General features: G+C 42.4%; 1 long non-coding RNA gene across 1 annotated transcript; it reads right to left on the reverse strand.

The window, feature by feature from the left end:
* Positions 1–4,706: 4,706 nt before the first annotated feature.
* Positions 4,707–63,259, reverse strand: LOC139068914 (uncharacterized). Its single transcript, XR_011520164.1, has 3 exons — positions 62,926–63,259; positions 6,100–6,176; positions 4,707–5,882 (listed from the first exon to the last, which is right to left on the reverse strand). It is a non-coding gene; the product is annotated as an uncharacterized lncRNA (long non-coding RNA).
* Positions 63,260–144,179: the final 80,920 nt, after the last annotated feature.

A 144,179-nucleotide genomic window follows, 5' to 3' on the forward strand; every position in this document is an offset into this window, starting at 1 on the left:
GTATTACTGAAAGGGCGTCTTTTCCGGTTGGGTAAATCCCAACTCAGAGCTGCTGGCCAAGAAGTGATGATTTGTGTTTCTCTGGGATTTAAAACTCAAGGTAATGTGTCTGATTTACGTCCATTTTATTGATGGAGACAATTGATTTAGTCCAATTAAACGTGTCATCTTAGGATAAAATGAGAGAAAAAACATTAAAGAGAAAAATTCATTAAAATTAGATTTGAACTTCATCCAGCAGCTCTTCCAGCTTTCTGTCAACAGTTTGGTTTCAACATCAAAATATAAAGTGAGAAAAATCAGGTCTATAAAATAAAATTTTCCCAGTATGGACGGACGTGATGCATCTGTTTTGGCCAAGTGCTTCTTTTTATGACCAAATCTGTTTTTGTAACAACCCATGAAACGTTTTCTTTCTACCAGTTCTTAATAAATGACGTAAACCAGTTTCTCTCTGGGATCCAACTGTTGTTGTAAGATATTGATGAGGAAGTTTGCACTTTATTCGCCACATGTGACCAAGTGAAAGGAAATCCAAAATACTAATTCTGTGTCATTCCCAATGAAAATACGCATTTTTTCTCACAATTTAGTCTCATCTAACTATCAGCGCTCACCGACAGTGAGATGTTCACTAAATTGACTTTTTAAAGGTGCCAATATTTACAGAAGATGGGAAATTTAATTAGCTTGTTTATTTGTTTGCTATTCCCTAAATTCTGACAAAGTAAACATGGCACATTGTACTCTGAAACATGCAAATCAAACAGAAATAGTGTGGCATAGTGTTTGGTAGTTGTACGCTGAATGATAAGAGACAAATAATGTAGAAAACAAAACTGCTAGAGTTTCCTTGTAAACACAAAGGTCACAGGAAGTGGGACTTTACAAGACCGGACATGATTTACACGATTTAGATATCATTAACGATTTTTACTCAATCCCAATTTAGGTTGGATGCCATTTCAGCCACTTCCTTTTCAGCGGCCAAAACTTCCAAGATTTAAACAAAAAAATTATTTTCAGTCCCATATTTCTACTAAAAGTACAAAGTCATCAGCACATAGATATTTGAATCTTCTTCCACCTGATGTGTCTCATTGCTGTACGACTGATGGTTTGTATGTGATGTTTGGCTGATGTTACCAGGCTGTGGTTTCTGCTCAAGATGGCGCCAGTGTTGCCGGCTTGCCGTCTGTCAGCTCCTCTACTTTTTGTATTTTTATTGGTTTTAGCCTGTGTGTTACAACCCGCTCACCCGAGATTGGTGTATGATCGTCATACGCTATTTAAAATAGGGTTTTCGGTTGGATTTTTACCGTCTGAAGCTGTTGAGCACCAGAATACTTCCTCTGCCCTCTACCTGGATGGCCTTTCGGCATGCTGGGAAACACCGTTATTGGGAAGCAGCTGCATTGGCACCCTTAAATTTCTTCTGAAATGATTCTCAGTCTTGGTTTCAAACTGCTAATATCCATCAGAAGCTCCAAATACCTCCAATAAGCTTCTTATAAGACTTCAAACGTCAGCTTTAGTCGCTCTTACAGTTTCCACCACTCGAACATGTACTTTCCTCTCCTCTACCCTGTGTAATTTTCCTGAATAACCACCAAATGGAACAAAAGTTAAATTTACACCACAGTGAGCAGTATGTCATGTGAATGAAAGAGCTCTGCTGATGATCCTGTGGCTTGGATTTCACCTAACGCCGCATGACGACTACCTGTGTGCATTAGAAACAACACACAAAGCTTAATATGTTAAAGCCTCAGTGGACTGCCGGATCCAGGAATTATTCCACAAGAGCATCGCTGGCAAGGCCGCTCATCTCAGAGCCGTGCAGTTTTAATGTTTACCCAAATTCCCCACAGATCGGGAATACTATATATCAGTGAGAAGTCATGTTTTTCAAATACATGACCAAATGTGTTTGGATTGGCGGTCAACAGCTACTTCAGATTTAACTCGGACTACAAGGGCTGATAGGTGGTGCAAAATAATATTTTCTGTGTGTCAAACATCTCCTGGTAAAGGAGTGTATCCGATGAGTGTTTACGTAAGGCTGGCTTTGTGTCAAGGAGAAGGAATTATGAAGGTCTGGGACACAGATCAGTCACTGGGATCCATGTGAAGTTATGGAGCCACTGGACAGAGATCAGATTTGAGTCCTTCCTTTTAGCAGGTAGTCCCATGGAGAGTTATTACCAGAGAGGATGCTGCCAAACATGTAAACAGACGTGGAATTGAAGAAAGTACCCACCAGGCTGCACCCAAGAGTGACTGATTACTGGTGAAGTTTCCTCAGGAGATGTTAAGGGGACTTCTTCTCTGTAGGAGTAAAAAATAAAGAAGTCTCAACACTACGATATGTTGGGAAAATGACTCATACCGACATCAGTGGATTACAGGATGGAAGAAGATTCAATCAAGAGACTCAATAGAAATGCCAAACGGATAATCTTTTAAGAGTCCAACAGACTTTTATGTCCAACTTAAACCGTCACAAGTAAAACAGATGAATATAGAGTCCTGGTTGTCAGCTGGATAAAAGTGGAACGATGCTTCCAGAACGAGGAAGGATGGATCTGATGCTGCTGAGCTTTAAGGTAAAGCTCTAGATCTACTGGCCCGTCCACAGTGGTCGGGAGATCTGGATCATAAACCAAGACAACAAGATCCAGGATCCACAAAGCTAAAAAGATCTTCTGAACCTTCTACTGTAGAACAGAATGACTACTCCTCCTGCTCATTGACAGAAGTCATCTGAGGTGATTCAGGTATCTTGACTATATCAGTTCCTAGCCGCCATCATTCCAAGGGTCACCCAATCATGGGAGGAGACCTCGGAGAACACCAGGAAATCGCTAGCCTGGCAAGCCCTCCTATATACAGTCAGTGATGGGAATGGTGCCGTTTAAAATAACTGTGTTACTAAAAAAATAGTTTTTTTCAGTAACGAGTAATTTAAATAATTACCATCTTATTTCAACATAACGCCGTTTCCATCACTGATAAGAAAATGTGTGCGTTACTAATTCAGCAGTGCTGTGTGTTGAAGCCATCATCAGCTGATTGGTAGCTAAAGAGGTGAATGTTTTCATCCAAGCGCATCACGTGATGACTAGTCTACAGCCGCAGACCCGCAGATTCGCTGCTGCAGGCGTGACCTATGGTCACGAGCTTTGAGAAGTGACAGAAAGAACGAGATTGCGGGTACAAGCGGCCAAAATTAGGTTTCTCCGCAGGTTGGCTGGGCTCTCCCTTAGAGATATGTTGAGAAGCTCGGTCATTTGGGAGGGGCTTGGAGTAGACCCGCCGCTCCTCCACATTGAGAGGAGCCAGTTGAGATGGCTCGGGCATCTGGTAAGGATGCCTCCTGGACTATGGCGCGGTATGGGGGCCAAAATTAAGACTACTGCCCAGCAGCAGGAGGCTATATAAATTCTGAAGCAAACTACCGACCTGATTAATGATAAGCTGGCGCCGGTAACTGAGAGGCTGGCGCTGCTTACTGAGAAATAGCACCTTTACCGGCGTCACTACTAGATACGCTAGGGACTAGCAGCCCTCAGCTGGTCATTGACTGGTTCAAACACTCCCTCTGCTGTCTATTAGCATGAACAGTCTAGCATTAGCCTGGATGGGCTGGTGTTAGCATTGTAGAGGCTAGCCATTAGCGTGCCTAGGCTGGCCACTAGCTGACTAGTGACTCTCTGAGACATGCTAATGGCTAGCCTCTCCGATCCTAACCCTTACCCTATGTAAGCAGCGCCAGCCTCTCAGTTACCGGCGCCAGCTTATCATTAATCAGGTCGGTAGTTTGCTTCAGAATATATAGCCTCCTGCTGCTGGGCAGTAGTCTTAATTTTGGCCCCCATACCGCGCCATACCTGGACGCCTCCTTCTGCCTGGCGCCCCTAAGCGTTGCATAAACTCTATACCCCCTTTTTGCGCCACTGGTCGCAGTAACATCCCATCCACCTAACCGATAGCGAGCTGGGCTTGGCAAGACACAAGACTGTTTGGCCCTGCTGAGGCTCCAATAGCGTGTGGCTAGACCAACGTGCAAAACAAAATCATTTAGCTTCAGTTACGGTCTGTCTAGATGTGTAGGCTGGGAACCCGCTGCACTTTGAACGCTCTGGGATCTTTAGGAGGATCTGGATGAATGATTTCTTGGTTTTCTCTCTTGGATATCCGTGACCTGACTGGTTTAGTGGAAAATTTGATGGAAGGATTTGATAAAATGAAGAGATGAGACAAACTTTAATTTTTCTAACTTTTATATTAAAAATTCTTATCTTATTTTGGTGCAAGCTATAGATTTGTTGCATGTTCTCTTGAGCACATATATTAAAATAATTTATTATGCAATAAATCAAGTGATCTAAATGTAAAGTTTTATTATGAACATTTGATGCAGTTTTAATGAACATTTTGAATATGGATTTGTGCTTTAAATGACATTTCTTTCTGCTTATTGAGATATTTTGTGATTAAAATATTGAAACATTTTTAAAAAATGTAGTTTTCAAAACAGTTTCTTTTTTCCATTTTTAAATAATTTAGTTTTGATTTATATTTTTACACATTTATTTATTTTAATTCATTGTTGAACAATTTTTAGACACAAAAATATATTAGACTTTATTATAATCAAAAATATGTTTTAAAAACATTAAGATTTCTTAGTTTTTTCTTGGCAGTTGAAAAAGAATATTTTTTTTCCATATTTTCATTTCAGTTTTGTGTTTTACTCACTTGGATTTTTGATCATCTGTCTTCAAAAGTGTTATTTGTTTGATTTATTTGTGTTTTCTGTAACGTTTTAACATTTGCTGATGTATTTTATTCAAATAGTTTAGTTTTCTAAATGTCACACCTCCCTCATTTTTATTTATTTATCCAAATAATTGTATTATAACGTATAATGAACCATCAAACCTTAAATATTTACGGTTATGGTTTGGGTTACTTTGACTCCAAAGATTAAATCTTAATGAAAATCTCATCTTTGCTGCTAAATGAAGAGAAACAGGCATTTTCTTTTGTAGTGTGATATGAATATGATTTATGACATTTGACTAAATCTAGGGGTGCGACTTTGATGAAGTGTAGGACATCTTGGACTTCAACCCTTAGAGAAAACGCCGCCGTGGTTCCTGCATCACCTCGTTTATTTCCTGACCCCAACGCCTGACGGTACGCTTCGCCCATGTTGTGCATCTTTGCCTTATTTTCTCCCGTAATTCAAACTGAAATACTTCCAGCCATTTGACACAATTAGGCGCTCTCTTCCCACCGCATCGCATCCTGCTGGATGGCCCTCATTATCACGAGCCCTCGCCTTTTAGATAACTTATAATGAGGCCGAAAATGTTTCACATTTTGCTTTTTCTCCTACACCGTCGCTTCAAAGAGACCTACTTCAACCTAATTAGGAGTTTCAACGGCTCCAGTCAAATGCTTTCCTTGTTTCTTACGGGGTTAACAGCGGTGCATGTAGATTTCCTCCAGACAGGGTCTAAAGCCATTACGGCGAATCTGTGACAGATATCGCTGATGTCCGAGTCCTACGGTAATGGTGTTCGGTGTGGAGTTACCGCGCTGATCGTGAGGATGTTGTTACTCAGATAATGTGAGGCTTTTTGCTTTTTGTTCCCCAGATCAACTTACATTTACATCTACGGATCTGGGACGCTAAAGGACGATTACAAGATGAAAACCTGTTCTCCTTCTCTCTGCTGTTGGACGAGCAGCTGAAGGGCCCACCAGGGATCAGAGATCCTCAGCGAGTGCATTTAATAGTCTTCCCATTCATCCCGAGCACCTGGTCTGAGATTCTGGACGGGAATAAACTTCCTCTCCGAGTCTCTTGAATCCTGAGCAGAAAATGGGAAGCAGGTGGTTGCTGTTACTTTTCCAGACATCTGTGGACTTAGTTCACCGTTCCTGCTTCTTCACGGGACAGTTGTAATGGGAATTGCTTTTAATAAAGGTAAAGTGTGTTGATTTAAGATTATAGGAGTCTAACTAAACACCAACCTCTATATGACTGAATTTATTTCAAAGAAAAATTCCCTTTATGACAATTCGTACAAGAAGACGGTGATCTGGTAGAAGACAGCAGAAATAAACATCAACTTCTTCTGGCCTTGGCCATCCTTGGCTGCCTCCTGGAAAACACAAACATGGAGCTAAGACAGGTGCTGTGAGGTTAGGGGCAGACGGCTAATGAAGCTAACGGAGGTTTACAGGTGCTTTTAGCCAGACAACTGCAGTTAAGTGACTCTTTTGCCTTCTGTAACACTTTAAACATGAGAGCAAGGCTGAGGCTTTCCTTGGACCAAGCCACTAGCGCAGATGGCTCATCAAATGGACACACCCTTACTTATTCATCATTTCAAGCTTTAATTTAATCTAAACGGATGAGTTACAAAAAAACATAAAATGTATGTAATGTTTTTGAACCAGGTCAAAAGTGAAAAGCCCTTTTTACAGCACACAATGCTGGCTAATCAGCGTGGTATTACCACAACGGTGTGTCTTATAAACGTGTCTGCCGGTGTCGGTACAGGATCTGCTCGGGTGCAAGATCGGCTCGGGGTCCTTTGACTGCCGATAACATCAAAGTAGTTGACTGGCTGAACATGAACCTTACGGAAGTTACTTAATCACGTTACGTTGGTCCAGGCAAATTTTTCTGTTGGAAAGATGGACAACTTTTACAAAGAAATCCATCATTACCTCTTTGAAAATACACTTTTAGCATAGAGCTGCATGTATATTAGGGCTGAACGATTAATTTCATGTGCAGTTAAATTGCGATGTGACAAAAGGGGATTTTCTAATCGCAAAGGCTGCAATTTGGCACCGAGTGGTTAGCACAATGCTAATATACATGGAAAAACCCATAGGAATGCTAATGCTAATATCAACGATTACATTATTACAAATTATGAATTAGAAACGTGCCAAATGATTACATTTGGAGTCTAACAGAAAGTAAAACTACCATCAATCAAATAAGTACAGACAGGTATTTTAGTAAAGCCAGAAAACTTTTAACTCCGGAGTTTTGGCTAGCAGCTATGAGCGTAACTGAACTACGCATGGACAAGACGTCAAAAACTCTAAACACAAAGTACTTCAATAAACGGGACACACTTCTTTCCTGCAAATACAATTTCACAGGTGTTGCTAATACCTATGATCCTTCAAGGGATGTGCTCAAAGAGGAGATCAACATTATGAATACAATATAGTGTTTTATTTTACAAATACCATTATAAACACAAACTTATGTCGTAAGAAACATTATTTTAATAACGAAACTGCTAAATTCTTTCCAACAGTATAGATGTGTAGTGTATTTTGTCCGAGTGGGTTTGCCGTACTTTGACGTCATCTGCAGTCGAAGGACCCCGAGCCGATCTTGTACCAAAGAAGAAACTATGACCTTTTTAATTGTTTTAGAAAATTCCTAATCTGAGATTCTAACAGAAATCTAGAAGGAACTGCAGCGACCAGTTTGACTCAGTTTTTGTACCAAATGGAGGCAACAGCAATTTGTGTCCATTTGAGACACGTTCTTTGCATTAAATAGCAAGTTTAACATCACATTTACTAATTTGATGCAGATAACTTGCAGGAAAAACAACACAAATGATCTTAAACTGCACCATGAGTAAAAGAAAGTCACCTACAAACACACACTGTGAGCCTTTTCGAATCAGCCGGCTGTCCACTCAGATAATCACAGCGGTGAACTCGACCCCACCGACCTATCTCGACCCTCAGCAGTTCAGCTTTCCACTTGAGTAAGTTGTAGGTGTGTTTACTGGGCGCCAGCTTGTTGCTGTTCAGAAAATGAGCGCTGAACCCTGGAGCTCACCTGACTGCAGCACGCTGGACCGCAGCCAGCACCAGTGTGTCTCTTGAGAGTGTGTGTGTGTGTGCTTCCTTTCCCATAATCTTGTTCGAGCCACAGAGGCTATAAAGCTGTCAGTGAACATGCACGACACGTCACCTTTGCCGGGGTTTCTCACACATGCCTGCAGAACTGCTGCATTATCACTCAGAATGAGCCACTGTTACACACTCAGAGAGGTATGCACATGAGAAAACGCACCATTTGCTCTGCAAACCCATACATGTGCAGCGTTTTAGCCTCTGCAGTCACCAGTAATATGTTAAACCAGGAGCCTGTGACAGGTTAAGAGTCCTTCGGTGTATTAAGAATCACAAGTGTTTACACACTGCAGCTATTGGATGTTATGTCACAGAGTAAACTCCCAGACAGATGAATCAATGATGAACCTGCTCTTTTTCTTCCTGCAAATAAAACCTTCTGCCGCTGAATCGACTCTTTTTCTCCCCCATCGTTCGACTGATGGGTTCATCTTTTAATACCATTCATAAAAAACGTCAGCGTCTCTCTACTGTAAAATACAGCTAAATAAAAGCAGGAACAAGTTCAGGGTTCAAGTGTTCAGTGTGTGGGGGGTCAGCCAGCTCCTGGTCTGACAGGGGGATTATGGGAAACAGATGACTTATGCTTCTAATTTGCAGCCTTAAATTGCAAACAGAGTTTCAGAAGTCCAGGAGCTATAAATGCAGGGAGAAAGGTGTGTGTGTGTGTGTGTGTGTGTGTGTGTGTGTGTGTGTGTGTGTGTGAACACATTTGTTTCATGTTGTGTTTTCATGCAGAGTGATGAAAGCAGGAGACAAATAGAAATGATCTAAATGTCATCAAAAGAGAAAACAGTCGAAGGTCAACGGTTTCATTAATCTGTTAATAATGAATGGATATCAGCTGTTCAGCCACGTTTTAATTCTGGGTTTAAATAAAAACAAAGTGATGTCAATAAAAAAGATAAACAACCAGATTCCAGCAAGGTACACTATTAAAGATCATGAATGCATGGCTAACTCACTTGTAGAAGGTTTACTTGGGAATTAGCTTGCGTGAAAGAAAAAAAAGTCTAAATAAAGTTTCATTTAAAGAGTAAGTCACCCCCAAATCAACTTTTTTTTGCTGATAAACTATATAAATGTGTGTCTAATTGTGGTCAATAATTTGGTACTTCAGTGCATTTTAGTTAAAATTTAAATATTCTGCCTAAAACTGTCAGTGTTGCACCGTCGTCGGGTAAAAACTCTGCAATGCATTGGAATTTAAATCTGCCACCGCTGTTGGCTAAGAGGTATGCTATGATGTAAACTGGTACATTATGATGTCACAATGCCGTTGTGAGCCTGTGTGTGTGTGTGTGTATTTGTTAGCGGCTCCGCCCTCACTGTCTGCTAGGCAACAGCATTTGTTGCATTTTTCAAACAGGAAGTGAGAGTTGATTAAGAATCTGGTAGGGGTGACTTGCTCTTTAAAGTGACTTTTATAATTCACACCTGAATGCATGACATCAAAACAGTTCCCAAGTGCACCCGGACAGCAAAGATCCACGTCATCACTCTAATGTGTAAGTTAGCACACATTAAAGTCACACTGTGCAACTTTTTCATATTTTTAAATCCTTTTTGTGAGCCGCTATGTGCTAAAATGATCCTCTACAGGGTTAATGACAAGTCATTCAGACCCCACCACCCTCTGTGGCCAGAATTTCGCAATTGCAACTTCAGAGTGCTGGTCCCTGTTGGGAGCTGACACGCTACTGCTGCAGTCTCTTTTCAGCACGTTTCCTGCATGTTGTACATCATGAGCACAATAAATTGTTTAATTTTGTGATGAATCACTCCTGTAGACACTAATGAAGGCTGTGGAGACATGTCAGCTGTTCGCCAGAACTTACATTTACATTTTTACGTGCTGTGGGGCCATCTTTTGGGAATATTTCAACCTGTTATACATCAATCCAACCCTTACATTCTAAATTTTAATAATCTATATGTAAAATGTTCATAGCCACTACAAATTTTACTAAAAAAATGCAATTATCCATACAGAAATCAAAAATTGTTTCTTTTGTTTTTACACGTATTTTTCATTTTACAGAAATGCCACACCTTTATCCCTCAAAATTGTTAATGAAGGAGGGAATGGGCTGAAAATGACATGAGATTTAGCCTTAATGGGGAAACATAACTCTCTACCGTAGTCCAAAAATGTGTCTCCCAAAAATTGCAAATCAATTTGCAACTTCATGAACAAGACCAACGCATTTCTCACAGAAGGCCAGGACCATGAAGTTCCTATTGTCTGCTCAGTTAGGAGGGGATGGAGAGATTTGCATGTGAAATAGCATGCATTAATGTTCCTGCAGCTTTGAATGCATCGCCAGGTGGGTTTTACTACATAGGTTCTACACAGATATGTCTGTTAAATAAAAATAATTTATTTCTTTAAAAAAATGTGCAGATATTTGTGTTAGAACATGTAAGGTGTAAGTGTAAATTTATCTGAGATTCTGTGTGAAATGTGTGATCAACTGTCATAAAATCCCACTGTAACAACGATCTGGCAGAGGAACACATTTCCTGTGAAGGTAAACAGCTGAGCCAGCAGCTCTAATCCAGCACCTGTTGGCGATTAACCTCTTCGGCTAAGGTAGGAGGAGAATCGCACGGATTTCTGTGGTGAGCAGGAATGCAGCGCTGGGACACCGGAGACACAGTCCAGATTCCTGACCAATGAGAGGAAATGCCCAAGTGACAGCTGAGGTTTCACCTGGCACCTGTCGAACGAGAGCGGCTGTTTGACTTTATCAGTGTGAGTTAGTTTGTTCACGGACAACATGTCGGTCTAAACTCTCAGTCAAAAAGGACATGGTTTTGAAAGAAGCCATTTTTGTTATACAGGAAACAGGAAGTCTCAGGTTCCAGAAGCAACAATACAACTTTAAACTGAATCCCCAGTTTGTCTCACTCCAATTTGTACCTTCATGCATGAGACCAAAATATCTCATATCCACCACAACCACTCAGGAGGGAGCGAGGGATTTAAATATTAATTAGTTTGTAATAATAGAGAACTGCACTGCAATATATATATATATATATATATATATATATATATATATATATATATATATATATATATATATATATATATATATGATTTCTATGAAAGTAAAAAAAATCACTTTTTTAAAAATTCTTATCTTATTTTTAATTCTACAATGAAAATAAATTATTTAAAAAATCTCATTGCCTAAATAAGGTAAACATTTGTAAATATTATCTAAATTTTCTTGTTCTGAGTAAAAAATCTGTTTGGTATTTAAAAGTTGCTTGGCTAAAAATGCTTAAATTAGCCTAAAATTGGATTATTTAGCTCTTTTAAGATTTCTAGACAAGCAAACTTTGTATGCCCCATTGGTAGATTTGTTTTACTCCAGTTATGACCATTTGGTTCAGATTTAAGAATATTTACCTTATTTTAAGCAATGCTATTTTTCTAGAGAATCATTTATTTTATTTTTAGACTGAAGATAAGATAAAAAAGTCTAAAATTAGGCTTTTTACTTTCTTAGAGATCTGTTTTATAGGGTTTGGACTTTGGTGTTAAGAAGGTTTAACAGAAAAACAAATATGCATAAAGTCAAAGTTTGCAGCCTCAGGTTTTATGATACACAAATTACAGAGGTCTGAAGAGTAATCAGATGAACAGTTAATCAGAAGGTCCCTCTTTGGTATGAAAATTAACATAATCCCAAATAATCCTGAAGAAAGCTTCAAGGTGCCAAAAATGTCCAAAAGCACTAGAAACCTCTTCTAATGTAGATCTATGGGATTGAGCCATCGTCCGAACAGATGTTGCTCAGGATCTGCAGCAATTAGGTGTGAGTTCATCTGCAGCAAATACAGGTGCTGGCCAGTAAATTAGAATATCATCAAAAGGTTGAAAATATTTCAGTAATTCCATTCAAAACGTGAAACTTGTACATTATATTCATGCAATGCACACAGACCAATGTATTTCCGATGTTTATTACGTTTAAATTTGATATTTATAGGTGACAACCAATGAAAACATCAAATCTGGTATCTCAGAAAATTAGAATATTCTAAAGGCCAATGAAAAAATGTTTGTTTCTCTAATGTTGGCCAACTGAAAAGAATGAACATGAAAAGAATGTGCATGTATAGCACTCAATACTTAGTCGGGGCTCCTTTTGCCTCAATAACTGCAGTAATGCGGCGTGGCATGGACTCGATCAGTCTGTGGCACTGCTCAGGTGTTATGAGAGCCCAGGTTGCTCTGATAGTCGTCTTCAGCTCCTCTGCATTGTTGGGTCTAGCGTATTGCATCCTCCGCTTCACAATACCCCATAGATTTTCTATGGGGTTAAGGTCAGGCGAGTTTGCTGGCCAATCAAGGACAGGGATACCATGGTCCTTGAACCAGGTGCTGGTGGTATTGGCACTGTGTGCAGGTGCCAAGTCCTGTTGAAAGGTGAAGTCTGCATCCCCATAAAGTTGGTCAGCAGCAGGAAGCATGAAGTGCTCTAAAACTTCCTGGTAGACGGCTGCATTGACCCTGGACCTCAGGAAACAGAGTGGGCCAACACCGGCAGATGACATGGCACCCCACACCATCACTGACGGTGGAAACTTTACACTGGACCTCATGCAACGTGGATTCTGTGCTTCTCCGCTCTTCCTCCAGACTCTGGGTCCTTGATTTCCAAAGGAAATGCAGAACTTGCTTTCATCAGAAAACATAACTTTGGACCACTCAGCATCAGTCCAGTCCTTTTTGTCCTTGGCCCAGGCGAGACGCTTCTTGCACTGTTTCTTGTTCAAGAGTGGCTTGACACACGGAATGCGACACCTGAATCCCATGTCTTTCATGAGTCTCCTCGTGGTGGTTCTTGAAGCGCTGACTCCAGCTGCAGTCCACTCTTTGTGGATCTCCCCCACATTTTTGAATGGGTTTGTCGTCACAATTCTCTGCAGGGTGCGGTTATCCCTAGAGCTTGTACACTTTTTTCTACCACATTTTATCCATCCCTTCGCCTGTCTGTTAATGTGCTTGGACACAGAGCTCTGCGAACAGCCAGCTTCTTTAGCAATCACCTTTTGTGTCTTGCCCTCCTTGTGCAAGGTGTCAATGATTGTCTTTTGGACAGCTGTTAAGTCAGAAGTCTTCCCCATGATTGTGGTGCCTTCAAAACAAGACTGAGGGACCTTTTAAAGGCCTTTGCAGGTGTTTTGATTACATCAGCTGATTAGAGTGGCAGCAGGTGTCTTCTATATTCAGCCTTTTCAGAATATTCTAATTTTTTGAGATACCAAATTTGGAGTTTTCATTAGTTGTCACTTATGAATATCAAATTTAAATGTAATGAACATTGGAAATACATTGGTCTGTGTGCATTGCATGAATATAATGTACAAGTTTCACGTTTTGAATGGAATTACTGAAATATTTTCAACCTTTTGATGATATTCTAATTTACTGGCCAGCACCTGTAGAGGATTTAAAGGATGGCCTGTGTCAAGAAGGGCAGCAAAGACGCCAGGCTTCTGTAGGAAATCCATCAGGAACACACAGATTTTCTGCTGAAGGTCCAGGAATTCGACTGTAGAAAAGCAAGTTTTGCTGACGTTTGGAGCATCTGAAAAAATAATAATTCTCACACCGCTAACTCACAGTTTAGCCTCAGAACAGACATGAATAAATAATGGTACCTAAACATCCTCCCAGAGGAACTCCTCCAACCATCCAACGGCAGGTTTGGTGATGGTGTTCTCTGTCATCACCAAACACCGGACCAAAAGGATAAAGTCAGAACGAATTGGCTTAATGTACAAATTATCAATAAGTTTGGTCTACAGCTTTCTACACAATTATTCCATTGAGCACCTTTTTACCAGTTCTAAAGTAGAAAGGGGAAAACACATTCTGACAAACTCTTAAGTATTAGCTCCATCAGTCAGGATGTCGTTCAGGAGATGATTAACAGTCTGTTTGGGTGAACTGCAAAGGTCTAGAAGAAGAATCAACACTTTTTGCCTCTTTGCATAAACTTCCTATAATTCATTTATTTCATTTATTTATTTATAAAGATTCTTCCATGACCTTATCAGCAAACCAAGGTGCTGGACACAACCACAAAACATATGATGATTAAAAGAAAGATAAAACGATAAAACAACCATCGTAAGTAAAAGTTTTATAGGTGAGGTTTACTCACTTATTCAATGCATTTGCAGTATTCTCTAGTGTAAATCAATGCCTTATGAGTCATAAAAAATAAATAAATAAAAACAAAAAGCCATGATGCTCCTGTTCTGAGATGCAGAAGTTTGCTGGTGCAGAGGTGAACTGAAAACAGCAGGATTACTCATTATTATTGATGGTATGTTTTGTTTATGTTTATTTAAAGTGACCCACAATTGTTAACCTATAGGGCATGTTGTGATCTGTGGCAGAAACTGGAATACCCGGAGGAAACCAACTCATACATGGGGAGAACATGCAACTCCATGCAAGAAGGCCGCAGTCGGATTTTGAACCCGCAACCTTCTTGCTGCAAGGCAACAGTGCTAACGTCTGCACCAACACACAACTATGCACTCTCCTCGCTTCTGATTGGCTAACAGAATGCATCGTTGCAAATTCGCTATCACCACGACCCTCTCTGCTCTTTCTCCTCGCTGCAAAAAAAAAGCCATCTTGTGGGCGGGCTTGAGCCAAGGTGGGCGAGGCCAGCAATGCAAATTCACAGTGTGACATAGATATGTGAAGATTTTAAAATCCTAGAGTTTCACCATACATTTTCTATCAGAAGCTACTGCAGGTGAAGGGTGTAGGAGACTGTTTTCATGCTCAACCTGAATGAAAAACTCAGAGTTATCAATTATAATCAGAAATAATCATCAAAAAATGTTTTTTTTCAGTCAACCAAACCTTTAAAATATGTTAAATGTTTGTAATTTCACAGAATTTGACAACAGAAATCAGTTGTGTCCCTCTCTAAACTGTTGCCCAGTTTTGTGTGGTGCTTTAAAAGCCTGAGTTCTTTGAGAACCAAAACCTAGTTTGTTAGAAACAAAACATACAAGCAAGTGATGGGAAACAACATGAGGAATTCTGAATGGAAGGAAACAGAAACGGCTCTGTGACCAGCTTTTATTTACAACCCACGGTTGCCTTGTAGCTGGGCGATGAGAAACTATACTCAAATCAAAATTTCCACTCCGGTTTGGACCAAAGAAAACAAACTATAGGTGTGATTGAAGCTTAACTTAAGATAAGACCAAAAACTGCAAGGGAATAATCAACGTTTGCCACGGGCCATTTCCTTAATTGTGTTACTGTTGTGTTGCTGGTGTTGGACCCGGCTGCAAACATGGGAAAATTCTTTAGTCTGGAAATAAAAGCCAGCTTAAAACTAAAGAGTACGTTCAGTCATAAACAGAGAAAAAAAACACAGACACGTGCACACACAGCACCTAATACAGGGGAGAAAATGTCATTTCCCAGAGTGAAACAGTTGATAAAACCACTGCTAGTGGAGCTCTCTTTAGTGTTGACAGAGATTCCTAGAAAAACATCCAAACGCTGTGAAAAGCTCCTTTCCCATGGCAAACACAGTATATCATAGCAGGGAACAACAAAAAAAAAAAAGCCATTAATGTCTGAGTAAATAAAGACCACATCAAAGTTTTTCTGTCTTATTTATGCTGAGCTTCTCACAGAAAACACAGGCGGCATATTTCACGCAGCCCCATGCAATATAAAGCAGAACAAAGGTCAACGTCATCCGTCTTTGCAACGCAACGCATTACGGTGAGAGATCTTTTCATTCCAACGTGGATGTATTACTTGTTCTGCAAAGGTCCCAAACATAAAGAGATTCAGATGCGGATAAGGAGCGAAAACAAACGTTAACGTCTGACACCATTTACAGATGGAGTGACTGGCAAAAGAGTGACAGAAAAAAAGAAGATAGAAGGAATAAATGTGGAAAATCACAAATTACATGTACTGCTTTTGTCCATGCTATAGATATCAAGCTGCTCAGGAGACGAAACCAGAAATAAAGAAATCTGAGCTCACTATTCGAGTTTTTGCTGCTTTTCTGCTTGGAAATCACCACTGTGTGGTCAAAGCGTCATGTGTTAAATGTTCATATGCTTTTTAACACTTCTCATTGAAACATTCTCCATAAAACCACATTAAAGGGATTTTCCACTCAAAATTAAAAATTGTCTGTTGACATATTTCCCAGAGTTGGATAAGTGGGTAAAAACAATTTTTAACCAGCCCAGTCATTCTCCTGACCTGGCTTGCCTCCTTTAGCTTTAGCTTAGCATAAAACACAGGAAGTGAATGGATCCAACTAGCATTGTTATTAAAAACGTCCTTAAAATCACTCGGTAGTGATCTCAACTCTGCTTGGTGACCTAAATAATCAGACTGACTGCAAGTGAAAATAATTAGTAACATAAAGGAAGCACAGGCGCCATTTTAGACTTGGGACTACTTTATGAGAAATCACAGCTGTAAGCCTCCACTGAAAGGTGCTAGGCAGCCTCAAAGACACCTGCTTCTGTAAACACAGATGCACACATTGTTAGGAAACTGACAAAAACACATGCATGCTTTTCTGAGCCAGAGGACTCCAAAGTGCTCTATGCTACATTAAGTCATTCACCCATTCACATATTGGTGTTGATGAGTTACAATGAAGCCACAGCTGCCCTGGGGCACATTGAGGCGAGGCTGCTGAGCGCAGGCACTACCAATCCCTCGGACCACCAGCAGCAGGCAAGGAGGGTGAAATGTCTTGCCCAAGGACACAACGACTGACATGGCAACTGGAGCCTGGGTTAGAACCTGCAACCTACCAGTTACAGAGCAAATTCCTAACTCCTGAACTACAGTCACCCACGCCAAGCCTTAAGCCTAATTTATACTTTTTCGTCTGTGTTGGTACGGAGACACGCAAAGCCATTATTGCATCGGTGAAAGAGCTCTTCATCTAGCTCGCTAAGGGTGATGGACACGTGTCCACATTTTTAACTATTCGTTGAAAAAGAAGAAGACTTCAAGCTTGTGATTGGTCAGGACGCTACTTCCTGTAAATCCGTCAACAGCGCCATCTTTGACACTTCAAAAAATGAAAAGATATATTGTGGCAGACATGGAACAGATTAAAGAACGTATTGCGTAAAAAGTCTGAAAATATGAATGTTTATTCACCCGTCAATGAAGGAGTTCATAGACGTGCAGCAATCGCTTTATTCATTGATGGAAAAGACGAGAAATATAGGTTTCGAGCAAGCCCTCATAATTCGGGTCTGGATATGAAGCAAAACAGGAAGTGACAAAAGTTGCAGTTCCACCCTCATCCACTGGGGGATGGTGACAGAAGCGAGCAAATCCTCATTGACTCCCATGTTAAAAATACCAATTTCACAGCAGAAATAAACATGTTTACAGGCTGGTACCAAAACATGTTTTTGGTTTAAATGATCTAGTTTACACTCATGACAACTCTGAGAGGGGTGAATTTTATTGTCACTCTTCTGTTTAAGTGCATCAAATGCCTAAAATTCTGAATTATTAATGAGCATCAGACCCACGTGACTGCAGAGCTAGCTCCGACGAAAGGCCTCAGCCTGAGCCTCGGCCTCACCTTAAAACTGCTCCACGATTTTCATTCTCTCAACTTAGACCATTAGTTGTAGCGTTTGTGTGTTCTTTTTGGATATTATTTGCGCAATTGTTGGACAAAATAACTTGCTGTGGTATTAATTGCACTAACAGTGCGCCCAAGGAGTCTTCCCTTCATTTTTTTCGGTAAGTAAAATTATATTTATGTATTTATGCTGATGATTTTAGGTCACTGCAGCTCTTGCGCTAGCTGAGCTTAGATTTTAACATGTACTGTTTAACCATGAAATTTAAATGTAATAGGGTAAAACTCAGTGCATTTAACATAATGCTGCACTTATGAAAATGGGTTGAAATATAACATGTTGGTGGAGCTGGCTTCCGACTATCGGTATGGTCCCCTCCCCTCAGCGGCAGCTCGGCGCACCTCTGATCGCAGCGCCTGTCTGCTGCGCAGCTGCCGGCTAGTGGAGCTCTCGGGAGACCTCTGTGTTCCACCCGGTTTTACCCAGCGTTCAGCCCGGCACATCTCTGACTCAGAAGCTCCGGTGTTGTGCACAGTAAACTCCGGTTGTAGCTAGGTAGCTACCTCCGTTTGCATAGCTCCCACCTCCGCGTTAGCTTTGGGTTAGCTTGTAGCTACATCGCTTCAGTTCGATGAGTGTCGTCATTTGATCCCAGCTTTATAACCCTCAGCTCAACCTTTTTTCCCTTTTAGGGAATTGTCTGGGCTTGACGGAACCTGTGACACGGTCAAAATGGCGGTGGTGGCCACCTCCCATTTTTGCACAAAAACTTATAATTGGAACCTATGGACACGAATTGTCCAATATATATATATGACGATGGTTTCGAGGTGCCGATCGCATGAAGAGGTGGAGGGGAATGAGGGTCAAATTTGTCCATGTTGAAAAGTTTATGAAATACATTAATCTCATGATCAACATCCAGCGTCCATTGCTCCCTGTAGGTGGCAGTATCTGCAGTAAGGCGTTTCCTGTTTTCAGTGTTGCACTACGTGTAGCTTTTCGGTGTTTGTAGCTCGCTAAAATTAAAATAAAATTCTCTGTACTAGAATATTTCTGAGTTATTGTAGCACAGGGATTCCCAAAGTGTGGTGCGCCCACCCCTGGGGGTGCGCGAGCTGCCGCTAGGGGGTGCGCGAGGTGAAAAGTGTAATGGCTGCGGAGCTCAGAGAAGTCTGTCGTATGTCACCGTTAGCGTAGAAACTCATTTGTGGGTGGGCCAAAGAAAAAGTAAGTGGACACAATAAATGTAATTGAAAACAAGTATATTTTTGCGCGCGTGTCCTCCGCATGTGCCATAGCTTCATAATAACAATGCGCCAAGCTTCAGCACTCTGGCCTGCGCACGCTGATATGTTCCGTATTTGATCATTTTTAACGGTGTTGGAAGAATCTGAAGGTGGTGAGTCATTCTGGCAGATTGTAATTAACACCTGTCTCATTCAGGTGTTCTGACGTTGTAAACCTCACACACAGAACATCGTGGATGTAACAAAATAACAAGAAATGATTCCCATTCAGGCTATTAACAGCGCGCTCAAGATCTGAAGTTCAGAGTGCGTCTGTCAGAGGTCAGACACGTTCCGGCTGAACCACGGCTCACGGGTGCACAAGTGAGCACATCTGGGCTGGGCAGAAGGAATTTTACAACATTGGTTTAAATAGCGCGAGACGCGGTGACTTGAGCGGCTGTGCCGCGCGCGCACACACACAGAATCAATAAGCGCACAAGCTGCTTTAACTCCGGCCCGCTGTCAGACTGAAGGCAGAAATGAACGCTGCCTCCACCGTGATAAAAACTTTTAAGAAGTTATTTTTCATTCAAGGTCAAATTAAGATATTAGCTTCTGGGATGAGTCGGGTCCGCTCCAGCCAGTGACTCCGAACCTGACCACAAGTCCACTGCAGCATTTGTTATTCCGGTCCGCATGACAGCGGATCGCAGATTCAGCCACACCATAAAACAGCAATAAGTCGGTCTGAGGCAAAAGTGAACATCATGGCTATATCTTGTCCCCTATAGACATTTGATTACGCACGAGTAGGTGATCAGCTCAGGTTTACGCAGAGCAGAAGGAAGGAGAGCGCTCTGGCCGCACAGGTTAAACGTTCCTACTTTAAGAAAACCGTTAAATTGCATTGTTTATGTGCTACCTGGGCACTCTAAATATTTATTCAAAATGAAATCAAAGGAAATTGTAATGATATCGAATGCTTATTAATTACTATTTAAAAAATGAAAGTGATGGGGAATTTTTTTAACCCTTTCTGTTAAGCTTGACATCTGATATATATATATATATATATATATATATATATATATATATTATATATATATATATATATATATATATATATAGAGAGAGAGAGAGAGAGAGAGCCATGCCCCGATGTGGGGGCTGGGGGGGGGGGGGGGGGGGGCGTCGACATGGTCGGGACATAGAAGGGGGTGCGCGGCTAAATAAGTTTGGGAACCACTGTTGTAGCACATAAGCAGGCTAAAACACACATTTTCTGTGTTTTAGCCTGCTTAATAGTGGCCGTCCAAGTATGTGAGCATTTAAACACTAATGATCTGTTTGAGGAATTTCAGTCTGGTTTTAGAGAGTATCATAACACTGAAACTGCATTAGTGAAAGTTACAAACGCCATTCTCATGGCCTCAGATAAGAATCTTGCGTCTGTTCTAGTCTTCTTAGATGTAAACGTACATGACAAATCTTCATACTCCAGGGTTACTTGTGGAGTACCACAGGCTTCAGTGCTTGCACCAATTCTTTTTACTATATATATGCTCCCAATTGATAAAATCATTAGACAGCATGGGATAAACTTCCACTGTTATGCTGACGATACTCAGTTATATCTATCAATTGATCCTGATGAACCTAATCTGTTAGTTAGATTACAGGCTTGTCTTGAAGACATAAAAAAAATAAATGACTCAAAACTTTTTGCTTTTAAATCAAGACAAGACTGAAGTTCTCATCTTTGGACCAGAAATCCAGAAAAGGAAATTGCTTAGTCAATCACCTGATCTGAATGGCATTAAATTAGTCTCCGTGATTAAAGTAAGGAACCTTGGTGTTATCTTTGACCAGGACATGTAATTCAAATCCCATGTTAAACAGGTTTGTAGGATTTCCTTTTTCCACCTTCAGAATATTGCTAAGATTAGAAGCATCCTTTCCAGGATTGGTGCTGAAAAACTAGTTCATGCATTTATTACATCAAGACTGGATTACTGTATTTCATTACTCTCAGGACGTCCACAGAATGTAGTTAAAAGTCTTCAGTTTGTCCAAAATGCTGCAGCTAGAGTTCTGATGAGAATTAAAAAGAGAGATCATATATCTCCTGTCTTAGCTTCCCTACATTGACTGCCTGTTAAATTCAGAATAGATTTTAAGATCCTTCTTCTCACATACAAAGCTCTTAATAATCAAGCTCCATCATACATCAGTGATCTGATTGTTCCATACATTCCTAACCGAGCACTTCGCTCTGAGACTGCAGGTTTACTGGTGGTTCCCAGAATATCTAAAAATAGGATGGGAGGCAGATCTTTTAGTTATCAGGCTCCTTTTTTGTGGAACCAACTCCCAGCTTTAGTCCGTGAGGCAGACACCTTGTCTACTTTTAAGACTAGGCTTAAAACATTTTTATTTGCTAGGGCCTATGGTTAAAATCTGATGTTAGCCTGGATCTGGACAAGATTCACTAGGATAAATACAATAAAGTTTATCTCTCACCAAATAGAATATTTACTAAGAAATCACAATGTAACCATAGAAATACTACTTGGTGTGTGTGTGTGTCTGCTCTGTCTTCTTGATCCCCAGTGAGTCGTGATGGATGGCTGCTTATACTGAGCCAGGATTCTCTGGAGGTTTCTTCCTGTTAAAAGGGAGTTTTCTTCTCCACTGTTGCTGTATGCTTGCTTAGCATGAGGATTGCTGTAAAGACTCTGACACTAGTCAATGACTCGGTGCAATGTGCTGGGTTCCTAATATAGGAAACTTTTTTCTGATTGGCTTAATGAACTGACCTGAATTGGAATGTTTATTATGTGAAGTACCTTGAGACAACTCTTGTCATGATTTGGCGCTATATTAATAAACTTGAATTAAATAGAATTAAACATTGTAAACACTATGTCGTGGACCGGATACGTGACTGTAATGGTGGCAGGATACCTCAGAACAGCGTTACGCCCTCCTTTTGTCCTGGCGGGGAATTGTTTTGCAACACTCCCCAGAAGACGGAGAAGCCTAAGAGCAAAATGTCTGTCAATGTGGTGCATCCCTCCCTCGCGGAGCTGATGGAGAAGTATAGATTAGGCTTTATCCAAGGCTGGGTCAAGGGTTCCAGAAGGGTCTACAACTGGATTCATATCCACTACAGAACTACATTTTTATTTTTATGGGGTTTTAAGGTTCTTGATGGTCTGCTAACATACTTTCTCCAAGATTGTCTTCACACCTCATCCACAACACGTAGGCTAAACACGTATTCAGTGTTTCATGGTTTTGTGTTTTCAGGTCTCCATTCAGCATTGTTGGTGGCATTTTTCATGTCTCATGACATTTTCCCCCTAGTGTCGTAGCATAGAAATTTCAAAATGACCTTGACAACTTAGTTAACATCTTTCTTCCAAAATCAGGCAAAAAGTAGGAGACGTTATTCTTGTCATTGCAAAATGTCTTGAATCATTCACGTTATTGTTCCAGTGTCACCACAATAAATTCCCGCAGAGCAAAACTGGCAGCAATCAACACTGTACTTGACACTGTAAGAGGAGGTGGGTGGCACGGGTGAGGGGTAGGGGGCTTTGGCAGTCCATTTAGCAGCCCATGCAAAGTGTTTACAATAAGTCTGTCTGAGGGCTTCATTGTCTCGTAAATGAGGACAGAGAATCACCTGGCGAGGGGGAAAAAGGTCCCGTAGTGGAAAGGCTTTTGTTCGTTGGAATGGCGAACCTTTTCCCCGTCGCCTTCCCAGGGAAGAAAGGTAGTTTTTTTTTCTTCGTTTTTGTTGTTAAACCCACAGTCATTAGTTGGCAATGAGGAAGAGAGGAAAGAGAGAAAAAGAAAAAAATACGTGAGGCCCATTGCGGGACCTGAACCTTTTCAAACGCGAGTGCGCCTTTTGTTTTTGCAACCCTGTCAAGAACGGTCACCTAATTAGACCTGATATCTCTGGCCAAAGAGAACCCGTTTGTTAATGGCTCTTTACGGAATTTTCTTAATGAGTTTAGATGGCCATTGTGTAGCGGGAGCTCCTCTAAGACAAGAGCATTTTCAAGCAAACACACACACACACACACACACACATGGAAACACACACACGTTTAAAAAAAGGAGTGAAATGAGGGAGAAGATTGAGCAAAGATAGAGCGGAGCTGACATGACTGGGGGCTAAATGGGAAAGGTGTAGTGAGAGCAGGGAGCATTATGGGTGGAGTCTAGGCAGGGTCATTAACGCACAACAAAAGCTGGCGTACCCAGCTCCTGGTCTCTATCTGGGCGCCCATTGTGTCAGCCCTCGCAGACGAGACAACACCTTGATCACAACTATCCACTCACGCCATTTTCTTCAGCAAACTCCAGCGGCTTCTTTTGGAAAGGAATGCCCCTGCTCTTACTCTCCTCTAACGCCCAACCTCCCCACCAATCCCCTCATCCTCTTTTTTTTTATCCTTTTGCTTTTGTTCATGTCTCAAGGCTGCAGCCGCCCTTTCTTCTCAGCTCTACGAAGAGGGAACAAGCTTGTTAGCTGGCATAGATATTTTGACTGGAGATATACTTTGGCTACTTGCCTATGGAAACAGTGTCAAAGCACAACCTGGCTTAATTGTCACATCGGCAGTCCTGGGAGAGGTCTTTGGTGAGGTCCAGGCCTAATAAATATCAAAAGCTCCTCTCATCTTCCTCTGCCCCCCCAACACCCCTTCTTTTTCGCCAGTGAGGGAAAAACTTGTAAATTAATCTTGGTGTCAAAACAAGACTTTCTCTTCTTGCCTGAGAATCTCTAGTTATTTTTTCTGTTTTTGTCCCAGAAGTTTTCATCAAAGCACAGCTCTGTCTGAGACCTAGCGTAAGACCATCCATGCAATTTATAGATTTGATGTTTATAGAGGCTTGCAGTTCCTCGGTTGATTTAATGAGAGGCTAAAGCTTCAGCAAAATGCACAGCCGAAAGAGAGGATTGGAAGAAAAAAACATCAACAACAAACAGACGTCATTCAGGAGTTGACCGTTCACAGCAGACTGGAGGAAGGCCGGCATTCAGGGATCTCTAACAGCTTAAGGTTTTCCAAAGAAGTCGCCTGTTGCATTAAGAAAGGGTGCCATCAAGTACTGATTTTGATTTTCCAACATTCCAGATTCGGAAATCCTCTGTGCCTGAGCAGAAACAAACATCAGACGTAACGGCTTTGATTTGCTTTGATGCCGAGAGGTTTGATACGATTCATGCTAACCAATCAGAGTTTAACATCCAGCCTCACTTCAAGCGGGAAAGAATATTTTATAGATGAACCTCTGAAACCTGGACGCGTTGATGAGTTTAACTTTGTGTTTAATGAAGTTAAAGCATTAGAAAACTACTTTCGGATGTAAAACATTAAACTTAATGTCAAATAGAAAATTCCTTTATTAACACGAGAAATGTTGGTATTGTGATGCTTAGGTGGATTTTGGAATTTTATGTTGATTTAGGTTTTTGCTGAATTGAAAACACAAAAACTATTAACAAATGGCAGCTTAAGTCCTGGTTTTAACTTTGATATTTATTAGTTTTCTGCACTTTGTCTTTTTGGGCTTTATGCTTAACAGGATTTTCAAAGTAAAACTAACGTTTGCAGCTGAAACAGCAAAATGCATGAATGGGTTTGGGGGTATTCTTCATGAGGAAAAAATAATATCAACTGATAAAAAGCTCCAAAAAAGTGGATTTTCCATGATATGGACCCTTTAAATAAAAAAAAGAACATTTATGACGTTTTTTTTTTTGTTGTGTTTTGTTTTTGTTTGGCAGTGTTCTTTTAACATTTCGATGTAAATCCCACTATTTTGACTTTATTTTACAGAAATTATTTACAACTTCTTTTCATTTTTATTTTCTTTAAAGATGAACTTTTTTGCTGCACAGTGGCGCAGTGGTTAGAGCTGTTGCCTTGCAGCAAGAAGGTCCTGGGTTTGCTTCCCGACCTGGGATCTTTCTGCATGGAGTTTGCATGTTTTCCCTGTGCGTGTGTGGGTTCTCTCCGGGTTCTCCGGCTTCCTCCCACGGTCCAAAAACATGTCGGGTTGACTGGTTTGTCTAAATTGTTCTTAGGTGTGTGTGTGTGTGTGTGTGTGTGTGTGTGTGTGTGTGTGTGTGTGTGTGTGTGTGTGTGTGTGTGTGTGTGTGTGATTGTTTGTCCTGTTTGTCTCTGTGTTGCCCTGCGATGGACTGGTAATCTGTCCAGGGTGTACCCCGCTTGTTTGCCCGTTGAGGTAGGCACTAGCCCCCCGCGACCCTGCATGGACAAACGGGTTCAAAAAATGAATGGATGGAGTAACTTTTCTCTCTAAAAACTGTGATACACCCTTAACCTTTACCTTCAAATCAAGGTTTCTACATCATTTGTTTTACTTCTGAATTTAGTAATCCTACTTTTTATCCTGTTAATTAGTTATTTTGATTGGTCTTAATGCACCAACATCTATGGAATAACCAGAAACTTTTGTAAATAAATCATTCAAACATAAAAAAATTGTTTGTTAATCAGTAAATAAAATAATTCAGAATTATTTCCTGCATCGTACATTTGGGATTAATAAAGTTATCCAACTCTGACTCGTGTATTTTATTACCTCCAACACAAATTCCTGCAGATTTATGCAACATGGTGCATTAGGTAATTCCGATCACCAAGGGACAATCCCCCCCACCCCCCCCCCCCCCCTTTTTTTTTCTAAAGAGTAAATCTTCCAGAATTCAGCTTCAGGGTCGGAGAGTCTCGTTAAGTCACAGCTGATGCACTCAGACAGTCATCGCTGCGTTGTGGAAATAAGGGAGTTTAGGCTTTTATCTTTTCATGTCCATTTTAATAAGCACACTTTGTGACAGCTTGGGTTTCCTCGACGTTTTAGGTGAAACACGGCAGAGGCGGAGACTTCCAATTACAGAGGGATGGAGACGTGGAGAGTGACACACAGGAAGGTGATGAGAGACAAAATCCATAAACACATAAGGCTCCTAAAAGAAAAGAAGAAGAAAAAAAAAGGTTTCGGAGCTGGACGGCCTTTTTCTACAAGCGCTCTCTTTGTCTGTGGCCTAGCCTTCGTTAAACGAGTTAGGCCTGTTACATTAGCCGCTGGAATGCTTTATGTACTCGTACCAATTCAATTATTTGTTTCTGTGACTCAGGCATGGCAGGAAGCGAGGAGATAGGCACTCACATAAATTCGTGTTGTTAATTTCCAAGTAATGCAGTGGTTGTGATCATTTATGACAGGACAATTGATACCACTGTCAGGAAAGAGACATCCCTAAAGCATCCTTCTTTTTTGTTGTTTTTTCCCTCCTCGCTTGCAGAACGTCACGGTGACACAAGGTTCAAATAAACGTCCCGGAAGCCCTTTGATTAATATAATACAATAAGAGAAATGGGAGGCTAAGATGCCTGTGCACGTCTCGTTTTTGAATATTTGACTCACAAAATTAAATACTCTTCGTATTTCTCCTCCTGCCCCTCAGTCGAGGACCTCTCCATCGTTTTCTTTGTCATTAATCAATAGACATGACAGTGACAAACACTCTGAGGGCTCCTTTTTTTCTGCCTTTATTGCTTTATGGCTCCTCATTGTCAGGCTTGCCAACACATGTATTTCCATGTCATCTTTTGGAGGTGTCAAGAAGATGACAAAGGGAAATGCGGTGGAGTGAGCAGGAGGCGATGGCAGCTCATTTATGTCACTCTTAAATAAAGACACAGATCATAAATTCATACGTTAGCAATCATGGAGCTGCAGGTCATGGATGCCACTTCCTGCAAATGTGATAAAAATGATCCGGTTTGTCCTTATAGTAACAAGATATTTAAAAAATAATGGGCTATTGTCTCAAAATTATGACTTGGCACCTCTTGGATTTGGGAATGAGCTTCAAGGAGCCTAGTAGCTTAGTCTGGGGCAGGAGTTCCCCTGGTTGTGTACCTTCCCTATCGAGGTCCCACCTTGGAGCCTAAGCAGGGGAGAGGTTTGTTGGTGAGCAAGAGGGAACATTTGGAACTGATTATTAGTTACACTCTTCTGCACGAGGGGCTGTAAGGAGTTGGTGTGTGTTCCGGTGGCAGAGGAGGAACATCCTGATTTGATCACAGTTGCTTTAACTGGCTTTTGGAAATTCTCACGGAAATTCATTTCCATGAAATGTCACAACAAAAGAAGAGTTTTATAACTGGTGGAACAAGTTCGTATTAGAAATCCAGCAAAAAGCTTTGTTATAGGAAGCCAAATGACAAATTTCTTTATTGAATAGCCTGTCACCGTCCCATCCCTCACCACTGGCATGTGAAATATTACTGGAATTATGTGAATCTGGACACAAGCTGTTGTGCCGATGTCTTTCTGTAAAGTTGGGTGTACTGTGTCCCAAGCCCCCACAATGCAGCTCAGAAATTGGTCTCAACCCGGAAGTACCAAAAATTGCAGTTCCACCCTCATCCGCTGGGGGCTGGTGTCAGAAGCGAGCAAATCCTCATTGACTCCCATGTTAAAAATACCAATTTCACAGCAGAAATAAACATGTTTACAGCCGGGTTCCAAAACATGTTTTTGGTTTAAATGATCTAGTTTACACTCATGACAACTCTGAGGGGGGTGATTTTTTTCTCACTCTTCTGTTTAAGTGTATTAAAAGCCTAAAATTCTGTATAATTAATGAGCATCAGACCCACGTGACCACAGAGCTAGCTCCGTGGAAAGGCCTCAGTAGAGCCTCGGTCTGGCTTGGAAACTGTTCCGGCATTTTGAGTCTCTGTGTTTGTGTATTCTGTTTAGGATGTTATTTGTGCAATTGTTGGACAAAATGACTTGCTGTGGCATTAATTGCACTAATAGAGCGTCCAAGGAGTCTCCACTTCATTTATTTCGGTAAGTAAAATTATATTTATGTATTTTAGGTCACTGCTGAGCTGAGCTTAGATTTTAACATGTACTGTTTAACCATGAAATTTAAATGTAATAGGGTAAAACCCAGAGCATTTAACATAATACTGCACTTTAGAAAATGGGTTGAAATATAACATGTTGGTGGAGCTGGGTTCCGACTATCGGCTTGTGGAGCTCTCGGGAGACCGATGTTTTCCACCCGGTTCTCCCCTCCCCGCAGCTTGGCGCATCTCTGTCTGATCGCGGCTCCTTTCTGCTGCGCGGGTTGACGGCTTGTGGAGCTCTGGGATGGAAACCTTTCTACCCTGTTCTCCCCAGCGGCAGCTCTGCGCATCTCCGATCGCAACAGCGCTTGTCTGCTGTGTGGCTGCCGTCTTGTGGAGCTCTCGGAGACCTCTGTGTTCCACCCGGTTTTACCCAGCGGTCAGCCTGGCGTATCTCTGATTCAGAAGCTCTGGTGTTGTGCACAGTTAACTCCGGTTGTAGCTAGGTTGCTACCTCCGTTAGCTTAGCTCCCACCTCCGTGTTAGCTTTGGGTTAGCTTCAGGTTAGCTTGTAGCTAGTTCGACCTGTTGTCGTCAGTTGATCCCAGCCTTACAGCCCCACCCTCAGCTCCACCTCTTTTCCCTTTTATGGAATTGTCTGGGCTTGACATTTAGAAAATGGGTTGAAATATAACATGTTGGTGGAGCTGGGTTCCGACTATTGGCTTGTGGAGCTCTCGAGAAACCGATGTTTTCCACCCGTTCTCGCCTCCCCGCAGCTCGGCGCATCTCGGTCAAAATGGCAGTGGTGGCCACCTCCCATTTTAGTACAAAAACTTATTATTGGAGTCAATGGAAACCCATTGTCCATATATGTATGTCGATGCTGTGTCCCAATTTTTGGCCCATTTTGAGACAACTTTCCACCTGACAATCTTTACGGTTGAGTCGAGATTTGCATTGTGTCATGTAACGCTCAGCTCTTGATCAGCAATCATGCAGCTGCATGAAAATTGAACATGTTTGATATTCTGTTCATCAACCCCACGAGGGCATGTCGCTCTGTTGAAGCAGTGCCATGACTGAAGTGTACAGGAACCGCTCACACAGCGCATGCGCCAATAGCTCAGCTCTTTACGTGCCCCTTCACATAATCTCTTTATTTTTGCACGGCTCTCCGCACATTTTGGCAAGAAAGTGTGCTTTCTGTTTTTAAATAAACAAAAAATGGATTGGAAAACCTTTGTTTCCTACAGCCCATTCAGTCTTTCTCTACCAACAACCTCCATAAAATCCAGCATGTCCTCCTATGGCAACCCTTAAGGACCACAGAAACCAATAGCAGTCCAACAGTCTCCTCTCTTCAAAAGTCCAGTGTGTTGTGCAACAGTTACGATTTTTAGCATATCTTCCTTTTGTTTTTGTCAGTTATTTAAAATGTTTTCCAAATTTAATTAAAAAATTTATGTTTTTAGGTTAATTCACCTGTTGCTGTGTTCACAAAAAAAAAGTATGGACATAAAAAAAAATTTAAAATGGCGAGCAGCAGAAACATATGTATTTTTTATTCTGATCATCCCTGTACTTATTTACTGTAATATTTTATTTTGTTATACAATTGTCTCGAATAAACAAGATCAATACATGGTTTGACTGAACATTAATATGATTTGTTAACACTGCCTTCTCCTGAGTGGGTGGGGGGGCAGCAATTTTCTAGGGGTGGCCATGGCCACCCCTGGCCACCCCTTGGGGGTGCCCTTGTTCATCCTTGAGGAGGAGATCAGATCAGAGCCTCTCTATCGGAATCAATTAGCTGGGATGGCTTTTGCCCTTCTTTGGCCTGATGATCACCCGGGAGAGTGTTATCCTAGAAATCGCGACAGACTAGCAGAAGTAAAAGGATTCTGCTTCTTTAGCCATGCTCCATATGAGCCTACGCAGGCACCAACTGTTTTGGGTACTGCCAGTCACAGCGCTCTATGTTTTTGATGTGGGCGGGACGATGTTGCGATAGAGCAAAACAACAAAGATGGTGGCAGCCTGAAACAGTTTGGCAACAACTTTGGACGATTTAAATTTGGGCTTTTCTTTGAATCAAGAGCAGATAGAGGTACTTTATTTAGAAAAAATAATGGATGTATTTGTGTCTTCTTCAACAGAGTATGGTGGACTGTCCCGTTTACTGACATCTGTAGCGATGAGTACGTCACTTTGTTCATTGTCCAATAGCGTGGGGACAGTATGAAAGACAACTGCAGATCCCCTCCCACAACTGAGCTATGTCTATGGGTCGTGGCCAGACAATATAATCACATATGGAAGATGGCTTGCCGTGCAAGGAGAGGACGGACATGATTGAAGTGTTCTTTAAAAATGCTACAGCTACTTGGTTGATTATGCTAAACACTAACACAGTTCTACACCTTTCTTTGCTTTATTCCTCCTTTTTTATTCACCTCTGAATCATTTCAGAGTGTTTATGTTTTGGTATTTTAAACGTTTGCAAGCTAAATGAACCCTAACCTGGATTCAACCTTTATTATGTCAGAGCTTCGGACAGCTGACAACTCTCTAAACGGGTTTCATTAATTATTGCCCATTACCTGTTAGAAACCAGGACAAAGTCACAAATAAGTTACCTTGATTTGTTGTGTGAGGCCAGGTGGAACTCACCTGTTCAAAACAGAAAAGCAAATGCACGAAAGAAAAGGCTCGTAGATGTTCGGAAACAAGTTAATAATTTGTGGCCGTTTTAATTTTGAGTGGTGAGAAAATCCAGCCCAGCTCAACGCCCACCCCCAGATGGAATTTAAAACATTTACATTACTTATAACTAACAGTTCCTGTAACTCTTTACTGCTGACAGACAGACAGACAGACAGACAGACAGACAGACAGATAGATAGCTTACACGTGTGTTTGATGTGCTTCCAGCTGAAGGGACAGACGGCACAAACTCAACACTCCTTTAGACCTGCTGCCTGGCCTCACCTGTCCGGTAAGAGGAGGGTGGAGTTATTCCACAGAGGCCCCATCAGTTAGCATGAGACTTTCAATTTCTCTAAGTGTTTTTCTCCCCAGAAGAAGCTACAATGACGTTCTGCTGAGCTGAGGTGCCCTCATGGAGGGGGCCATCAGCTTGAACACTGCTGCTAACCACTTAAACATTCTCCCTCTCCTGATAATAACACTTTACTCTCTTTGACGTTGTATCTGCTACTACTAGTTCACCCGTTATTTATAGATCCACTAAGATAAATACAATAAAGTTTATCCCTCACCAAATAGAATATTTACTAAGACATCACAATGTAACCATAAAAACATGACTAGGTGTGTGTGTGTGTGTGTGTGTGTGTGTGTGTGTGTGTGTTTGTGTGTGTGTGTGTGTGTGTGTGTGTGTGTGTGTGTGTGTGTGTGTGTGTGTCTGCTCTGTCTTCTCGATCCCCAGTGAGTCGTCGTGGATGGCTGCTTATACTGAGCCAGGATCGTCTGGAGGTTTCTTCCTGTTAAAAGGGAGTTTTCCTCTCCACTGTCGCTACATGCTTGCTTAGTATGAGGACTGCTGTATAGTCACTGACACTAGTCAGTGACTTGATGCAATTTGCTGGGTTCCTTAAATGGGAAACTTTTTACTGATTGGCTTAATGAACTGACCTGAATTGGAATGTTTACTGTGTGAAGTGCCTTGAGACGACCCTTGTCGTGATTTGGCGCTATATAAATAAACTTGAATTGAAAAAAATGTAATTCATGGTTTACGTTGGAATATTTTTGTGTGTCTTCTTCCACCGGCTGTGTTTCTGGCTGATGGTGTCCTCTCAGAGACAAGAGAGTCCACAGTCAGGCTCCAGTTGGATTCCATTATGTCACAGCTCTAACTTTTCTCCTCTAAACAGGAAGTGAAGACCGTTTTAACGTATCACATCTCCTCCATCAACCCCCGTCCTTGTCGGAGGCTTTTCACTTCTCGTCTGACTCTCATAAAATTTTCTGTCATGGAGGGAGAGACACAGGTATATTGTTACCAATAGCGACCTTAAAAAGCTTCATGGTGACCCTAATGAGCCACCAAGAACAGCACAAACATTTCTGTTGATTTCGGTCCCCATCTTTCTAGTGAATCCATCATCGCTCATATTCATTTTTCTCAAAGAACAAAGAAACTCGGTTTCTCCCCTAAAGAAATAAAACCTCTCATTTTTCCTGTATTTGCTCATCATCAATAGAATAAAACAAGACATCCTGATACACCCCTTCACTATCCCTGACACCTTTGCTTAATCCACTTACAATATTTGAGCTGCTACACAAACAAATTGATATCATCAATTGTGATGTTGGCAAATACCACAGCCAATCTGCTCATGAATGTTTATCTCCTCTAACACTCACCCACCTGCTAAGAGGTGCCACGCTTTAATGAAATTGTTTGGACTACCGGCGCCCGTTGCTAAGGAACTGTGTTCCTCCTGTGTTTTGTTTTTTTCTTTATGCCTGCAGAATCCTGTCATCAAATAATGATTAGAGATGAGCACACCTCGAGGTGCTCGAGCCACTGAAGGGTGTATTCAGAGCCAGGCTGGCAAACAGCTTCAGGGGGAGTAACCAGCCTTTGTGTGAGATGGTCTCCATTTGCGGCCCTTTCTGAACTAAACATCTAATGTGATTGGAGATGGTCCATGTTTACATTTTAAAGGTAAGATGACCACAAATCTGAGGGATTACACGGCTGAGCCCGCTGCTCCTCTGTACCTCCCGACAAGGTAAAAACACCTCCTCACAGCGATTAGCGGATGTCACAGTCAACTTTCGACGCTGCTCCTTTCATCCCTGTTTGATGTCTGATTTCTTTACCCTCATTTTTTTTTCAGCTCTGAGACGAAGGTGACATGAAAAGAGTCTAAGATCAGGTGTTTCATGAATATGTTTACACGTAGAGGAAACGATTCCTCACTTCTCTGCTGCAGACATCTGGAGGGTTGATGTCTGACTTCATTCGTGCTTCTTCACACTGTAACACACACACACACACACACACACACACACACACACACACACACACACACACACACACACACACACACAGACAGGAGCAAACCCATCTGATTTTCATGTTCAAACACAGGTAGCGCTTGTTTTCTACATCTTTCATAAGTTTATAGCTTTCAGATTAGAGGAAACATAAAATACAAAAAAGCACATTTAGGTGTTTATTTTAACACATTTTCGCTAATCGGATTCATGCAAATGAGCACATATTTAATAAGCTAACGCCTTATTTGCATATTCAGATATTTTCAGAATGATGTTAATCATCAACTGAAAAATATCTCAGGGAATTTGAATGGTTTATAAACATTAATCTGTTGAATTTAAGAATATGAATGGTTGGTCACAAATTATTTTTAAAAGGACATAATGGAAGTCTGACAGCCAAAACATGTATAGAAATAATACATTTCTTCTTCATACATTCTCCTGCAATGCCCTGGTCCTGTAGAATGAGCCCTGGCATTTTTACTGTGATTGCCTGTTTTTCTGTAAAATCACAGAAAAAGAGAGATGCTCGGGTCGAGCAGGCTGCTTCATGCGCGTTCACGCTCAGGCATAGCCCGTAGCATTTGCTATCCGTAGCTTTAGCAGCAGAGAGAGAGGCAGTGCCACTTTGTCGCTGTTCCTAACGCCTAGTGACAAAGCTAGCTACATTTCTGAGGACCCTTAGCTACTTTCTGTAGAACTTTCTTCTAGATATTTCCTGCAAATTAGCAACAAAATCATCAGGGGGTCTTTTGTTCCCTCTTCGGGGGGAAACTCCCACTGGGTTTAAATCTGGGACTCTCCACCATTTAACCTTAGAACTGAAGAAGCCTCTCGGATGAGAGGTGAAACATCTTCAAGCAACTCAAAGAAGTCCAGACGCTTTTCTTTCAAAGCTCATTAGAATATTAACGAGTGTTCTAACATTTTAGTTTTTAAATCAAATATGTGACAACTTCCTCCTCCAGCCTCTGTGGGGCCACCTCCCCTTCTCCCCCTTTTGTGACTGTAGGTGAGCATCTGGACAATAGCATACGGTTATCAGCGTCTCTCCGCAGGCCCTCTGCATGGGATTCAATCAGATGGAGGCAGGAGGGCCTGTGGATCATATAGATCCAGAGGGTCGATCCATGGGGGCGCTCAGCCTCTGCAGCCTCGCTCCCTTTAAGGTGGAGCTGCTGCATGTTTGGATCAATTGTATCCCTGTTAATGGAAAATAATTGAAGTTTTCCCTCCAACCTGCTGCTGAAACAGAGAGGAGACGTGTGAAGGATGTTTTTAATTCAGACCCTCATGCTAACAGGGTGAGCCGGACTTGAATTGACGTTTTCAGGGATGTTTTTTTTTTCTGCAGCAAGACTAAAAGGCGTACTTGTGATAATTACTAATGCAGTGAAACTGAAGGAGGAAAAAAGGATTCTGTAGAAGCCCACTGTAGAAAGAAATAAGAAAAACGATGGCAGTGAAATGCAGACGCATCAAGAGTCAAGCCAAAATGGCTCCCCTTCCGTGCATTAACGACCGTATCAATTGGAAAGTATCTAAAGTGCCTTAAGGAGACGCGTGTGAGAAACACACACACACACACACACACACACACGGCTCGGACCCACTCCATCTTGTGATCTCCATCTCTAATGTAAACTCTTGAGTGTGGGTGAAGATGTTAACTGTGAAAAATAAATGTCATCATCGGCTTCTCCTTCAAGATTGTTTCCTGAGATAAAAACCCCAACTCGAATCAATCGGTCCAATTAGCGCCCGCGAGCCATTACACACAGAGCACACGTCGTCCTATTTGTTACACCCGATGCTCTCCGCTCTCATTGTGCACGGCGAGGTGCTTGTGAGGAGGCTGAATGGTGAGAGTGGGGTCTTAAGAGACTCCTTTTGTGTTCGGGGTGAATGTAACTGAAGGTGAATGAAGACGCTGAGTACGGTGACGGTTCTAAACCTGAGGGCTGCAGGTCAACTCTGGGCTTTCATCAGACACAAAGAGAAGGAGAGTAAATGCACATTTTAGAGAACACACACACATCCGGCCACGTTTCAGGCCAACGCACTCGTGTGTTTTGCAAATTTTTGGAATAATTTTATGGCTTTTTTATTCATTGTCTGTGTTGTCGAAAGATTTGCTCATTTTAAAATGTGAATTCATTCAATATAAACTGAACAAACAAATTAAATGTGACTTTTCTGTTATGTTGTAGTTCTGCGTTTTTTTGTCATTGTGTGTGTGTGTGCGTGCGTGCGTGCACGTGTGTGTGTGTGTGTGTGTGTGTGTGTTAGCCTGGCCTGCCAGACCCGTCCTCTGTGTGATTCTGCACACAGAGGATGGGTCTGGTGACTCACAGGCAGAGAGGCACATGAGGGGCGGGACTAGGCAGCTCAAACATAACCAATCAGAAAAAGACGGAAATGCCGACTGTGCCGCGCGATGCTGTCGTTTCTTAGCTGTAGTAATAAAAAAGCGTCTGGCAACGGCGCAAACATCATTTCTTCTCTTTTTTTTATTATTTTTTTTTAGAAGAAATGCTCTTAGCACTTCTACATGTTTATGACTAACTCGGTGTTTTGGAGTGTGACGCACGCTGCTCAGTGCTGATTGGCTCGGTTAGAATGGGGTTATTTGAACTGGAGAGTCCCAGACCCTTTCTCTGTGCAGAATTAAACAGAGGACAAGTCTGGCAGGTTACAATAAAGAAAAATTAAAAAAAAAGGGAGAAATTTAAAATCCAGCCTGTTTTAAACCAAGATGAAACTAAATGTCCACAATTTCTTGAAGAAACAGAATGGGAAGTGGAAAGAGAAGAAGCAAGATTGCCAGAAATGTTAAAGCTGCTGTCAGTGGCTCATTGGGATCACCATGGTAACCACCTACCTGCCTCTGCTTGAGTTGTAGAACTAAAAAAGGGGCGGGGCTTTCTCACCTGTAGATTTTTACGATGTTTGAGAATTTTTTTTACTACATACGGCTCCAATAACAAGACTTTAAGTTTTAAAATTAAGAGTGAACTAAAGTGGTGTGTGAGAAAATGTATATTGTAACCGGTTCCTATTTTATGTTTGATTTGCATTTTATTTCTAAAAGATGAAAAACAGTGGCAAAATTAAGTTGTGTGTCAATTAGAAGTTTTTGATTCATCCGAGTTGCTTTTCTTGGTAAACCTCTGGCATCGTTGAACAACCCAACTCAGATTACATTACATCCGTGGCCGCTCCCGTCTTGATTTTGTTATTTTATTAAATCTGCAGGGTCAGTATTACAGGCAGGAACGATGATTAGCAGCTCATCGGAGCGGGCGGGTTGATGTAAGCGGCTTCACGCTGAGATTGCCCGCAGTTACCTCATCCACCGTTCACACCAGCACTAGGTACGAAGGGAGGAAGCAGGAAGACGAACCGAGGGCCTCGTGGGAATGATGAAACAGACCTCTCATGTAGTAAAGCTTCTCCTCTAGAAGCAAACCAGGCAGACTAAACGTTCCTGCCTCTATTAGGTCTCTGGTAATCAGTGTAATGAATTCACTCTGATACAACCTGGTTGGCGGAGTCTGCTTTGAAGAAACGATCCTACTTCAGTGGTTCATTTGCTGATGTTTGATTTTTACTTTTATATTAGGATTAGACCAGTTAGGATCCTTCAGTTGTTAAAAAACAACTGTGTGTCAGCAATGAACAACAAATAAACCACAGAACGTTGTTTTGAACAGGCACACTTTCAAATGTGATGCAAAAATATTGGCAAGGGGCCCAAAAAACACCAATCGTAAATATGGTCTTTCTTACTTTTAATTTCAGCTTTGGACTTTGTAACCAACTAAATATCATCCACTTCCTCATTTAGGTTCAAACTGTTCAAAGTTTAAAACTCATACTTGAGTTTTTTGTGTTTTCAATTTACTGAAATAGTCTTTATAGGCAGGAAAGTCCACCGATTTTCCCCAATCATTTAAGGTTAGGACTAGGGATGCTCAATATAGAGTTTTAGTCTGTCAATCCATCCATCCATGGACGTAATTTTTTTTGGGGGGGGGGGGGGGGGCGGGGGGACATGTCCCCCCCACTTTTTCCAAAGTCAAGTTTTGACCCCTGCACTTTTTACCATCCAAAAACAATATTACTTTATATTTAATTGACACTGGTTGAGCTCTAGGACCAAGCAGAAAACAACCTTTTGTGTTGAAGCCTGTTTCCTATTAGAACATACTGTAAATATACCCCTCCCACCGCCACCCCCGTGTCCCCCCCACTTCTAAAGTGAAAATTATGTCCATGCATCCATCCATCCATCCGCTTTCCTCTGCTTATACGGGGTCGGGTCACGGGGGCAGCGGCCTGAGCAGACAGGCCCAGACTTCCCTCTCTCCAGCCACTTGGGCCAGCTGAGAAACACAGATGCCTCCAGCGTGTCCCGGGTCTTCTCGTAAGTCTCCTCCTAGATGAATGTGCCCGGAAAACCTCACTAGATGCTCGAGCCACCTTAACTGGCTCCTCTCGACGTGGATGAGCAGCGGATCTACTCCGAGCCCCTCCCAGATGACCGAGCTTCTCACCTTTTCTGTAAGGGAGAGCCCAGCCACCCTGCAGATAAAACTCGCTTCAGCCGCTTGTATCCGCGATCTCGTTCTTTCGGTCACTACCCAAAGCTCGTGACCACCTATAGGTGAGGGTAGGAACGTAGCTCCACCTAGGAAATGCCTAGGACATCTCGGAAAGAAGATAATGATAAAACGTCCTAATTGGAAGTCAGTAATATGTCAGTTGACTCTTTTCCATAAGGAAGAGCAGCATTTCCACTCCAAATGCATAGTCGCCTTATTGAGGAATCCAGTTGCAGCTGGGATCCTGTTCTTTGATGTTTGAATGCAGACGGACCAGAAAAACGACAGGTTTGCTTTTTAATCACAACAAACTCATCACTGCATCACCCCAATCGGCCCCTCCAGTTCTCGTACTGACTCCCGACCCTGTTTCTGGTTTAGGAACCAAAAATACGACTTACTTTCCCAAAGCAATAGATGCCATTACCCCTGCTCGGTAAGCTATGATGTTTAACTTCTACCACGACATGTTTCATCTTTGTTTAGTCTGGAAAAAAGATACATCTTTCCTTCTGCATCTGTCATAGATGCACTTGAATGTTGCTGTTTATGCGACACAGGAAGAAATAAGATCCATTCATAAGACCGAGTGTGAGCAGCACCTTTTTAGGTGTGTGTTGTTGAGTGATAATTGTGCGCCATGCATCCCATGTGGGAAAATGTGAGGTTATATTATTCATCTGAGTCAATTATGTCATTTGTGTAATTATACCAGCATGTGAGTGGTGAAATCCCAGCAAGCAGCTGACAGGATGGGAATGCTCCAGGAAGTGATAGATTTCACATTTTCACATGACTGTGAAGTAGAAGGAACATGGAACAGTTTTATTTTTGGTGTCCCCTTTTCACCATCCTAAATCCTGTTTACTGCTTGAGAGAGGTACAGGTGAGGCGTTGCCCACGGGCAGGTGAAGAGGTCACGGGGCCTGGGTCTGTCGAAAGGCTAATAATTAATGATCGGCGGTGGCGGCGCTGCTGCCAGGCTCCACTGATGTCATTAACTCAGCTCAGTGAAGCTCAGCCCTTTTTGCTCGGGACCTGCTGCAGCTGTCACTGTGCTTGCTTAATTATCCCCTCACCCCTTCGTCTCACCCATCCCTCACCCCTCCAGCCTGCGGCCACTGTTGGTTTGCCGCTTTGTAACCCACATCTCACCCCTTCACTCCCCCATCCTTTCCCGGGGTCTGCAGCTGAGCTGAGGGCAAAAAAAAAACTGTTTCTTCAGTTTGGATCTTCACTCTTACTCACAACATCTAAGATCAAACTCATCTAAAGTAACACTAGACAGTGTTTTAAACTTGAAGCTAGAGCTTTAACATTGATTCCAGTGATTGTTGAGTTAGAAACTTGACCAGTTTCATACCTAGGGATGGGTACCTTTGACATTTGAATCGATCCTGTACTAATTCCCGGTACCTACGAATCGATACCGGTACTTAACGGTACCAATTTTAGATACTTTTGAGTGTTTATTATTTTAATTCTCTTTTATAATTAAATATATATTTTCTCAATATATAACCATATTTGATAAATATCACGATAAATAACATACAACTGTTTGTATTCTAACATCGTCCTTGTAGTTTTATAAGCTGATAATTAAACTGAAGCAAACATCTTTACTGTGAACTAAATTTACTGTGTATCTTCATTCCTTTTGCCGTCCTTTTTCATTTGATTTTTCCTACTGGGAAGTTAGAATTTCCAAGGAGAAAGCGAACGCACCATTAGCTGATAACAATGGTGGCAATGGAAGCTAACATATCAAGCTAACGTTATCTTAAACAGTTTATTTAACTGCTGGAGCAGATTAAAACGATGATGCCTCACACTTAGATCGTTGTCACTGGTTTCGTCTTCACCCGTCACATTTAGTAAAGTGAAGCCGCGTTCATGTTCTTCTAGTCGGGGGAGTTCCGAGGAGAAAGCGAACGCACCATTAGCGAAACAGAAGCTAACATATCAAGCTAATTATATTTACCTACTGGAGCAGATTAAGATGAGGATGTCTCACTTAGGTCGTTGTCGCTGGTTTCATCATCACCCAGTTACCCATCACATTTAGTGAAGTGGACCCAAGCTTAAGCGTGCGTTCTTACTACCATGCTGCTCTGTTTACAACTGGCTCACAGCGACCGACGACAAAACGCTCTTGCGCATGCGCAGCTGTCTTGGCAAGTTCTCGTTATGAAGGACGGGTACCGAAACGAGGCACATTTTGAAATGACGTGAATCGGTGCTCGGTCGGCACCTTAAAAAGTACTGAATTCGGTACACATCCTTACACGTGACACCACTCTGCAGCCCTAAAGGCCGGACACTGTGCGACTTTTTCACTCGTAGCACTCAACGTCAGCTCAAACTGTACGACTTCCTCGCAGAGCAAATCTCACGAGTCGTGTGCTAACGCTGTACGTCTGGTAGCAACACGTCGGACCTAAAAATTAGCTGAAAATAGCAGTTTTTACACAACACGTCAGACTTTTTTTGTTTTGCTACTGATGTCTGTTGTCCTTCGGGAGTGCTGCAGGAGGACACCCACGGATTTATGTGGGTTGGAGGAGGAAAACGAAAGAAAGTAAATCAGTGTTTTGTGATCAGTTTAAAGGGACATTATGGAAGTTTGACAGCCAAAACATGTATAGAAATAATAAATGTCTTCTTCATAAATTCTCCTGCAATGCCCTGGTCCTGTAGAATGAGCCCTGGCATTTTTACTGTGATTGCCTGTTTTTCTGTAAAATCACAGAAAAAGAGAGATGCTCGGGTCGAGCAGGCTGCTTCATGCGCGTTCACGCTCAGGCATCGCCCGTAGCATTTGCTATCCGTAGCTTTAGCAGCAGAGAGAGAGGCAGTGCCACTTTGTTGCTGTTCCTAACGCCTAGTGACAAAGCTAGCTACATTTCTGAGGACCCTTAGCTACTTTCTGTAGAACTTTCTTCTAGATATTTCCTGCTAATTAGCAACAAAATAGCCATTTCCGCTCCGAACCGTTCTTTGAACGTTGTTTCAGCTGTCATCAAGGATATAAATGTTACAGATACAAAAGACAACACAGGTGCTTTAGCTCACCTAGTAAGACGTCGGACTCTCATGCAGAAGACCTGGGTTTGATTCTGGGTGTGAACATAGTTCATTTAGAGTTTATTTTTTACATTAATGGTATATTTTTTTACAGTAAGATGCCCAAATTTTTATTTGAGACTCGCCGAACGGCATTGAATTCACAGATAAAAAAGAAGTGGGTTCAACTTTCATTTTGGAACAAATTTTCAAGCAAGGGAAGGGAATGATCTGAGCATGCAGGAGGACTGACCAATCATAAACCTTTGTCGGCTGTGCTGAAGAGAAAGGTACAGAACCAAATTATTTAATTAATTAGCTGCGTGTTCTGCTGTCCTCTGTCCTCCGGGCCACACACACACACACACACACACACACACACACACACACACACACACACGGGACTGTCTCAGCTGTTATTTTTTTTAAGGAGTGTGCACGTACAGCATGCGCGCCTCGTGCACGAGTCCACTACTGAAGCTGCAGTTACGCTTTTGGCCTGATGGGGGCAATCGCGAGCATAAAAATTCAAAACTCCATAAAGTCCCTTTAATATAACATTAACACGACAAACACGCTTCTTTGACAATCCTTGTCATTGTGTGCGTAAAAGAAAGTGTAGAAATAAAAACGAACGACGTAGTAGGGAAATAGCTGGCGAGCGATGTTGACGCATGATTGCCCATGCGCCGTGAGCGGTTCTGGTACTTCTTGGGTCGCAGCCACACACAGCGTCGCTGTAATCCTCATGAGGGACGAGCCAAATTTCAAACACGCCAGAAGTCCGTGCGAGCTCACATTTGCTGATCGGTAGCTGGTCATGTGGTGTTAATCACCTCTCGTAACCCGATGTTTACTACACGACGCTCAGCGCAAAACTCACCCTGATCTTGTGGATTCTCGCACGAGTGGAAAATCGGCTCAAAAAAGTGAAAAAAGTCGCACAATGTATGCCCGGCTTAAGCAGCACTTAACTCACTCACTGCCGTTTCCTGATCGCTAACGGCCTTCGCTGCCAGCGTTTCTCACCGTTTTTACTGTTTTTTTAAGAGTCACAGAACGTTGCGCGCTAGGATTATGTCGACGCCAAAACAACCAAAACAAAGAGGAGACTCACCTCTTACATCGAAGAAGCCGCGTGTTTCGAGCGTTATCCGTTCTTTCATAATCCGCTGTCGAATTGTGATCGGCAGACGCTTTTCCGGTTCGCGCCTCACTTTTCTTACATGAACGGCCCAAAACGATCTCCAAACACATGAATGTGTTGCTTCCTGATCATGTGATCTGTGACGTATGCGGATGAAGATCGGCTTCAGGGCTGAGATGTTTGTTCTCTCAGCGCGGGGGCTCGTTCCGATGCTCAAACAGTAAAAAAAAATGCAAATGACGACTTAAGTCGTCAATGGCAGTGATCGAGTTAATAGTTTAGTGGAGCGGGAAGGTGTCCTAGGGGGCGCTCTTTACCTGCTTTATGGCTGCTTGATGTTATGCTAGCAGTTAAAATTTTCAGTTGGCCGTTCGTCAATAAAAAACACAAGAAGAAGAAAAAGAGGAAGTTTGCATTTTCTGTTGGCATCATGGCGGAGCCTGGAAGTAAAGGTAGGAGAGTAATGTCTTTGGAGAGAAAGCAAATTGCTAAAACTATAGTGGACATTGGAGCAGCCAAAACTAGTTTGAGGGAGCTGAAGGAGTCAGGTGATTTATGGTGACCTGGCTTTGTTGCAACTGGACTTGTAAGTAATAATAGGCTTTGTGCAGCAATGTGAATCCTTTTACTTCGTGGTTTATTTTAGCATTAGTTAGCTCATACTAGTGTTAACTCGTTGTTAGCGCTAGCTATAACATGGTTGTTCACGACATTTGTAATTCCACTTTTAACCAGTAGGGTGGAGGAGCAAAAAACTGCTCAGTGTTACTTTAAAACGAGAACGCTTTCACTAATTTATTCACAAAGGATAATTACAGATGAGCTATAGTTTTGACCGCTGGGGATACGTTAGCTTTCACAAAGGAATTTCCAAAACGTATAGAAATGTTTGCAAAGGTTAAAGTTACTGTGACTGGAATTTTGTGCAAGTTGAGCAAATGCACTGAGATTTTCTGAATAATAGAGTCGTGGTGGGTATCTGGAGTGTGTCTGGAGTTGCAACGTATGACCAGAGGTGTGGACTCGCAACACATTCTCACTCCCAGCGCGTCAAAAACAAACGCTTGGTCAGCCACCCTCCACGTCAGACCCCGATGCCAAAAGTGCCCTTTTTCGTTACTTATGTGCGAAAAGGGGTTTTCCCCTTATTTTACTGCAGATCCCAATGCAGCGTAACATTGACGTGATGGGAAGTCCGCAGCCAGGGCACCAAACAAGCTCATTGTACCTCACCTTAACCTTATCCTCTTGTTATTTAACCTTCCCCTCACCCCTATCCTAACCTTAACCATCTTGCTAGCGAACATGTTAGTGATGTTCACGCTTGAAAACTCACTACTTCAACCTAGCTTATACAACATAATTATGACCATCACTTACATCTGCATTGTTTAAAAATGGACTTTACAATATCAACTTCCGTACTATTGAGGTTCTTTTTTAAAATGTTTTTCTAATTTTTATTCTCCCTGTGTCTTATTGATTTTTAGCTGTTAGTTTTTGGGAATTTTGTTGTATTTCCTTATTATCTTTTATCTGTGTTCGACACGTTTGTATACCGCCTGTTTAATTAACTAACATTTTTAGTGTACAGCGCCTTGTTTGGTTGTAAAGCCTTGTGAATGCGCTTTATAAATAAAATTGGATTGGATTGATGTGTCGGTTGCTCTAAAAGCCGGCTCTATGAAGTGAACGGCGGGAGCCACCTCGTCATTGGTCGGGTTTGGACCGAGCCAACGCGAGGGGGAAGTTTCAACTACCAAGGTGGAGGTTAAAAGCAGAGGGTATGTGTAACCTCTAGGGATGAGTACCGAATTCGGTACTTTTTAAGGTACCGACCGAATTCCATAGAACCGACCGAACACCGATTCACGTCATTTCAAACGGTGCCTCGTTTTGGTACTGCCAAGACAGTTGCGCATGCGCAAGAGCGTTATGTCGCCGGTCCCTGCGAGCCCGTTGTAAACAGAGCAGCATGGTAGAAAGAACGCGCGCTAAAGCTTGGGTCCACTTCACTAAATGTGATGGGTAACTGGGTGATGAAACTAGCGACAGACAACGATCTAAGTGAGACATCCTCATCTTAATCTGCTCCAGTAGGTAAATAAAATGTTTAAGATAACGTTACCTTGATTTGTTAGCTTCCGTTTCGCTAATGGTGCGTTCGCTTTCTCCTCGGAACTCCGAATTTCCGACTAGAAGAACATGAACGCGCTCTAAAGTTTGGCTTTACTTTACTAAATGCGACGGGTGATTGGGTGAAGGTAAAACCAGTGACAACGATCTAAGTTTGAGGCATCATCGTTTTAATCTGCTCCAGCAGCTAAATAAACTGTTAAAGATAACGTTAGCTTGATATGTTAGCTTCCATTGCCACCATTGTTATCAGCTAATGGTGCGTTCGCTTTCTCCTCGGAACTTCCCATTAGGAAAAATCAAATGAAAAAGGACGGCAAAAGGAATGAAGATACACAGTAAATTTAGTTCACAGTAAAGATGTTTGCTTCAGTTTAACTATCAGCTTATAAAACTACAAGGACGATGTTAAAATACAAACTTGTATGTTATTTATCGTGATATTTATCAAATATGGTTATATATTGAGAAAAATATATATTTAATTATAAAAGAGAATTAAAATAATAAACACTCAAAAGTATCGAAAATTGGTACCGTTAAGTACCGGTATCGACTCGTAGGTACCGGGAATTAGTACCGGATCGATTCAAATGTCAAAGGTACCCATCCCTAGTAACCTCCCCCTCGCCAGATGGTATGTTCTAACGTTCCCCTCGGGCGGCAAATACGAAAATTCACATGGGAAACAGACGCTTGATCACAGTGAGAGTAACGTTTTAGGTAGCAAGAGGGTTAAGGTTAGGGTGAGGGGAAGGTTATAAATAGTGAAACGTTAAGGTTTAGGTGCGGTTAAACGAGCTGGTTCGGTGCCGCATCGGCGGATATCCCATCACGTCAGTTTTACGCTGCATTGGGATCTGCAGTCAGAAATGGGAAAACCTCTTTTCGCACATAAGTAACGAAAAAGGGCTTTTTTGGCCTCAGGGGTCTGAGGCGGAGGGTGGCTGACCAAGCGTTTGTTTTTGACGCGCTGGGAGTGAGAATGTGTTGGGACTCGAGTCACATGACTTGGACTTGAGTCAGACTCGAGTCATTATTTTAATGACCTCTGATGTGACTTGATAAAATCTATAAAGACTTGTGACTTGCAAAGCAGTGACTTGGTGAGACCTCTGCTTATGACCAAAAAAAAAAAACCTGCTATTATATAAAACACAACAACCCAAAAGGAAACTGCAGTACAGTCAAGAAAAATGTTAATTTTGAAAAGATCAATTTTTGCTTTTTTCTTAATGTACTTTATTTTTCTAATTGTTTGTTTGTTTTTGTCATTTCCGTTGTCACTGGTCTGCTTTGAAAACATCTAAAAAGAAAGCGTCTCACAGAAACACCTGAGTGGTTTTGCATCATATCCAGCCTTGTTCCCTCACCAGCTGCACCACTTCCTAAAAACTCACAAATCTGAAGTACTGGTCTCCTCACCTTGCTGTCAGCTAACATACACTTCCATGTAATATTTACCGGTGTCAGATATCCTAACCTGTGTGCTGCGAGGCAAGTTAAGTTCACCTGCTCAGGAGTCGTTCAAGGAGCATGCTCTCACACTAACAAACACACGTTAATATTTCATCTCGTCTGGCCGATATGTTTAGAGACCTCTCTGCACTGAGAGAGAGAGAGAGAGAGGAGGATGTGTTTATTTCCACTCTGCTGAGGGATTATTTCTGTACCTGTTCAAAACATGCTGGCTGAATTATTTAACACCACCGTGCGCTCCTATTAAACATCTCACCCATGCTTTTACCTCTCCACGGTGAAAGTGCACCTTAGCGGACAAAAAAGGGGACGAGCGAGAGTTTCTGGGAAAACAACGCTGCCCGCGGCAAAAACAAATGCAACGCTCGCTGGTTAACCTGAGCTTTGAGCCGAGGGCTGTGATTGTTTCTGAATTATAGATGAACTCTCAGAGTGGATCAGAGGCAAGACCACGTGTTGCTCTTTCCTTCTCATGACAGATGCATCTGAGTGGAAGGTTCCAGGTAAATCCTGAAGCTGCAGCAGGGAAAACGGCGAGGTTTAACCGAAGTAAAAGTTGACTTGTTTCCTGCAGATGGCTGTGATGCTGTCGTTAATGGTGCCAGAGCATCAGCTCTTAATCTATGAGAATTTGCAATCCTGTCATTGTTAGGATTTGCAGTTGAGTCAGGGTTAGTGAGTTTTGATGAAACCGGTGAAAGAGCCCTGACCCCTTTGGGTCTATAACTCAGGTAGACTAGTCAGAGACATTCGTGGTTACCATGAAAATACAAATCCAGAGTTTTCACCTTTTCAGGACTTGGCCCAAGTGGCTGGGGAGAGGGAAATCTGGACCTCTCGACTTAGGCTCCTGCCCCCGCGACTCGACTCCGCATGAGCGGATGGAAATGGATGGATGGATCCGCTCACAAAGAGATGTTAATCTTTGCGGTGTACTAAGATTGAGCAGCGTTTTCTATTTGTTCACAAACCCGTAAAGACACAGCAAATAGAAGAAAAGAAGAAGAAAATATAATTTCTATAGCGCCTCTCAAGATAAAAATCACGAGGCGCTTAGTAATAATGGAGCAGCTACAACAAAATAAAATAAATAAACGTGCTTCTACTCGAAGACAGACAAAATTAAAGAAAGGCCCACAGATAAAATGTGCCATAATTATACCTTGGACCTGCTTTCAGGCCATGGAAGGATCTCTGTGTTTAATCTGCAATTCACTTTTCTGCCTCTAGGTGGTGCTCTCTGAAATAACTCATGATTTCTGTATTAAAATGCACTGGTGGTTACTATGGTGATCATACTGATTCACTGGCAGCAAGTATAACATTTCTGTTGATCTTTGTTTTCTTTTATCGATTTAGATTCAAACTATTTTGGCATGCTTTAATGTTTCTTCAGAAAGTTGCTGGTTTTTTTTATCTAAACTTTTGCATTTTTATAAACAGAAAAATCAAAAAAAAAATTCTGAAAAAAAAAATCCTTCGGATGAAATCAGAAGCAGTTACTTCAATTCAAGTGTTTGTGTCTGATGTATTTCTGTTTGTCTAAATCTTTGTGGCTGTTGTTTATCCATGACAGAAGCTTGCTAATAAACATCTACAGCAAGCCAAGTAGGAACTATACATAAATATAGAAAGAAAAAAAAACGGATTACTATTTATTTAAACTACCAACAGAGAGAATCCCACATGTATTAAATTGCAAGATCGTATTGAACTAAACAGGTTTAACATTTATCCGAGTCCCTATGCGGTTCAACAGAAGGACAAAAAAAAAAAAAGATTTGTTTCCTGAAAGTTCCCAAAACGGTTTGAACGCAGTTCCGGTCCAAACTTCTCCTGAAGCAGCGCAACGTGCTGCTGCTGAACCCTAATTACAAAATAAGAAAGTGATTCTTTAATGGCCGTGGTGCAGACCTCTTCAATTTAACATAATCAGACAAGTGAGCATCTGAAGATGAGAGATTATAAAAGGAGCTGCATGCCATTAATGGTATCAAATAGCCTCTATCTCCACTTATCAAGAGGCGTGCCTGATGATTAAACCCAAAAAGCACAAGTTTGGATTGAGAAGAGCTGCGATGGTTAATTAAAACGCCCACTCCTGTAACGACTGGAGGATTTGAGATGTCTGATTGTGTGTTTTTAAAATAAAAAAGCAGTTTTCAGCATCTCCAACGTCCATGTTGTCCTCTAAAACGTCCGTCTGTTATACGTGATGTCATCATCATTCGGTCAGCTTTCATAAACAATCATTTTATTTCATTTAAATGTAAATTTTCAAACTCAAAGGAACCAATCTAATTAAATTCCTCACTAAAACTTAAACAATGCCACTTTACTGTGCAGTAAACTCCATTTCTGATTAAAAGACGGTAGTTGCCCTGTGCAGTAAACAACAAACGGCCGCAACATTTTTTGAACTCGACACCAAACTGTTGGACAAAGTCGATGTTTAATTCCCCCTGAAAGCTGGACCTCCGGTTTTGTTGCCGAAGGATGAATTAGAAAAGGAATAACATTAAACCGTTATGAGCTTTGCCCTTTAATGACAGTGGGAGTCTCTGGGATTACACACAAAATGTTGATGCAGATCAATCCACATAAAATGGAAGAACATTTCCTCCTCTCCAAACGCCATGGAAGCAGCAAGGAGACTTCTTCTTCTTCTTCTCCAACCCCCTTCCTCCTCCTCCTCATCCACCGGGGGCAGCTTTCTGCATCAGAAGAATTCCCGGCAAATTAATGCACTACCTCTTGGGCTAATTAAATTAGAGGGGATCAAAACTACATAGCGGCTTTTGTGGTGGACACAATGTTGTGCTTCATGCGCTCTTTGCTCTGGGGGGAATTTCTGCCATTTAGCCTCCTCTCTGCCTGCAGCTCCATGCTGGACTCGCTCTAACACAGTCAAGTTTCTTTAATTTGCTTGAATGAGAAAGAATTATTAACTGATAATAAGAAACCGAGAGAGCGAGGGAGAGGGAGCATTGTGAGGCTGCAGGCAGGGATGAGTGGGAAAAGGGTGAACTCAGCGGCACCTGAAGCTCATGTGACTTTTATTTTATTAATTCCTCCCCAAAACGAGGCATTCAGGAGTAAAATTGCTGTGCAAATGACAAGAACGATTATGGTTGTAATTCCTCTTCTTTGTGAAATGTGTGCAGCTTTGTTGCAGCTCTAACTGGATCAGGCTGCTAACAAGCTACCGCTAACCACGTAGCATTCAGCATGACCTCAGCACTGCATGATGGGTCTTTTAAAGGTTATTCCACTTTGTGGGGGACACAGATATAAACTGATGTTACTGGTACCATTTAAAGCACTGGTTAACAGATAATCAAGTCTAAATCAAGCAGCACAATACATAAAATATTTATATTGCAGAACATATTGCTCGTTGTGGTAAGTGATAATAGATGTTTGTTTTTGTGTACTAGTGCTAATTGTATTAATATTGAAAGAGTTCATTAGACTTTTTTTCAGGCTAGAAATGTTAATTTCTTCAAATTAGCTAAGTGGCTACAGGACGCTACTTAGGCTAAGTATCAAAAGCAGATTTTAAAGGGGGACCTTTTGTATTTTTTTTATCTTAAATTATAACAGTTCTGTGGTCGATGCAAAATATGTTAATGAGGTTCTTTGCATAAAATCCCTCTCACATTACAGTTTTATTCTTTACTGTTTCATACCTTCCAGAATGAGCCCTTTGAGGGCTCCGCCACTTTAAGAAAACAAGCTGTTGCTGGCCACGCCCACTTATTCCAGCTCAGGCTGCTATAGGCCTAGAAGCTCTGATATCTGGGATGGGCTCAGAGTGGAGCCGATGCTTCCCACTGTGCAAAGACCTAGTTAGGACGTCCTACAGATGTGGTCTCGACGGACTGACTGGAGAAGTGGCCATAGACTGTCAGTCTTTAACCTGTTTTCATTGTATTTGACTTTCTTTTACGTCTGCTTTTCTATTTTATTTTATTTTATTTTATTTTATTTTCTGTACAGTGCTTTGGTGTTATGTTTGTGCCTGTAAAGCACCACAAAAGTAAAGATTGAGACATCACAAACAGGCTTTTTGAAGCAGCGCACTTTAGGCAGATAATGTTGGGAACCAAACACTAACAGAAAACAGATGAATGGGAATACACTAAAGAACAAACCTCGCAGCAGATGACATAGCACAACTGATAGGACTGGTAGCTAACTCCACTTACTTCACATAGGATGACACGATATACAAACAACTGGAAGGCTTCGCCATGGGTAACCCGTTATCAGCCACCCTGTGCGAGTTTTTCATGGAAGACCTGGAACAAAAAGCCATAGCCGCTGCCCCCCCCCCCCCCCCCCCAAACTGCAAAATAAAACTATGGAAACGCTACATAGACGACATACTGGAAATCATACCAAAAGGACAAACAGAAACACTAACACAACACTTAAATAACATTGACGACACAGGCAGCAGAAAGTTCACATATGAGTCAGAAACAGAAGGCAGCATAGCATTTATGGATATGAAAATCACCAGGCAGACCGACCCTAAACATAAACACATACAGGAAACCAACACACACAGACCAATACCTATTATGGACATCAGAACACCCCACCATACACAACATGTCAGTAATCAGAACATTATATCACCGAGCAAACATGACAACAGAAGAAAGAGACCGTAAACAAGAGGACAAACACAAACAACATGCTTTAAAGACCTGCAGATACCCGACATGGGCAATAAACAAAGAAAAACAACAAACAACAACAAAAAGAAAAGAACAACTAAAGCAAAGAACCAGAAACCCAGAAAGACAAGAACCAAAACCAGTGATAACCCTACCATACATCAAAGGCATAACAGAAAAAATAAGAGCAACAATGAAAAAACACAACATAAACACACCAACAAAACCATACACAACAGTTAGAAACAGACTAGTGCACCCAAAAGACAAAATACCAGCTGGGCTTAAATGTGGAGTCATTTATGAAATCCCATGCAAACTCTGCAATAAAACATACGTAGGAGAAACCGGACGCCAACTCAACACACGAACAATAGAACACAGAAAGGAGTGTGAGAGAGAAACAAGTCAAGAACACACAAGAGCAGCAAAACAAGAAGCAGAAAGCACAGTAAAGAAGTCAGCCGTAACAGATCACTGCACAAGAGAAAACCATGTAATGGACTGGGACAACACAAAGATCATAAACACCGAACAACAGATATACAAAAGATGGATAAATGAAGTTATAGAGATAAAGAGACGTGGATGTGGGACCATGAACAGAGACGATGGAGTTTACTCATTGGATCGTGAATGGGACTGTGTCATCGGTGAAGAGAGAGCAGGCAGCAGAGGGCGACAACGTCCTCTGCTGCCCGCAGATAAACGGAGAAGGAAGTGACGCCACCATCAGCGTCAGCTCTGAGGATGTTGGCAGCCGCAAACGAAACGTCAGCAAAATAAAGAGAAACCTTTCTTGAGTTTTAAAAAAGAACCAAAAATGCAGTTAGAAACTAAACACAGCAAGAACATACCAAAGAAGATGAATGAGTAGTTTTCAAGTCTGGAGGGTTCACAGAGGCAGCACTGACCCACATGGTGGAATAAAAAGTGAGTTTTGCACAATATGTCTTCTTCAATGTACAAATGATGTACACCACAACATCCCACACCTTCACGATTGTAGCCTAAAACATTTATCGTGAGGATCAGAGACCATTAAAAAAGGATCAGGTAACTAGCTGGCATTCATGAATTCCTAATCACATTTCAAAAGCGTAGAACGTCATACATTTCTTCTTGAACATAGAAAGCTTATATGAAAAGTAGCTAAATGTCTTCAAAAACACGAAGCGGGTTACTTTTGGTCTCTTCTCCATCCCCCAGTTGACCCTACTAAGTCCTTGCCACCACCATGCTGGAGACCCTGTCCTGGCATGACTTCCTGAGACTACATCGACATGCAGCTACACTCATAGATCATTAACTCATTCACTGCCATTGATGACTAAAGTCGTCACTTAAAATCCAACCGTTCACCTTTTTTTTTTTTACTGTGTGGGTGTCGGAACGAGCCCCCGCACCGTGAGAACAAACATCTCAGCTCTAAAGCCGATCTTCATCCACATACGTCACATGATCAGGAAGCAGAAAACCCATGTGTTAGGAGATCGTTTTGGGCCGCTGCTGTAAAATAAGAGAGGCGTGAACCGGAAAAGCTTCTGCCGATTGCAATTCAACAACGGATTATGAAAGAAGGGATAAAGCTCGAAACGCGCAGATTCTTCCTGATGTAAGAGGTGACTCTCCACTTTGTTTTGGTTGTTCTGGCGTCGACATCATCCTAGCGCGCAACGTTCTGTGACTCTTAAACAGTAAAAATGGTGAGAAACGCTGGCAGCAAAGGGCTTTACTGATCAGGAAACGGCTGGCAGTGAATGAGTTAAGATGCTGATGCTGCGATGAGTCATGTTTTAAATTCTCAATGGCCAAGAAAGCATGTAACACCTGAAGATCTTGCCAAGGTCCTACAAAGGCCATACACGTTCATTGTTTTACACCATAACAAGGTCTTCATCCCTTGAGAAAAGACCCTGAGGATTCCTTAATGTATCCTAATTGGGTGGAGTAAATGGGTGATTTGTTAGATCTATTGTAAGAAACGGGATCTTTGAAGAACCTGACCTGCAAAATGACTCAATGACAAGCACAAACCAAGCAGATGTCCGTTGACTTTACCAGTATGTGATGGTAAGACACATATGTACACCAACAAAAATGACTTGATTCAAAAAGGACAGCATTAGGTGCCATTATTGATCATAAATCATAATCTTAACACACAAACAAATGGGTTTCTTTCTGGTAGCCTGCTATTAGGTTTAGAGGACATTTAAATGTAGTAAATAACCCAATAAAACCACTGCAGCCAGTAGAAATAAAACTAGACTCCGGGTGTAGATTTTCTGTCCACACTGCTGTGGTTTGCTCCCCGGTTCCCTGGAGACAATGTTCTTCTGAGATAGTTACACATTATGACCAATTTTCAGCCAAATTAATCAATTGAATAAAAAAAAATAATCGCCTGTAGTTTGCTGCGAGGCAGAGTGTCTGAGAGGGAAGAAAAGACGCTGCTTTGGATCCACAACAGAAGCAGTAAGTGTGTTTTTCATGCCTTCAGGAAATCTCTCCCAAGTCAAAGGAAGTCAACCCCCCCCCCCCCCCCCCCTTGCCTCCCACTCGCCCACCAACACATGTTGGCAGCGCAAATATGAACAGATTAGGAATTAATTTAGGTATCAAAGACTGCTTACCTTGATATTAAGGTGGGCTTTCCCCACTAAGCCACTGATAAATAAGGAATTTGCATTCTGTGTTTCATCCTGCCAATTACAAACCGACTGCCGCAATCCTCTGCAACACTTCAGGAAGGTAAATCATTCAGGTTCAAACAACTGATGCTCATTTCTGTCAGAAGTACACAGATGAATAAAGCCTGAATCATCAGATGAGTTTATGTTTATTCGACACACATTCTTGCCTCGCTACTCTGTCAGAGAGTAAAAAGAACTACACCAGATGAGCATTTCTTTTTAGCTTTCCAGCATCCGTGTTATGTTTTTCTTTTTTTCCCTCACAACTGACACACACTCTCGGCATACTCTGTGTGACTTCTCTCTGGATCAGAGTCTCAGTGAAGTGATCCTTCAGCTCGAGAACACTCACAGCCATCAGGCACATGACCTTCCAGCTACCAAGGGCTCTATAATCACTGGGCTTCTAGCTGAAAGCTTCCTGGACTTAGACAACGATACTAACATGGTGCAGTCATAGCCAAACGTTTCCAGACTGACGCAAACATTCATTTTGATACAGTTTTCAGTTTTTCTATCAGCTGTCTTTATGGTTATTGTTTTGGAAGTTTATCTTCATGCAAATAGACAATGGTTGCAGTATTGGCCTTCTTCTTCTACTAGAAGTACGCCCTGCTGAGTTGCTGTCAGTTACCTTCTGACCAAGATCTAGTTTGAAAGAGGTCAATCTTTCAGTTTGTTAGAATTTAAGAGTTTTTGAATGTCCATCTTCTTGTCATCAATGGGATAATAGGATCATATGTCTGTGATCAGCACTAAACGCAGGCAGCACATCGCTCCTGTATTGGCAACCCTGCATTGACTCCCAGTCATACAAGGCCAAATTTAAGGTGCTACCATGCATACATGGCCCTTCAAGGAGCGGCTCCACCACACCTTGCCAGCCACTTTCATAGGCATGCCACAGCTGACAGAGAACTGCTGGTGGTTCCTCATTTCAGGCCACAAAGGGATAGCTCCTAAAACGAGCTGCCTTTAGTACGTAGTACGTCAGTCATCTTCACTGACTGTTCTGATGTTTTGTTTAAAGACACACTTTTATATTAAGGCATTCCAATAACTTTTAGTCTCTTAGTTGCTCTACTTTGCTTAATTTTTTGATTGCAATCTTATATTTTATTGGTTGTATGATTTTTTTACGCATTTATTAATAGATTTTATGTTTATGATGTATTGTTGTGTTTACCAATTCGATAAGGTTGTGGAAAGGGCTTTATAAAATAAATAAAATAAAATAAAATAAATTAAATTAAATGGATAAGCAACTGCAAAGTTCCCTAGACCCAACTTGTTGATGAGCCACTTAGTTTGACCTGATGGCCTGGAGCTTTATCATTGTTCATCAACAAAATTTTGGATGGTTGGGAGGAGTTCCTCTGGGAGGATGTTTCGGCCCCTTTCTTTTTTTATGGTTGTTCTGAGTCCAAACTGTCAGTAGGTCCAATCCCTTGGCTAGAAAGCGATCGCACACATGAATTGTGCCAGGAATTTTTACTGTTTGCAGGACACAAGACTGATGAGAGAGCTCACCATTTTGGACCAGGTGTTACAAACAGAAAAAAAGACTTTCCTCCAGTTCTCAGCAGTCCAATCCCTAGACATCTAGCTGAAAATCTGTATGTCCATGAAGGTTTTTGGATGAGAAGAGGCTTCTTTACTGCCCTTCTTGACATCAAGCCAGTCTCCAGGGTGTTTTTCTTACAGTGCTGTAGATAAACTAACACCTTGCTGACATGGCATGGAAGGTTCAACTCCGGTGGAGCCCAGATCCCGCAGATGGATCAGCAACAGAAGAAGGCATTGGTGCTGCAGGACAACCGTAAGCCTTCTTCACAGATGAAGTGGAAATTGGTATTTTGTAAATAAAACAAAAGTTAAGGCAAATTCAAAGATACTTTTTTAATCCCAGAGGGAAATTAGACAAACAAACCTATTCTGTAAACATCTGGCCACGGCTGTAGAACGCGTTGTAGAACGTAACTGGTTGGTTAAAAGGAATGCATCTGATTGGATATCTTGACAAAGAATTTTGTAAAAGTTAAGCATCCTTCTTGATAAAATGGAGGTGGATAAACAATGATATTGTGAGCAAGCAGCTGTCTAAATTGCAACTTGCTCTCTAATCCAGAGAGAATTAGGGTCCTTCCTGTGTACAAGGCCCTCTCCCGGTCAGGGCCCCGTCCTGTTTAGATTTGTGAGCTTGATAAACCTCAATGGCCAACAGGTCTGTTATGAGTGGGAAAAAGCAAAGCAAAGGAGGAGAAGAGGGGGATGGGGGGGGGGAGGGGGGGGGGGCGCTACATTTTCTCATAGCCAAAGTCAACCGGGGATAATACCTCAATCCTAATGGGGCTCAGCGCGGGCATTATCTGGCCTCAAATGCCCCTCCCGCCCCAACTTCCTCTTTGTTCATGTGGAAGTGGAGTTGATCCAGACTCCCACCGTCGCTCTTCGTCACTGAACCCAAACTTTTTCAGGTAGACATCCTCCCCCCAGTGACTGAGGGAGCATGAACTCCATCAGGATTTACAAAACCCTTGTTGTCACCCCTCTTTCCCCTCTTCCTCTCGGATCATATCCAAACGTTGTGAGATAAGCCCTGGTTGTTCCCATGAGGGCGCCGCAAACACAAGGTAGCAGCGACAACAGTGGCCTCGGCCTCCCGATTACAGCCTCAATACGAGCTGACGCTGTCAGCAGAGGGCCGCTGGGCGGCTGAGATTAAGTAATGATTCTTGTTGAGAAGAATTAAGGCAGAGGAGCTCTGTGAACTTTGGCACACACCTAAAGAGCAGCCGTGCCTTTTGAAGTGATTACAAGGTCGTCGTTGAAAGGAGAAGCTAATAATGCACAATTTAAGTTGTCCATCAGGAACATTTCTCTGAGCAAAGAGTTCATCGTTTATCACAAAGAAGCAAAATGTCAAATTGATGCAATAATTTGCTCCTGAAGAAAATGAGATTTCCTGTGGAATCCAGTAATATTTGTCAAAATATGCACGTTCTAAAAAGGCTCGTTTTCTGTTTAATTCTTACAGGTAATGAAGATTAAATCGTTTATTTTTTGTATTAAAAAGACTCAAAATAAGCATCAAGGTGGCTCTGGCGTGAGGGGAGGTATGAAAAACCCCAGATTTGCTTTGGCTCTTTATACTTGCTAAACTATTTTGGGTTTACAGTTGTGCAGCTGTAGCCTCTTAGTTCAACTAACATAGAGCATCACTGAAGACCAGTGAATGACATCACTGCCGTGAAGGGCCTGAGCAGGTCAGTTGTTTCGAGTTCGGCTGTTTAAAGTTGGACAACCAAAAAGTGTATCTAGCACAAGTTCTGCCAAAGTCAGGGAATGGCACAAATCTGTTTTAGTTTCTGAACTAGAACCACCTACTGGAGCAGAATGTAATGGGCCATTCCCATCTGTACCGGGTCGGCCCGGGCCGGATAGCCCCAGTCGGCCCCAGCCTGGCCCGGTTGATTCCACACATCCTTGTCTTAAGCCCATGTGGGCTAATTCTACCCACCAATCAGAGGCTTGCTCTAATGGAAGGTGTGAATTTGCTGTCAGCAGTGGGTGTGTTGGCCCTTGTCGGCCTGAAGCAGACCCCCTCGAGAAGAGGGCTGAGAATGAGCCTTGGTTGGCCCGGAAAAATACCAGGCCACCCAGATATGTAAACAACCTACACTACCCGGCCCGGGCCGACCCGGTACAGATGGGAATGGCCCATTGATCTTTACAATCCAAGACAAGAGCAAGTGAGCACCCTCCCACTCCAAAAACCACACCTGTACATAGACTCAGCTTTCTCTTATGACATATTCAATTCAGTTCACACAGTAAATATTCCAATACAGTTCAGTTCATTAAGCCAATCAGTAAAAGGTTTCCTGTATAAGGAACCCAGCAGAATGCATCGAGTCATTGACTTGCGTCCGTGTCGTTACAGCAATCATCTTACTAAGCAAGCATTTGGCGACAGTGGAAAGGAAAATTCCCTTTTAACAGGAAGAAACTTCCAGAGGATCCTGGCTCAGTATAAGCAGCCATCCGCCACGACTCACTGGGGATCAAGAAGACAGTATTTTCAGGAAAGAGAGAATGTTAAGTGGTTGGCAGCAGTGAGCCAGCCGATGGCCCCCTCCATGGGACTACCACAGCTCAGCAGAAAACTAATACAGCTTCTTCTGAAGAGAAAAACACTTTGAGTGAAAATAATGTTATCATCTGAATTAGCAGAAAATAATGCAGTTAAGAGAGAAATTGTAGAAGAAAGTAGTAGAGTGCGGAAAGTGGTCAGTATGTAGTCCAGCAGTCTAAGCTTATAGCAGCATAACTACAAAGATAACCTAGCTTTTTAGATGGAGGCATGATGGAGGCAGTGCAAGGGAGAGCCATCTTTACCGACTGTATTCTCCACTGTACACTCCACCTGCCTCTACTCCCCCACTCATCCAGTTCTGGGCTAACATCAGATTTTAGCCATAGGCACTATCAAAACAAAAGTTTTAAGCCTATTCTTACATGTAGCAAGGTGTCTGCCTCACGGACTAAAACTGGGAGCTGGTTCAACAAGAGAGGAGCCTGATAGCTAAAAGATCTGCCTTCCATCCTATTTTACATATTGTATAGGAACCACCAGTAAACCTGCAGTCTGAGAGTGAAGTGCTCTGTTGAGAACATGTGGAACTATCCGCTTACAGATGTATGATGGAGTTTGATTATTAAGAGCTTTATTTGTAAGGAGACGGATCTTGAAATCTATTCTGAGTTTAATAGGCAGCCATTGTAGGGAATCTAAGACAGGAGAGATCTCATCAAAACTCTAGCTGCAGCATTTTGGACCAAATGAAGACTTTTAACTACATTCTGTGGACTTTCTGGTAGTAATGGATTACAGTAATCCACTCTCGATGTAATAAATGCATGAACTCGTTTTTTCAGCATCACTCCTGAAAGAGATGCTTCTAATCTTAGCAACATTCCGAAGGTGGAAGAAGGAAATCTTACAAACCATAAAGAGCAGCGATTCTAAAGATGGGGTTATGGCCCCACGGTGAGTCGCCAGCATCCACATTGGGGATCATGAGATGATTACCAGATATCAAAATGAAATTTCCAGCATAATTATTACAAAATCTCAACCAAATTGTCATGACTAGATAAGTTAATATGAGCTGAAGTTGTTTTCTTGAAGCCCTGGATTATTTAGCTTTGTAATCATGCTTGTTTGGTCAAAATAGAGAAATCTGGAGTTGCATGTCTTGGTCTAAAAAATGTAAACTTCTTTTCTTTTTGAGCATAGATAATGTCCATTTTATTGTTTTTAAACACATAGACAGATCAGGATCATTTAGATAGTTTTCAATGTCTGTTTCTTTAGTTTAACATCAACAGGAGAATAATTCCATTTTTGCTATGTTCTTCTCTAATGCTTGAAGGTTTTAGTTGAAAAACATAACCGTTATATTATGTTTGATGACACGTTCCTCTTTCAGAATAAGTCTTTAAAACAAAAATGAACCTTCTGTAATCATCAAATCTCACATTAAGTACCACAGAACATTAAAGTTTGGTAAAAAAAATCATGATTAATTTTATATCGTGATATATATCAATATCGACTGATATGAAAATGAATATTGTGATAGGATTTTTTTTTCATATCATCCAGCCTTAATTGTCTCAGCTCAGATTAGGATTAAGTGATGATGATGATGTTAGGAAAATGCAGAGGTGTGGACTCGAGTCACATGACTTGGACTTGAGTCAGACTCGAGTCATTATTTTAATGACTTCTGACTTGACTTGATAAAATCTATAAAGACTTATGACTTGACTCAGACTTGAACGCCAATGACTTGCGACTTGAATCAACTTGTTGACTTGATGATGACTTGAACATATTTGATATTTTAGCACAAAAGTGGCACGGCATGAACAAAAATCCTAAATCGTTCTTCGTTCTGGGTTTGATTTACTGCTAAATGCAGCAGCTCGTTGTTTATAAGCAGTTTCACTTTCTGCTGTTTGAGCAAATAAATGAAGCTTTAAGAAGCTTTAATTCTGGAATTTATTTATCATCATCATCATCATCATTAAATTGAAGTTGGACAGATGACTTGATTATGACTTGAAAATTCAAAGTTAAGGACTTGGACTTGACTTGGTTGTCATTGACTTAGACTTAACTTGTGACTTACATGTGACTTGCAAAGCAGTGACTTGGTCACACCTCTGGGAATATGTAATTGCACCCTCCAGAATTTCGTGTTTTCTATCCCGAGCCCCTTCACACACTAATCTCTCAACATTTCTTCACGCTAAAGTGTTAACACACAATTCCTGTTGTCTTTTCTCAGGATGAAGGAGCTGCGGTTGAACTTCAACAGCCCACCGAACAGCCTCCCGCAGCATAAACTCTAAAGTCAGACGCAAGGGCAGCCTCACTCATTGCAGCAAAGCATTTTGCTCGCTCTTATCGTACAACGCGGCATTTTCTCCAAAGCAGGCCACTTCAGAGGATGTTGGACAAGCTTCTCCCTGCTAGGTAAACAATCAGCCCTGAGAACAGACCATTTCTCTGCTCCGTCTCCAACAATCACACCAGCTCCGACCACAGAGGACTTATCCCCCCGTTCGCCTCTTCTCCCACTTCTCTCTGCATCACAAACCCAACGAAAAACGGAAAAACTGCCAGCTTTCAGCACGCACTACCACCCTATCTCTCTGTATACAGGACCCTGTCGGCCCGTTTCCTCTGTCAAACACCCCCGTCCTCCCCTCCTCTTTTCCCTTTTTGTTTGCTTTACTGTAATCATTTTGCTGGCCCAGAAACGTGTGGGTGTGCTGGCAGCGGTACAAAAACGAGAGGCAGAGAGAAAGAAAAGTTACATGGGAACTGAGTTAAGGTTGAATATTTATTAGAAGAAGCCATCTGGCGTCGCAATGTCTGTACAAAGAGGGCTCGCTCTCTTCTTGTAATAGTCCTCCTCCTTCTCCTTCCCTGACTTTATCTCTGGTTCTCTCTCCCGTTCTCTTCATTTCCCCCAGTGTCTCAGAGCAAATATTCAGCTCCAACCACATGCACGCTGAGCCCTTCACATAATCACAGCATTATAGTATTTCAAAGAGTCGCTAATCAAAGGAAAGAGCACGCAGATATTCTCTCCTAAATGGTTTACTGTGCTGCTTAGAGGAGCTTTCAACCGTCGTTCCACGGAGTCGTCACACACCTCGTGTTTGTTGAAGCCACTTCACAGAACAAACTGCAGGTTTTATGTTTTCTCTGCATCAAGCCAACAACATGCACAGAAACTCCAACCCCGAACTGAGGCTTCACCTGACACACGTGTCTGGGAAAACTGGCAAAAAAAAACATTTAAAGCGAGCAGTTTTCATCAGACGAGAGGACGAAGTCGACTTGTTTCAAGCCTTTGAAGGGTAAACCGACAGACCTGGCTAATGTTGAGGCAGCAGTGGGAAACAACCAGGTATTTAATCCGAGTTTCACCAGAATCCGTTTGTCCGTCATCATCTAGAACTCCTAGATGAGTGCAGATGAAGTTAGATTAAAATTTAAATGCAAACTTGTAGTGAGAACAGATGATTTTTAATTAAGTTTGAAATGAATAACAAAAAAAACGTTTTTAAAACATTTAAATCAAATCAAATAAATGCCTTGTGAGACAAACCCAGGGGAAAAAAAGCTCTGGCGCTCCTTTTTCAGGGACTACAAGTGAGCCAGAGGAAAGCGGAGCAGAACACCACAGGATTTGGAGTCTTGTTTCCTGAAATTTGAGCATCTCACCTCTGATTGGCTAACAGCAGCATAGCTCTCCCACTGACTGTTTGCTCTGCAGCATCGATGTTTTATATCCACAAATAACACAAGCCTGGAGGAGTTTTGCTGTGTGGTGAAGCTGCTTATACTAACAGTTAGGTTCTAATAGCTGAGACATTCTCTGCTGTTTCCTGGACGCTAAAGCAACATCAGCCTCCCCTCTCGTGAGTCAAGATGGATGAGTCCATAAATGTAAATTTTCAGTGTGATTTACATTTGTCAGGCTTTTCTAATCTGAGAGTTTCCCCATCTATTTTCTGTCGGCGGCTAATCAGTGCTTAATTTGAGCCGGATCATGCCGGAACAAGATCCGGGAACTATTTTATTTTGAAAGGACCGTTCCGGCAACTCATGCGACAAACTTGTGCTGTACGCAGGATTCGAATTACAGGTGAACTAAAGGGGGCTCCTGGAAGCCCTCAGTTTACACACCTAGGGGGCGCCAGAAAACAATCCTGGTTCTACTTATATTACATTATCTATGGACTCTCCGAGATTATTTAGAGCAGAGAGGTGCAGAGCTCTGATCGTTGATGCGCTCCAGACAGATGTGTCCTGAGCACGGCCACAGTAACATTATCAAAGTGTCACCACCTTTAAAACAATCTTAACACACGATCGTTTATGTCGGCTCATTTCCTTTTATGCTTTCTGTCTTTTATTTGTGTCTGATGCGTTTTGCTGCTGCGGAGCGGAGCGCATCACCTGTTTCGTCCTCCGGTGGCTTCACCGCACCGGTGCGGCCGGCGCGCATTCCGCTATTTTTGCGGTCGGTAGATCTTTTAGAACTGCAGTTCAAAGGTAACTCGTAAGGTGAATATATATGAAGCCAGGTAGCAATTTTTCTTTAGGATTGAGAGGAGATGCAGGAAGATAATAAACAGGCAGGACAGAAAAATAGTCAAATAAAAACAAGTTAGTTTTTGTACCTGGTGGTTGCGACAAACACACACTATTGAAGGTGTGTGTGAGGAACAGAAAATGAAATGATTCTTTCAATGTTTAGATCAGCAAGAACTCTGACCCCGATTTCACACGGCAAGCATCAGCGGAACGGAACAGCAGCGGAGCGGCTCACTCGCGAACTTCAAAACGGCCCATTCCACACCGGGAGAGTCTTGGCCGCGGCACGGCTTCCTCGCTGTGCTCGCGAGATTCTAAAATCCCTCGAGACTTCCAACACCTTCCTTGCGAGACAACCTCGTCATCCATGCTGAGAATCACACCGTTGCACTTCTCGACAAAAACTGGTGGTAAACAAAGCCGTTCGGTCACATGTGCTGATGTAAATTACATATAAGATCGCAACGTTGCATTTTATTTTGAAAATAACCGAGGATTTTACACTGAGACCGTGTGTGATTTCCTGTCTCGCACTATGTGAATTGTGGAAATTGATGTGTCCCAGAAGTGGCTCACGGAAAAAATAGAACTCGATCCTATCTTTAGCGGCGCGGCGCGGCATGACGTTTCTGGGAAGCGCCTGAAAATTGCTGCATAGGCTTAAGCAGGGGAACAGTAAAGATGGAAAAACGACCGTTGTTAAAAGATATGTGTGTTAACTTTGAAAATGTGGGCACAACTCTAATTACTTGTCCGTCCCCTCCGCCCAGTTTGCAATAGTGTCACTGGATTATGAACATGCGCAAACCTTTGCAAGATAAGCACTGTTTCTGTGCCATCATCTCATTTTACTTTGGTCAGAAAGGGGGAAGCAACTTTGAGAAGATCAAGAGACCAAACTGTGAATAAAACGAGCTTCAGCTGTGAACGAAAGTTTCAGCAAGAAGATGTTCTTGCTGCTCTGCAAGCTTCTGATTCAAGTGTGGAGAATTAATACATTTATTTAGTGACAAGGACATGTATTTTTCTCAGAATGAGAAATAAAAGAAAACATTTTCAAAATAAAAAGTCTTCAAAACATAATGAACACATGAACATGAATTACTGTCAACTAGTTTCACATTTAAAATCACGTTTAACCATCAAAATACCTTCTTAAGCCTTTGGACTGACAGAACTATTGATGGCTGTTATCAAAAAAAAACTTTCTCATTATATTTGTATTTTCTTTCTCTAATGTTGAACTTTTTACTCCAAATTTGAACTTTTTTCTATTTTTACATTTCTGTACTTTTGACAGTATTTTTTAAAGAACATTCCAGTTTAGGCTGCAACACCTGACCCGCCAATTGGTCTCTATTAATTATGTAACAAAAAATCTGCAGCAGTTTTGTTCTTTTTTGTTCAATCCCTGATCGATGGAGTGCCTTCTTACCCAGATTATTTGTACATGCTTGTTTTTTAGAGTCTGTACACAATAGGCTGTGTGTGTGTGTGTGTGTGTGTGTGTGTGTGTGTGTGTGTGTGTGTGTGTGGCTGTGCGCTTAAACACATTCAAACAAACAGCATCTCTGTGTAGAAACAGACCTTCTAGTTTGCAGGAATCAAGCGGGAGCATCGGGACAGATCACTCACCTCCCACCCAACAAATCCCAGAAGAACTCAGAGGTCCTACGGGAATAAAAATATCCTCCCTGGAGATCCTTGTTGGAAAAAAAAACACATCAGCAATACTCGTTTGTCTAAAGGGGGATCTGCGGTCACGATCTCACTCTGTTCAAGAACAAACTAATATAAACTACAGGACACTTTAACGTTTAACTAGAATAAAAAAGATTGAGACTACCGAGTCACGGGATTTTTCAGTCAGCTGCTTCATGCATGTGGAATTTTACTTATTTATCACATTTATTTTTTCCGAAGCTTTAAAACCATTTAAATAAACTTTTATCAAGACTCTTCATGACTAGCTAGAAAATCTTTAGGAATGACTTCAAACAGCAAATACAGCGGATTGTGCTTTTTTTGGCTGCTGATTTGTCAAGAAGATGAGAAGTTGCAGCATTTATTTCAGGTTTCTGCATTCTAATCTAAAAAAAAGAAATATCTGAACATCCTCTTGGAGAGATGAACCATAATTCAAAATGTGCAGTTGTAGTTGATCCATAACAACCAAGAACCTTTTGAAATTAATTTAAAAAGAAGACTAAAGGAGAATAAATTATCTGAAATAAAGAGCAAAAAAAGAAACTGCAGTGGGAAAGAGTCTCCCTTACCAAACTCCAAGTATCCTGTTTTGTTTGGGGTCAGACCTATGACCTTTATTTTAGATGATCTCATGTAAAATGTTAAACTTCAGATGTTGATTAATGATATAACCAAAGTCATTTTAGTTTATTCTTAATAAAAATTAATTATAAAATAAAAAATATGAATTGAGAATTAAAAATTAAATCTAGAGTGTCAATATCATCAATGTTCTGGTTGGTCTATTTAGATAAATGAGTGTGCTTGTCGGAGCTTTGGCAAACTGAAACTGGGATTATCAATCCTTGACTCACTTGTTGAATTATGGATTATGACAACTCCAAAGAACTATACACTACAGTCATAATGTATGTAAAATTCAGTTCAGTTTTTCATTTATTAAAATAGCGCCAAAATACGACAAGAGTCGTCTCGAGGCACTTCACAAAGTAAACATTCCAACGCAATTCAGTTCATTCAGCCAATCGGGAAAAAGTTTCCTTTAGGGAGCCTAAGTCACGCCCACCTACTTCCGCACCACGGGTCCCGGAAGAACAAAAACAGGAATGCAAGTCAGTGGGGCTAAAACTGCTATTTTCAAACTCTGCTTGTTTTGTGCCATGGTTTTCACATATGATGTCCGTGAATTTTAAACAAGCTTTTTGATACAAAGAACGCACTTATTTTCGAACGGGGGGAAACGATATTTTAGGTTTTGTGTGAAAATAAGTCCAGGACTACAAATGCGCTTGACGAAAGTGACGTCATCGAACCAGACACGGAGAAAACTGAGGGAAAATGGCTGTAAGTTCAGCAAACTTCCCACAGGAGGAAAGAACCACCATAAATCTGGTCATTTGGTAAGTAGATGACAGAAACGGTCTACTGATAATACCATCGCCACAAAGTACCACGTGTAACCCAATCAAACAGGACCGTACATGACAAATAAGCTGTGCTGCAGCGTTGTTGTTGTCCATTCCTTCAGCCATTGTTCATTTCCTGTTTTAACTATGTCTGCTACACTCCCGCCAGCGTTGTTTACTATTTGTGTTGCTATGAGCTAGCCGGAAGAATGTAGACATGAAAGGGTGCATGTCGCCACCTACTGTAGCGGAGTGGAACGGACTTCAATTGAGACTTAGATATGGATGTAATTGCACTGAGAGACAGAAGCAAGACTGTCAGGGCCAAGCGCCGCCAGTCCCTTTGACCTCCACCCTTGCCCAAGGACCCAACAACTGATACCAACAGAGCCTGGGTTCAAACTAGGGATGAGCCTCGTTTCAGACGAGTATCCGGTACGGATAAAGCATTTTTGACGAATACGAGCATAAGACGAGTAAACCTCGTAAATATCTGTATTTGTGCTGAAGGAAAATCCTCATTGGGTAACTGACTGTCTTCACGCTCTGTGATTGGCCAGTCACATAGAGCGCCCGCCCCTCCCTACACACAAAACTCTGCAGCCGGGAGCTCAGTCCGTCCGGCCCATCCACGCACACACACACAGACAGTAAGGGATCTCTCTGTGCTTGCTTCACTGTTGCTCACGTTTCCTCAGTACTCCCTAGGTTTTCTTCAGCTCTCCTCTTTTTCGGTTTAATATTTAAAGTTACTTTTTTCGTAACGTACGTGGTGCATTTAATATGACAGAGCTGAAAACGGCTCGTGCTGCGTCGGTCACTGCCTCCGCTCCGGTTGCGTTTCTGTCTCTCTCTCTCTCTCTCTGTATATATTAATTCATGCACTTAAATATTAATGTTCTGATTTTATTAAAAAAACTGTTTCTGTAATAGTTTCTTTACTATTGTGTTCAAAAACATTTAATCTCAATTATGAGGCTGCTCTGTAAATAGTTTTCAAATAAACAATACACATAGCAACTTCTGATCAATCCATATCAATTTCAGACTTAAAATAATGTATTGATGTAAACCACACCCACTTCCGGGTTAGACCACGCCCACTCCGAGTACAGATACAGATAATTTAGATGGTTGAACAGATACAGATAGTGGTGTACTCGCTCATCCCTAGTTCAAACTGGCTATGAACTCTTAACACCCCCCCACCCCCACCCCCCACTCCCCAACACACACACCCATTATTATTTCTTGGGTATTTTTCTGAGTGACATTACCTGTTCTATGTTGGTCCAGAGGTCAGGAGCTTGTCCAACAACTGGTAGTTTACCAGTTCGATCCAGGTTTTTAATTTTTACTTATTAAATAAAGCTCAGATTTTCAAAATGTGTCATTACACTACAGTTCTTGTAATGAAACATCAAATTGACCAATACTGAAATAGGCATGCTAATTAACAATAATTGTCCCCAGCAATCTTCAAGCCACATTCAAGTTTATGGTTATTGTCCCCAAGAATATTAAAAACACACTGATGCCCTTGCTCTGAGCCACCGTCGCCCAGCATGACACACAATATCGTAATGTCGCAAGATGTTGTGTGATCCAATAAACCTCGAGGTTAAGGTTGGTTTATGCTTGACGCGTCCGCGAGGTTCGCACGGCTCCGCGTGGCAAAATTGCGTCATTTTAACAACCACGCCCCTCCACCGCACCTCCGCACGGCCCCAAATTTTCGCACCGCGCACCTAGGAAATGTTCTAACCACGCAGACGGTCGGACGCGGGAAAACATGGCGGACTGGCAAGAACTAGTATGGCAGAGGTTCGTAAATACAGACATTTGTATGATTCAGCTCTCAGAGATCACCATGATCAACATGTTGTTAATAATTCTTGGAGAGAAATAGCTCGCACTGTCGGAAAAGACGAGGACGCTGTTAAAAATGTGGAATGCCATGTTGTAAACAATAATTTCTACTTCTACTATGGTGTAGTGTTGGATGCATGCCATAGAGCTCCATGCTGCCCCCTACAGTTTGGGAGAATATTGGCTCACCGCAGAGACAAGCCGCATGAACCATAAACGCTGCAAGTTGTGAAGCGCGTTCCACCCGCGAGCCGCATCACCAAGCGGAAAGTAAATGCGTCAAGCATAAACCAAGCTTTATGTTTTGGTGATAACTCTCAGCTACAAGTGCCTGCACGTTTGGCTTGATACGAGGAAACTTTCAGTTATTGACAATTTAGTTTTTTCAGAGTTTTGATAGCGTGGCAGCCATCTTTAATCAGGATGATTCCAATCGTGAATCAGTTGTAGAACATCTATCAGTTGCTTTATGAAGGTTTCATTAGGGAAGGTTCATGAGATAGATACAAATGGGTATGAGCAAAAACATCATAGCCCACATGAAAGATGATGACGATCTTATGAAATAACTACTGTTCCGTCTGCTTTAGAGCAGACCTTAGAAGTCGGAGTAAAGTAGAAATATTTTCCCATCACCGCATTCAGAATTATTTCTTAATTAAATCCCAACTTCATTTCCATCTTGTGTAAATCTTCGGGACAGCTGTGACAGCAGGTCTCACAGCTCCGGAATTCATTTGAAGCTGAACCAAAGTTACAGAAGGCAAGTTGGCACAAACAGCGGGTCTTCAGGACAGTGATGTGCCTTCGCTGTGATTCCCAAAGAATGTATTTATTTAAATTCCAGGGTCAATAAATTGGCTATGTAATCAACCCGAGTGTGTTATTAGAGCCTTCAAAGCATCAATAAAGTTTGATTCATGGATTCCACATCCTTAAATTACTGCCATGATGGTTCAATATGGTGTTGAGAAAGAGTTTGTTCCAACACCGCAGACAAATGTGCATTAATTCTCCACTCGCTGGTAAACACATATATCTGGATTAGTAACGTTAGACAAGATTTCATTCCACTTTGCCTCAGTTTTTATTCCTATTGCCTTCCCTCGGTAATGATGGAGAAATCAGGATCAAACAATTAACTGAAATTACACAGTTTCCTTATTACTGGCTGCAGACAACCCACGTACACGCTGCCTTTACGTTACAATACATCTTCTAAAGTCTGGGAACTAACAATAAAGTTGATTAAATCCAGAATTTACTGTATTAATTGAGAGGATTTTTCCATATTATGAAGGTTATTACTGAGAGCAATATAGATGCATTAGCGTAGCCACGGATAAACGAGCTGCGGATGTTTATGGAACAGTTTGCAGGTACATGGCACGCATTCCAATTATGGCAGGATAAAGCAAAATGAAATTTCCATCTTCATTCAGGATTATGAATGTGTAATTTTATGAGGGGGAAAAAGGTGCCAAAGAGGTAAGCACCTTGCCAGCTCGGTGAAAAATGGCACCAATTAAAGCTTAACTTGCTCGTTTTCTCATAACATACATGTTTTCATAACTCTGAAATCAAATAATTGCTCCTCTTTTATATCACGCACAATAAAACCAAAAATATGGCGGTTAGAGGATGCTCTTGAATATTTTAGTGGGATTTCTGAGGCGCTGGAGAAAACGTGGCAAAGTGAGACACATTCTGTGAGGTTCCTTCAAGAAAATCCAAGAAAAACAGCCGGGTTTATCTTTACAGGCTTGGAAAGGAGCGCACCATTTCAGTTTTTGTTTGTGATTATTTGCCAAAAGCAGCTCGCTGGTCCCTCACAGATTATATGAAAACTGTGTGTGTATGAGTTTCGTTTCGCCTGAAGCTGTGGAACTTCTCGTTTCCGTCTCTTGGTCCAGCAGGTTTCCACAGAGCGGCAGACTGGATCCAATCAAAGAAAATTTTAAGTCAATTAAATAAAATTTATAGGTTATTGTAATTATCACTTCACACAAGTACAATTCAAAGTTTATTACTGTTGTTGCTGTTTATATTAATCCAACACACACACACTTAGAGACTGATGTTAATCAATTTGGAGCACAGCCCAGATTGTTTAAACTGTCATCAGCAGCCGTCAGTTTGCTGCCGTCTCACAGGAAAAGGAACGTCTCTGGGGAGAAGCTTTCTTCCAATAAAACTGCTAAAACACAATTCGCTGCACTGAAGGCATCTCTGCCACTAACGTACATAAATATGTGTCAGATCTTTTGTTTACATGTCCAATTGTTAGAATTTGTTCAAAATGTTATTTTTTGATAGAATTTCCAAAGAAACAAACAAAAACATGGACACATGCACTGTAAAAATAAATGGTTGAATTTACTCAACCAAGTTATGTCAACTGGTTTGACTAAACCTAAGTGCTTAAATGTAAATAGAAATATACATTTAATTTTAACATAAAAATCTATATTTCTCTTTACATTTAAGCAGGTTTAGTCCGACCAGTTGGCATAACTTGGTTGAGTAAATTCACAAAATATTTTCTCACAGTGTGAACACAAATTTAAAGCAATCGCAAATAAGTTATAGTTGTAGAAGCGTTAGTTGATGAGTCACTAAAAAAACTAAAAACAAATCAGTGAAAAAAATAATAAATCTTAGACTTTCAGCTCCTCCTTGAACCGTCACCTTATCGTGGTGGAGGAGTTTGAGTGCCCTAATGATCCTAGGAGCTATGTTGTCTGGGGCACTTAGTGCCCCTGGTAGGGTCTCCCATGACAAATTGGTCTTAGGTGAAGGGTGAGACAAAGAACGGTTCGAAGGATCTTTCATGGCGGTTAAAACGAAGAGTCGGAGTACCCGGCCCGGAGGGTTACCGGGGTCCCACCCTGGAGCCAGGCCTGGGGTTGGGGCCCGTGAGCGAGCGCCTGGTGGCCGGGCTTTCGCCCATGAGGCCCGGCCGGGCCCAGCCCGAACCGGATACATGGGCTTGTCCAACTGTGGACCCACCACCCGCAGGAGGAACATGAAGGGTCCGGTGCAATGCGAATCGGGTGGCAGACCAAGGCGGGAGCCTTGGCGGTCCAATCCCCGGACAAGAAAACTAGTTTTTGGGACATGGAACGTCACCTCGCTGGCGGGGAAGGAGCCGGAGCTTGTGGCAGAGGTTGAGCGGTACCGGCTAGATATAGTCGGACTCACCTCGACACATTGCATTGGCTCTGGAACCCGAGACCTGGAGAGGGGTTGGACACTCTACTTTGCTGGAGTTGCTCCGGGTGAGAGGCGGAGGGCTGGGGTTGGCTTTTTGTTAGCCCCGAGACTCTCTGCCTGTGTGTTGGGGTTTACCCCGGGGGACAAGAGGGTAGCTTCCTTGCGCCTTCGGGTCGGGGAACGGGTCCTGACTGTTGTTTGTGCTTATGGGCCAAATATCAGTTCAGAGTACCCACCCTTTTTGGAGTCCCTGGGACGAGTGCTAGATAGTGCTCCATCAGGGGACTCCATTGTCCTGCTGGGGGACTTCAATGCTCACGTGGGCAATGACAGCTTGACCTGGAGGGGTGTGATTGGGAGGAACGGCCCACCTAATCTGAACTCGAGCGGTGTTTTGTTATTGGACTTCTGTGCAAGCCGCAGTTTGGCCATAACGAACACCATGTTCGAACATAAGGATGCCCACCGGTACACTTGGTACCAGGGCAGCCTAGGTCACAGGTCGATGATAGATTTTGTAGTCGTATCATCTGACCTGTGGCCGTATGTTTTGGACACCCGAGTGAAGAGAGGGGCGGAGCTGTCAACTGATCACCACCTGGTGGTGAGTTGGATCAGATGGCAAGGGAACATGCCGCGTAGACCTGGCAGACCCAAACGCATAGTGAGGGTCTGCTGGGAACGCCTGGCAGAAGAACCTGTCAAGACGGTCTTCAACTCCCACCTCCGGCAGAGCTTTGACCACGTCCCGAGAGCAGTGGGGGACATTGAGTCCGAGTGGGCCTTGTTCCACTCTGCGATTGTCGAGGCGGCTGTTGCTAGCTGTGGTCGTAAGGTGGCCGGTGCCAGTCGTGGTGGCAACCCCCGTACCCGCTGGTGGACACCAGAGGTTCGGGGAGCCGTCAGGCTGAAGAAGGAGGCCTACAGGGCGTGGCTGGTCTGTGGGTCTCCGGAGGCAGCAGACAGGTACCGGATAGCCAAGCGGGGTGCAGCAGTGGCAGTTGCCGAGGCAAAATCCCGGGCATGGGAGGAGTTTGGTGAGGCCATGGAGAAAGACTATCGATCGGCTCCAAAGAGGTTCTGGCAAACTGTCCGGCGCCTCAGGAGAGGAAGGCAGCAACTCGCTCACACTGTTTACAGTGGGGATGGGGAGCTGCTGACGTCAACTGAGGCTATAGTCGGACGGTGGAAGGAATACTTTGAGGAGCTCCTCAATCCCACCAATGCGCATTCCGAGGAGGAACCAGAGCTGGGAGGCCTGGGGATGGACTGTCCGATCTCGGGGGCAGAAGTTGCTGAGGTAGTCAAACAACTACACAGCGGCGGAGCCCCGGGGGCGGATGAGGTTCGTCCTGGGTATCTCAAGGCTATGGATGTTGTAGGGCTGTCATGGTTGACACGTCTCTACAACATTGCGTGGTCATCGGGGGCAGTTCCTAGGGAGTGGCAGACCGGGGTGGTGGTCCCCATCTTTAAGAAGGGTGACCTGAGGGTGTGTTCCAACTATAGGGGGATCACACTCCTCAGCCTCCCTGGAAAGGTCTACGCCAAGGTACTGGAGAGGAGGGTCCGATCGATAGTTGAATCTCAGATAGAGGAGGAGCAATGTGGTTTTCGTCCTGGCCGTGGAACTGTGGACCAGCTCTATACCCTTGCAAGGGTGATGGAGGGGGAATGGGAGTTTGCCCAACCAATCCACATGTGCTTTGTGGATTTGGAGAAGGTTTATGACCGTGTCCCCAGGGGCACCCTGTGGGGGACGCTCCAGGAGTATGGGGTGGGTGGCTTTCTGTTAAGGGCCATTCAGTCCCTTTACCAGAGGAGCGTGAGTTTGGTCTGCATAGCCGGTAGTAAGTCGGACCTGTTCCCAGTGAGGGTTGGACTCCGCCAGGGCTGCCCTTTGTCACCGGTTCTGTTCATCACTTTTATGGACAGAATTTCTAGACGCAGCCGTGGTGTGGAGTGTGTCGAGTTTGGTGGCAGGAGAATCTCGTCTCTGCTTTTTGCGGATGATGTGGTCCTCCTAGCTTCATCCAGCTCTGACCTTCAGCTCTTGCTGGGTAGGTTCGCGGCCGAATGTGAAGCGGCTGGGATGAGGATCAGCACCTCCAAATCTGAGACCATGGTTCTCGACCGGAAAAGGGTGGCTTGCCACCTCCGGGTCGGGGGAGAGGTCCTACCTCAAGTGGAGGAGTTTAAGTATCTCGGGGTCTTGTTCACGAGTGAGGGTAGGAGGGATCGGGAGATCGACAGGCGGATTGGTTCGGCGTCTGCAGTGATGCGGACACTGAGCCGATCTGTCGTGGGGAAGAGGGAGCTGAGCCAGAAAGCCAGGCTCTCGATTTACCGGTCGATCTACGTCCCAATCCTCACCTATGGTCATGAGCTTTGGGTAATGACCGAAAGAACGAGATCGCGGATACAAGCGGCCGAAATGAGTTTCCTCCGTAGGGTGGCCCGCTCAGCCTTAGAGATAGGGTGAGGAGCTCGGACATTCGGGAGGGACTCAGAGTAGAACCGCTGCTCCTCCGGATCGAAAGGAGCCAGTTGAGGTGGTTTGGGCATCTGGTCAGGATGCCTCCTGGACGCCTCCCTGGGGAGGTGTTTCGGGCATGTCCTGCCGGCAGAAGGCCCCCGGGTCGACCCAGGACACGTTGGAGAGGTTACATCTCCAATATGGTCCGGGAATGCCTTGGGGTCCTGCCGGAGGAGCTGGTGGACAAGGCCGGGGAGAGGACGGCCTGGAGCTCCCTAATTGGGATGCTGCCCCCGCGACCCGGACCCGGATAAGCGGAGGAAGACGAAGACGAAGACGAAGAAGACTTTCAGCTTTTTTTTGTTTGTTTGTTTTTGTTTACTCAGGATTTCCAAGTCTGACAAGAACTGACAACGAGTAACGAAGCATGTAGAAATGGTATATGCGTAATATCCGAGTTGCTAAAAGACAAAGAATTAAAAATAAACATAAGTAATATGTAAATGGCGATGAGGCAATAAAGTTATTATTGTTATAATTTTTTTTATGAAAAATAAATGTAACTGGAGCAGTTTATTCACCAAGTCAAAACTGATTCATGCTAAAACCATCCACGTGGGTTTCCCTTAAATTATGTGTTCTTTATTTAATATTAATAGAATCATTGGCATCAGCTCTCCTGAAATACCCGGGTATTTTCTAAACAGTTCAATACATTTTATTCCATTCAGGTGTTTTTTTTCTCTAACAGACCATATTTTCAGTTAGATATTCTCTCTACAAGCAAAAAGCAGAAGATGTTCATTAACTAAATGAACTAAATTACGTCAGAAACTAAATTATGTCATCAAATAGTTTTTTCCAAGCAGCTTTATTACAAACAGGAATAAGGTATTCAATGTGTTCTATTTTACTTTCCCCTTAAGAAAAGAAGTAGGTAAACTACAACAAAAAAATATCCCTTATCCATAAAAATCGTTCATCGGCATAAAGACCCGATATTTTATTCATCCCGTCATTTAAACTGACTCCCCTCCTTAACTACTAAACTGTATTCTGTCACTTCTATGACTAAAACTTGACTGACTTGATATTAAAAGCTGTGAAATTTTTCATTTCTTGGTTTGAAGTCACATTCAAATATCAATCTATGTGATTTTAAAGACTTTTCAAATACGAACAGGATCATTAGAGAAGACATCAAATTATATTAAACATAAACGACTTAATTGTTCCCTTTTATCATATTAATGCTGGGGAATTATTCTCCACGAAACGGTTTAAAAATCTAGGTTGAGTTCATGCGTCTGTGTTTTTTTTTAAAGGCCTGAGGTTAAGTAACTCTAACCTTCCACATCTTCTTCGACTAAATTGAAGGCAGAGCTCAGAGGAGTGACGATTAATTGCAAATAAAGAGGTTATTCTCCAAAGAAATAGGACACAATTCCCTCTTCATGTGCTCAAAGAGGAATCACACAAATAAAAGATGTCTGACTCTTTTATTCCATAAGTCTTTAAAGGTTTTAGGTGAAATATTTGAAAAAAGAATATCTGTGGTTAGGAAATGGAGCGCGCCTCGTTCCGTCAGTCAGAGGATCTAAATCTGACATTTTACAAAGAGGCATTAGAGAGACGTGGCTCTAATGCGAGTCGGACGCGAGTGTCTTGTTTATTCAAGGTGAAACGGCAAACAAATCCAACATAATTGGCCGGTTGGAGTCTTTCACGGTCATGCAGCGTACGCAGCATTGTCCAGCGAATGTTTGAAATGTCTCTAACTATCTGAGAGGTGACACATCTCACTGCTGCCGCGAGAACGCTTGTACAGACCAAGCTGTTAGCAGGAAATGGGTCAAGATCAAAGTTGCTCTTCTCCCAAGTTGTGAAAGGGGATCAAAGAGACGCTGCATTTGATGCATTTAGCTGACTGCGTCTGAATGCATCAGGAGAATGAGATTGTGGTACGGGGCGCCGACTGCAAAGTAATGTGTTACAAACAGCTACTGTAGTTTAACAGCTACACTTACCTTCGTAAATGTAAAAATGAGGTGTAAAGTTTTCTAAAGCTACTTTGTTTGCAAAAGTTAAGATTTTGTCTCTAAATATTTGAAGTGTTCAGAAACAAATATCATTATATAAATATGTTGTTCGTCTCGTCTCGTCTCGTCTTCCTCCGCTTATCCGGGTCCGGGTCGCGGGGGCAGCATCCCAACTAGGGAGCTCCAGGCCGTCCTCTCCCCGGCCTTGTCCACCAGCTCCTCCGGCAGGACCCCAAGGCGTTCCCGGACCAGATTGGAGATGTAACTTCTCCAACGTGTCCTGGGTCGACCCGGGGGCCTTCTGCCGGCAGGACATGCCCGAAACACCTCCCCAGGGAGGCGTCCAGGAGGCATCCTGACCAGATGCCCAAACCACCTCAACTGGCTCCTTTCGATCCGGAGGAGCAGCGGTTCTACTCCGAGTCCCTCCCGAATGTCCGAGCTCCTCACCCTATCTCTAAGGCTGAGCCCGGCCACCCTACGGAGGAAACTCATTTCGGCCGCTTGTATCCGCGATCTCGTTCTTTCGGTCATTACCCAAAGCTCATGACCATAGGTGAGGATTGGGACGTAGATCGACCGGTAAATCGAGAGCCTGGCTTTCTGGCTCAGCTCCCTCTTCCCCACGACAGATCGGCTCAGCGTCCGCATCACTGCAGACGCCGAACCAATCCGCCTGTCGATCTCCTGATCCCTCCTACCCTCACTCGTGAACAAGACCCCGAGATACTTAAACTCCTCCACTTGAGGTAGGACCTCTCCCCCGACCCGGAGGTGGCAAGCCACCCTTTTCCGGTCGAGAACCATGGTCTCAGATTTGGAGGTGTTGATCCTCATCCCAGCCGCTTCACATTCGGCCGCGAACCTACCTAGCAACAGCTGAAGGTCAGAGCTGGATGAAGCTAGGAGGACCACATCATCCGCAAAAAGCAGAGACGAGATTCTCCTGCCACCAAACTCGACACACTCCACACCACGGCTGCGTCTAGAAATTCTGTCCATAAATATGATGAACAGAACCGGTGACAAAGGGCAGCCCTGGCGGAGTCCAACCCTCACTGGGAACAGGTCCGACTTACTACCGGCTATGCGGACCAAACTCACGCTCCTCTGGTAAAGGGACTGAATGGCCCTTAACAGAAAGCCACCCACCCCATACTCCTGGAGCGTCCCCCACAGGGTGCCCCTGGGGACACGGTCATAAGCCTTCTCCAAATCCACAAAGCACATGTGGATTGGTTGGGCAAACTCCCATGCCCCCTCCATCACCCTTGCAAGGGTATAGAGCTGGTCCACAGTTCCACGGCCAGGACGAAAACCACATTGCTCCTCCTCTATCTGAGATTCAACTATCGATCGGACCCTCCTCTCCAGTACCTTGGAGTAGACCTTTCCAGGGAGGCTGAGGAGTGTGATCCCCCTATAGTTGGAACACACCCTCAGGTCACCCTTCTTAAAGATGGGGACCACCACCCCGGTCTGCCACTCCCTAGGAACTGCCCCCGATGACCACGCAATGTTGTAGAGACGTGTCAACCATGACAGCCCTACAACATCCATAGCCTTGAGATACCCAGGACGAACCTCATCCGCCCCCGGGGCTCCGCCGCTGTGTAGTTGTTTGACTACCTCAGCAACTTCTGCCCCCGAGATCGGACAGTCCATCCCCAGGCCTCCCAGCTCTGGTTCCTCCTCGGAATGCGCATTGGTGGGATTGAGGAGCTCCTCAAAGTATTCCTTCCACCGTCCGACTATAGCCTCAGTTGACGTCAGCAGCTCCCCATCCCCACTGTAAACAGTGTGAGCGAGTTGCTGCCTTCCTCTCCTGAGGCGCCGGACAGTTTGCCAGAACCTCTTTGGAGCCGACCGATAGTCTTTCTCCATGGCCTCACCAAACTCCTCCCACGCCCGAGATTTTGCCTCGGCAACTGCCACTGCTGCACCCCGCTTGGCTATCCGGTACCTGTCTGCTGCCTCCGGAGACCCACAGACCAGCCACGCCCTGTAGGCCTCCTTCTTCAGCCTGACGGCTCCCCGAACCTCTGGTGTCCACCAGCGGGTAAATATGTTGTTAGTGTTTAGAATTAGGATTACATGTATAAACAGGGGCGTTATAAATCTTTTCCACTTCCGATACGATACCGATATTGCAGCTTTCAGTATTGATCGATACCGATATCTATCCGATACAATACAAGAAAACGTCATACATACTTTTACCTATTTTGTGGTGTGGATTACATGAAAGGCTTGATCAAGTGATGCTACTCAATCGGAGAACAAGAGCCAATAACATAACCATTGGTTGCAAAAAATGTGAACCAATTAATGGGCTGCTGATATTCAGAGATTTTTGATGCAGTCCAATATAATCTGATCCAGCGTTTTGGGGCCGATATCAAATTACTTTCAATGTCAGACCGGGACATCCGTATGTATAAACAAATGTCCAAATGCAGAAAGCTAAACGTAAATGTAGACGTTTAAAATATTAAGCTACAGCATGTCGCTTCACACACGAGTGTGAAGCGGCTGGGATGAGGATCAGCACCTCCAAATCTGAGAACATGGTTCTCGATCGGAAAAGGGTGGCTTGCCAACTACGGGTCGGGAGAGAGGTCCTACCTCAAGTGGAGGAGTTTAAGTATCTCGGGGTCTTGTTCACGAGTGAGGGTAGGAGGTATCGGGATATCGACAGGCGGATTGGTTCAGCGTCTGCAGTGACGCGGACGCTGAGCCGATCTGTCGTGGTGAAGAGGGAGCTGAGCCAGAAAGCCAGGCTCTCGATTTACCGGTCGATCTACGTCCCAATCCTCACCTATGGTCATGAGCTTTGGGTAATGACCGAAAGAACGAGATCGCAGATACAAGCGGCCGAAATGAGTTTCCTCAGTAGGGTGGCCGGGCTCAGCCTTAAGAGATAGGGTGAGGAGCTCGGACATTCGGGAGGGACTCAGAGTAGAACCGCTGCTCCTCCGGATCGAAAGGAGTCAGTTGAGGTGGTTTGGGCATCTGGTCAGGATGCCTCCTGGACGCCTCCCTGGGGAGGTGTTTCGGGCAAGTCCTGCCGGCAGGAGGCCCCCGGGTCGACCCAGGACACGTTGGAGAGGTTACATCTCCAATCTGGTCCGGGAACGCCTTGGGGTCCTGCCGGAGGAACTGGTGGAGGTGGCCGGGGAGAGGACGGTCTGGAGCTCCCTAGTTGCGATGCTGCCCCCGCGACCCGGACCCGGATAAGCGGAGGAATACGACAACGATGAAGCTACAGCTTGTCATGTCACACAATCAATAAACAAAAATAATCAGTTAAAGGGTTAAAAAAAATCTCCCATCTAAGGTCTCAGGTTCCATTGAAAGCATGTTTCGTGAGTCACTTCAACGTGAACATTAACAACAGTTCCACATTTAAATTCAGCAACAAAATGTTACCGTCAAAGTGACTCAGATCCATGTAGTTATTTTTATTTCCATAGCGTTTCTGCTTCTTAGGTCTACGTTTTAGACTAATATTTGGCGCAGAACTGCTACATTTAAAATTAAAATTAGAACATCGAGAGCTAACTTTATATAATTAGATTTGATTCCATTTAAGTGATTTATTTCACAATTAAATTTTTAAATTTTGGTGTAAAATGTTTTATACTTCAGGTAAATAGATACATTCAAATGTGATGCTAAAAATTAAGATTTAACTATAAATTCAGATTTTACAGTAGCCCCTCACGATAACACGGTTTGCCCTTTGGGTCTTTGGTGTCTCATGGATTTTTTTACTGTTCATAAATAAAAGGCAACAACGAAAATTGACATTAATGAAAATCCAATGAGAAAAAGGAAAAGATAGACAAAAGAACCAATAAGCCATTGGGACTGGCAGGTCTAGACGAGAAAAGAACCAATCAGAGTCCAGAGTCAACTGCTGTTTGAACAAGCTCTTGGAAACCAAATATGTCGGTAACGGTTGGACAACTTATGTCTAAAACAAGAAAATGTCCACGGCCGGGAGGAGAAGCGTTAGACGTGATCGTCTGAAAAGCCTTTGCTTGGTGAGTAACTTTCCACACTCGACTACTTTCTTCTACAATCTGCTCTTTAAATGTATTATTTCCTGCTATTTCAGCTGTGAACTTTATTTTTTCTCTAAGTGTTTTTCTCCCCAGAAGAAGCTACAATGATGTTCTGCTGAACTGTGGTGGCCTCATGGAGGGGGCCATCGTCTTGAACACTGTTGCTAACCATGCTGTTCGATGGATGTCGGTTACACCAGCCCTTTATGTGTCAGCACACCTCTCGTTCGCCCGTCGTCCCGGGTGGGTGCACGGGGTTTGAGGGCCACAAAGAGGGGGGCCCCTATTGAGGACCACTGATCTAGACAAATATTTGCCTAAGGAAAATAATTCAGTTTTGTATGTTGGTCTAGAAGTGCTCCATTAGAACCCTGGCCAGGATTGCGGCTGACCAATCACAGCACATTTATTTAGAAAAAACAAAAAATTGTTTTATGTTTTTTATGTTTAATGTGGTTCTTCCACAGTGTAATGGTGGACTGCCCTGTTGACTGACATCCGTGGCGGTGCAGTCACAGCACTCTGTTAGTTTGGTGGGCCAATCATAGTGCTTTATCAGCCAGGTGGGTGGGATGTTACTGCAATCCAAGATGGCAATGGCCGTGTTCGAGTTGAGCCAGTTCTGTGTAGATTAGATAAGCGGTGATCGGCGAGCAGTGCTTGCCGGTTAGATTTGTGTCCGACTTGACGCCGACTTGCTCTGACGTCATGCATACGTAGGCGACGATAACCTCGTGCGATCAAGGTGGCCGCAGATTTTGGAGCAGTTGCTCTCCACCGGCTGCAAAACCTAGGGGATGACGGGAAACGCCTGGCTCTCACCTGATCTAAGTTCTTATTGGTTCACATTTTGATCCAAACATCTGGTGGTAGAATGTAAAATGTTAGTTGGTCACATGTATTCTGTAAATCATGTGACGTTGATGATGACAACTACATAGGCCATGAAGAGAAATGTGTTTCGTGTTCTTTTGTCACGTTTCCTATGAGCACACTGAAGTTACAGCTGATAACCTTCACTTATTATTACAGTCATGTCTTCAAATACAATATATGATATCCACAAGCACGTGAGGATGTGTTTCAGCTGCTAACAGGCACCAGAATTAAAATAAATAATTAGACAACTGTGAACGCTAACGCGATATCTTCATCCGTCGTCACCCGCGAGCTACACATGTAGGGAAATCTGTCCGACTTAAACGCCGGCTTTCAGCCACTCCCCCTGCTGCTTCCGTCTGCTCTTGTCTGGTTTCCAGGCGAGGCGCTACTCAACTCGAACACGGCCCATGGCTCAATAGAGGTCAAATCACATCACTTTTTTGGTTTGGTGGGCCAATCATAGCACTCAGTAGGCAGGATGTTAATGAAAAGTCAAGATGGCGACGGCTCGTTTGAAACAGAATTTAGCTTCAACTTTGGACTATTTTGACTTGTGTCAAAAGCAGATAGAGGCATTAAAGTTTATTTAGAAAAAGGATGTATTTGCATCTTCTTTGAAGGAGTTATGTGGACTCCCTCGTTTACTGACATCTGCAGTATAGTGAATACGTCATGTTGTTTAATGTCAAAGATAGAAAGAAAGAAAACAATCTTTTATATAGCACCTCTTAAGACAAAAATCTCAAGGGGCTCACACACACAAAAAAGAAAATATAAAGACGATTAAAAGACGGATTCAAAAATGTGTTTAAAATGACAAAAAATAAAAATTGTGTTTAAAAAAAATGCAAGGAAAGGGAAAAATTTAATGAATAGGAAAAGGGGAAATTGGAGGATCTCAGGAAATGTGGAATAAGTAAAAAGAGCAGAATAAGGAAAGGGTGGCGATGATTGTCACACCAAAGCCAGCCTGAACAGCTGAGTTTTCTGCTGCTTTTTAAAGGAGACCACTGAGTCCACTGATCTCAGGCTCAGGGGGAGAGAGGTCCAGAGTCTGGGGACCACAGCAGCAAATCATCTGTCACCTTTAGCCTTTAGCCTGGTGCTGCACACGCCCCACAAATGAGAGTCGTCAGTGGATCGTGGCCAGACCACATATAGGATGGCTTGCCAGGCTAGGAGAGAGAGGGAGATAGGGGGTAAATTTGATAATCCATGTTTCCTTAAAGTTTTTATTTTACATATTTTGTATTATGTATTTATTCATAACCCTTAATCCATTTATTGTACACTACATTGCAATCTAAGTATTATTATTATTATTATTATTATTATTTTGCCATTTTAAAGCCAAATGTGTCCAAATACAGCTAAAACCTTCAAACGTTTGACTTGAACTTACAGCACCCCACATTCTGTGCACTGTGTCCAGTTAAACTAAAGGGGTATGAAAGTGTACGTATGAAAAATAAACAATAGAAGCGAGGTATGAATGTAGGAAAGCAGGGGAGGGTGTGTGTGTGTGTGTGTGTATGTGAGAGAGAGAGAGAGAGAGAGAGAGAGAGAGAGAGAGAGAGAGAGAGAGAGAGAGAGAGAGAGAGAGAGAGAGAGAGAGAGATGGTCCAACAAGGCCGTCAGCCAGTCTGGGTTTAGGTTTACAATTTTATTTCTTCATGCGACTGCAGAGAAAATCCGAGTTAATAACGAAATGTGAACAATAAAGCAGCAATCTGTCATCTCAGCTAGCTTATCACCAAAGCTTTTTGTCTGTCAGACACGGACGCTTCAGCCAAAGCCACAGAAAAATTGTCTTAATGACACGATTTTGCCTCCTCAAATGAGAAACAAATAACAGGAAGAAAAAAAGCGCTCTGCAAAGGCAAAATTCTGTTTGAATTCCACAATAGGAGTGGGAGTGAGACATGTCACTTTTATCTGAGCTTTTGATGATCTTTGGCGCCACACTTTGCTTTTGCCTTTTCTTCTCCTCCCTTTCAATTTTCTGCTTTCGCCCAGCAGTTCTGCAGAAGAGTGCTGCAGTTAAGACGGGTTCTGCCCCGGCAGTAAATTATTCATTTTGTCCGTGGCGGGGCTCCGTTCTCCGTCCTCGCAGCTCTGAAATCGACGTCATTTGATCACGGGTGTGGGCCCTTGTTCGGTTTGGCTGTGCCAGAGAGGAGATCCACCCTCCCCTAATTACCGGCGTAATTGTTCAGGCATCTCCTCACCGCTGGAAAGCCAGAAGGCTCTCACGCCGAAGCTCGGCAGCCAGAAATGAGTGCCATGTGGGGAGAGACTGTACCCGACCACAGCAGAGAGTTTGAGGTGGCGCCTTGACGCCTGGAGCCCGCCGCTGTGCCCCCAGGCTGCCAGAACAACCACGATTCAAGTGTTAGATTTGTGTTAGATTTAAGAAGGCCTCTCCTCCTCCTCCGCTCCGCTGTGATCCTGGCACTGATTTATATCAGTGGAAATGTGGATGACAACTTTCTGATGTAAAACAGGATGAATAAATGCTGTGGGAACCAAATATTGTTTTGGTCTTCTTTTGAGGAGGTACATATGGGAAGACTGTTTGCATCCCAACAGGAACATCACTCTCTTCCCTCTGTTTTTGCTTTGCCAACACTGGTTTCTTCATCAAAATCAAATATGTGCCGACGGAGGGATGTTCACCACGCTCATGATGGGGGTGATTAAATGATGTTACTCAACTTACGTCATCTGTGTCGGCCCGTAAAATCTGAGGTGAAAACTGCCACAACTTGATTTAGGGAGCTTCTCGCCATAAAAGAAGTTCATTAGTTTCATGGAGGACTAGATGGAGGGACACAAAGCCGTGGAACATCCCCGGCTGTAAAACCGCACGCCCCTTCAAGATTTAGATTAAGTTAAATTACCAGCCAATCTGGTTCAGATTTACTTGGTGACATTTGTTTTTATTTGAACTTTAAGTCTGACCGTTTGCTGGATGTTTTCTCTTCATTGTCAACAACTCGCATCAGGACCAAAACCAACAGTTATTGTGTATCTGCAGAAAGTTTGATCCAAAAGCGATTAAAAACACATCAGCGAGCCGCTCCGCTGCTCTGAGTGACACGTTCCCTCGTCGGCTGCAGTTTATTTGGACCCGATCGCACGTTTACGTCTGTGGTGCCACAAAAAGAGGGTTCTGACCTTACAGACTTACGCAACTACAGCACTAGCTCCAGAGTTCCAACCCCTTTTAGAGGGTGTGTGTGTGTGTGTGTGTGTGTGTGTGTGTGTGTGTTAAAATGTTTCATCTACATCAGCCTTAAGGACAGCACCACAAGAATCCAGCAGACCAAAATGTTCTAATAAAGACAAACATTTCTAGTCTACAAATTATTTACTGCTGCAAGTTCAAACACACTCCATCACCACTTAAACACGAGCTAATCTGAGCTGTTTTGTTGACAGAGGTTTCCTTTAGCGGTGATCTGAGCTGGGGGTGACCAACCATCCCTGATGTTTGGGTTATTAATGTTTCCTTCAGCGGGACAGTACCGCATCTAAATCTCATCATCTCGTAGCAAACAAAAACATAATTCACAAAATCTCATTTCATTTCGTATCATGTAGTGTAAGAAAGGATATATTGAATTTAGCCACGTTATGTCAGCTGGTTCACCTAAACCTAGTTCAATCAATCAATCAATCAGTCAATCAATCAATCAATCAATCAATCAATCAGTCAATCAATCAATCAATCAATCAAATATACTTTATTAATCCCAGTGGGAAATTAGAGTTTCAGTACACATAATTCACAACCCGAGTCGTGCTACCTTAATAGAGATCAGAGGGGTTACATGAGGATTGGTTCAGGTGGAGGGAAAAAAAGGCACTTCAGAGTTACTCTCCACAGGGAGGGCAGCTTTGCTCTGCAAAAAAACACCTCAAACAGATACGCCACAGACTTCAAACAACATAAGTGTCCACTAGGTGGGGGTGGTGGGTTGGAACTATCCCCACTTCAGTTCCTGCAGCCACGATAAGCAGCGCATGTCACCTCAGTGTGCATAGGGGGAGGAGCATTGAGGGTTGGAGGGTTGCAGTGACCCTGGAACGTTTCAGCGGCCTTCCCGCAGTCCCACCCAGGTTGGGATAGGAGACAGAGTTGAGTTGCCATAGCGACGGCACATTCCACATATCTTCTGAGGGGGGAGTTTTTATTGGAGCCTTGCAGGCTCAAGGGCGCCAGATTCTGATTAGAAATTGTTTTGGGGCCAGACAGAGATAATTTCCTCTCTTTCTTACAGTTTGTTGGTCATCAACCTCTCAAAATCCCAATAATGGACATTAATCTATCCCAGTCCATGCTGATTCGTCCACTCTCTCCTTGATGGCATCCATCTTTTGTGCCAAACAATGAATATCTGCCTAAGTCTCAAGCTTACGATTCATCTCAACAAATATGTGAGTCTATGAATTCACAGCGCAGTGCAAACCATCTCTGAGCTCCGGGATTAGGCCAATATTCCTCAACAGCTCGTTAATTTTCCGGTAAGCCTGGTAGCCTCCAGGGCCAATGAGCAGGAAACCTGACACCAACACCACGAATATCCACACGTCTTCAGAGTCCTCCACAGACAGCTGAGATAAACAAATCAGGTTCCACTGTTTCCAGGAGTCCATGATGTGTCCAACTGGGTCTGTCCCAGCGGGACATCTGGGAGCCCCTTCTCCCATTCTCATCGTTGAACAAATGTTATCAATCGCGTTGAGAAACCAACTGACGATATCCATTTTAGTGATTTCAGTTTCCAGAAAAAATGCAGAAGCAGCCGTGCACCGAGCACACAAAGACAGACAAAGGCCTTGAGGATAAGATATGGAGGAGAGGAGGAAAAATGTGTCTGCACCTGCCAAGAGCCGGAAGAATGCTCCCTAAATATAAAGACTAGCATACATTGTTACACGTTGTTATGTTGAAAGTAAATGTGTATTACTATTTACATTGTAGGTTTAGTGGAACCAGTTGTCCTAACTTGGTTAAATTAATTCAGCATGTTCGTTTTTACAGTGTATCATCTTACATTGTCTCATTATATATCTTCATTTCGTCTCACTATCTTCCTTCATAATCTTCTGTATAATTTTGTATCATGATTCATATTATCGTGTTTTCTTTTATACTCGATTTCATGTGTAATCTTGTATCATATAATCTAATTTTATGTCGTGTCATACTATATCATCTAATGCTAAATAACACATCGTAACAACTTGCATTCCATTGCCTAAAATTACAGTTCATGCAATCTCATGTTATTCTGTATTGTCTCATCTTGCACTGTCTCAAACATATTTTCTTCATTTCTTCCCATTTTGTATAATTTTGTTTAATCTCCTTTAATCTCATAGCATTTCATCTCATCATCTTATTTTGTATCACAAGTCATATCATCTCCTGTTTTATCTTATACAATATGTCATATGTAATCTTGTATTATATAATCTCATTTAATGTTACATCATAATTATCATCTAATCTAGCATCACATATAAAATTGTGTTTCTTGTTGTCTAAAGTTACATTTCATGTTGTCTCATTTCATCTCGTTTAGTATAAAATATAATCTCACATCATTGTCACATAATCTCAAAACATTTAATATCATCATTTGATATAAAATCAAACCTAATCACATCATCTAATGTCATATTATGTCATTTTTTTTATAATCTCATGTCATCTCATCCTAATCTTGCCACATTTTTCTCATTGCACAACATCTTCTATAATCTCATTTAGTCCTCATGGTATAAATTAATCTTGTATTTTGTTTTATTACGGACTGTGTCATCTAATCTCCTGTCATTTCTCATTTCACTTAATATAATCTCAGATCACACAATGTGTCATCATTGGTTTATCTCTTAATATCTCACATCTAATCTCATCACCCATATTTTACAATCTTAGATTATTTCATCTAATCTCATTTTCCACATCATATCTCATATAATCACGTCACTTCATTCTTTACCATAAAAGGGTCACAGGGGCTGGTGCTTCTCCAGTACTCATAGATCCTATTTTTTCTTTTTTAATGTGATAAATCATCTCATATAATCTCAAAACATTTAATATCATCATTTCAAATCATATCAAACCTAATCACATAATCTAATGTCATAGTATGTAAATTTGTTAATAATCTCATGTTATCTCATCATAATCTTGCCAAATGAATCTCATTCCACAGCATTTTCAATAATCCCATCTTGTTTAATCTCTTTCTTGTATAATTTAATCCCATATTGCATTTTATAAATGACTGTATCATCTAATCTCCTGTTATTTCTCATATCACTTGATATACAGTGATCCCTCGCTACTTCGCGGTTCGTTTATCGCGGATTCACGAGTTCGCGGATTTTTTCTTTGGAGCCTTATTCAAGGGAAATTCGCTGATTCGCGGTATTTTTCTATGCAAAATATCAAGAAATTCCTGTTTTTTTTCATCAATTTCATCATAAAATGCACTTTTTGTAATAAACCTATAAAAAAACAAATAAAAATACAGTACTATGCAAAGGGAGGGTTTTAAAAGTCTGAATACTGAATACGTACCTGTTAAATAAATACTGTAAATATGGTGTCCCTACTTCGCAGATTTTCACCTATCGTGGCCAGGTCTGGAACGCATCTACCACGATAAACGAGGGATCACTGTAATCTCAGGTCGCATGGTGTGTCCTCACTAGTTTATCTCCTAATATGTCACATCTAATCTCCACACCCATATTTTACAATCTTGGTTTATTTAATCAAATCTCATTTTTCCATATCATATCATGTATCGCCTTTTCTAAACGTACATCACCTCATCTTTTGCGAAAAAAGGGTCGCCGGAGCAGGAACCTTTTAATTGTAACAAATGTTGCCGTAATTAGCACTTTATCCCCCTAAACTAAAAGTACAGCGAGTGGTTTATCTGGACAGCATGAATGGAGCAAAAAATATTTTTCTTAAGATCTAAAAATTAAATCAGATCCTTTATCCAGAGACAAATAAAAGCATTTATTTCAACATTTGATCTGTTTCTGGGAATGTTTGGTCTTTAGTGTTCAAGGTGAGAAATTAATCTATTTCTAAAACTCTGGATCTGCTGTAGAACATCTAAACTTCAGGCTGAAGCCCATCTTGATACCACAATGGCACATTTACAAACAGTTCTAGATTGAGGTCGTAGTAACCTTTCATGGAGGAGGATGTAGATGTCACCAGTTTCCTGGGAAGATGTGGAGAGGCTGAGCACTTTCAGATGGACCCGAATGTTCAACAACCTCTGATAAGAAAACAGCTAAAGAAAGTTCTGCAACCGGACAGTTTTGTCTGTGGAAGTGACTTTATTCCTTTTATCCTCCCTCCAGGATCCCTTCTTTTCTCCCATTTTTTCATTTACACGTTCTAACCCTCCTTGCAAGTCAAGCCTTTTTGTGAGTTCCTGATTTTTGTTTACAGTTAATTGCCGTTTTCATCCTTCGGAGATCTCCCCGAGCGCTGTGGTGTGTAAAATCTGATTCAACATTCACAGTAATGGACTGAGTTTGTTTCACCTAAGCCTTTATGAAGTCAAAGCCGGCATTCCCTGCTGTCTGGTGCCATGATCTGGAGAAGAATTACTTTGTTTTCACTCAGGAAAAAAAACAAAAAGGATCTGCCTTTGGAGTAAATGTGGGTTTGGTGCCAAAAGGGTGGAATGGTGAGTTAGGAGGCACACATCTCTGGGCCAAGATTGGGAGCGCACTAAATATAGGCCACATCCAGTTAAATTTATTGCAGTATAATGAGAAAAGGATGTTCCCCCAAAGTGGATGTGAGGCGTCTATTCATTATGACGATGTTTAGCATCCCATCGCTTTTCTCATGTGAAAGTTGAGAAGTTTCCCCAGCAGGGAGCTGAAAACCGTTTCCCGTGCGTTCGGGGTTCCAACACATCAAAAAGAACAAGGTGCTTATCTTAAATCTCATTTACTCCTCATATGTTTTTGTTGATTTAGCTGAATGTTTATCATTGTAATACAGTTATGTGATGGTTGAAAAGAGAAAAGAAGACTATGACAGGAGGAATCCGATGTTCTCCATCCACTCTTGTCTCCTCTGCTCTTTAAGTGGCGATGTTTCCCCAAACATGTCTGATTTCATTTCACACTGAAACCTCCCCATCTCCCTCAGCCCTTCACCCTCCTCCTTCGTGGTGAGGCGTGCAACATCAACGTGTCACGTTGTGGACAGGGCTCTGTCTCCGAGAAGACGAGCAAATAACCTTTAAGGACCAGGAGATGCCTTCATAATGAACTCTGCTTTCTTAGCAAGTCTGTCAAGACCTGTCAACAGATCCCATGACCTGCTGCTCGTCATCGGAGGAGGAGGAAGGTGAAAAAGGTGGTAAAAAAAACGTGTCCTTGGAAAGCGAGAGGTGGCTCCTGGATTCCTTTCATTTGGGCACATTCAAGTAGAAAATGATTAGCCAGTTGGTGATGATAGAGAATGTGATGTGGCAGCTTCTTGTTGCAAATTGGAAACATTAAGTGTCACAACAGACGTAGCTGATGGAGGTGAAATGACACTTGGTGTGGATATGAGAATAACCTCAAAACCCTACAGATCAGACATGACAATGCCCTGTTATGAAAGAAAAACACTAATTAGCTCTAGTTTTGTCCCATAACTGTATCTTGACCCCAATGCTCTGTCCAGACTCCTGTCCAGTTCACAAACTAGACGTAATGTCCTTTACTTTTCAATTGTTTTTGCCTAAAACAAAATATCTCAGTAACTGTGGATTCATGGACCCTAAAAAAAACTGAATTTTGTCTTTCATGCTTGTGAAAATAAGGGAAATCTTTAAAATCTGATCAAAAAATAAAATAAACAGAGCTCAAAGTTCTAAGCTAAGCTGTGTGAATCTGATTTGTGTGGTAGATGATCACTTTTCACATTGCATTGTGGGAAAAAAAAAAAAAAACAAGAATCCCCAAAGAACATGAGATGAAATTGGTGGAGTTGCCTTTCAAAGACATAAAACAAATCTTTAAAGTCTTTAGCTGAAGGTGGATTCAATTACGGCTTCTGAGAAGGCTCAGCAACTCCAACCTGAGCTGCAGCTTTGTGTTCGTGTACCTGTCAGTTTTATTGTGTTCCTACGTCATCCACCGGCTTTCATCTGTCTGCTTGTGAGGTTTGTGTTTGTCTCACGTGCTTTTCCATGGATCTGTAGCTCAGCGCGGCTGTTAGAGTCGACAGCCCACTGATCCGCCATCAAGCCGAGCAGCACTGCAGGTACGGCGTGTAAAGGCTTTGCTTTGAGACTACCTGTCATCACGCATCAGGAGATTATAGTGCTTTACTCTGCCTCTCCCCTCCTCTTTCTCCAAACGAACACACAGCAGCTCCCACAGCATCTGTGGAACGTTATATCAGTGAGGTGCACGTCTCAACACGGAGCCACAGATAAGCTGTTCAGACACAGATTGCATCATCGAGCTACGGGCCTCCGTGCTGAGTCAGCGCTGCGAGACTGGAGTCACGTTCATGGCTAAAATGATCAAGCGGAGAAAAGAATGAATATTGCTGTGATTATTTCTGTAACTGCAACTCAAACAGCTGAAGCCACGTTTCTGACGTAATAATAACTCATTCTGATCCAAAAATAGAATAACAAATAATGAGTTTAATATTAACCCTCGGGTAACAGAGAGGGATGATTTATTATAAACCTGAGTTCACATGAACGCTGAAATAGTGACTGACACCACATTACATTAGAAGCAAGAGAAGTGGAAAATCATCACATGTCAAGGTAATTTTAACCAGATTTGGTAAAACAGGTCCTAAACTGTTTTAATCCTAGTTAATTGTCAGTGTTTTTTCAGTTTGTTGTATTTTTACAAGCTAAATGTTTCCACATTTACTTTTTAGGACAAGGTTTTGCAACAAACCAACTAAAATGAAAAAATCTAAAATGTTTCAACTCTTTTTTTTTTCCTAAGAACAGGGAAAGGTGGGCTACAGTATGTTTGAATGTGTATGTATTTTTGTTGTTGTTTGTTTGTGGTTGATGATGTATTTTCGTAAAACAAAGTTGATTTAATTGATTGTAAAATGAAGGTGTGATTAAGGTTTGGTGTCAACCATCCATCCATTTTCTTCCGCTTATCCAGAGTCGGGTCGCGGGGGCAGTAGCCTAAGTCGAGAGGCCCAGACTTCCCTCTCCCCAGCCACTTGGGCCAGCTCTTCCAGGGGAATCCCAAGGCTTTCCTGGCCAGGTGAGAGACATAGTCCCTCCAGCGTGTCCTCGGTCTCCCTTTAGGCCTCCTCCTGGTTGGACGTGCCTGGAAAACCTCAACGGGGAGGCGTTCAGGAGGCATCCTGACCAGATGCCCGAGTCACCTCAACTGGCTCCTCTCGACATAGAGGAGCAGCGGATTTACTCCAAGCCCCATCCGAACGACCAAGCTTCTCACCCTAGAGCCCAGCCACACACCCCCAAAAAATGGCTGCCACAGCTAATCAATACTGGCCTAAAATGGCTTTCACCTTGTTGGTTTTAAAGTGTTGAACTCTTGTTTAGTCAATATCATCTCTAGTAAGAGTTAATGCTTTGTAAGTCATATTCTGGGGAATACTAGCTCAGAGGCACTGACTGTAGGAAGTACAAGAAAGCTGGAGGAGAAAGTAGCTTCAAACGACTTATTTGGAGTCTTATTTCCTAATATTCTGACATCTCGCCTCAGACTGTATTACAGCAAGGCGACTCTACCAGTCACTCAGTTTACTTTGCAATGCTGATGTTTTATCTCCACAAATAACACAAGCCTGGAGGAGTTCTGCTGTGTGGTGAAGATGCTAATGCTAACGGTTAACTTCTACTAGCCGAGACGTTCTCTGCTGTTTCCTGGACGCTAAACCAACCACAGCCTTCCCTGTCATGAGTCATGATGGGTGATTCAATGAATGATAAGTGACAGTGTGACGTAGATCTGTCCATATTTTCCAACTCTAGAGTTTCACCGTCTTTTCTATCAGAAGCTAATGCAGGAGATAGATGTAGGCGTCTATTTTCATGTTCAGTCTGCATGAAACACTCAGAGTGACAGATTTTACTCAGAAATAATTATTAAAAAATGTTTTTTCAGTGTTCCATACCTTTATGAAATTTGACAAATTCATAATTAAAAGTTATTTCTATCAGATTGATTAAAATCACACTAATAATGTTTTAAGATCTGACTAGTGCAAAAATAAATCCATCATTTTTCGACATCAAAACAACATGACAAATGTTCTAATACCAGATGGTTTGGAGCATTTGCCTTTGAGAAATGATTAGATTTGTGAGTTTATAGAAATAGTTACAAGACATTCAAAGTCACAATCTATTAAAGCTGCCTCCTAAAAGTGCTGATCAGCAGTTTAAAGCCCTGAAGATATTTGATGTTTGACGACAGGAAATGTTGGAAAAAAAAAGAGTAATGCCTCACTAAATTCCTACGTCATGCAGATGATGCATTGTTATTTTATTTAACATTTTAAGACAACAATGAAAATGTTCACTTATTAAGAGTCTCTCAGCTGAGTAAACACAAACAAACACCAAATATTGATTCACACTTTGAACGCAGCTGCATCGCACCCTTTTCAAGCATCTTTGCTCCATGTGTCATGCTTATCTGAATATCTGGTTTCCATGTGTTTAAACAGGATTTCACCCTTATGGGACTTGAACTAAATTAAACATGACTGGGTGCCAAGAACGGGACCGAGTGGAGCTACGGGGAGAACATGTAAAAAGGCCAGACGGGATTTTTCTGTGGAGACGGTGACACGTTTAGACAGTCGCTGGAGAACCGAGCCAATGTGAAACCAGATAATTTTGCATAATGGCAGCAGCGGTCGGCTGAACGTTGCAGAAGCTGACTGGAAGGTCAGCAGCTTGAAATGAAACGGCTGCAGAGAGAAAAAGAAACGCAACAAAGCTCTCGTCGGGCAGAAACTTTCCAGTCGTCGTGCCCTGCAGCAAACAGGTCACTGGTGAAAATATGTTTAAAAAGATTCAGTGGAATGAGTCGCTGTCAGGAAGAATCTCTGCAACGAGCGAATTAGAAAACATAACTCCTGACAGTTTGAGCTCTGGATGCTTCAAGGTGCAAACACCCGACGCCTCTGAGGGTCAAGCAATCCCAATCCGATCCTCATTCCAAACAAAATGAGTCATAAATCAAAAATTAAGACTGAACAACACTTAATGCTAAGAACTCCGACTAATGATGAATGCTGCTTCGTGTCTACGTCTGTAAATAAGTGATTCATTTACAGACGAATAAAGCTCATCTCCTACCCTAAAGTGTTGATGCTGTCAACTTTATTTCACTGACATAAACATGAGTTTCCACGAAAAACTTTATTTGTTACTTTCATGTTTTTAAAACCTTCAGATCTTGCTGTAGAGAGTGAAGCGACGGTGATGAGCTTCAAAACGTCAGACCAATCAGAGGTGGAAGCTGAATTTGGAAAACATCTAAAAAGGGACCGGGACTGAACATCAGAATCCTGGGGGTTCAGATCCAGTGGTCCTGGTTGCTGTAGACCAGTTCTGATCAGAAGCTGGAAGTTTCTCCAGTGTCAACCAGAAAATGAGCCTGGATGCTGATTTTTATCTTAGCAGGTTCTCCATTTTTCTTGAGTCTCGACTTTATCAGCCAGTTAAATAAAAAAAAAAAGCTATTTTAAACGACTGTCATGGAAATAGTTTTAAATATGTCCTGAACTCTACAGCTTCATTCATCCTTTCACTTTATTTACTCATTGGGTACCTTCTATGGTTGCACGGTGTAGGAAAACCTGCGATGCATGATGACAGTGATTACTATTGCGATGACAATGTGACTTGTAGTAAATACATTTTAACGCAATAAAAACAATGATAGAAAAATAAGAATAAAGAAAAATAAATTAAAATGATTAAAATTTATAATTAAAATGGGAAAAACATGGATTGGGATCAAAATATGTGAGGAAAGGGGAAAAGAAAATGAACAAGAAAAGTCAGTCAGTGAATCCCGGGAAAAGCAGAAATGGGCAGAAAGAGCAGAACAAAGCTAACTCAGGTGTGTGCTAGCCATCCACATTAAGTGCCGTCTGCCTAGGACACAGGCATAGCCTACAACAACCCACCCGATTGGCCAAATGGGTAAACAGCTTTATTTAATTTGTCAAAAACGTCATGTTTTCGTTTCATTGACAAAATGCATTATATGTAGCAAACATTGTAGCTGACCATTTTGTGTGTTTTTTTCTGTTCTTTACACTACGTATGTGTATTGTGCCTGCTGATATCGCGATGATGATATATTTCCAATGAAGAAGAAGACGAAAAGATCTTTTCTGTAGCGCCTCTCAAGTAAAAAATCACGAGGCGCTTCACAAAAACAAAACAAAAATGTAAAATATAAAAAATAATTTAGAAAATGACTACAAATATATTTAAAATGAGCAAAAAAAATGATAACAAATGTAAAGAAACTGACAGAGTGATTAGGAAAGAGGGAAATCAGTGGATCCTGAGGAAGGTGGAATAGGTGGGGAGAGCAGAACAAGGACAGGGTGATGAAGGTAGAACCAAAACCAGCTTGAACAAGTGAGTCTTCAGCTGCTTTTTAAAGGAGATCACTGAGTCCACTGATCTCAGGCTCAGGGGGAGAGAGTTCCAGAGTCTGGGGGCCACAGCAGCAAATGATCTGTAACCTTTGACCTTTAGTCTGGTGCTGCACAACCAGTAGGCTTTGATCACTGGACCTCAGGGACCTGCTGGGGGTGTAGGGACTAAGAAGATCACCAATGTAAGATGGTGCTTGTCCATGTAAGGCCCTATAGACCAGAACCAGGTTTAAGAAATGAACCCTGAAGTTGACTGGCAGCCAGTGAAGCTGGAGGAGAAGCAGGGTGATGTGGGTGTGTTTGGAGGACTTGGTCAGAAGCCGAGCACAGGCGTTCTGAACAACCTGTAGACGGTTCAGGGAGGTTCTGCTCAGACACGTGAAAAGAGAGTTACAGTAGTCTAAGCGTGAGGAGATGAAGGTGTGGAGAACTGTCTCAAGTTCAGCGCGGGACAGAATGGGACTCAGCTTAGCAATGTTCCTGAGATGGAAGAAGGAAGAGCGAACAAGAAAACTGACATGAGAATCCAGGCTGAGAGCTGGGTCAAAGGTCACGCCAAGATTCCTGATGTGCCCCGTGTAATCCTGATGTGCTCAATGTATTGTGCAGCCCTAGTATCTTCATACCACTGGTCGATGGGGCCCAAAGTGTTGTATGCCAAAACCAATAAGAAAGATAAAAAAATATACAAATAAAAAAAACAAACAGAAACAGCTAAAGTAGATCACCATGAAAACCCCAGAAAACACTAAAGCCTAGATAACCAAGAACTGAAGAGCAAAATCAGCTTAGCTTTGAAGCTCTCTGAATAGGTCGTTTTTGAGATTTCAGGTAGGATTTGGTTTGAGAGTCTCTTAGCAGACACTGAGAAAGCACAGTCCCTATGAGACCTGGGTCTTGATCTCAAACCTCTAACAAACATGCTCAAAAGACAGAAGAAACCTCGCGGGGCGTACAGTACTTTACCACCAGTGATAAGAGGTATGAGTCGTCCATGTTTGGGATCAAATTTCAGACCAGAAGTGATCAATCAGACCTCCTGACCCATTGGGACTCTATATCTTTGTCAGTTATTTCCTGCCACCTGCAGTTTGCCCTCTTGTGAGTTTCTGAGGAAACCCCACCTACGATATCGTCCATATGATGACAGTCCACACCTTCCCACTGTGCAAATACCTTGTTTAGACGTCCTATAGACGCGGGCTGGACAGACAGACTTGATAGGTTTCTTCCTGTTAAAAGGGAGTGTTCCTCTCCACTGTCGCTAAATGCTTGCTTAGTATGAGAATTGCTGTAAAGACTCTGACACGAGTCAGTGACTTGATGCAACCTGCTCGGTTTCTTATATAGGAAACATTTTACTGATTGGCTTAATGAACTGAACTTATTGGAATGTTTACTGTGTGAAGGTCCTTGAGATGACTGTAGTCGTGTTTTGGCGCTATATAAATGAACTTGAATTGAATGTAGACATGATCTGCACGTCCTGCAGGGTTCTGGGTAGGGATGAGCCGGATACTCGTTTCAGAGTAGTATCCGGTACGGATAAAGCATTTTTGACGAGTATGAGCATGAAACGAGTAAAACTCGTAAATATCTGTAATCGTGCTGAAGGAAAATCCTCATTGGGTAGCTGACTGTCTTCCTGCTCTGTGATTGGCCTGTCAAATAGAGCGCCCGCCCCTCCCTACACACAAAACTCTGCAGTCGGGAGCTCACAGCTCAGTCCGCGTCCGGTCCATCCACACACACACACACACACAGACAGTAACGGATCTCTCTGTGCTTGCTTCACTGTTCACGTTTGTTCAGTACTCCCTATGTTTTCTTTAGTTTGCTTCTTTTTAAAGTTACTTTAAAGTTATTTAAAGTTACTTTTGTCATAATGTACGTGGTGCATTTGACAAGACACAGCTGAAAACGGCTCGTGCTGCGTCAGTCACTGCCTCCGCTCCGGTCGTTTTTTTGCCTCTCTCTCTCTCTCTCTCTCTCTCTCTCTCTCTCTCTCTCTCTCTCTCTCTCTCTCTCTCTCTCTCTCTCTCTCTCTCTCTCTCTCTCTCTCTCTCTCTCTCTCTCTCTCTCTCTCTCTCTCTCTCTCTCGCTCTCCTCTTCCTCAGGATCCACTCCCTCTTTCCTATTCACTCTCTCTCTCTTTTTTTACATTTTTAATCACAATTGTCTATTTTTTACTCGTTTTAAATATATTTTAATCATTTTCTAAATTCTTTTTTCTATTTTACATGTTTTGTTTTTGTGAAGCGCCTCATGATTTTTATCTTGAGAGGCGCTATAGAAAAGATATTTTCTTCTCTCTCTCTCTTAATTCATGCACTTAAATATTAATGTTGTGATTTTATTGAAAAACTTGTTCTGTAATAGTTCCTTTACTATTGTGATCAGAAACATTTAATCTCAACTCTGAGACTGCTCTGTTAACAGTTTTCAAATAAACAATACACATAGCAACTTCTGATCAGACTTAAAATAACGTATTGATGTAAACCACACCCACTTCCGGTTAAACTACACCCACTTCCGGGTTAGGCCACGCCCACTCCGAGTACAGATACAGATCCAGATAGTGGTGTACTCGCTCTTCCCTAGTTCTGGGGCAACTCCTTCCTTTTCATTACAGCAGGAACTAAATTCTCCAGGTGTTGCTGTCTCATGGCTCCTACCATATGAAGCCATTGTCAGGACAAAGGCCATAAAACCTGGGCCAATCATTCTAATGAAATCAGAAAGGGCTCATTACTTCTAATGTAGTCATTTTGTAAAATTTTCCACACAATAAATGTGTTCCTTCAAAATTGCTTTCTAAGGACTTAAAGTCATTGTATTTAAACTGCAGTTTTAATATTTAAGTCCCATAGTCATCATCACACACACTGGTGAAACTCATCTCCGCATTTGACCCATCCCTGTGGGGAGCGGTGAGCTGCAGCAGTGGCCGCACTCGGGGACCGTTTGGTGGTTTATGTGCACATGCTTCCTCCTCTGTTAATAACGTAACTGAGTGTATTTGACAGCGAAAGTGTTTATTTTTGCATCAAAACACAAATAAAAACTTTATTTAAACCAGATCAACATGTAAATCCACCTAAAAGTATCACAACTACACCTGCTTTTAGTCCGTTTTATGATTAAATGATAAATCCTGACATTTTCTCATCATTTATTCACCAGGATAAAAGTGTTCCAGGCTCTTGTGTTTGAGCCAGTCCTGGTTTGGTTAACACGGACTCTATTTTTAGCCTGACATCTGAAGTATCCGTGGAGTCTAAATGTGGGAAAAGCCTGTCCTCCTTCCTCCCCGGGTGTCTGATGTTTCCCAGCAAGCACTGCTACAGCCCTCTGTGTTTTTGTGTGTATGTAAGAGAGCGTGAATCAGTGTGTGTCTGTAAGTGAGAAGTGTGTGTGTGTGTGTGTGTGTGTGTGTGTGTGTGTGTGTGTGTGTGTGTGTGTGTGTGTGTGTGTCTTTCTTGCATGCTTGACTGTGTGGGAGAGTTTTACGTGTGGGTGTGAGAATGTGTGCACCCACATGTGTGTGTCAGAGCAGAGGTGTGTGTGTGTGTGTGTGTGTGTGTGTGCGTGTGCGTGTGCGTGTGTGTGTGTGTGTGTGTGTGTGTGTGTGTGTGTGTGTGTGTGTGTGTGAAGAGCAGAAGACTGTGGGAGGACTTCCTCTGTGTATCCTCTCTGTTTTCTTTTCGAAGACTGACATTCCGAAGCTGTTTCACTTTTCAGACAGGAAGTGGAGAGAGGCCAAAAAAGATTAAAACCAGGGACAGAAACACAACAGTTTGAGCCCCTCCGAGGGCTGACACAGCGTCAGACAGTCGTGAGATATTGTTTAATAAATCTAAATTTGTGATGAAGAAGCACGCTAAAGGCAGCGGAGGCAGATCACAGAGCTCGGCAGCTTTTTTCTTGCTGCATACGTCTTTTTAAATGATTAGCCTGCATCCATCATTGTGAGTTATTTGTTTTATCACAAAGTGTGGATGTGAAAAAAGGGCTGAAATCAACACGGATGCGTTAAAAAGGTTAGTGTGGTAACAGCTCCTGATGGAAGACGTCGTGAAGTGTTTTTTTTTTCTGGATTTGCAGGTAATAGACCAAGAACTATGGGTGGCTAAAGCTCTGCGGGTGGCTGCTGCAGGATATTTAAGTTGCTATAGCAACACACACAAAAAAACTGTAGTTTATGTCAGTCATTGGGTTCATAACAGCAACACCCGTGTCCTCAGTACCGTCCAGGTGCCATGGACACAGAATTAAGATGTAAATGAATAAAAGCAATACGACTAGAAGGAGAAGTGGCCTCTTTACACCTGAAGCCCATCCTGTACGTGTTTAAAGACACTTAATTGTGTAGAAGTTACTTTATAGACAACAAACCCTCTTCATAAGAGGTGTGGCACGCACAAGATGAGGGTCTAATCCTCGTTAAGCCTGATTTTAAATATCCATTGCTGTCCTATCCACAGGTAAGATTATAGCGTATGCAGATGACATCATGCTGGGGAAGGTTCTCAGTCACGCAGGTCATGGCAATCCAAAAGAGTTCAAATGAGGGCAACTGGGCTTCTTTGGTTTCTTGAAGCTTGATGCTTCTCATCTGAGGAGCTTTGTCCATTCGGACTGGAATATGGGAGGGTCACGCTTGTCAGCTGTAGCTGTCTGTTGTTTTTAACAAGGTGAAACTACCTATGAATGCCTCCGTCCCTACCCCGGAGAGTTGTGACAGTCATTAGAGCGTAATGTGTGGGAAAGGTTGTTAGATGCAGTAGGGTGTGTTAGTCCAGCATAAGCATTGGCATTATGCTGTTCATACTGGAAGTAGGGGTGGTGCCCCTGTTGATGACATCACACTATTCCAACGCCACTGGGACACACACACACACACACACACACACACACACACACTTTTTAACCAGCTAAGCACTAAAGTCAATGCCAGACTCTACCAACAGTATGGCTCTGAAAACAATTCATACATGTGAATGTTTTCAATATATTTATTTACTGGACACTCCTGATTGGCTTATTCACATCCTTTGTTCTTCTGTCATTGATATTTGTTCAATAAAGTTAATTGAAACAGAGCTCCAAACATATTTTCCTCAACTGAGTAAATGCATTTGAGAAAACAGATAATTATGTATTGATGGTGTGCAGTCTGGGATTTTTCTATTGGACAAAATAGAATAGAATAGAATAGAATAGAATTTATTGATCCCACAGTGGGGAAATTCACTACAAAGGGAATGAAAGTTGTCCATGTCTACTATGAATATATGGGAGTGCCAGATTAACAAGCAAACAGCTACTAGCTTTGTCAGGAAATGGTTAGTGTCATCGGTGTCTCCTTAAACAACCCCTTTCCTAAAAAACATATTGGTTAATGCATACATTTATTTATAACGCTTTATTTAACACTGTTAGTCTGGAAGAAATGTTATAATATTCCTGCAGGAAGTGACCCAGGCTTTAGATCTTCTGCTGTTTATGTTGTTGATAACTATAGAAAGCCGGACTCTAACTATCCACCATTTTTGTTCAATTCAGAACTTAAATGGAAACTGGATCCTCCGTCTTCTCCGTGGTTCCGATTTCCTATAAATAACCTCTATACCATCCCAGAGGCGTAAATCCCTGACATTTTCTACTTGTATAACACAGCTAAAGTGTCAGAATTATCTTATTAAGTTGTGTTACAGCCTCTGCTGCCAAGCACAACGTTGACGTTGGACAGCCTCATGACCACGGGCTCTGAACACCCAGCTCGGTGTTTGCTCATTGGTTATGCAAAATGATATACAGCATCGAAATATCCAGCTACATTGCAGATGATTAGAGGTGCAAGCCTTTGGGTCGCAGAGATGCTGACCGGAATCATGTTTACTTCCACAAAACAAACAGATAAACTCACACAGGCGGGAAAAAAATAAGTAAATAAAAATAAAAGTTAACACTCAAATGGCATCTAAACTCTGAACTGCCCTTCATTGGGAATCTGCATGCATTAAGCTACATGTGTGGGCAAACAAAAGCATAAACAAATACCTAAATGCATAAATGAGTAATATTAATTCCCATTCCAGCCTTTAGTTAATGGGAGCTGTACAAAAATAAAGTCATAAAATAGTTTGATTTTGCAGCGTTACAATAAAAATAGGGTCAGAGATGACGCACAGCTGTTAAACCTTCAAAGCTGAACGTAAGTAGAAGGCTCTTTTAGATTGATCATGTATGTCGGAGAGGTGAAAGGAAACAAGAGAAAAAGTCAAGACTTGTGTGAATCGGAGCCTCCCAGCTCACCCACATCAGTGTCAGTTTTACGAGGTTGCACCACATCAACAGTAAAGAGATATGTGTATATATACAGGTTTATTTTTAGACAAAACACAGCCAGCCACCCTTCTTTCTGCAAAGTATTTTTCTTTGAAAAATGCATGAACGCTGGCTGAGACTCGGAATGTGGCTCTCATGCATCATTGACGGAGTTCCATAACCCTTCTCATGACTCCAGGTTGGGATGAGTGCAACCTATCCACGTTTTGAAAACTCACCCTGAAATCGTGTCTCACGTCGGTGAATTATTCACCAGCACGCAGCTGCTGCCTCATACAAACCTGTACTGTGGAACTCTGGATTTTATCATCATTTTCATCCACATTATGAGTTTAAAGATCAGATCTGACGTGTTTTATTGACATTTACATTTCTTTCATCTTTGAGATTCTCTCGGTTGTTCAAATAAATGTACATTTTATTTTTAAAACAGTTTGTGTACACATTTTGTGCTTACATATGAAGGTTCTTGTTCTTGATTTTATATGTTCTGGTTCAAGATGGAACTCCAGGATGGAGGAATTCCAATTTTTCCAACTAATGAGGATTTATTTACAGGGGCGTGTTCAGGGAGTGGCCTGGGGTAGCACATGCCACCCTTGGAATCCGAATGGCCACCCCGTGTGTCACCACACTGAATTCCCTTTTAAAAGACTTTTCATTGTCCACAAAAGGCTTGGAGTAAAACAAAAAGCATAACCATTGGCGCCACCCATGCACAGTGTTGGACACGTTACTTCAAAACTGTAATGCATTATTTATTACTTGTTACCCTCAATTTAAAGTAATTCATTACATTACAATGCTACTGATTTTAAAATGTAAGGCATTACACTACTTTTGCATTAATGTAAGTTACTTTCACCAATACCAATGAAATTAATGTGACCTTGACCTTGAATACAACTTCAATATGAATCTGGTAATCTGACGCTCAGTGAGCTCATGACATATATGTGGAAAGTGATGTGGTGTCTGAGCTAGGGTTGCTGTTAAAACAGTCAGGTATAATAACAGTGCTTTAAAATTATTGTTTATTAAATAAAAGCAACAACAATCTGTACTCTCAGCACACTGCCATCTTATTTTAACTGAGCAGGAAGTATGGTGGTGGGGGCTCCGAGCCTATATTTGCCTTGGTCCCCAAATGCCTTGATACGGCCCTGGATGTGGGACTGACTTCTGGGGTGATCTGATTCTATCACATGTATAAATATTAAATGCTCATATATTATTGCTTTTCACTGGTAAACATGTGTATTGGGGATAAATCTACCTACTTTTTTTCTTTTCAAGCACTTGGTTTTGTTTTCTTGGTTTTATTTGAATAATTTCCTGCCCTTTCTCTCTCTAACCTTCCTGCATGCTGCATGTTTTCTCCGTCTTCCAGAAAAACTGTTTCTTAGATTTCCTACTTTCTAACTAATCAGCCAAAGGGATCTACCGAACGCAAAAACAGCTTAACATGTGCTGCGCTCCAGCAGCAATGAGTTGAAATCACCGGGGCACAGATTATGAACTCAGCTGAAAAGTACATGAAGTACCAGAGAATAAGGGCTGATATAAACGATCGCAAATTAAAGACTTTGTTTTGGTGGAGCGGTTTTGTGAATATAACAGCGGCCGTGCGCAGGACGCAGCTGGAGTGTTTGAGCCATCACCGCTGCGTCCTCTCTGCTCGTAGAATGCCCGCAAAGCTGAGTCCATAAATGATGTCATATATGTGGATACTGGATCTTTTTTCAGGCTTCCCGCAATTTGAATTTTTAGGAAACCCACATCTTGATTCTGGGTTTAAAAATACATTGTAATTACCGCGTTACTGACAATTGTACCGAGTAAATATTACCATTTTCTTTCCCTGTAATGCCTTACATTACCACATTACATCAAAAAGCAATGCATTACAGTAATTAATTACTTTTGTACCGCGTTACTCCCAACACTGCCCATGCAAAAAGTAGTGCCTCACCTAGGCCACCCCATTTTAAAAGATCTGGACACGCCACTGTTTATTTATATTTATAGTACCTCTAATTTCCCTCTGGGGTTAATAATCTTTGAATTTAGGAAGCTACATCCATTTTCAAGTTTCTCTTGAATTACTGAGCAAGCTTGAAATATTGGAATGTTGAAAACATAGCATAATGTTTCATTATAACAACCCTCTGCAGTTATCTTCACAGCCACATATTTTAGTTTAGTATTTAATTAATTATTTCTTTTTTTCCGGATCTTCTTCAGAAACATCTCATTTACCATTTTTGCAAAAGTGACTTCAGTTCTGCAGAAGTTCTTTGGTGAAAATTTTGGAAAAGAATAAAAACTTTACTTTGATGCAATGTTACTGTTGTTTTTTTAATTGGCTTTAGTATTTTACGCATTTAAATCAACCACCTTTTGCACCTTTGGGGGAAATATCTTCTTTTATAGTCTTTGTTATGTTTAAAGGGGCCATATAATAAACCCCCCACTTTTTGGAGCTTTTGACCATGTGATATTGGGATTTCCTCATGAAAGGAAAAAAAATACATTTTTGACTGCATTCATGCATTTTCCTGTTTCAGCTGCCAATTCTGAGTTTTACTTTGAAAATCCTGTAACGCATCAATGGCAATTAGTGTCGTCATCAGGCCCTGCTCCTCCCCTGGAAGCTAGTCTGTGGTTTGAAACCTGTCTCCCCTGGTCAGCTCAGGACATGTGGCTTAGACAAGTGCCATCAAGCAGCACGCTTGGTAGTCAAGTGGTCAGAGTGCTGGGTAGGTATGCAGTTTTGCACAAGTTCACATCTTGGTCTCAGCAGGAATTTGTTCTTTTTTAGCTACTCTTGCCGGTAAAATGTTTGCAACCTTTTATTGGTACACTGTTTAAAATATAAGGACTAATCTGTTTTTTTTTTACCTTCTTTGCTTATTGAGCCAGTGTGAGTCCACGTGAGGTGAGCAGAGTAAATCAACTAAAATGCTGCTTAGAAATGACCAAATTCTCAGATGTTTAGAGGCACAACATATTTTGTAGAAAATAATCAATACAACTAAAATATAAAAACATGAAATCTGCTTCAGCTGGATAAGTGAATTACTGCAGACATCTGAAACTGAGATGGCAGGTACTGGACTACCATAGGCAATACAGCAAAAGACTGGCTCAGGACACTGTTGAAGGTGTGTCGGGGTGGGTGGAGTTTCGCTGAAACAAAATGCTTTATTTCCAGATATAAATTCAAGTTGACAAAAATAACTCATATTTAAGATAAATGTCATGTCAGTGCCAACGATAATATTTTATCAGATACTGTGCCTTCATGTGTTCTTAAGGGTTTAAAACTGCATAATATGGAACCTTTAAGGCATTTTTCTTTAGCCAATTCAGGATTGCAAAAGCTCCTGATCTCTAGTGTTGATTCATTTCTACGGTTTTACCCAGACCAGATTTGATGCATCACCTGGAAATAAGAATCACTTCACCAGGAGCTGGAGGCTCTAGAAGACCAGTGACCAACTTTCTTGGGTAAAGGTTGGTGCCAGATAAACGCGTACACTTCAGTGTGAAGTCGCTGATGCAACACATTTTTCAAATATCGTCTTTATTCTGGATATAAATAAAAAAAAAAAAAAAAAAACATAATGTAACTAAAAAGCCCAGGCCTGCTGATCTAAAAAAAATTACAGTTTGAAAACAGATTCCTTTAAATGTAACCAATTAAATGTGTTTGGACGGTTTGAATATTTTTATAACTCTACAGAAAAGTTTTCTTAACTTGGCTCTACAGCCTGAAGTCATCATCAACATAAATATGTTTTCCATACATTACCTCATCAGAGTTTATTGATGTTCAATGTATAAAAATGTCAAATTAACTTTAAACTAATACAGAAAAGGTCCCATTCTCTGCAGAAACAGAAGATTTATGAAGCCATTCCTTTTCAGGTCTCTGCCCTCTTCCTTCTCTCTCATCTCAGGACGAAGGAACGTCAGACAGTCCGATGAGGTGGTTATGATGAACCGTCACTCACATCCTGACAGCAGCTTTCTCAAACTCGGACGAGTCCAATTGATTACACAACTCCGTCAATGTCACGCTTCACAGGACCGTTTAAACACACTCCCGGCGCTGTCGGATAAATCACATCAAACATCACTAACAGACACCCCTCCTTTCTCCACTGTCTCAGTAATTGTGATATTCCTGTCCTGCTGTAGATGTTCAGTCCCTCGATCCCTCAACCAATTGGCTCTGACAAGAGAGGAAGAAGTTCCTGTCAAAACTGTTAGAGGGGGGATGATGTTTAAGAGGTGTACAGGAAATCAGATATCCATCACTTCTCTACAAGCCCACATTCAGGTTTAACGGACTGCTCGATCAAGATGTCTGTCTCCGTTCTTCTTCTGCGGCTGGAAGTTATTACTCCACCACGATGACTCCATGCCTCTTCAGTGAGAGCAGCTGTGACAGGTAGAGAGCAGGGATGTGCAAAGCAGATATGCCCAAGGAACATGAATAACTCAGGGGGAGGGGGATATTAAATATTCATTGTACCGATATCGCTCTTTGTCACATCCTCTTTAACAACAATGAGGATAGGCAGAGGACAAGGAGAAGGCGGAGGAGGAGATGAGTCCTTAAACCGGCGTTGGCTAGACATGTCACGCAGCATCAAGTCACAGTTGGGTATTTAACCTGAGGCAAGAAGGAGGCTAGCTCGTACAGTTAGTTGGAACCTGCCTGCACAGAAGTAGGGGTGTGGCCTGAATCTGAGCAGCTTTAAAGTTCAGCCGACAAACTAAACTGTTGTCAGTTAGGAGAAAAAACTTTTGAGGCCAAATTATCCAAAAGTCCAACCATTCCTCTTAAAACAAATGTAAGTTCTCATATTGCTAATTTGTAAGTGTGTTACATTTTACAACTTGATGAAAGGTTTTAGTTTTTTCAGACTAGCACTTATTTTCCTCATAAACCAGATTTAACCACAGATTTCCTCAGGGTGTAACACTCGGTCTGGTTCCTCTTACAGTTGTTTTGGGCCACGAGGGGAAAATATGCATCGTTATGCTGATGATACACTTATATTTCTCCATGAAACCTGATTTATCAGATGTTTACATAGGCTTTTACTCTTGTACTCTGTGAAAAGCTGGATGGTCAGTATTCATAAAGAGGTTTTTAGGACTATTTTTCCATTGCATTGGTAACGTTTTATTAATTTAACATTTTTTAAGACACTTGCAGGACAAAAGAAAAATGAAGTTAATGCATGAAATGTTTTATGCAATCTTGCCAACTCAACGACTTTGTCGCTGTTCCTAACGACTTTTTGACCCCCCTCAATGACTTTTTTTCCAAAAAGCACCGGGCGACAAACCTAGCGACATTTCTCAGGACCCGTTGCTACTTTCTGTAGAACTTTCTTGTAGATATTCCCTACAGATTAGCAACAAAGAAACCATTTGCACTCTGAACCATTCTTCCGGGAGAAAGGAAAGAGAACGATAATCTGCACATGTGCACGAGGACTGACCAATCATAAACCGTTTTCGGCCGGGCCGAAGACAAAAGTACAGTTGCAGAGCTGGAGATCGCCGATTTACGTCTACTGCTGCTGCAGACTCGCGCTTCTACTAGAGATGGCGCAGGCGTCAACCTGCCATCTCTGGTTCTGCAGCCGTCAGACACTTTGGCTTTTCCTGCATTTGGCAAATAAAGTCAACGGGAGTTTTAACTACCGTCCCGTTTACACACGCAGCTCTGTGGCTCATCTGGATTTCCTTCAGTGACACAGGGATGGTTATACCATGAGACACCCGCTCACTTTTGCTCGGTGCACCGTTATTATCACGATGGAGAGAATACACAACAGAGAAGTTGAGAATCTATGAGGTGTAAAAAAAAACAGCTTTTTAGGAAAATGTCTGTGAGAATGAGGAGAGCAGGTCTGAGGTGTATCTTACAACAGAACTGGATCACCACACCATATCTGTCTTAATGTCACTTTATTTATACTTTTGGAATTTATTGTACATGTCAAAGCAATTTGGGCCATTTTAATCATACTAATTAATAACTTAACACATAAAATAGTTTTTTTCCTCCCTTTTAATCCTAAAAAGACCAACATGTTTTAAAAATCTTCATATATATATATATATATATATATATATATATATATATATATATATATATATACCCACAGCATCTTTTATGGGTATATTTTCCCGCAGCGGAAAAAATGAATGCCAATGTGGCGTGATGACGTTATCAATATGCAAATTAGCAGTTGGCGTCTTCTGGAGACATCTGGGTGACTAGAAAGTCAATATCCTCTGCTGCCCGCGGATAAGCAGAGAAGGAAGTGACGCCACCATCAGCGTCAGCCTGAGGAAGTTTGCAGCTGCAAACGAAACGTAGCGGGAAAACAGGTAACACAACTGTTCTGTGTTTTAAAAAAGAACTACAGCATGGGATCCATTAATCATCTTTGAACAGAAACATTCAAATCCATCCTGTCGCTTTATTTCAGAAACTTTCTACAATGAAACAAATTAATGTTTTGCATTTAAAATCTCTTATAAGTTCTAAATGTCCTTATTGAGAAAGCCATAACATCAGAAATGGACCAAATGGGGGCAACTAGCTGAACCTTTCCGGCAACATTTTTCGATCTACAGCAGATGTCCCAATGCACGACGCAAGAATTTCCATGGCAACGCCATGCTGAGATCACTTCTGGTTTATATTTTGCTGGCAGAAAACCACTTGGCCTGTCATTTTAGTCTGAAATTATCTTTCAAAGTCACACAAAGTTTGAAAACATGTGAATTTCTTGGTACCTTAATGAGCTAAAAATATGATGCTTTTAAATAAAAACAAACAGACTGCTGCCGTACCGTCGGTGTTTGATAATAATCTTGTTTTAGGCGTGAAGCAGAAACATGTGTTGCTTTCGACAGTTGCCAAGATAGTTGCTGTTTTAAACCATCACGCCCCAAAGACAAGGACTCGTCATGAGTAACCTCAACGGATAACTGGAGACGTTTTCTTCCGCATTTCTTTCTAAACAGGGTGATTTTCTAGTCTGACTTTTCAATAATTGGAATACTTCTCGCCATTTTAGTGACAGGAGTCATGCCAGAACTGAACTAAAAAAAATAATAATAATAATAATTGCAATTTAAGTAAAAAATTAAACAGGAAACTGGAGTGTAGGGGAGGGTATCATAATGTGTACAGTAAATCCTAAAATCAAAACTCAGCATCCTTTGGTTTCTAAATGTACCGCTGTCATAAAAGCATTTCCATCGACAAATGAGTCTGCAGGGAAAGGTCAATAGTTAATTGAATAATCTATCACCTTGGGATGGACAGAGTGTACCACGCTCTGCAATCAATGACAGGCACATTAAAAGGTCAGCCACAGACTTCCATGATAAGTCACCTGGTTAATGTTTGCTTTGATTATACACAGCTCCAGGGTCGGCGGAGAGCATTCACTGTGGCCCACAGCCGAGATCCAGCAAGGAGCCAAACACCAGGTGCAAAGGTCTACCTAGGCAGCGAGACGGGTGGCACCTGATCTGGTTACTGTTACGGTTTCTGTAAGCGAGGCGAGATCTTTAAATAAAACATGTAGCTTTTGTTTGTGTTCACCTGACCTGTCCTGAATGATTGCTTCACTAGTTTGACCCGTGTTTGTTTCCATTCAGCTACAACTATTTGCCCCACATTGGTCAATAAGTCATTTAAACTTTTCTCACTCATACATTCTATGCTGATACAACTTCCAGACACCCAAAAAACAGTTTTGAGTGAAATTGTGGCTTTTATTTGACTCTTGCAACACATTCAAGAACATTTTGAAAGCTGCATCAGAAGAACATTCATATTGTGCTTCCAACTGTAATGATTCCACGTTGTTCTGCCATGCCTGTCATGTTTGGTTTTTTCCTCTCTGCCAGTCCTCCTGTTACTAATCAGCTTCACACGGTTCACCTGAGCCCTGCCTGATCGTCTCCCTGCTGCACCCGTGTGCTCCTCTTTTTACGTAAAGCTCAGTCTCTGTCTCCCTGCCAGATGATCGACAGCCTTGTGCCAGAAGAGACTCCAGCGACATTTTCAACCAAGCCTTTTGACTTTTGACCACGTTTTCTGTCCACGGATTCTGCCTGCCTTGCCCGTCACGGATTCTCTTGCCCATCTGTCATCTGGACACTGACCTTGGCTCTGAACTTTGACTACCGATTCCTGCTCTACCCCCTGATAAGTATTACAGACTTCTGCCTGCCTGTGTATGACCGTGCCTGTACCTAGGGATGGGTACCTTTGACTTTTGAATTGATCCGGTACTAATTCCCGGTACCTAGGAATCGATACCGGTACTTAACGGTACCAATTTTAGATACTTTTGAGTGTTTAATTTTTTTATTCTCTTTTATAATTAAATGCATATTTTTCTCAATATATAACAATATTTGATAAATATCACGATAAATAACATTCAACTGTTTGTATTTTAACATCGTCCTTGTAGTTTTATAAGCTGATAATTAAACTGAAGCAAACATCTTTACTGTGAACTAAATTTACTGTGTATCTTCATTCCTTTTGCTGTCCTTTTTCATTTGATTTTTCCTACTGGGAAGTTAGAATTTCCGAGGAGAAAGTGAACGCACCATAAGCTGATAACAATGGTGGCAATGGAAGCTAACTTATCAAGCTAATGTTATCTTAAACAGTTTATTTAGCTGCTGGAGCAGATTAAAACGATGATGCCTCACACTTAGATCGTTGTCACTGGTTTCATCTTCACCCAATCACCCGTCGTATTTAGTGAAGTGAAGCCAAACTTTAGAGCGCGTTCATGTTCTTCTAGTCGGATATTCGGAGTTCCGAGGAGAAAGCGAACGCACCATTAGCGAAAAGGAAGCTAACAAATCAAGCTAACATTATCTTAAACACTTTTTTTTACCTACCGGAGCAGATTAAGATGAGGATGTCTCACTTAGATCGTTGTCGCTGGTTTCATCATCACCCAGTTACCCATCACATTTAGTGAAGTGGACCCAAGCTTTAGCGTGCGTTCTTTCTACCATGCTGCTCTGTTTACAACTGGCTCGCAGCGACCGACGACATAACGCGCTTGCGCATGCGCAGCTGTCTAGGCAAGTTCTCGTTATGAAGGACGGGTACCGAAACGAGGCACCGTTTCAAATGACGTGAATCGGTGCTCAGTCGGTACTATGGAATTCGGTCAGTACCGAATTCGGTACCCATCACTACCTGTACCTCACCTAGACATTGAATTTTGGATTCATGAACTTCTGTTGGGCTGTACTAATTATCTGTCATTCTGAGGAGAGGAGTTCCCATAGCTGGCACCAAGACAGTCATAAAACAATGTACACATAATAGTAATACACTAACTGTGACCGGATATGTGACTGTAACGGTGGCAGGAAACCCCAGAAAATGGCTATACCCTCTGTTGCCCTGGCGGGGTACGCTCCCCCAGTAACAGAGAAGTCTGAAGGGAACTTCTCCGCTAATAGGTGTATGCGACTCTGAACTTGAGCTAACAGGGAAGAATAAATTGGGCTTTACAGTAAAATTTGGTTTTGGGTTGGTTCTAAGAGTCATATCACATCATAAATCCAATTAAAAACTATCCTGGATCAGCCAAACTCATACCCTATCATTGTGAATTTTCCATAAAAGACACACGTATTGAAATATTTCAGCCCCCTGGAGCTTCTGATCACCAGGAATGCTCAGCTCAACCAACACCAGGGTTTTGCAGCAACACCAGTTTGTAAATGTGACCAACTTATTAATTATAAATGAACTGCATTTTCTTATAATGCCAGTTTATAACTATTCATGTGTGTACTTTTGTGGCAAGGTACAGCCGCTGCTGTTTGGAACAAAGAATGGATTGGACCGCTAACAGATGCTTCCAAGGAAAAAAAAAAAACAATAATTATGCAAATCTCAGACAGAATAATTATGGATATATTCATTATTTATAGGTTTGCTTTGTGCTATCACAGAGTAACTCAGAGCTGAATGCTCGATTGTGGCTTTCTACTTTAATTGTGTGTACACAGAATTATGTCATTTGTTTCAACCACTGCTGGCGCAATTTCATTATGACCATGGGGAAGAAGGCTGGTGATTGCCAATTTGGTTCAATGAGAAACTTCATATTTTTCTTTACTTTCATATGCATATATTTGTTTCTTGTGTGCACACATTTAAATGTTTACTTTGCAGGGAATATTACATTATGAAATCCATATAAATGAGCAAAAATTACTGTTTGAACTGATGTAATGATGGCCCCAAACCGAGGAGAATGGCGTTGATGTAATCAGCGAATGGCACAAAGCTGTTATTTTTTACAGTGATTGGACGTGGTGGGACACACGCTCATTTCTTCCATAATTATTCGTTGGAAGTCCAACAAACCAGTTAAAATAACTTTAAACAAAGGAGATCAACAGGTTCGTGCAAATGTTCTGGGTCCAGTGGAAGTGCTTGTGATCTACGGAGGCATGGATGTGCCAAGCACGGCGGCAAGAAGGAACAGGAAGTTTAATAGTCATATTTCTGTTGCACCTAATCTCTGGGGGATTCTGAATTTATAAAGAGGAAGCATTAACATCTGTTACTTCGGGCAGCATCTTTGTAAATTCATGCAAACCTATTAGGGTGATTTATTTTTTTTATTTTTTTATTTAGCAAACAGCAACTTTTACTTGTTTGTAAAATGTGTTTTATGATATGGTCCAGATGATTTGACTTTATGGGGTGGGGGGGGGGGTGTGGTGTGTGAAAAATAAAGTAATTAAAAGACAGAACATAAAGGTTAAATACTATGAAATAGTTGTTTAAAATGCAATATTGAAGCCCCTAATAACATTAATTGATATTTAGCGTGACTCAGGGGCGGATTTAGGACTGAAGAAGATCCGGGGCTTAACACACACACACACACACACACACGTGCGCGCACACACGCGACACGCACTAATCAACATCATATCTATATGTCTTGTACCACATAATTTTTAATCTGAAGCTACATATGCAGCATATTCAGGGCAGAGTATTGTTCCTGTTAGTGTTTAGTGTGAGATGATGGTAAATATTCCCTTTCTTTCTCCATCAACTTTACCTGATAGTAAGCTAACTTTAGGCAAACCAGCAGCACAACAAATATTTTCAAATAAGACACACAAACCTGAGTCAACACCAGTCTCATCAAAGCTGGGGTTCTGTCACCGTACTTTTTGTCTAAAAAACGTCCTCATGTCCATCTTCTTCACTCCTGCGTTTCAGGCAGAGACTGTAGAAGAAGCCGGCTGCTGAAGGGCTTCTTCTTCAGTGGTGGAGGCTCAGGCAGGCTGTATACAAACTACTGCCAGCAGCGCCCTCTCTGTTGGATTTTGGTACTGCATGTTACTTCCGCGATTTAGATCCGGGGCTTAACGTGAAACATCCGGGGCTTCAGCCCAAGTAGCCGGGCCTAACGCCGCCCCTGGCGTGACTGCGCATTTTCCCTGGCTAAGGAGGGGCAGTACTTACCTAAATCATTGCAAGCAAGCGATATTTTTGTGTTGGAGTAAGACCAACTAATGGCCATTAAAATAGAACAGAAAAATAGAATAGAATGGATCCCACAGTGGGGAATTCACTCGTTACAGCAGCACAAACACTTAATAATTTGATTAAATATAATAACACAAGTACGTTTTATATACACATAGGCAGTAAGCTATTATTGTAACCTTCGATGACTAAAACCACCAAAAGAAAAACTTGGGTCCCAGAACTATGCAGCATAAGGAACACAGACATACTATGTAATTCTGGTATTGCACAGGTGTTGAACACATACTGAATGTTACATTATTACATTAGGGTAATCCCTAATCCCTGGGAGCGCACTTTTTCAACGAGTACTTCATCAGATTGTTCAACTTCCAGCAAAATAACAAGCTCATCAGACTCCCTTTCATCACTGGCAACAAGTCAAGAGGCAAATGTGTAAAACAACGTTTACGAATGGTGAAACTTTTGTAACTGTTACAAATCAGTAAATGCATTTTGTTCTCAAGGGCTCCCACAGAAGGTAACACTGCATCTAATATGTCGTCGCCCAGAGTGTAGACCTGCACCAATGTAATTTAGACCAGATTTTTATGGTTCTATGTTACTAAGACACCAATAGCTTTCAATGACTGGGCAACATTGATCTCATTTTCAACAACATTTCGATGGATATTTCCAGAGCTTTACAGTAAAAACTACACAATGTCACTTTAAAGACAGACTATGTACTTTTGGCTCTCTTTTAGCACCCCCTAGTGTTTGTTTGTAGAGCCAAAGCAAAACTCATCTTTTTACCACATTTATCTAACAGCTGAAATATCTCCCCAGTACTGTGTACATTTTAGGACATCCCCAGGTCTCAGGTGTCAAACGTCAGACCATAGAGGACAAAAGCCTTAGGTTTAATTCAAAAACCCATTAGACTTCTGCCTAAATAGTGTTAGTCAAAAAGGTCTCGGGCAGCGTCGGATTTAGGACTGAAGAAGATCCGGGGCTTAACACACGTGTGCGCGCATGCACACAGACACACACACACACACACACACACACACACACACACACACACACACAAACACGTGACACGCACTAGTCAACATCATATGTATTACAAATCACAAATATTTTCAAATAAGACTCACAAGCCTGAGTCAACACCAGTCTCATCAAAGCTGGGGTTCTGTCGCGGTACCTTTTGTCTAAAAAAAACGTCCTTATGTCCATCTTTACATTTGCGTTTCAGGCAGAGAGTGTAGAAGAAACTGGCTGCTGAAGGGCTTCTTCTTCAGTGGTGGAGGCTCAGGCAGACTGTTACAAACTACTGCCAGCTGCTCCCTCTCTGTTGGACTTTGGTACTGCATGTTACTTCCACGTTTTAGATCTGGGGATTTTCATAACACATTCGGGGCTTGAGCCCAAGTAGCCGGGCCTAACGCCGCCCCTGGTCTCGGGGAAAAAAAACATCAGACAAAAAGGAATCAGGGAAAACTGCTTCAGTTAGAGCAGAGATGGGGATCCTAAAATGTACTCTGTAACTGACTGTACATTTTAGGACGTCTTCAGGTCTCAGGTCAGACAACTTTTTTCCTGATGACTTTTGGCTTGACAATTTTTTCCCTTTTTTCCCCCTTATTTCCTGAAGCAGTTTTCCCTGATACCTTTTTGTCTGATGTTTTTTTTTTAATATAATTGTTTTTTCCTGATACTTTTTTGACTAACATTATTTAGGCAGACATCTAATGGGTTTTTGAATTAAACCTGAGGCTTTTTTCTCTATGGTCTGATGTTTGACATCTGAGACCCGAGGATGTCTTAAAATGTACACCGCACCACAGCCTTCCTTTGTGTCTACAGGTCTGATTCATCTCTAAATTAATCAAATCAGCTGTGATCATGTGTCACGCTGTGAGTCGAGGGAGGTTAGGACCCAACATGCAGACCCAGGATGACACAAGGAGTAGTGAAAACGTAAAAATCCTTTATTTAGCAGTAAATCCAAAGGGCTGGAAGCCAAAAGCCAAAAACCCAAAATCCAATAATCAAACCCTGGGAATATCCAAAAACACAGGAGACCTAGATAAATTTAAAATACCTAGAGATGGGGCGAGACAACGCTGACATAAACAATGGCCCAACAAACACCAACATCACGCCCTGCAGGGCCTGATGATGAGTTTAGCTTCTAATGAAGCTTATCAGGATTTCCAAAGTAAAACTCTAAATTTGCAGCTTAAACAGAAAAATGCATGAGTGCAGCAAAAAATGCATTTGTTTGTTGTTTTTTTCATGAAGAAATAACATTACATGGTAAAAAGCTCCAAAAAGTGGATTTTTCCACAATATAGCTCCTTAAAAGGGTGAAGGGTTCTAATTATTTCATTTTTGTCTTTCAGGCAGAGGTGTAGACTCGAGTCACATGCCTTTTACTCGAGTCATTATTTTAATAACTTCTGGCTTGACTTGATTAAATCTATAAAAACGTACGACTTGATTCAGACTTGAACGCCAATTATTTGCGACTTGAATCGACTTGCATCTGTTGACTTGATGATGACGAGCTTATTTGATATTTTAGCACAAAAGTGGCACGGCATGAACAAAACTCATGAATCATTCTTCGTTCTGGGTTTGATTTACTGCTGAATGCAGCAGCACTTGGTTTATAATCACTTTCAGTTGCACTTTCTGCTTGTTCGAGCAAATGAATGAATCTTTAAGAAGCTTTATTTCTGGAATTTATTATCATTGTCATTAAATTGAATTTGGACAGAAGACTTGATTATGACGTGAAAATTCACAGTTAAGGACTTGGACTTGACTTGGACTTCCACGTCGTTGACTTTGGACTCGACTTGGACTTGGTCGTCTTTGACTTGGACTTGACTCGAGACTTGACTGGAAAGACTTGTGACTTGCAAAGCAGTGATTTGGTCACACCTCTGCTTTCACGTATGCCTTTGATGTTAATTATTCCTCTCTGGCACCTTTAAGTTTACCCTAAACAGACACACTCATCTTGTTCTCCGTGGCTTATGTTTATCATTGTTTAAGGAAGTTTCTGGATCACAGAACTCTGTCTTGTCAAAAGTTATCCAAAGCCACTTTTTCCACAATACTTTTGATTTATTTTCATGTCAGTAAAATCCCCCAAACACACCAGCACGCTGCTGAATTCCCCGATAAGACTCGGGCACTTGTCACGGCAGATCACTTTTGTCGTTTTCTGTCCCTCTTGTGTTTTCTAAGTCGGACCTCTTCACATTGATCCTCCGTGGCGTTTGTTTGTCATCTTCTGAAGCGTCACTGTCAAACCCAAAGCTGCCATATTCCCGATGCTCCGCTCATCCCGAAGAGGGTTTAGACGTTCAATTAGCCACGCTTAAAGCGCCGTGGCTAATGTGGCGGTTGTCCGATTCCCCGTCTAGTTCCTGATGTTTTGTAGAAAGGATGGAAGCTAAGTTTGGATCAGAGCTGCTCTTTTTTTCACACTTGACTTTTCTCCGTAATTCATCTGCTACATCACTCCACACTTGTCACTGAGATGCACTCCTGATCCCAGAGCTCCAGCCACAACAGACATTTAATAAAGCCTAATTTCTCCTGCTATCCGATGCTCTGTGACGTGAGTTTTAGAGGAATTAAAACAAAATATTAGGACGTTAATCAGGAAACTAATTTGCATTATCCTTTTAAAACGTGAACTCCAATGCTGGATGGAAACATCCATTCCTCAGCACAAACCTGGTTCCATCCATCACAGAAACACTTTAAAGGACCATCGCCCTGTCCAGGAACACCTCCTCGACTCATTCTGGACATTTTATTTTTTGAAACTCCGCCAAGCTTTTTTTTAATTGGCAGAACATTGAATTTGATGCATCCAAGCTTGTGTTGATTTCCATGACAAATTTAATGATGGATAGCCATTAAAACGTAATAGCTTCTTATCAATTAAGCATGTCAGCCACAACCAGCTCTTTTCTAAGAATAATGGCCCCTTTCAAAATAATAAACTCTGTTTCCTGTCTCTGAGGTTCGGTTCTGAGAAATTGCTGAAATGGTTTTGCAAGTCGTTGCCAGTATTGCAACTATTATGTTTGCTTCATGCCATCTTATCTAATCTGTAAATCCTCTGGTGCTTTCTGAGTTTAATTTGTGATGGCCAATGGTTAAAAGTCATGAATGCATTATTAGTGTGTATGAGCATTAGAGATTCACATTTATCCTTTATTCCTTTGGTGATATTCACATAGTTACTTTCAGTACTTTTGCTACTGGTTACTCAAGCTTTAAACACTCTGACCAAGTTCATTATTAGTTTCATTTTTACATTAATTGCCATTTTAATCTAAAACATTCCATTAACCTGACACACACCTTCTCAGACATGCAATTATAATTTGTGTGGTCAATTCATACCCTTTTTCATGTTGTTCTCGCACTTTGTAAAACTTTTTCACACAACTAGGATTGTGTCACATCAGGAAAAAAAGAGACCAAGAATTTGACCACCACCTGTTTCTGGGATTTTCCCTCTAATATTACTCCAGTGAATTTATCAATTTCAATTTTCAGTGTATTAATTTATAAAGCACCTTTTACCACCCTAATGTTGGTTTATGCTTGACGCGTCCTCGAGGTTCGCACGGCTCCGCACGGCAAAATTGCGTCATTTTAACAACCACGCCCCTCCACCGCGCCTCTGCACGGCCCAAACTTTCTGCACCGCGCACCTAGGAAATTTTCTAACCATGCAAACGGTCGGACACGGAAAAACATGGCGGACTGGCAAGAACTAGTATGGCAGAGGTTCGTAAATACAGACATTTGTATGATTCAGCTCTCAGAGATCACCGTGATCAACATGTTGTTAATAATTCTTGGAGAGAAATAGCTCGCACTGTCGGAAAAGACGAGGACGCTGTTAAAAAATGCTGGAATGCCATGTTGTAAACAACAGTAATTTCTACTTCTACTATGGTGTAGTGTTGGATGCATGCCGTAGAGCTCCATGCTGCCCCCTACAGTTTGGGAGAATATTGGCTCACCGCAGAGACAAGCCGCGTGAACCATAAACGCTGCGAGTTGTGAAGCGCGTTCCATCCGCGAGCCGCATCACCAAGCGCAAAGTGAATGCGTCAAGCATAAACCAAGCTTTAGTTGAGGCCCAGGTTGCTGAACAGGACATAAAAACCAGAGTAATAATAAAAGCTTAGTATTGAATAAAAATCAGTAAAACCAAAAATAGAGAAATAAACGCAATTTAAAACTGTGCAATACAAATGATAAAAATATAAAAGCCAGCGTCAATATTGGGGGTAAGCTAGCTGATATAAGTGGGTTTTAAGGTGTGATTTTAACCCTTTGATGCATAATGGTCACTAGAGTGGACAGGTACTCAAAATTGTTATTTATTTGTTTTTGCTATTAAGCACAACTGTTGAAGACTTCATTGCATTTGAGACCCTCCGTTTGGACTTCAGTAAGCCAAGCCAACATATTTCATGCTCAGAATGCAGGCTGCCCACTGAAGTGGACATGTAATAAATTATTTGTAAATTATGAAATTTTACAAAACATATTTGTTGAAATTTGTTTCATTCACACCTAAAGACAAATGAAAAAAATTGTAAAAAAAAGAATCATGGTTGAAGATTTCATAATTCATGCATCAAAGGGTTAAAATCCTGTAGAGGACTCCCCATCTGGATTTAGGTGCATCCTGAGGCCACTCCCTAATTTTAAAGCAGCCATTTTATAACACATGTTCAACTATTTTGAACATTTCTACGTTCCATACAAAACATGTTCATGCATCAACATAAAGCAATCTCGACAGCCTCATTTTTGACATTTTTAGCACCTTCTAGAACAAGGGTGGGAAGCCACGATCCAGCATGTTTTAGTTGTTTCCCTGTTCCAGCACATTTGATTCACCTTTTCGGCAGCTCGCCCATCTCTGCAGATCAGCTGCAGATTAAAATCTGGTATGTTGTAGCAGGTAAGAAAACATAGCATGCTGGATAGTGGTCCTTGAGGACCGGAGTTGCCCACCTGGTTCTTGAATGAGCTGTTTTATGGCTCTGTCTCTAAGAAAACAAGGTAAATAGTAAATTGCCTGTATTTGATATAGAGCCTTCTAGCATCCTTGAACCCTCCCAAGGCACTTTACATCACAATCAGTCGTCCCCACACATACAGATAAAAACACATTCAAACCCTGATGGTGATGAGCTACATCATTGCCACAACTGTCCTCAAACGCACTGACAGAAGTTTATAGTTGTAATTCCACTTTTAACCAGCAGGACAGTGAAGCTTGAAACTGTTTAGAGTCGCTTTAGACCAGTGGTACTCACTTCTGGTCCTGGAGAGGTGGAATCCAGCATGTTTTCATTGTTTCTCAACTCAACACACCTAAATCAGTGGTTCAATCACCTGTGCAGCAGCTCATCAGGCTCTCAAAAGCCCAATAACCAGCTGCTGATTGAAATCATGTGTGTTGAACCAAAGTTAAAACTAAAAAAATGCTGGACCAGGAGTGCGTACAACTGCTTTAGGCTGAGTAGTGCTGTTTCAAAACAGCCACAAATCTACTTCTCTTTATGCCCGATTTTTTTAATACTCAACACAACTCAGCCTTTATACAGTCATGAGCATGCCAAGGTGCTGTACAACAAGAGTAAAACAATAAAACATATAGCGCTACAGACATAATTAAAACCACAAATGAGAATTACAAAATATAAAACATTAGCAATTGCTAACCTACAGAATTAAAATCCAGATCTTAAAAGTAGGTTTTCAGCCTCATTTTAAAAACTGCTACTGATGGAGAGCCCCTAATAGTTAGGGGTAGTGCGTTCCACAGTTTCGGACCCGCAGCAGAGAACACCCTGTCCCCTCTTAACTTTAACCTAGCCTTAGGAGCCACAAGCAGCAGCTGGTTCTCAGAGCGGAGTGACCGGGCCGGAGCATATGGCTGCAGCAACTCCGCCAAACAGGCTGGGGCCCCACCATTCAGCACCTTAAACACCATTAAAAGAACTTTAAAACAAATTCTAAAACCAACAGGTAACCAGTGGAGAGCAGCCAAAATTGGTGTCACCTGTTCATGCTTCCTTTTGCAGTCCAAGAATCTGGCTGCAGCATTCTGGACAAGTTGCAATCGGGTTACAGTACCCTTACTCGCACCAAATAAAACGGAATTGCAATAGTCGAGCCGTGAGGTAATAAAAGCATGAACAACAGTCTCACGCCCGGGACACACCGGCCGCGGAAGCGCCGCGAAGCGCCGAGAAGCGAATTGCTCACGAAATCCGGCCGCTGCTCGCCGCTCCTCAGTTCAGATCAGATGCGCCCCAGTCGAGGCACGCCTCGACTCAGCTGTAGTTTTTCTTTTAAACACTTGGTGTCCTCCATTTCCTCTCTGCCTTTTCTCAGCTCTTTTCCTCTACGTTTGAGTGTTTGTACGCGTGTGTGTGCATGTGCGTGTGCGTGTGTGTGTGTGTGTGTGTGTGTGTGTGTGTGTGTGAGTGAACCTATGGTATGAGTTGTTTCTGCCAGTTGAATCTCTTGGAACCCACTCCAATTCTGCAGCTGTATCCTAGCAGTTTCTTCTGAAATGGGTACGTAAATAACCACGTTTTTCGGGGGTCGTACAGCTCCTTGTGTTTCTCAACTTCCATAATTCATTTAAAGTCATCCATCCTAACTGCTTGCCTCAGACTTTCTGCCTCTCTGTCCTGTTTGCTCCGGTGAAAAGACACCCAAAACCACACACCCCTTCACGTGGTCACACACGCACACACGTTCGATGTGTGTGTATGTGTGTGCGTGTTCGTGTGGTGTTTTCTGCAGTGTCTGTTTACGAACACATTTGACTATTGCGGAATTTTATTTTGAAATGCTTTATTTTGCTAACTTTACCGGCCTGCCTCTTATGTCTAGGTTTGACTTCCTGCCAGAATTGACGCGATTCACCCGCGGCTTGCGAAAAAAATAGAGCCAACGCCGAAATGATCGCTGCACGGCGCGGGCTGGAGCGCCGTCGCGAGGCGATTCGCGGCGCTTCGGTGGCCCATGTGGTCTAATAGCTTAACAAGGGCGCCGAATGAAGGCGGTCCCATTTTCGCGGCGCTTCGCGGCGCTTCTGCGGCCAGTGTGTCCCCGGCGTCAAGGTCACGTCTAGATTAGAATGGCTTTACTTTAGCCAAACGTCTCAAATGATAAAATGAAGAGGATACTACAGTACCCACATGAGCATCCATGCAGAATGCACTGTCCATCTTCACGCCAAGGTTGACTGCTGAAACACCCAAATAGGAGTTCCGTTCACCGCAGTCTACGTTTGAAAAATTAACATGTCCACTCGGTCCAAACAACAGTGCCTCTATTTTTTTTCCATTGAGACACAGGAAGTTTTCTGCAAACCATGTCTTAATTTCTGCCAAACAATCCAAAAAATGTTTTATCGTGTGGTCACCGGCGCCATCTAGAGGTAAGTACAATTGGCAGTCGTCGGCAAAGAGATGGAATCCAATTCCAAACTTTCGTAGAATGTCACCCAATGGGAGAATATAAATAGAAAACAGCAAGGGTCCCAGTATTGAACCCTGCGGTATCCCCCAAGGCAGATGTGAGAAGCCCGATGAGAAACCACCCATCCTCACACAAACCATCCTGCCACGTAAATAAGATCTAAACCAATTTAGGGCTTGCCCAGAAATTCCCGCATAATGTTCAAGACGATGGAGCAACACTTCATTATAAACAGAATATTAAATATTTTAAAGACTACATTTTGCTAAAAACCAATCATGTCATTTTGGCATGATTTCAATTGAAAATTTGCACATTTCTGACATTTTCTCACCGACTGTCACATCTTAGTGAGGTAGAGGCTTAAGAGTTGCAAGGAAAATAAAAATCCTTCAGTCTTTACCAGCTGAACCTTGCAAAATGTGTTGCAATTTTTTTTATCAAGATCTAGAGTCTTGTAAAGCATTTCCTCTTCGAAAGTAGAAGCAACTGCACTGTCACGAATGCCTAGTTCAAATCCCAGTCCTCAGGAAAGTTTATGACACAACCTGTAAATAATCACAGGCAGTGATTTATTATCGACCACGGGCATAAAAAGACTCTCCTCTTTTGCAAATGACAGCGACACACTCAAAGACCTGGTTCCAGTCTTTGTACAGTTTTGGTATTTGCAAAAGCCAAGAGCTTTGATCTCAACAGCCCATCTCTATGTACGCTGTCGAACTAGTTCTGATCTCGACCCACTAATCCATCACACTTCCATCCTATCCAACATCCTCCTTTTGCACAAAATAATCCAGAACTAACAGAAGAGGGAAAAAAAACAATCACTAAAAGAGATACAAAGGCTGATTTCATCCATCTTACACCCTGAAGTAAATCTTTGAGAGGACCAGAGATCTACGCTCCTCTCCTCTATTTCTGAATTGCCTCGGAGTTCATCCATAACGGCGTTGCGGGCCCCCGGGTGCTCCGAGGGTCGGTCGGAGCAAACAGGGAATTGAATGAGGCGAAGGTAGACAAGAGAGGAGACAGAAATGTCTCCTTGGAGGTCACGCTGGCAAAATTGAAAGTCTCAGGTATAGTGGGGCCTGTCGGTTTAATAAAATGGATAGAATTTCCATTTACCCTCAACACCCACCTCCTTAATGCATTGTTCTTGCGAGGGAGGGGTGAGAATGAGTCAGGAGCCGAGGAATACGCTTTATAGACACAAATAATCGTAAATTGGGAATGTCACCTTTAAGCCGAGGCATTTTTATTATTGTTAGTGGTGCTGCTGAGTGGGGTTGATGCTTTATTCTCTCAGGGATCCTTGTGTAGCGAGGACGTCTTCCCCTCCTCCCGGTCGTCTTTATCAGGTGTCTGCGGGAAGAGAAAGAGGAGACGAACAAAGAGTGGACTTTAAGCTAACTTGTTCCCTCTCTACCCAATAGTTGTGGGTGAGTGATGGCAGATGGCATGCCTTAAAACAACGCTATCCATTAACAGAGCTCACTGTTTTTTACCCTCGGTGTTTATTGCTGTCTGCGGGCCACTCGAGTGCATCCTATCCGTGGACCTGGCCTTCACTGTACAGGTGTAAGCTCTTTATTTACAGCTATTATTTGGATGTTACAAAGGCTCCTCTCTGGTTTATGGTGGCGACTTTATAGATCCTCCTTCTGTAGGAATATTAACCGCCTCTCCATGATTCAATATGAAAGCACAAAGACTCCTGGGAGCTGTAGACCAGAGCAGCAGATACAGGTAATTCTCTAATTGAGGTCCCATGAGCATTTGGACTATAGAGCATATAAATTAGACAGATAGCAAACGCACCAAATATTGACAAACGTCTCAGAGCGCCGCTGTTGCCTTTCCCCTCTGACTGATGGGCAGCCATACTAAGCAGCATCATTTCCCATTCAGGAGCGCGTGATGTGGCCGAGCCGCGTTGGAGGAAACGGACAAAACAAAACAGTTGTATATTTAAATTAGATTTGCAACACTTGACTGACTCTTGCATGTGCAGAAGCCAGACCGAGACCTGTTTATTCCCCGTCTGTTCGGCATTATACGTGAGTGCCTGTGCAAATTAACGAAGGAGACCCTCTCTGTATTTTCAGCTCCATGTTAATTGCGAGAAATAATATTAAGGACGTGTGATTCTTCTGCCTGAGCATATTGCATTATAATAAGTTCAGGAGCATTACTAGAGAACAGGGCTTATTAAAGGAGCAGCAAGGTAGGAGACAGATTTAACTGTAATATACCTAATCCTGAATGTATTATACATTTGCATGCAAAACCTTATACAAGATTTGAATATTAATTGAAAATGCAGATGATGTATAGGGTTGTAATTATTGCAGATTTTGAAGTATAATTGGATGAAAACTTTTTGGTTGGACCCTTCCTGCAGTGTGCGGCGGTGAGCGATAATTATGCACATTCATGGTTGAATCTGCTTATTACTGACAATTGGTTTAGAGAAAGTGTTTGTGTGGATGGGTTGAAAGGCTGCTGGAAGACAATAGGAACTGGGAAGAATTGAGAAAAGCCAGTGTTGGGGTTACGGGGAGAATGTGAAACAAAAACGGTCTAATTATGAATGCTTTACATAGTCTAAGTGTGGCTTTTATTAAAATTTCAGAATTTCACTGTTGTATGCACAGTTAACTGGTTTTATAAGGTTTTTAGAATTTGGTTGGAGTGTTTCGTTGTGTGTGCAGATCCAAAAACAAGCCAAAAAATGTTTTTAATTATTTTTTTGTTTTATTTTTGGACAATGCCATATAATTATAATGGTAAATGGCTTGTATTTAATGTAGCACCTTCTAGAGTCCTGGAACCCCTCAAGGTGCTTTACAACACAATCAGTCATTCACCCATTCACACACACATTCACACACTGGTGGGGATGAGCTACGATGTAGCCACAGCTGCCCTGGGGCGCACTGACAGAGGCGAGGCTGCCGAGCACTGGCGCCACCGGTCCCTCCGACCACCACCAGCAGGCAACCTGGGTTAATGGGCCATCCCCATCTGTACCGGGTCGGCCCGGGCCGGGTAGCGTAGGTTGTTTACATATCTGGGTGGCCTGGTATTTTTCCGGGCCAACCAAGGCTCATTCTCAGCCCTCTTCTCGAGGGGGTCTGCTTCAGGCCGACCAGGGCCAACACACCCACTGCTGACAGCAAATTCACACCTTCCATTAGAGCAAGCCTCTGATTGGTGGGTAGAATCAGCCCACATGGGCTTAAGGCAAGGATGTGTGGAATCAACCGGGCCAGGCTGGGGCCGACTGGGGCTACCCGGCCCGGGCCGACCCGGTACAGATGGGAACGGCCCACAAGTGTCTTGCCCAAGGTCACAACGACAGCGACAGACTGAGCGGTGCTCGAACCTGCAACCTTCCGATTACGGGGCGAGCACTGAACTCCTGTGCCACCGTCGCCCCATAGATTAGGGTACTATGATTTAAGTATTTGCTCTGTGATGAATTTAATGTACTGTTGTGCTTTTGGTGTAGAAACTTGTTTTGATTTAAATCAGGCAAACCTGCAGGAAATCCGATGTTGTGAATTGTAACCAGTTCTGTCTGCTCCACACACGGGTCACATGTCAAGCCCCTCACCTGTTTCACTCTCTCTAACTGTTAGAAACAGACCTTTTATCATCTTCATCTGTCTGAACATCCTTAGTTGTGACGGGCAGGTTGTTGTTAACGCGACCCACCAGAAGCCATCCCGGCGACCTTGCTTGTCTGGAGCCGACAAACATCCCTCGCCTCCTGCTTCAACCCTGCAACACAGACGAGGTTCACCGCTAACGCTCGTCAGAGCCCTCACACCGAGACCCCCACTGCTCCTCCTTTTGACGTCTGTCTTTAACTCCTTTCGTTTATAAACTCCTACTTTTGCTTTCTAAAAACCCTCCCTGCTTCTGCAACATATTTCTTTTCTTTCACTTTTGAGCTGACCTGCATCTTAATCTTAATCCCACTGGAAAAAATAAGTAAATGACAACAGAACCAAAACCACAGGGATGGGTCAAATGCAGAAATGAGTTTCATCAGTGTGTGGTGACTAGTGGGACTTTAAAGTGATAATGTGTAGTTTGTATTATTAACCTCTGGAGATATCCATTGAAATGTTGTTGAAAATGAATTAAATGATACCCAGTTGTTGAAAAAAAACAGGCAAATTCATAACACATAACCATGAAAATCAGGTCTAAAATACATGAGAGCAGGTCTAAGTCTCTGGGCAACACCATATTAGACGCCAAGTTTCCTTCTAAGGGAGCCCATGAGGACAAAGTGCATGTCCTGATGTGTAACAAACGATTACAAAACTTTCACCATTCATAAACATTGTTGTTTATACATTTACCTCTTCGCTTGTTGCCACTGATGAAAGAAGGTGAGATGTGCTTGTCATTTTGCTGAAGTTTGCATCGCAGGGCTTTTTGACCCTAATAGGCATCTGTTGGTAAAGTCTTACGCCATCACAAAAATACTGCATGCCTGCAATGATTTAGGTATCTACTGCCCCCTATTGCCAGGAAAAATACACACTGTCACTTTAACTTTAAAATGTTTGCTGAAAATGTGTTTTTTATGATATGAGCAACACGTCTAGTGGGCCATTCCCATCTGTACCTGGTCGGCCCGGATAGCATAGCTTGCTTACACATCTTGGTGGCCTGCCTTTTTTCAGGGTGCAACGAGACTGTTTTTCAGCCCTCTTTCTGAGGTGGTCTGCTTCAGGCTGACCAGGGCCAACACACCCACTGCTGACTGATAAGCAGGCTCATTAGTCAGCAAATTCACACCTTCCATTAGAGCAAGCCTCTGATTGGTGGGTAGAATCAGCCCACATGGGCTTAAGGCATGCTCAATTCATTATCATGCTGATTACCTAGAAGCTGAAAATGTCTCTGACTACATTCCTTGCATACCTAAGCAAGGACGTGTGGAATCAACCGGGCCAGGCTGGGGCCGACTGGAGCTATCCGGGCAGGGCCGACCAGGTACAGATGGGAATGGCCCATAGGTCTTTAACCCTTCAAGAACTCACTGAAAGACTTAAAATGTAGACTTTCAGCTCTATAATTGAAAACTTTTCTTTTTATTTCTAGTTTCAGATTTCTCTATCATTGCTTTCCGTGTACTTTAAAAAAATTAATAGAATTAAAACACATTATGACTTTTTGTGACATCACAATCAGGGAATTTTTGAAACTGCTTGTTTTAGGATTGTTTGTTTTGAGTCAGTTTCTGGGTTTTGGTCAGATGTCTTGCAGTTATATAAATAGTTAGTGTTTCTTTAGGGCCGGGCTATTCAATTCCAGGCCTCGAGGGCCGGTATCCAGTACATTTTAGTTTTTACCCTGCTCCAACACACCTGATTTCAATCAGGAGGTGATTACCAGGCTTCCGCAGAGCCTGGCGAGCTGCTGCACAGGTGATCCAACCACTGAATCTAGTGAGATGGAGCAGAGAAACCACTAAAACATGCTGGACACCAGCCCCCCAGGCCCGGAATTGAATACTCCTGCTGTAGGGTGTATTTTTCCAAGTAGGGGCTGCTCAGCCAGTTTTCTACAATGAGTAAAAGTATGGTTACTTAAAACCTTTACACACAAAACTCTTTAAAATGACCCCCAAAAAGTGTATTTGTTAATTTTAGAATACATTTAAGCTCATTTAGCTGTTGTGTGTGATGCTGCAAAACACAAACGTTAACCTTTTCTTCTGGGACGGTCATCAGCTTCACCTTGATATCCGTAACAAATGCACTAGCCGCCACGCCCACACGATCCCTCCACAGAAAGCCGTCCACTCCCTGAGATGTCCTGAGTCACATTGAGAGAGACGTTTCGAGGAAGTCCAAGATGTGGCCTGAATCTGAAACGTGTTTAAGTGACCGTGTGTTTACCGCTGGTTTTTGCCGGCATGTTGATAGAAGAGCTGTGGAGGGGATCTGTTTGTTTAGTCAGTCTGGCGGCCATGCTGATTTCATGATAAATATTAGAGCTCAAATATGTGAGTAGAGCATTTATTGAAAGTGATCACTCCAAACATTGTTTGTTTGTCTGCAGAATTGCAGCGGCCTCTTTTAGTCAAGCGTGTTATGAGAAAGCAACAACTTGTGTTTGTTTTCTGCCTTTTCTGTCGATGTGTGTGTGTGTGTGTGTGTGTGTAAGGAGGGTTCTGCATGTGTGCAACCATGATACACTACATTTGGGAAAAACAAACACCTCAAGAGACTCGTATATATCCAGTTGTGGGGAGGCTTCAGAGTTAAGTACATCTATCCACCCACTGCATATTTTTCCTACATGGGATTACAAGGTGGTCAGGCGCTGCCAAGAATCCTCTAGGTGCAGTGCAGAAGGAGCGAGAGCAGCGTGTGTGAGAAAAAAAGCCCAAATACGTGACTCTGGAGCCAAACGGGGTGGGGGTGGGAAAGCGAGCGACTAGGGGTCGAGAAGCTGAGAGGCCGGAAATGGAGAGGAGACCGAGGAACAGTGGGAGAGTGACCTTTCCTGGGACAGCTGTTCTCTCTCAGGTGCTTGTTCTCAGCAAATCTGCAGGCTGTTTTTTCGTATTTTGTGCATTAGTCATTATTTGGTCCCGTGGGATCGGGAATGGGCCGGCGTGAGTGTTTAATGTGGCAAGAAGGAAAGCTACAGTACTTATGCATCTTAAATGCTGCTTTTTCAAAAAATATAAAAGTAATGGTGAAGTACAATTATTGTGCTTCAATCTATGACCCCCCCCCCCCCTAAAAAAAAGATAAAGTCTCTTCATCACCAAAAGCAATTAAAAAAGATTTGATCTGTAGAACTGGCCTTCTGTGGAGACTGTTTAAATAACCCGTGTCTTAGTTGTTGCAGATACAGTTTATCCCTCCAAAGAGAAAATGTTTGTTTTTTAACTGTTCAGGAAAAAAATGTCAAAATACTAATTTTGCAATGGAGTCAAACTATTTAGTTTAGCACTGCTATGTTAGAATTTACCCATAATGAGGTCATTTTCATGTGTAGTCGATTACCAAAAAAGGCCACGATATGTTTACGTGTTTAAACTAAGGAAATAAAAGAATGTTTTTCAGATGTTCTTAGTTACACGTTTAAGACTTTTATTGTGAAGGATTAAAGGAAGATCTAAAAGTTTTACTGCAGGGGCAAAACATTTTTCTTCAACTATTTTCAAAAAACTTTCAAAACAGACAGAAATCATCCTGGAACCAGTTCTGAAAAATAGACCCGGAGTCCGTGACTCGCACCTGCTGCAGGAAAAGGTAACTTAAAGGCAACTTTTCATTATTTAAAATATTTTTCTAGAGCCAGAATGTGCTAAAATGACCCTTTACAGAGTTAATGACATGCCACTTAGATCCCCACCGCCCTCTGTGGCCAGATTATCACACTTGCAACTTCAGAGTAGCGGTCCGCCTCCTGTTGGACTTAAATGATAATGATAAATGACCCGCAATTGTATAGCGCCTCTCAGAGTAACCCCCAAATTCCACTACCTCCGCTCCGCTCCGCTCCGGTCCGCCCCCGCCTTCCGCAGCCGCTCGCTTCCGAACTCAATTTTACTGGTACCCGCTCTACAACGGCTCCGCTCCGGTGCGGAGACCTGAGGGGGGCAAACAAGCATGCGCGGGATTTTCGAGATCTTGCGATACAGTCCGAGCAATAAACGCGGAAGTTAGATCCAAACACCCGTTGTGCGGGAGAAGCATCGGAAATGAGCTGTTTAATCTGCCCATCATTGTGTTGAGAGATCAGCAGTGTTTGGATCAACAAAGTGTGACTACTTTGATAGTGGCAACTGTATTTATGGCTTATTTTTGTGCATTTAAACTTCAGCCGCCATTGATGGTTGTTAAAAGTTGTTAAACCTGTGCATATGAAACAAAAAACGCCTTTTGTTTAGCGATTTATTGTGAAAAACGGAAGATGTGCTTGCTCCTTTTCCTGTTGGGCCGTTGTGATTTCTGTCCATTTACTGCGGAGGTGCTCCGGCGTCCGGCAAAAATAGGATCGATTCTATTTTTGCCGGACGTCGGAACAGAGGGCGCCGCACGGCGCCGCACTGCCGGAGCACGGCCGCAGTAGTGGAATTGCTCTGATTGACTAGAACGGGACCGATTTTGCTCCGGCGTTCGTGTCGGAGCGGAGCGCAGCGGAGCGGAGGTAGTGGAATTTGGGGGTAAGGACTCCAAAGCACTTTACACTACAGTGTGCCATTCATCCATTCACACACACACATTCACACACTGATGGTGATGAGCTATTATGTAGCCACAGCTGCCCTGGGGCGCACTGAAAGAGGCGAGGCTGCCGAGCACAGGCACCACTGGTCCCTCCGACCACCACCAGCAGGCAAGGTGGATTCACAACAGCAGAACTCTCTGTCCAGAGCCGGGATCGAACCTGCAACCTTCTGATTACTAGACAACCCGCTCAACCTGTTGAGCTACTGCTGCCACTTGATAAAGTGGAGCTGACATGCAAGCACATGCACAGCAACATTAGCTCAGGTGGTTGAACGGTTTGCCCTGTAATCAGAAGGTTGCAGGAGGGACCAGTGGGGCCAGTATTTGACAACCTCTGTCATAGCTCATCCCCACCAGCATCTGTGAATGGTTTTGTTGTGAAGCACCTTGGGGGGGTTGTAGAACCCTAAGATGGCGCTATATAAATACAGACCATTTACCATTTAGTGACGAATCACTCCTGTAGACACAAAAGAAGGCTGAGGAGACATTTCAGCGGTTAGATTAAGATGTTAAAAACACCAACAACGCACGGCGAGAAGACAAGTTTCACTAACAGACATGAGGGGGTGCTAAAAGCAACACAAAACTGCAGAGTCTCCCTCTAAAAGTCTAAAGTCTTAAATAGACTACATCCCAAACCTCTGGATCATTACTGAAAGAACGACATCTTTGGTCCAAGCAGCTGAAACGAGCTTTCTTCATAGGACAGCCTTAAGAGATTATTCTCCTCCTCATCAAAATGAGTCAGTGGAGGTGGTTCAGGATGCTTCCTGGTCTCCTCCCTTTGGAGGTTTTCCAGTCCCTGGGAAGAGACCCCAGTACAGACAGAACTTTCTCCTGTCTGGCCTGGGAACACCTTGTAATCTCTCAGGAGGAGCTTGTGAACCTCTCTCTCCTGCATCTGATACCTCTGCTATCTGATCTCGGACAAATGGATGATGGTATTTAAAAAAAAATCATCTAAACCAAAAATAACAAACATTTAGAAGCTTAAGAAAACCTGCTGCAACCGGAATCCAAAATTTATGTTTACATCAGAAAGAAAAAAGCCACATTTTGATCTAATTTATGAAACATTGGTTACCAATTTCAAAATAAAACTAAACATTTAGGTCTGAGTAGATAACGCTGACCTTTTTTTAAAGACACAAAGCTCAATTATTCCATCTTAAAAAGAATCTGAAGATTTTTCTGAGTCTAAATGCTGAATGGCTCCCTTTGAGCACAACAAGTTCAAATAGTTCCCCACGAATGGCCCGAACATCAGCCTGAGGAACTGGTATCATTCAGAAAACAAAGTGCCTCTAAAAGTGCCAGAGATGTGTGTAGTAGCTGAACAGAAGGATGTATTTCACGTGTTCCTCTTTATGAGTGTACTAAAGGATTCTGGAAGGGTTCGTTCAGCACGAGGAAAAGGCATTAGGTGATCCAGCACACCTCATCTCCGCCGAGCTCTGCAGGTTACAGGAGCACAGGGAGGGGAAGCGGGATTTCTCTCTCCCCCCAGCGAAAGTCTTCAATCTTCTGAAGCCTGAGGGGCTAAGTAGGTGTTTAATTATTAAAGGTGTTTGAACAAAAGGCTATTCTAAGCCTGCTGGAGCCACCAACTGGACATTCTCTTCAGCGTTTGATGGATGACTACCTTCAGAAAAATCGGTTTCCTTGGCTGCGTTGGTGTCGAATCCCTCCAGGAGACCATTTCTGTCTTTTCTCTTTTTGAGACGTGGATAATCAGGAAGTTCAACAACGCTGCAACACGCTTAAATCTGAGGGAGCCGAGGTATGTAGGAGTAGTTTTAGTTTCATTATGTTTTTGACCTTTGACCCAGCTGGATTCTCATGTCAGTTCTCTTGTTGGCTCTTCCTTCTTCCATCTCAGGAACGTTGCTAAGCTGAGTCCCATTCTGTCCCGCTCTGAACTTGAGACAGTTCTCCACACCTTCATCTCCTCACACTTAGACTACTGTAACTCTCTTTTCACGTGTCTGAGCAGAACCTCCCTGAACCGTCTACAGGTGGTTCAGAACGCCTGTGCTCGGCTTCTGATCAAGTCCTCCAAACACACCCACATCACCCCGCTTCTCCTCCAGCTTCACTGGCTGCCAGTCAACTTCAGGGTTCATTTCAAGATCCTGGTTCTGGTCTAAAGGGCCTTACATGGACAAGCACCATCTTACATTGGTGATCTTCTTAGTCCCTACACCCCCAGCAGGTCCCTGAGGTCCAGTGACCAAAGCCATCAGAAGTTTTGAATCCAACAAAATGCTCTAAGACTCAGTTTTTACAGATAAATTACAGGAGCTTTACAACTCCATTTTTTTATGTAATATTCTTTTTTTATGAATAGAACAGAAAAAAAAAGACTCATAGGGTCTTTGAACTCATTCACTGCCATTGACGACTAGTCATCATTTGCATTGTTTTTACTGTGTGTGCATCGGAACGAGCCCCCGCACCGTGAGAACAAACATCCCAGCTCTAAAGCCGATCTTCATCCACATACGTCACATGTCACGTGATCAGGAAGCTGAAAATCCATGTGATAGGAGATCGTTTTGGGCCGCTGCTGTAAAAAAAAAAAGTGAGCAGCGAACCGGGAAAGCTTCTGCCGATCACAATTCAACAACGGATTAAGAACAGGGATGAGCGAGTACACCACTATCTGTATCTGTATCTGTTCAACCATCTAAATTATCTGTATCTGTACTCGGGGTTGGCGAGGCCTAACCCGGAAGTTGGTGTAGTTTAAGCGGAAGTGGGTGTGGTTTACATCAATACGTTATTTTAAGTCTGATCAGAAGCTGCCATGTGTATTGTTTATTTGAAAACTATTTATAGAGCAGCCTCAGAGTTGAGATTAAATGTTTTTGATCACAATAGTAAAGGAACTATGACAAAACAAGTTTTCAATAAAATCACAACATTAATAATTAAACACATAGAGAGAGAGAGAGAGAGAGAGAGAGAGAGAGAGAGAGAGAGAGAGAGAGAGAGAGAGAGAGAGAGAGAGAGAGAGAGAGAGAGAGAGAGAGAGAGAGAGAGATCAGCTGTTAAGCAGCTCAGCTATTTATTGCTGATTAAAACCAGGTGTGTTGGGTCGGTTCCGGTAGTTTCAGGCAACTCACAAGCTCAAAACAATAAGGCTCAGGTCCGCTTGTCTCCTCCAAATAGACTTGGTTCCTTTCTTCTCGAGTGTCTGGGTAAGGAGGGGGAGAAACATCCTCCAATTCTAATGACTGCTCAGAGTGAAGGGAGCTAGCATCGTCTCGTTACCCATCGTCTTCGTCACTGCCGCGGCTCCGCCCTCTCGGTCCTCCAGGCAACACCTACTAATGTTGCAGTTTTTAAAATTGATACATGGGTGGAGTAAGACTGAGGGGGGAATTACCACTTCTTTAAAGCTTGAGGCTAAACGCTAGCAGGCTAACAAACATCATCAGCATCCAAATTTTTAAAACAAAGTTGGAAAAGTATTGGTTTGTAATTATGTACTAAAAATGTAATGAACATGATTTTAAGCAGCAAACAAATAAAAGTGTGTTAGCAAGCAAGATATGAACAAAAACAAACCAATCAAACCAGTTTTCTGTTACCAAACGCCCCAAAACGTCCATAAAATGCAAAGAAACATCCAAAAGAGAAGTCGATCAAGGTGCAGCAGAGCAACATTTACTCTACACTGTCATACTAACATTTCAGCAGCAGAAACGCGAGCACACACACACACACACATACAATGTTTTGATTAAAGTTATTGACTAACCAGGTTCTTCTCTGGTATCACAGATATTTTGTCACTCTGGTTCGCTGCCACATTCCTGTCCTTCACTTGTACGGTCCATGAACCACACAGTGATCTCATGATGGTCCCTACTGGGTTCCTTACAGGTTTGACTGGTCAGTCACATCAAGTCCACATCTTAAGCCGGGCGGACACTGTGCGACTTTTTCACTCGCAGCGTTCAGCTTCAGCTCAAAGTGTACGACTTCCTCGCAGAGCAGATCTCACGAGTCATGTGCTCACACTGTACGACCCAGTTCTCGCATGCGACCTGACTGCTCACACTGTACGTCTGGTAGCAACCCGTCGGCCCTAAAAATATGCTAAAAATAGCAGTTTTTACTCAACACGTCAGACTTTTTTGTCTTGTTTTGCCTGTTGTCCTTCGGGAGCGCTGCAGGAGGACACACAGGGATTTATGGGGGTTGGATGAGGAAAACGAAATAAAGAAAGTAAATCTGTGTTTTGTGATCAGTTTAATTTGACGTGAACACGACAAACACGCTTTCTTGACAATCTTTGTGAGTAAAAAAAACGTGTAGAAACAAAAACGAACAACGTGTGTTATTAGGGTAATAGCGAGCGACCGGCGTTGATGCAGGATTGCGCATGCGCCGTGAGCGGTTCTGGTACTTTTTGGGTCGCAGCTGCTCGCAGCGCCGCTTCAACAGTGCGATACCCTCACGAGGGACGAGCGAAATATTAAACACACCAGAAGTCCGTGCGACCTCACGACTGCTGATCGGCGGCTGGTCACGTGGTGTTAATCGTCTCTCATAACCCCCTGTACACTACACGACCGCTCGGCGCAAAACTCGCCCCGATGTCGTGGATTCTCGCACGACTGGAAAATCGGCTCAAAAAAGTGAAAAAGTCGCACAGTGTACGCCCGGCTTTAGAGTCAACAGAAGGGAACAATTTTGACACCAGTGTGATTAATCTGGAGGCTTTGTTGCTATGACAGGTTAGAACTTCTGTCTCTACAGAAAAACTGGTCTGTATTCTCTCAGGTAAGGCCCGACTTAGGCTTGGTTTATGCTTGACGCATTTACTTTCCGCTTGGTGATGCGGCTCGCAGATGGAACGCGCTTCACAACTTACAGCATTTATGGTTCATGCGGCTTGTCTCTGCGGTGAGCCAATATTCTCCCAAACTGTAGGGGGCAGCATGGAGCTCTACGGCATGCATCCAACACTACACCATAGTAGAAGTAGAAATTCCTGTTTACAACATGGCATTCCAGCATTTTTAACAGCGTCCTCGTCTTTTCCGACAGTGCGAGCTATTTCTCTCCAAGAATTATTAACAACATGTTGATCACGGTGATCTCTGAGAGCTGAATCATACAAATGTCTGTATTTACGAACCTCTGCCATACTAGTTCTTGCCAGTCCGCCATGTTTTTCCGCGTCCGACCGTCTGTGTGGTTAGAAAATTTCCTAGGTGCGCGGTGCAGAAAGTTTGGGTCGTGCGGAGGCGCGGTGGAGGGGCGTGGTTGTTAAAATGACGCAATTTTGCCACGCGGAGCCGTGCGAACCTCGCGGGCATGTCAAGCATAAACCAAGCTTTACACGTCAAGATAATTATTCCAATTTTTGACCCGATCCTGTCCTACTAACAATCTTAAAATACGCCCAGTTACCCTCACAGCTCTAAGAGTAATTTGATTGGTTATTCCTGCCGTGTGTGGTGTATTAAGAGTGCGCTCTGTTTGGAAGGATGTCGGGATTGCCGTGTTTCCTACATCTGAGCAACAACACATGTTTTATTGTCCTGGTCTGATTCACTGTGGGACATACGAGCATGCTGCCTGTTGAGCGTGACGTGTAGCCAATCAGAAAGCAAGACAACAGAAGGGCACAGCATGTTCAAAGTAGATAATCTCAACTGAGATTAGACTAAAAACATGAATAGGTGTAAAAAGAGCATCAGAAATGTTAAACAGCCCTAACCCAAACTGATTTAGTTAAAGCATATTTGGATGATATATTATCCACGTTTTTGGATCCGAATTTGAGTTTTTACAAAGATCTTCGTCTTACGACAAATACTACGGTCATTTCTGAAACCGTTAATTGCATTATGATGAGCAGCCTGGATGATGAGTTGTTTTTAATCCTTAAGAAGACATGCTCGAGCTCTGGGAACAAGTAGTAAAAAGTGAGACTTTATTAAAGAGTAATGTAAGCAAAGCAACACGCATAAAAGCAAAAGCAACATAAAAGCATCACATTAAAAGAACTGGCGTCAGGAAAAATTAATAAAACATCAACACATAAAAGTAAGTTTCTAAAAGTGAGAATCAGAAATGATTTAGAAGATGATTCTGATTCAGTCAACAAACCTTCACTGAGGCTCAGGAGCTCGTTCACTTTGGGAATCAGAAGCAGAAAAACAAAAACACCCTCTGAGCTCCAGTTTAGACGTAAAATGAACAAAATTAGGAGTAAAGCACAGAGAACAGGACTTACGCAGGCAGGTTTGTAAACAGAAAAGTTACAAACTAAACATAGTTTAGCAGTTTTCCAGGGAACATGCAGAGAAACTGCCGGAGGACGTCAAAACGGCCCACCAGAAACAGGAATCTCCAAAGATTAGAAACAAACATGTATGAGCACCTTCGTTATGAAAGAACAAGAGAAGAATTTAACAAACGTGGTGTTGGTGCACAGAGAGAGAAACCAGATCACCAAATCCTGATTTCTTCATGGACATTCGCTCCACAAAGGTTTGAGTTACAGCTTAATAACAGAGTAGAGGCAGATTTCTGGAGTCGGCGTAACCTTTGTGGTTGTATGACCGTCGGCTCAGATTGAAGTTTCCACTCTTTAATACCCACCCAGAACCTGGAACGGGCCTGTGGTGTGTCATTACCTGCCCAGGAACGGAGAAAAATCCAGGTTGGAAAATTCCTTCTGGTTGGTAAAAAATGAAAGGTGTCCAAGAGGAGGGTTTTATTAGTGGGATACAGTTTATCCTCCTCCTTAGGAATACATGACTTCCAAGGAATAAAAACCAGCTGATAAAACTCAACTTGTGAACCTAACGTTCCTCGTAAATAGCCCGGGTTGGATTTAGGATTTATTTTTAGCTGTAAACATTGCATATCTACTTATTAATTGGATTGGTTGATTTATTTTTTTCCTGCATGTATGATTTGATTCTGGCAGAACACACGGTGTTATCCTGCTTCAGTTCTGGTTCTTACTTTTGGCCCAGTTCAGAATGTACTCTGCTGGCTAACCGTCATTTGGTTTGGTCGGAAAATGCCTCAGAGCCATTTTGATAAATTTAACCCTCGCTCACTCGCGCACGCACACACACACACACACACACACACACACACACACACACACACACACACACACACACACACACACACACACACACACACACACACACACAAAATGAATTAGGTGAAAATATCACCATTTGTAGCCGAATGTTTATTTCATGCTTTTTAAAATAATATTGCTCTCATTAGAGGATGCTGTGATTAAGTCACAGATTCTTTGATAAAAGAGAGAGAGAGAAAAATGAAGAACCATTGCAAAGTCCAAAAATGTCAAAAAGAGGTCAAGTAACTCCAGGAACACATGGGCCGCCGAAGCACCGGGAGGCGAAGCGCTCACGAAATTCGGCCGCTGCTCGTTGCTCCTCAGTTCAGACCAGACGCTTGTTTCTCCAATCTGGTCGAGGCGCCTCGTAGTTTTTCTTTTAACCACTTGGTGTCCTCCATTTCCTCTCCATCTTTTCTCTGCTCTTTTCCTCGACACCCCCCTCCCCCTTGCTGTTTGTGTGTTTTTGTACATGTGTGTGTGTGTGTGTGTGAACCTATGGTGTGAAACAGTTGTTAATAGCTGGCCTACGACTTTCTGCCTCTCTGTCCTGTTTGCTCTGGTTGAAAGACACCCAAAACCACACCCCTTCATGTCGTCACACACACACAAGTTTGCTGTGTGTGTGTGTGTGTGTGTGTGTGTGTGTGTGTGGTTTTTATGCAGTGTCTGTTTACGAACACATTTGACTATCGCGGAATTGTATTTTGAAATGCTTTATTTTGTTAAATTTACCGGCCTGCCTCTTATGTCTAGGTTTGACTTCCTGCCAGAATTGATGCGGTTCACCTGCGGCTCACGAAAAAAACTAGAGCAGACGCCGAAATGATCGCTGCACGGCGCGGGCCGGAGCGCCAGCGTGCGGCGCTTCGGCAGCCCATGTGGTCCATAGAATAGGATAACAAGGGCGCCGAATGAAGGCGGTCCCAATTTCGCGGCGCTTCGGCGGCCAGTGTGTCCCCGGCCTAAGGCTCAAATAAACCTTCAGTAGGATGTTAAATCTTGAATGCCTTAAAACCTAAATGGAGATTAAAAAAAGAAGCTAAAGTCTATTTCATGCGGCAGGATAACCATGCTGACTTTTGACCAGCTCCTCCCCTTCTGACATTTTCAAAGATGTGTACGATTGTTGTAACGGTGCTAAAAATAATTTTAGCAGATAATCCTACCATGTGTGGTGTGTTATGAATGCTCTGGTCTACTCTGAAGGATGTTGGGACTATTCCGATCATAAATCCGAAATATTGGACTTTTTGGGTTTGAATTTTGAAGTGTAGACAATCAGAGAAGGGATGGAATCACACGGCACGCCTTCCCTCCAACATGTTTGTTTACTTGGAAGTCACGTTCTATCTTGCAAGATTTCCTGTGACGGTAAAGTGTCGTATTTGCAGAATTGCTAAATACCTCACGCTATGACCAAAACCGGTATATCCATGTTTTTTTTTTAAATCACCATGTTGCCTTAAGACCCATTCGCATGGCAGGATTCTTAAATTGTCTTCCAATTTTCTAAACTTACTGACACACGCTGTGGTAAAAATCCTGGATATGCTGGTTTTGGACGTACAATGTGTGTGTGGCAGCAAAAACTACTAATGACCAGTTGCCACCCTCAGTTAGGCTGTCCCCATCTCTGCCAGTCTTTAAGAGTCACCTAAAAACCCACCTCCTCCGCTTAGCGTTTCCTGAACGTGTTTGAATTTGGCCATCTTTAATGTTGATTTTATTTCCCTGTTTTCAATTGTTCACTCTATCCCTTGTTTTACCCATTTGTCTTCTACTAGAATGTTTTACCTTTTTTTGTAATTTGTAATTTGAACTGCTTTTATTTTCGATTTATTCACCATATTTAACTTTGTCATGTACTATGTTCAGCGCCTTGGGCTACCCGACAGGGTTGCGGAAGGCGCTATATAAATAAAGCTTTGATTGATTGATCTCACACACCAATATTCCCCAGTTAGTTGAGGAAACTTGCAAGATCAAAATTTGACTTTGGCCATCTGATTGGCTAAACATCACATTCCGCACACACCACACGACAGAAATGTCTGATAAGATTATCTTTGGAGCCGTTACAGTGATCATGCATGCTCCTAACACCATTGAAAAAGGGGTCATTGGGTCAGGAATATTCCCGTCATGTGAACCGGACCATACCCAACTTTAACCCGTAGTGTGATGAAACATGACCAGCATTTTCTTGCACACACTTAAATAGCTCAGCCTCTGGAGGAAGGAGTGATGGCTTTGCACTAAGAGGGCATTCTTATCCGTGTACCAGTCAAGTTCTCATCAGTCCAGACCCACAGGTGTTTGTAAATTTGCTGTACTGCTATGTCATTGCTCAAAATTGAGAAAGCAAGATGGAGAACCTTTGATCTCAAAGTCCACCAATGTGTCCTGTTTTGTCAGTGATGAGACGAAGGCATGTCCTTTTACACAAGGTCGCTGTATTTGGTGTTTCGAAGCCTCTCAGAACACTACAGATATTGTTCTTTTACGCTCGTACGTTTTGGGATTTGATTAAACTGATTTGAGTCGTTACTTTTCAAATGACCCGATAATCACCAGCTACCTTCCTTCTTCTACTCTTTTATGTTTTCCTGTCTGTGACCATCCTGTGCCATGAGAGGCTTGTTGTTAATCGACTCTGAAAGCTTCTGTAAAAAAAAAAAAAACATCGGACGACGACACCGTCACAACAACGAGCCTCAGGAGAGGCCCAAGCTTCAAATTTCCTCTGCTCAGACCGGTACTTTCACCCTGTGTGTTTTAGAGAGACCATGTTTCTGAGGTTGATGGGGGGGGGGGGGCGGTGGGGGGGGGGGGGGTTCTGAGGGTTGGGGTCGTGGCTGCCTTGACCACAGGCTGACTGCTCGCCCCGAGCCTCTGGCATCGGTGTCAGGGAGAGGTGAATCAGACTATCTCCACTTGCAAATCTATCCCCCGGGACCCCGGAGCCCTCGCACCATCCCCACCTCCTACAAAACAACCTTTTAGAGGGGCTCCATCGGCCATTATGACCCTCCTCGCCTCTTTCGCCACACCAGCAGGGCGCTAGCTGAAGGGAGAAGAGGTGCGATCTAATCTTTTTCTAAGCTGCTGTGTCTTGCTCGTGTCACTCGCTGCCTCTGCTCTCCAAGGACAGATACCTTCATAGTCAAGGTGATGCAAAGTTGAAGCTTCTCCTACAGCCAGCTCGGACCTGAACGACCCAGCTTCATGAATTACAGGCCTTGCTTAAGTGGTAATTTAGCCGGGAATTAAGGGATAACATGTATTTTAAGAGAGGAAATCCTTTGAGTTTCCTTTTTATAATAGAGCACCTACCTCACAGTGGGTAATTGGAGGCAGATGTTGCTCCATGCAGCATTAAAAGCACTGGCCCCTTTTCTTTTCACCCTCTCAGCTATGTGAAACATCTTGAAATTCTGTCATCATGTGGGCTTTTGTGTGCTCGCATCCACTCCTGTGTCGGTGCCACATAATCCCATTAGTTAGATTTAATCTGAGAAGAGGCAAATTACGCGCTTTTCTCAACAAATTCTGCCACATGACGAGTGGCGTGCAGAATCGGTGAGCACGACCTATCCCTACGTGGCACAGGTCTGGACAGGAAACAGAAAGACGGGGATAGGGAGCTGCAGGATGAAAGGGAAACACTAATAATGTCTCACATGTGCTCTGGCAAATTGTTTGCTAACACTGGCGAGCAACATGCTCGGTAGCTGGGAACGTGGCACCAGCCTCCTAATAAGCAGCATGCACTATTTATGATCATAAACCAAGGGCAGGGAGGCTGTCAAAATAAAAAAACATGTCAATCTCTGCTCCCCACTGTTGCCCGTGCTCATTGCCTGTCTGTTAACGCACTTTTCTTTTTTCTTATCGTGTTTGCTTATGATGTACAAAAGCCGGGAAAAATCACGTCAAACCCTCAGATTTCTTAAACTTCTACACGTCTGAAAGGGGTGAGGGTGCTGGGAATCAAAGGGAATATCAAAGTTGGGCAGAAGTACGGGAACACTTCTGTGAAAAGTAAATATTTGGTCCTAACGGTTTGTGTGTTTGAGGAAAAGAAGGAGATGTGCACAGCGTTTGAGTCAAGGTGGGGTACTTAGGCAGGATTTTTGTAAAGGAGAAACACGGAGCCGAGGTTGATTTTAATACTTCAGAGCACATTGAAAATTCCCTCTGAATCCCTCTAACTTCTCCCTGCTCTGTGCAATTATGCATGTTTATTCATTTTGATGAAACGTCCGCCACGAGCCTGATAGATTTGTGCCACTGAGCGAGTGACAGTCCATCAGACAGACATGAAAGACCAACTTTCCCCACATTTTCCTGCCTTGTACCTTCGGAAACAGCAGGTAACTGGGAGGATTTAAATATTTTACCCCTCTCTCAGGACGATATTCAAAGACGAAGGAAGAATATCTGCGGGCTTCAGTTTGAGTTGGCGTGACACGAGTAATACGTTGATTAGCTGCTTTGGGCCTTGACTCCTCTCCACTTCTAACAGATACTTGAGTTCTTTCTTCTCTCAGAGGCTCCCCTTTGAATCCACAGGCCACTTGAGGGATTCAGGAGGGAACTGGAGGAAGAAGAAGGGAACGGGAGTGTTTTAAAAAAAATCTCATAATGTCATTAATAAGACTGGATTTGGTCACGTAACCCTATTTGTTTGTTTTCCAATTCACGTCCAGCTTGTTTCAAGTGTTTTCCATAAATATGACAATAAAAATCACCTTGTAGAGTATTTACATGTTAAACATTTTAAAAACCAGTACCTTCCCACCTTAGTGTACGTTTAGGGTTTGGCATGTTTAGAGAAAAAATGTTTTATTTGTTTTTATTAATTGTTTAATAGTATTGTCTTCTAGACGAACTGAAAAGACTTTTCAGTTCAGACTTTTATTTTGAAGGACATTCCGATGTGAAACATTTTATCGCTACCACTCATTGTGCTGTTCTACCTTTCCCAATGCACTAAAAAAGTCTTAAAAACACAAAAATAGATTAAAAAAAACCTGCAGTAAATGTTCAAAATGCCGCCATATTGCTATAAAACATTATGAAACGGGTAAAAAATAATTTTATAACGGAATTTGTCGATTTTAACGAATAAAAGTTTATATGTTTACATGAGTTATAATCAGAAAAGCTCAATGGTTGCTTTTAATGTTACTGATACTTTTAGGACAATCTTAAATTTCCAGAATTTTCCAAATGTCTTTAAATGGTCTTTTTAACTTCCCAAACTTGTAATATTTGAAATTGGTCCTGATCAACAGTTCTCCAGATATTCCTGTGGTCTAAAGTTGGTCTAAAACAGGAAAAAATCCATGAAAAAACTGAACCAGCACCTATAGGTGCATCAGTTTTCTGCTGTAGAAGTTTTTGTCGGAGTTACAATCGTTTTTGTCTGTCAACGTGTTATTTTTCATAATAATATTCAAGGAAAGTTGTGGGAACAAATTTACTGGAATTGGGAACTCAGTGTGAACCATCGACATAAATATACTAGACAATTCCTTTCCATAGGCTCCAATATCAAGTTTTTGAGGCCAAATGGGAGGTGGCCACCACCGCCATTTTGACCGTGTCACAGGTTCCGTCAAGCACAGACAATTCCAAAAAAGGGAAGGGAGGAGGAGCTGAGGGTGGGGCTGTTAGGCTGGGATCAACTGACAACACCCGGTCGAACTAGCTACAAGCTAACCTGAAGCTAACCCTGGCTAACCCAAAGCTAACACGGAGGTGGGAGCTAAGCTAACGGAGGTAGCAACCTAGCTACAACCGGAGTTAACAGTGCACAACACCAGAGCTTCTGAGTCAGAGATACGCCGGGCTGACCGCTGGGTAAAACCGGGTGGCACACAGAGGTCTCGGAGACCTCCACAAGCCAGCAGCCGCACAGCAGACAAGCGCCGCTGCGATCTGACATGCACAGAGCTGCCGCTGGGGAGAACCGGGTGGAAAGGTTTCCATCCCAGAGCTCCACAAGCTGGCAGCCCGCGCAGCAAACAGAAGCCGCGATCAGATAGAGATGCGCCGAGCTGCGGGGAGGGGAGAAACGGGTGGAAAACATCGGTCTCCCGAGAGCTCCACAAGCCGATAGTCGGAACCCAGCTCCACCAACATGTTATATTTCAACCCATTTTCTAAAGTGCAGCATTATGTTAAATGCACTGGGTTTTACCCTATTACGTTTAAATTTCATGGTTAAACAGTACATGTTAAAATCTAAGCTCAGCTCGGCAGTGACTTAAAATACATAAATATAATTTTACTTACCGAAATAAATGAAGTGGAGACTCCTTGGACGCTCTATTAGTGCAATTAATGCCACAGCAAGTCATTTTGTCCAACAATTGCACAAATAATATCCAAAACAGAATACACAAACACAGAGACTCAAAATGCCGGAGCAGTTTCCAAGCCAGACCGAGGCTCTACTGAGGCCTTTCCACGGAGCTAGCTCTGTGGTCACGTGGGTCTGATGCTCATTAATTATACAGAATTTTAGGCTTTTAATACACTTAAACAGGAGAGTGAGAAAAACATTCACCCCCCTCAGAGTTGTCATGAGTGTAAACTAGATCATTTAAACCTAAAACATGTTTTGGAACCCGGCTGTAAACATGTTTATTTCTGCTGTGAAATTGGTATTTTTAACATGGGAGTCAATGAGGATTTGCTCGCTTCTGACACCAGCCCCTAGTGGATGAGGGTGGAACTGCAATTTATTTCATTTCCGGGTTTGCCTCAATTTTAGAGCCGCATTGTGGGGGCTTGGTGTGAACTCCTCCTTTCAGTAATGCAGTTGTTTATGCATGAATAAAGTATTTTTTAAATTATTCAAATGGGAAACGAAATCATTTCAGAAAATGAATGATCTTGACCATTTTAAACAATATTGTTGAAATATTTTTTTATGCTTGCCACTTTTATTCATTTTGTCTAAGATGATAAATAATAAATGACCTGCACATATGTAGCGCCTTTCAGAGTCAGAGGACCCCAAAGCGCTTTACACTACAATGTATCCTTCTTCCATTCACACGCTGATGATGACATGGACGTCATTTTTGCTTTAGAAGTGTGTGTGTGTGTGTGTGTGTGGGGGGGGGGGGGGGGGCACGGGGGGGGGGGGTATCTTTACAGTATGCTCTAATGGGAAACAGGCTTCAGCACAAACGGTTTTCCGCTTGGTACTAGAGCTCACCCAGTGTCAATTTAATATAGCGTAATATTGTTTTCGGATGGTAAAAAGTGCAGGGGTCAAAACTTGACCCCCCCCAACATACACACACACACAAAATTACGTCCATGGATGATGATGAGCTACAACGTAGCCAGAGCTGTCCTGGGGCGCACTGAGAGAGGCGAGGCTTTCCAAGCACAGGCGCCACCGGTCCCTCTGACCACCACCAGCCGGAAAAATGGGTTAGGTGTCTTTCCCAAAGACACAACATCAGTCGGAGTCTGGTCGGCGCCGGGATCGAACCTGTAACCTTCAGGGACAACCTGCTCTACCTCCTGAGCTACTGCTGTCCCTGCATTGATAAGCTGGCAAAAATATTAGATAGCAACAAATACTCTATTTAAACTCCATATTTTATAGAAATATTTTATTTTATTCATTTCCTTCTCCGGTAAATGCCATGCATGTTTCATGCCAATACCCACAGAAATCCACTTGATGTTGCAGAAGTACAAAATACTTTAAAAATGATTAGTTTTCTTCTCATTTTCACTCTAATAAAACACATTTTAATGCAGGTAGTAGGAAGAAAACGAGTAATGATAATCGCGGTGGTGTGGTTTCTCCTGAGGAGCAGACGCATGTAAGGTGAGCAACCATTTTCAGTGACGTGAGCATCTGAGGGACTGGACCAGAGGACGAAGGAGGGATGCTGGGGGAGACCACAGCAGCTTTGGAGTACATTAATAAAACAGAAAAAAGGAAAACGGGAAACACCAATTTCCTTCCAACAGCTGAGCACCTAAAGGTCATTATTTTCTTGTGCTGGCTCGTAATGTAAAAGTCCAATCCGTGTTGGAGAAAACTTCCTTCTGTTAAACCAGCTGTAAATAATGACTTGGTCAGACGTGTTTCTCCACCTTGACCTCCAGCATTAAAGCAGCAACAATCTGTAAACTAGGACGTTTGATCATGACAGACTTCCAGCATAAAGTCAATTATACAAGGTTGGCTCTTGTTTCAGATGTGCTGCAGCAGCAGCAGCAGAATTACTCCGGCTTTCATTACCGCTGCTGTACTTTATCTTATAGTTTTTAAAAAGTTTCCATCCACAACTGATAAGTTTTCTTTTTCCTCCAAAGACAAACAAAAAAAGTGTCCGTTAATAAAAAGGCTGTAAAGTTCACACTTTGTGTCACTGCAAGGTCTCTGCTAATGTGCTAAAGATTAGAAACATAATCAAGGACAGACAACAGCCAGCTGCTTCCTACTCACAGTCTGGACTTTTAGCGTCAGTTTACTGCAATCAGCTTTATTCGTTTGATTTTATCCGGAAACATTTTTATTTTGAGTGTTTCACAAGCAAAAAAGAATAAAGTTTTTTTTCTCTAAATAAACGTTAGAAATGTGTAGCTGATGCTTTCTTTTTCAGAGTTTTTAAATAAATGTACCACGGCATTGTTGGGTCGCTGTCAATGAAAATAGAAGAAACATACGTATGGGGCTAAAAGTATTTAGGCAGCCACCAGTTGCGCAAATGTTCCCACCTAAAAAGATGAGAGGCCTGTAATGATCATAAACCTCAACTATGAGAGACAAAATCCAGAAAAATCAATCAACCAATCAACTTTATTTGTATAGCACTTAATCCTACAATACATGCAACTCAAAGTGCTTCAAATTAGAAAGGCCCCGCATACCCTCATTCCCTCCCATCCCCAGGATTTTAAAAACTGTCTGACAATAAAAACCCCTTCACAACACTCATCCTCTGGCACTCACACACACAATTGCCCCCCCCCCCCCCCCCCCCCCTTGAAAAGACACGATGGACTGAGATCAGATGAGCCAGACCAGCTAAGATAAGGATAAGGAAACGCCATCATGGGAGCCAGCCGCCCCGACAGCAGCAGATCCACAGCAGCAGCCGAGGCACCGACACAGGGCGCCCAGGGCAGGGAGGGCAGAGGCCCCCACCTCCACCCAGCCACACCTGGAAAGCACCCAGCCGCCACAGCCGACCACCTCCCCCGGGGCAGAGGGCTCCCACAGGGGAAACACTGGAAAAAGGTTAAATTAAGGTTAAAATATAAAAACACATTTTTGGATTTTTCAAGAATGTATTTGAAAATAATGGTGAAAAATAAGTATTTGGTCAATAACAAAAGTCCATCTCAATACTTTGTTGTTTACCAGTTTTGGACAGTGCCAGAGGTCAAACATTTTCTGTACGTTTATAAGGTTTTCGTAAACTGTTGCTGGTATTTTGGTCCCTTCCTCTATGCACAGGTGCAGGTCTAAACAGCTAAAACTGTTTTAAATGGTCTCGCAGTCTAGTTCCGTAGGCTGCACAATCACGAGGAAGACTGCTGACTTGAATATAGTCCAGAAGACGACCATTGACACCTTGCACAAGGAGGGCAAAACA

This window comes from Nothobranchius furzeri, chromosome 3 (genome assembly GCF_043380555.1).
Source record: "Nothobranchius furzeri strain GRZ-AD chromosome 3, NfurGRZ-RIMD1, whole genome shotgun sequence".
NCBI lineage: Eukaryota > Metazoa > Chordata > Actinopteri > Cyprinodontiformes > Nothobranchiidae > Nothobranchius > Nothobranchius furzeri.